This window comes from Prionailurus bengalensis, chromosome D3, assembly GCF_016509475.1.
Source record: "Prionailurus bengalensis isolate Pbe53 chromosome D3, Fcat_Pben_1.1_paternal_pri, whole genome shotgun sequence".
In the NCBI taxonomy this organism is placed as follows: Eukaryota; Metazoa; Chordata; class Mammalia; order Carnivora; family Felidae; genus Prionailurus; species Prionailurus bengalensis.
The window spans coordinates 73,314,077-73,458,255 of NC_057356.1; the positions used below are offsets into that span (position 1 = coordinate 73,314,077).

General features: G+C 38.9%; 2 protein-coding genes across 9 annotated transcripts; one reads left to right on the forward strand and one right to left on the reverse strand.

Moving 5' to 3' along the window:
• Window positions 1-3,996: 3,996 nt before the first annotated feature.
• Window positions 3,997-30,056, reverse strand: STARD6 (StAR related lipid transfer domain containing 6). Of its 5 annotated transcripts, none has more exons than XM_043558875.1 (9): window positions 30,008-30,056; window positions 29,133-29,192; window positions 28,433-28,516; window positions 24,925-25,018; window positions 24,679-24,728; window positions 14,774-14,900; window positions 11,673-11,790; window positions 8,641-8,734; window positions 3,997-4,511 (listed from the first exon to the last, which is right to left on the reverse strand). In XM_043558875.1, the coding sequence occupies exons 4-9, from the start codon at window positions 25,012-25,014 to the stop codon at window positions 4,310-4,312; spliced, it is 681 nt and encodes a 226-aa protein (XP_043414810.1). In that variant the 5' UTR covers window positions 25,015-25,018; window positions 28,433-28,516; window positions 29,133-29,192; window positions 30,008-30,056; the 3' UTR covers window positions 3,997-4,309. The 5 variants fall into 5 exon arrangements, with proteins under 5 accessions (XP_043414810.1, XP_043414811.1, XP_043414812.1 ...); XM_043558876.1 differs by having other exon boundaries at window positions 29,971-30,043; XM_043558877.1 differs by lacking the exon at window positions 30,008-30,056 and adding an exon at window positions 29,290-29,826.
• Window positions 30,016-92,896, forward strand: CD3H18orf54 (chromosome D3 C18orf54 homolog). 4 transcript variants are annotated; one of them, XM_043558873.1, is made up of 11 exons: window positions 45,668-45,700; window positions 46,991-47,061; window positions 79,005-79,112; window positions 80,274-80,504; window positions 80,997-81,203; window positions 84,292-84,522; window positions 85,476-85,629; window positions 87,511-87,620; window positions 88,391-88,504; window positions 89,972-90,118; window positions 90,992-92,896. In XM_043558873.1, exons 3-11 carry the CDS (start codon window positions 79,029-79,031, stop codon window positions 91,124-91,126), a joined length of 1,413 nt encoding a protein of 470 aa, XP_043414808.1. In that variant the 5' UTR covers window positions 45,668-45,700; window positions 46,991-47,061; window positions 79,005-79,028; the 3' UTR covers window positions 91,127-92,896. The 4 variants fall into 4 exon arrangements, with proteins under 4 accessions (XP_043414805.1, XP_043414806.1, XP_043414807.1 ...); XM_043558870.1 differs by lacking the exons at window positions 80,997-81,203; window positions 84,292-84,522; window positions 85,476-85,629; ... (2 more) ...; window positions 89,972-90,118; window positions 90,992-92,896 and adding exons at window positions 30,016-30,230; window positions 30,875-30,970; window positions 33,342-33,667; ... (1 more) ...; window positions 35,848-35,998; window positions 39,176-39,278 and having other exon boundaries at window positions 45,569-45,700; window positions 80,274-80,386; XM_043558871.1 differs by lacking the exons at window positions 80,997-81,203; window positions 84,292-84,522; window positions 85,476-85,629; ... (2 more) ...; window positions 89,972-90,118; window positions 90,992-92,896 and adding exons at window positions 30,121-30,970; window positions 33,342-33,667; window positions 34,745-35,533; window positions 35,848-35,998; window positions 39,176-39,278 and having other exon boundaries at window positions 45,569-45,700; window positions 80,274-80,386.
• Window positions 92,897-144,179: the final 51,283 nt, after the last annotated feature.

Consider the following 144,179-nt stretch of genomic DNA (forward strand, 5'->3'; position numbering starts at 1 on the left):
ATTTAGGAGGCTTCTATACCTTGGCTATTATAAAAAATGCTGCAATTGAACATAGGGCTGCTCATGTCTTTTCAAATTAGTGGTTTCATTTTCTTTGGAAAAATATTTAGAAGTGGAATTGCTGGACTGAATGATACTTTCAATTTTTTGAGGAAGATCCATACTATTTTCCATAGTGGCTGCACCAGTTGGCATAAGGGTTCCCTTTTCTTCACATCCTCACCAACACTTGTTAGTGCAGAATTGTTAAGTTGCTTTTATTTTTGGATGATATTATCTTCAAACTTTTATATGGAATTTTTGTTATTATAGATGGTACCTTCCACAATTCCTAGCTATTTAAAGGTAACTGAGATGGTAAAACACCGTAATATATAGGGATAATGACAGGACAAGGAGAAGGAATCAAAGATATAGTACTTATTTCTTTGGTATTATTTACATTTTACCTTAAATAGATACAAGGTCATTAAATATATTATTTTCCTGTTTTTAAAGTGGGGAAAATAGTAAATTTTTTGCTTCCTGGTTTCAAAATCATCTTTCTTGGAATATATGTACTGTATTAAAATGTGTTATTTTGAGATTTGTGTGTTTATGGCATTGGTGTATGGCTAAAAGGCTCACAGTCCTGTGAAAGTACAATCTAAATTGGAAATAGTGAAAGTGGCATTAGGTACTCACGAAATAAGGCACAATCTGAATCATAGTATAATTGCATCTTTAATTATGTGTTTTGAAAATTTTATTAGAGAAGGAAAAATACTCAGAACCCAGAGTTTTAGGGAGACCAACATCCAAGGATTTGGGGACAGAGGTCAGAGACTCCCTTTAGTTAAGCTGCTCTTCAAAATCTCAGTGAGTTTCTACATACTTCTAGCATCTTTCCCATTATGCCCTCTTGTCCCCCACCCCACCAGGTTTCTGTGCATCCTCTTAACGCACAAAGGAAGCTAGAAGGTGATTATTAGAGAAGTTAGTTACTTTGCAATGAAAAATCTAATCATTCTTCATGAGAATGGTACTTCTGCATCTGCTTACACTTGAATTTTGACATAATTTTATGTGAAACATCAGAAGCTGTTCAAGCCACAACTCCAAAAAGGTGTGTACCTCTTTATAGGTTTGAGATTTGGTATATGATATGTATAAACAAAAGCAGACTTTTTTGTGGGGCTAAATATCTCCTTAACAATAACTTCCATACAACCAGATTAGAAAATCTTGACTAGAGGAATTGCTTATAAAGAGATTTAACAAGCATTTATAATGTAAATGCCTCAATTATATACTGGTAAATAATAATAGGTTATTAAAAATCATGATTTTAAAAACAAATGCTATTGACTATGAGATAGCTTTATAGTTTATGGGGTGCCTGGGTGGCCCAGTCTGTTGAGTGTCTGACTCTTTATTTTGGCTCAGGTTGTGATCCCAGGGTGGTGGGATCAAGCCCTGCATTGGACTCTGTGCTCAGTGTTTCTCTCTCTCTTTCTCTCCCTATGCCCCTCCCTCTCCCCTGCTTGTGCTCTATCTCTCTCTCATATATATATATAAATATATATTTATATATATATATCAGTTTGTTCATATATATATGATATATATACATACATCATATATATGTTATATATATCTTATATATCATATATATAATTTTATGACTCATTCAATTTTAGGGACTTGGATCGGTTTTTAATTTTTTTTTCTTTTATTTTGAGTTTTGAGATAATTGTGCATTTAGATGTAATTAATAAAAAATAATGCAGAGAGATGCCAAATTTCCTTCACCCAGTTTCCCCCAAAGTTAATACCTTGCATAACTATAGCATAATATCACAATCAGGAAATCTACATTGGTACAATCCACTGATTTTATTCAAATATCATCAGTTTTACATGCACTAATTTATGTGTGTGTGTTTAATTCTGTGCAATTTTGTTATATGTAAATAGATTCATATGACCACAATCACGTCAACACACAGAACAAGTTTATCATAAGGATTCCTCCTGCTACCCTTTCAGAGCTACAGCCACCTCCCTGCTTGCCCCCGCCTTCTTGATCCCAAAATTCTAGTTCTGTTTTCCATATCCATCATTTTGTCAGTTCAAGAATGTTATACAAATGGAATAATATACCATTTAACCTTTTGAGGTTGGCTTTTTTCACTCAGCGGTATTCCCTTGAGACCACCTCAATTGTATCAACAGATCTTTCCTTTGTATGGCTTAGGAGTATTCCATATATGGATTGCTATAGTTTGTTCACCCATTAAAGGATTTGTGAGTTGTTGCCTGTTTGGGGCTATTTATAACCAACTGTTGTGAATATTTGTGTACAGGTTTTTTTTTGGTTTTTTTTTAATGAACATTTGCATTTCTCTGGAATAAAGAGTACGTTTCCTGGGTTGCATAGTAAGCATGTTCCATTTTGTAAGACACTGCCATACTCTTTTCCGGAGTGGCTGTACCATTTTACACCCACAGTGTATGAGTGGTCCAGTGTCTCCACATCCTAACAGTTGATATAATCACTAATTTTTTCTAAAATTTTGGCCATTCTGACACGCATGTACTGATAACTCAGTGTGGTTATTTGCATTTACCTAATGGCCAGTGATGTTGAATAACTTTTTGTGGACTTACTTGCCATCTACATATACTCTTTACTGAAATGTCTTTTGTCCATTTTGTAATTGGATTTTTTAATACTGTTGATTTTGGAAAGCTCTTTACATATTCTAGATACAAGTCCTTGACAGAAATGTGTTGCAAGGCTGTTGCTTGTCTTTTAATTTTCTTCACAAGTTCTTTCCCAGAACATACATTGTTAATTTTGATTGAAGTCATTGGCTACCAAAACAAATTACCACAAATTTGGTGGCTTTACAAAGTTTTTTATTCTCTTATAGTCTGGAGACCAGAAACCCAAAATCAAAGTGTCACCTGGGCCACACTCCCTCTGAAGGCTCTGGGGGAGAATTGTCCTCACTTCTTCCAGCTTCTGGTGGCTCTAGGTATTCATTGGCTTGTGGCTGCAAAACTCTTCTCTGTGCATCTCTTGTAAGGACACTTATGATTAGATGAGGGCTCACCTAAATAATCCAGGAGGATCTCATTTTGAGGTCTTTAATTACATCTGCAAAGATCCTTTTTCCAAATAAGGTCTCATTCAAGGTTCCAGGGATTTGACAAGAACATATCTTTTGGGGGCCACATTACAAAGGGGAAACCATTGAAATACATTGGGTTTGCAGCACCCTGCTGGGTCTTGGTGACACTGGGGGTAAGGGAAGGGCAGTGAAGTGAATAGTAACCCAACCTTCTTTGCATTAGCTGGCTAAGTCTTGTTGCTGCCAAGTTGATGTGGGAGGGAATGCTCACTTTGCCACAGGACCCCACTGACATTACCCCAGGAAGGATATCAAAGGTGGTTCCAGGCTGGAGGCTTCTGCAGTGCCCTGACTGGAATATACGGAAGGCAATAAGGAGACCCCAACAATGACTATGCCATCCCTCAAGTCCTAGGTTTCTAGGTAGTTTGCCTTCTTTTCACCTATGCTTGAATCTCCCTATGCTTATGTGCAGTCTATTAGTTTTAAAGGGAAGGATTTGGGAGGAATGGATTGTTACATCTTGGCCAGAACCAGAAATTGATTCATGCATTCATTCAATTTTACATTTTAGATATCAGTCGTTATACATTCTATTGGAATTCTTTTCAATTTTTATGTACATGTCTCCAATAATTATCAATTTAAGCAGTAAGTGAAGAAAAAACAAAATTTTTAACTGGTTATTTATTTTTGAGAGAGAGCGTGCAAGTGGGGGAGGGGCACAGAGAGAGAGAGACAGAATCCAAAGCAGGCTCCAGGCTCTGAGCTGTCAGCACAGAGCCCAATGCGGGGCTCGAACCCACAGACCACAAGATCATGAGCAGAAGTCGGACGGTTGACTGGCCACCCAGGCGCCCCAAGAAAAAACAATTTAAAATATATTTTAATTTTTAATTAATGCTGACCTCTGACTGTGTATGCTTTCTTACTGATTCTTTTGCAGGGCATTTTCCAGGGGGAACAAAACAAAAGATAAAAGTACATTAAAGGACACTTGTTATTCACATCATTCTTATATGAGATTAAAAACTATATTGAATGCTGTTCTCTTGCACGACTGTGAGTTCTTATTTTCACAAGGTGCCTTCAGTAATTTGTACAAGGATACCGTCTAGCAAAGTTTAACAGTATTTATGCACATTGACTTGGAGGTGAGTGGCAATGACTGCCATGCATGCTCTTCTGTGGCCTCATTTCTTTTTTAGGAAAGATGAGTGGCCGTTAGGATGAGATCCGTGTCCTGATGGAATTCTGTGTGCTTTTATTCCATCTTTTGCATTGAGGATGAAGCTTATTAAGTTGGAAGGCATGGTTGCTTCAATTATTGATGGGGACAATTTTCCTTTCATTTCTGTCTGGACAAACATCACTAGTTTGGAATGTGCTGGGTTCCTATAAACAAAGGAAGCAGTAAAAATATAAAGATTTTTGGATTTATCTACTGAATTTATAATTTCATAGAAAGCAGGATCCTTGTCTTATTCACCATCGATTCCCTTCGTGGTGCTTATGATAGGACAAACAGTTACTGAAGGCGGGGAGGAAGGAAGGGCACAAAAAAGGGCAGAGTGATTTGCACTCATAAACATTTTACATAAAAATATTAAGTAGACTATATGTTACAGTCTTCAGTCAGCTTTTCCTTTTTGTCATTTTGTTAACTTTTTTAAATTACGAAATTAATATGTGCTTACAAAAATTTAAACAAAACAGAATTTTCATAATTATTCTCCTTATTCTGTTTCCCAGAGATATTTACTATACTTTTGATTGGATCTTTTCAGACTATTGCCTATGTATATATAAAGATAGCTTACATATATGCATATACGTTTGCCTACCCCACATATATACACATACACATTTTTGCTTTTACAAAAATGAGATGTGTTTTTCTGCAACTAGTTTTATTTTCCTCTTAGTAGGACATCATGCACTTCTTTCTGTGTTGAGACATACCAATCGGCCTAGATATTTTTCATGACTGCATACAGTATTTCATTCTCTATGTGACCAGACCTTTCTGGACTATCATTTGGGTTGTTTCTCACTTTTTGCTGCTATACAAATAAAGTGGCAATAAAACATCTTTGTAATGGATCCATTTGGATTTCTACAAACACATAGAGTTTCTGGGTCAAAGGTTTTGTGCATTTAACATTTGGAAATATTCTTTCCAAGTGACATTAGGAAGACTGTAGTACTTCGTATTCTAACCCAGTGATCTTCAAACTGGAGTATGTGAAGACTTTCCAAAGGGTGTGAGAGGATAATAACATTTAAGGGAATAAATTTTCAGGTCTCTAACCTTCACATGTACCTTTTCCCTAAACTCATCTGAGACCATCTTTGATGGAGATGTAGGCTTCTCCTTTCCCACCAGCATGTTCATATGATCCTCTGTTGCTTTACAGAACACAAGTATACCTGTCACCCTCCCTGAATAGTACTGAGTGATACTACAGTGGTTTGCTCTGGCATGTAAAAATCTCTGAGAGGGAAGCCTGGGTGGCTCAGTTAGCTAAGCATCTGACTGTTGATCTCAGCTCAGGTCTTGATCTCAGGGTCATGAGTTCATGGCCCATGTTGGGTTCCACACTGGGTTTGGAGTCTACTCAAAAAAAAAAAAACCCAACCAAACAAACAAAAAACACAACTCTGAGATCCCAAAGGAAAAATCTGATTAATTGGAAGTGAGTTGGGTAATAAATCATGTTGTCAATTCTTTGCTTTCAATAAAATTTATGGATCTAAATTATTTGTCATTAAAAATAGTTTTTGATTAAAAAATGTTTTTGATTATAGGTCTCTATGTAATTTATGGTACATAACACAAGAGAATTTCAAAGGCATTTAATGACAGTCCTAGAATTATACTCTTTTCATTTTAACCCACTTATTCAAAAAAAATTTCTCAATACTTACAAAGTTGGAGTAGACAATAGTAAGTGCTATCTCATTTTATTAGTACCACCAATACACAGATAAAAGAGTGTAACAGTTAGAAGCATGGACTCTGGAGCCAGTCTGGATTGGTTTAAAGCTGAGCTTTGCTATTACCTATGTTTAGCCATGAGAGAATTACTTAATCTCTCCCGGCTTCCATTTTCTTTTCCACAAAATGGAGATGGTAATACTACCTACTTCATAAGGTTATTGGGAAGACCAAATGAGCCAATATATGTAGACTGTTTATAGACTGCCTGGCACAGAGCAAATGCTACCTAAGTTTTGCTAATAATCAAGGCATGTTTTCAGTAACAGTTGGCTTTTATATTTAATAGCTATGGAACATTTGGTAATATATTTTTATTTTGCTCTTTTAATAACAATTTAATCTAATACAACATATATTTTGTAACATTCATTTATTTTTATTTTTTAATGTTTATTTTTGGGGGGGGGGGAGGGGCAGAGAGAGACAGAGACACAGAATCCAAAGCAGGCTCCAGGATCTGAGCTGTCAGTATAGAACCCGATGTGGGGCTCGAACTCATGAACCATGAAATCATGACCTGAGCTGAAATTGCATGCTTAACTGACTGAGCCACTCAGGTGCCCCAACATATATTCTATTAGGATCAAATTATATGAGGGAAGAAAATAAGAATGTGGGAATCAAGGAGAAAAAGAATGAGGTAAATTTCTGAGTGTTGAAGTTTGTATGTATTTTGAAATTGAGTTATGGTAGGTTTCAACTTATGGTATTTAGAGTCTATTGGATATGCTTACAAGAGTGATACAACACTTTTTTAAAAAAGTATCAATACTTAAAGTGCCATAAATTGCATCCTCTATATTTAATCCTATGCAGAATTTCAATATCAACTTACAAATATGCAAGGTGGAGTACAGTTTTACAAAATTCTTTTGGGGGGTATAAAGACCACTGCTCCCACAAACTGTGTGAGTGTCCCTTTCCCATACTCGTCTCTATGCAGTTTAGACTATTTTCACAAAAGTGTCTCTGGTGGCAGGATTGAGAATATTCACGAGCCGTGGGTAAGGTCTTAAATCTCTTTGAGTTTCCAGTATTTACTAGAAAAGTGCCTTTACTACTGATAATCTTTTTTAAGTTTATTTATTTTGGGAGAGAGAGAGAGAACGAGATAACGAGAGAGGGAGAGGGAGAATCCCAAGCAGGCTCCACGCTGTCAGCACAGAGCCCAATGTGGGGCTTTATCTCACCAACCATGAGATCATGACCTGAGCCGAAATCAAAGAGTCAGGCATTTAACCAACTGAGCCACCCAGGTGCTCCCTGATAATAAGTTTTGTAAGTTTACTACATGACTAGTTTACAAATGTTGGTTGTCCAAAATGTTGTGCTGCGTGGCACAGAAGAATCATTTTCTATTCATACCTTTCTCTGAGACTATGAATGAAACCATCTTTTCTCTAACAGGATGCTAGGCAGGGCTCTTGCCCGAAATGGGACGTCTAGATCACCCTTTGTTCCATGTTTTTGGCAGTGGAAAGTTAACAAGATGCAAGACGGGGCCTCAGGCTGTGATGCACACCTTAGAGCGTGTAGCTTCCTGACTAGAGTCCCCGCCAGTGGCTGATTTACCCAGTTGATTCGGAGCACTACCCCTTCCCTTGTGTTGCTTTCTCCTGCTGTGGAGAATGCAGTCTTGACCATAGATTCAAAAGTGACAGGTGGGTAGAAAGACCATGTATCACCATCATATCATCTGCACCAATGATCCTGTCCATTAATGTACATAATTGTGAAATTCTTTTGGTTCTCTAATTCAGTAGAGAACACGTTAAGGAATACAGCCTAAAATGTAATTTTATTTTGACTTTCTTCACATAAGTTTTTTTTCCCCTCCTATTGAGAGGTTTATATCTGGCCAGTAAAAAATTTTACAAGTTTTTATGTGCTGATATATTTTACTTATATAAAATCATTTAGCAAAAATCAAAACTTAAGGAATTTGTGAAATGAACTACCTTGAATTAATGTACATACATTTACAAAATATGTGTATTTTATGTCACCATTTACCCCTAGGCTGGTCACCTGTGGGCAGTGACTCATCTCTGATTTCTCCAGCTCTTTCCAAATTTACCTACTGTACATCTCATTCTGCAGGTATCTCTAGGTGGTCCACTGGAAAGAATTCATTTAGGACGAAGCATTCATTGCTGATAATAGTGAATATATTATAATTCTTGGGAAGTGTAATTTACAAAAATTGCTTAATAATTCACAGAAGTGACTCTAATGGGGAAATCTGAAGCATCAGGTGAAAGTTAACTGGGGGTGAAGGGATGGGGGGCAGGCAATGCATGTGCATGTGTGACTCATCCCAGAGACCTCACATCATACTTTGTAGGGAATTATCCATTCTCATGATGAAAACACTTATAAAAATTGTCATTTTAAATTACACTTAGGGGCAATTTTTCCCCCCTAACAGAATATGCTGGCATATACTTGTACCAATGAGTTAGGAATTTAGTTAAGAATTGAACTAAAAGCCGTTAAAATAAAATAAATGCAAGTAACACTTACTCTTTCAGAGGAGAACATATATAGCCACAAGCATGGTTATAACCACGTATGTAATTTGACGATGGTGGGTATGCTGGAAAATCCACACTGTTAGCTAAGTGATTAAAAAAAAAAAGAAAAAGAAAGAAAATGAACACTATTCCACAAAGATGAAAAATTCTATTTGAAGTAGTGTATTAAAAAAAGTGTGATATAGCATCTAATTTAATTTAGTTATTGTCAGCATTGATATTAGTTTTATACCTGTGTATGTATGTTTGTACATATGTATGTGCACACAGGTCAAAACTGAGAAAATGCCTGCATGAGCACTATTGTCCTCTCAAATGATCTCATTCTAGTATCTCTAAAGATGTTGTTACCTTTTACATACAAGAAAATGTGTTAAAAGTATCATTTAATTAGCTCCTGAGATTTGAAGCAAAAAAAATCACAAAGGAAAAGACTATTCTATGAAGATATCAGGTTTATAAATTTTACTAACCATTTTTTATTATTTATTATTTTTTTAGGGTTAGATCCTTTTTTTACATATTAAAAAAATTTTTTTTATGTTTAAGTTTGAGACTGAGAGAAACAGAGCATGAGTGGAAGAGGGGCAGAGAGAGAGGGAGACACCGAATCGGAAGCAGGCTCCAGGCTCTGAGCTGTCAGCACGGAGCCCAATGTGGGGCTCAAACTCACAGACCGTGAGATCATGACCTGAGCTGAGGTCAGATGCTTAACCGACTGAGCCACCCAAGCGCCCCTGTATATTTTTAAAGTTTTTATTTGAATTCCAGTTAGATAACATACAGTGGAATATTAGTTTCAGGTGTACAATATAGTGATTCAATACTTACATATAAATTGTTAATCATTTTTTAAATAAAATATTTGATGTAGTTATTTGGTGTGTCAGTAAAGATGGTTTAAATGCTCTTTTCTGCCAATTCCCTGTAGCTAATTCAGAGGATAATTAAAAATCAGTAGAATTTGTTTTAAGAACTGTGTGGCATAGCCATACTGTATGTGAAAGTAGAAGGGAGGTGATTTGATTCTAAGCTTATGATAATTATATATACCCTTTCTGAAAATATTTTTACATTGTATTTATTTATTTATGTGTGCGTGTGTGAGAGAGAGAAAGAGAGAGAGAGAGAGAGAGAGAGAGAGAGAGAGAGAGAGAGAGAGAGAGAGCGCACTTGTGTGCTCATGCACGCGGTGGAGGGGCAGAAGGAGAGACTCCCAAGCAGGCTCCTGTGCTGACAGCGTGGGGCTCAACCTCCCAACCATGAGATCCTCCTCTGAGCTGAAATCAAGAGTCAGAGGCTTAACCAACTGAGCTACCCAGGTGCCCTAAAAGTATTTTTAAAAATATATTTGTTTTTTTCTTGGCAACTGAATCCTTCTCTTGTCAGAGATGGTGACTTCTCGTTTAGGATTTTAACACAGGCAATCAATTCTGTGGTAAATGCAATGTAAATCACTTAACGGACAAATGAGGCTGAATGCATTTTCCCTGTTCACAGCGAATTCATCATCTCAACAGATCCTATTGTGCTGGCATAACGGTACTGCTGGAAGTGATATTAACATAGTGTTTCTCTGTTTAAAATACGGAGATTGTCCTGGTCTTTCTTTAAAACTTTTTTGGTTGTATTTCAGAAAGAAGTATGTATCTTTTATGAGGCATATAGTTAACCCAGAGTTTGGAAAGTCAGAAGACTTGAGTTTTAGTTCTGGTTCAGCTGCTTCTTAGCTAATGTAGCTTAATTTCTGTGAACTTCAGTTTCCTCATTGGTGAAATGATGCACACAAAATATTTAGCTCAAAGCAAGCTGCGTAGTAAGTTAAATAACAACAAAAGGAACATTAAGAAGAAAACTCAGTATTCATCAAAAATTCATTTTAGGAAAATTGCTTAAAGCAAATTTAGTATTGATCACTGAATGACGGATTACTACTACTATTTGTTGATGTTAACTTCTTCCATACTTCTTTTTTACCTTCCCTCTGACCACTAAAAATGAGATTGAAATGGTCTCCTTCAAAGACAGAAAATAACAGATCTATAATTCAGACATATAGTATTTTGTGCTGTAGATGGTGAATAAACTTTTATGCACTCTCATTTTAAAAGGATACAACTCAATGACGACTACATGAAACTACAAGGGACAGCCACATACAAGTGATGAATATCAGGCCTTATTGCTATGCTGCAACAGAGCTGTGTTTGAGCGGGCAGAACTATGTAGTAGTCTAGTATCTGAAATTTAGAGTACTACAGACATAGAATAACTGAAACTTTGTTGGAATATAATAATTACAACACTTAATTGTCCCTACTCCCAAGTAGTTTACAATAGAGAAGATTATTCAGATAGGAATGGTGAGATTAAATTGAATTCTGGAGAAAAACAGGGCTTTAGGCTACTGTCCTACCAAAATCCCTTCACCAGGAGTTACTGTATTTATCTGAGTCCAAGTATGAACTGGTATGTGTTAAGTAAATAAAGCAAGTTAGGAAAAGACTATACACATTTGCATTTTACAGAGTGACACATTTACAGAGTGACACAGAGCTAAGGATATCAAAACTTCCAATTTCTAAAAGAAATATAAGCACATTTATGTAAAGACTCATCTAATGAAAATTTCTTCAGGAATTTTCAGTTACTGGATATGCCCAATCTACATAATTCATATATAACATAGCATATCCAAAGATTAACTTTGTGTCTTAGTAGTTTTAAAATGTATGCTGTGAAGTTTCAGCCTACAAGTTATCTGTCTATACTCAGTGCTGCATGGTATAAATTGCAAAAAGGCCAAGAGATGCCATAATTATTGACTGATATAAATGGCACCTCCAGAGTTGGGTAAAACTCAGGCTTGTCTATATTATACATACATTTATTGGTCTCACCAAATAAAGAGAATAACAAATTAATTGAAAGCAGTTTCTCCCAAACTGTGAGTTAAAGGAAAACAAAATTTATTAATGACTCATAGTAATTCCAAAATATGGGCAAAATGCTTCAACTTACAACTGATAATATCCATATTCCCTTCGCAGTGCTTGAAGTATACTAAGTCGATAAAGTCTCGGGGGGAAATTGAGCCCATGGCAAAACTTTGTGTAATGGTATGACATATGAATGTGTCCTGGAACAAATCAAACCGTAAAGATTGGAACAGTTACTTCATATCTATCTTTTGTATCTCTCCCCAGAGAATTTCACTGCATAACATTAGCTACTCTTTGGAAAAAGAAGGGGGCTTTGAAGTTAGAAGAACATCATCAAATCTACTCGCATTTTCAGTGTTAGAGGAACATTAGATCTATAACCAGACGCACAGGGAACCAAAGCAAAAATAAACAAGTGGGACCACATCAAACAAAAAAGCTCTGCACAGCAATGGAAACCATAAATAAAATGAAAAGGCAATGTACAGAAATGGGAGAAAGTAATCTGGAAATCAAATATCTGGTGAGGAATTAATGTAAGTGCAGAAAATTCAGAAAGGAATTTCGTTATTATCTACTCTTTAAATTTTTAGACGAAGGAACCGAAGCCTAACAGATTAAATCACATGCAAAACTAGAGATAAGTACAGAACTAGAACCCATGTTCCTTATTCCCAGTGTATTTCTACCAGTCCACACTGATTAGGTAATATATTCTGACAAATATATTGGTTTAGCACCCTGTGGTATAAGGCCTTAAAATTAAGGACCAGTATTATGCATCGCCTTGACGTCTGCTGAAGTTGGGAGAGTCTTAAATGGCCTAACTGCAAGGTATTCTCCCCATTCTGTTCCTACAGGTAAGGCCCCTTTGCCAGGCAATGCCCCTTATCACAGGATCAGCCACAGTTCCTATTTGTCCCTGAGTGGTGGGTTTCAGTTCCCTGCTGGACAGCAGAATTGATCCAACCAATCACAGCCTCCTGTAGGAGTCAGGGGTCACCTCAACCTCTTGACACCACAATGCTGGTCTTGCACAACCTCTGGTTATTTACTCTGCTCCTGGGTGCAACTCCCATGTCACTCCGCATGGCGGTGTGTCCTTGGGAGTTTAGCTAAGCTACTCCATGGTATTGCTGCTTCAGTAAACTTTTTGTTTGGCTACTGAGCCTGTGGGGGCCTTAAACTGACACCAACCCCTCCCCCCCCCCCCCCCCAAGCGCATGCCTTGGTCACCACAGTCACAAGGAAACGTCAGTTCCTGATGTAACTTCCCCAACACCCCTTCCGATCAATGGTCTCCCGTGCCTCCCACAACCTTCCCCTCGTGAGCTCCTTGGACACCTCTGGGACTTGTGTTTTACAAAGTGACCTGCTCTTTTTGGTTTGAATTGGCCAATCTGGCCTTAGCCCAGGAATCCCAAAGCACTCTACTCACAGACGCTCAGGTGCCTCAGGGCCTGCCTCTCTCTGCCTGCGGCCTGCCTTGACCTCCCCATGTGGCTCCTGGAGGCGTTCCATGTACCTTTTCCAGGACTTGTGAGTAAGAAACTTCTCTATTTCAATTTCTCTTGTGGTCTTTCGTTGAACTGTGGCTCACCATCTGGCACCCTGTGCTCCACTTAACAAATGCCAATTTGACAAAGTTGTAACAGTCCTCCTCTCCTGGACTGTGACTAATGATTGATAAACTGGTGTTGATCTCATTTGTCTAGTGTCAGATGTCATGTCTTTGATCACCCTCATAAACCCTGGAGTAGGAATCCCTCTCTCACCAATGCAGGTGAATGAGCCAATTAAAACATCCCTGGAGATGCATACTATAAACATTCATAGGAAGGTAAAAGAATTCTTGGTGCAGTGTAATGGTATTCAGAGATTCTGTAATATATTGGAAAGGACATAGAATTGGAATCAGGAGATCAAGTGTTAAGTCATGGTTCTGCCTGGTATGCGACCTTGGGCAAGTCACATAATTTCTCTGGATCAGTTTTTTTTTTTTGATGCCAAATCTAGTTATTACAGTTGATTTGCAGCAACAGCAGGAACATATGAAGTATAAAAGGAACTGTGAGATTAGTGTCACGCAGTCATGAAAGAGACAGTCCAAATGTGTGAATCTTCATTTGTGGTGGACTATGCTTCTCAAACTGTATGTTTAAATCCCAAGAGAGTAATAGATAGGTGTTTTTTGTGGATAGGAACTTGAGGTGCTCTCTATAAAATGAAACATTTACTTTCCTGGGCTTTTCTACAACCTCCCCCAACTCCCAGGCTTTAAAATCAATTTAATAAAAGGAGGTAAAGTTAACCTAAGTTCTGAGAAGATGATAAGGTGATGGCAGATAAGTAGGATATTTGTTTTGACGTGTGGAATATGGCTTGGAGACTCAAAGAACCAAAGACCCAGTGACCTGAAGTTTTACACGTGTAATTGTTTATGAAAATCATGAAAGTTCACTTTATGACTCGATTTTTCAAAACAGCTTATTGGGGTGTAATGTACATACCATAAAGTATAGCTGTCTTAATAAATAAGAGGTCTATAGTGTGCTGCTTTTCTTGTCTCTTACATTAGGTCTTTCCTCCCACCTCTGTGACTTAAACTTTCTACTCTAATTACCTGTACTTTTTTCTCTTTGTTTTTATTCCCCCTGTTCATCTGTTTGAGACAATGTATGTGAAAGTTCCTAAAACCACAACTATATAAGTATATATATAGGTTTATATAACCACAATATATAGATATTATTCCATACTATAACCTTACTCTTAAAAAAACAGTTACAGTATGTGTCTGCACTGTTCCTACTGTCTAATGTATTATGATTAAGATAAATCTACTGACTTCCCATCAAGAAGGCATGCTTCATCTTTTTTTCTACCTAATGGAGGAGGTGAATACATAAAGTTCAATCCCCTCAAGACCAAAGGCACATGTCTGCGCGAAAGCTGGATAGATTCAGAAAGTGCTAAGCCTTTACAAGAGAATAAAGCTAACTAGAATTAAACGTTTGACTAATAAAGAAGGAAGTTTTAAGGCTTTTATAAAGATTTCAATTCAATGGAGTCTATAAAATATGAAGTGTCTATAATCATACAGGTTTAATATATTCAAATCACTAATAAAACTAAAAATATATTGATACAGTAGAAGTCTGATATCAAACAGCAAATTACCGAATCAATCTTGTGTACCATATTGTACACTTTCAATGATTTATCCCATGTAACTCTGTTTTCAGGTTTGTAGAGGAACTCAGATAGCTTAGTTGTTGATTCTGGAATTATTCCTTCAACACGATATCTATAGTTAACAAAATAGAAAAAATTCAAAATTTTACTGGTTTAGGCTTAGCTCAAAATATAATGTACCATAGTAGGCTAATTTAGCAAATAGCAGTAAAGAACACTTGTAGGTAATATCAGCAATTCAAAACACTAGTATTCAATTGGAAGTAGCCAGGTTTATTGAAATAAACATTGCAGTAATTAATATAAATTATTTCAAGATGCATTTTTCTACATATCTTGTTTATAATGTTTTATAGTTGTCTTATTAGAGGGGCTACTTTCTTTTAGGATTTTTCTAAAATATTTCTCATAAATATTTACCTGCCATATTTATCATAAACCAAATGCAATTGATGAGAAGTTTGTGTGTTTATACGTACGGTATCTTTTAGCCCCAATTCTTTTTTTTTCTTTTTAAAATTTCTTAATGTTTATTTATTTTTGAGACGGAGAGACAGAACACAAGCTGGGAGGGGCAGAGAGATAGAGGGGAGACACAGAGTCTGAAGCAGGCTCCAGGCTCTGAGCTGTCAGCACAAAGCCTGATGAGGGGCTTGAACTCATGAACAGCAAGATCATAACCTGAGCCGAAGTCAGCTGCTTAACAGACTGAGCCACCCAGGCCCCCAGGCCCAATTCTTAATTTATGGATTTAATGTGGTCTAAAGCAGTGGTCAGCAAATTCTCTGGGAGAGGGCCAGACGGTAAATAATTCAGGCTTTGCAGGCCACATGATCTATGTTGCAACTATTCAACTTAGCTAGGGTAGCAGTAAAGCAGCCATGGACAATATATAATGAATAGGCATGTCTGTGTTACAACTGAACTTTATTTATAGACACTGACTTTTGAATTACATTTATTTTTTGCATGTCAGTATTTGGGCAAGTAACTAACCTTTGTGTTTATCCATCAGTGAAATTAGATTTGGCTATCCATCAATGAAATTAAGACAATGTGAGAAAAATGGATTAAAAGTCAGTATTTAGGAGAAGGTTGTTGAACTAAAATGAAGTCTGAACAATATTGGCTCTACTCTTCTCCCAGTTAATCATTCTTTCCAACCTGAGGGGATAGGTTTAAGTAAAATCAAAATTTTAAACCTCTAAAAAGTTATAATTTCTGGGGGGAGTGAGATAAAAACCAAACAGTATTGTTACACTAAATAGTCATATTTATGAAGGATTCTTCCTCTGAAACTTTGTTTTTATGATTTGGGAAACAAATAAGGAATTCATTAGACTATTTCTTTGTATGTTAATTTCTCTTTAAAAGCTCAGTTAGTCCTTAATTTTCTCTATAAGATATCCTCAAATTTCCTTACTATGTAATGTTTCCTTCCTTCAGATCTACAAAGTTTTAAAGAGCTTATTATGAAGCTCTGTATAAGACAATGAGAAAACAACCTGAATAATTATCAGGTCCTGTGAAAAAGAAGTCAGATATGATAACAGTTAAAATTTAAGTACAAAATTATTAAGGGATATGTATATACTACCACTGATTGTTTTTTTTACATAATGAGTTATCTCTCTCTCTAGTTATATTGTAAACTTGGAGTATGAAGAGTTTTTAACCTTTTGATATTTCTAACTAACATATACATATCTTCCTTGACTTTTGATGGGGTTACACTAAGATAAATAAGATTTGGTGGGGTTTACAATAAGCTCTCTCCATTGTAAGTTGAGAATATCTTAAGCCGAAAATGCACAATAATACACCTAATCTACATCACAGCTTAGGCCTCGCCTGCTGTAATTGTGCTCAGAACACTACTTACTCTACAGTTGGGCAAGATCACCTAACACAAAGCCTATTTCATTAGAAATAGTTGACTATCTCATGTAATTTAGGGAAGGATATCTAATATACCTATAAGTTTATCAACATTTAAGGATTTGTGACTTTTCATATCTACTGTTTAGAATAGGGAATGGCAAGCTATGGCCTATAGGTCAAGTCTAGTGTACTTCCTGCTTTTGTAATTAGTTTTGTTGAAACACAGCCATACTTACTCACCATGGGTTGTCTATGTCTACTTATGTATAATGCTTTCATGCTATAATGGCGTAAAAATGTATTGTCTATTTATGTGTTGTTCTTCTATGCTATAATGGCAGAGCTAAGTAGGTGCAACAGAGACCATAGTTGCTGCAAAGCATAAAGTATTTACTTATTCTCTGTACCTCCACTGAAAAAGTATGCCAACCCCTGGTTTAGACTATCTACTCAATGGTTAATATGTTTATTTCCCAGTCATTTGTAAAGGTGAGAAAAGTATAAGCTACAGGTATTATATGACTACAAGGCAGAAATTATTTATTTCGCTTTTTGGAAGATTATAAAACACAGTTAAAGCTCTGTATTGGGCAAAGGGTAGGCTACTAGTTAAAAATGACCTTATCTTAATTCACTAATTAGAGTTAGTGGCTTTAAAAAAATATGTAAATATCAAGCCTCTTTGAAAACAAAACATTAATGCGTCTTGGGTATCAGCATCTACTGTGTTCATGGCTCTTTCAGAGATAACGATTTTGTCATATTTGGATCTAAACTATATTTTTATATCTATTGATCATTAAGATGAACAGTTCATTAGATATTTTACTATGATCTACACTAAAGCTTTGTGCTCATTATACAGGAAGTGACCTCAGGTTAAATTAAAAATATTTTAACTGTGGTGCCTGGGTGGCTCATTTGGTTGAGTGTCCCACTCTTGATTTTGGCTTGGATCATGATCCCAGGGTTTTGGTATCTAGTCCCTCCTGCACCGGGCTCCACACTGAGCTTGGAGACTGCTTGGGATTCTCTCTCTGTCCTCCTGCTGGTCTCCCTTGCTCATGCTCTCTCTCTAAAAATTAAAGAAATAGATATTTTAACTATTTTCTCTTGTCTTTTACAGTTTCTAACCAGCTTTAGCTGCTATATGGAATAACTGATCAGTATATGTGAAGTTACACTTTATTTACAGACCATACATTTCATGAAGATTTCAGGCAGCAATGAAAACCTTTTGGTATGTGTGGATTTATATCAACATACCAATTTTAATGTCTCTAAATACTTTATGGCCTTTTATGATTTTTGTAAATGAGCACTGCCAGAAGAGTAACTAGGAGGCTGAGGAGGAGAAAAATAATATAAAGTGTTTATTTTGGCATACTAGAAACTGTAAACTTGGGGAAGCATCTGTAAGATGGTAAGACACTCACGGGCTTTTAGGGATCATATTTTTCACATATCCTATGTGATATTAGAGTTGGGGGTGGGACTTCCAGTGTAGCTGTGTGAGAATTTTAGTAAATCCTCCTCCACAGTGACAACAACTGTTTCACAATAACAAACTGATGAAAATTACCTTAAAAAACAGCTATTGAAATTCTCTAGAAAATGACCAAAGGGCTTTCAGGAAATGGAGAAACATTTATTCAAGAATATCTACTAAATCTAGATAGGAAAAGTAAGAGTCTGTAGCATTTGAGCCACGATCTGCTTCTAGCCAACCCCTTTTCACACCTGGAAGACAAGGAGGGGCTCCCTCTCCCCACTAGCTCCCAGTCTAGGGCTATGGTTTTATCCTAGATGGGTGGGTCACTGACATCACTCAGCTCATGCTGTTAAACTCTATTCCCAGCAGGCACTGCTGAGAAGACTGAGGCTTCCTTACCCCACCCAGAATTTACTGATAGGAAGAGGGCTCTGTCCAGGGCACAACAGGCGTAAATACTGAGGCCTATTTCCCCTTCCTGCTACATTAAGAGGGCAAACTGAAGTCATAGCAGCATCTCTCCCCAATGTCACCCTGATATCCCCCTTCTGCTCATGGATGGAGGCGTCGCTCAGCTCCAAAAGTAGTGCATAGGCTCTGCTCAGGGGCAAAAGCAAGACAAAATGAGCTGGCAGTATCTCAGCTATGCCTGAGAAGATGGATTTCATTTGGAACAAAATGTGGAGAAAATTTTGAAAAAAAAAAATACAGATCTTGTTAGTGAACAATTAGAGGAATTACATGGAACTAGTGCAAAAGCACAAAAGACCAGCCAGAAGTAGGGAGAGATAACAGCTAGATGTACAACATAAGATCACACTTATCCCTGGCAGGGGGGTTGTGGTGTGGAAGGCTGTGTACATGAAGTAGATTGTCCCTGCTAAGATCAAGTGGAGTGGATATATTACGTTGCCCCTACTCAGATATAAGAATGGATGTACAAGGATACCCTTACTCAGAACAGTCAGAGTAGGTACATAGGCTGCCCGTATTCAGAGCAATCAGAGTGTGTGTACTAGGCAGCTCCCACCTAGAAAAGAGGGGATGTACTAGGCTGCCCGAACTCAGAGAAATCAGAATGCATGTACTAGGCTCTCCCACCGGAACTAATCAGATTGGATGTCTTAGGCTGCCCAGACTCAGAGCAATCGAGTTTATGTACAAGGCTGCCCCTTCTCCAGAGCAGTAAGAAGAGACAGGCCTTCCCCTATACAGAGCAATCAGGAGGATATACTGGGCTGTCTCTAGTCAAAGCAATCAGTCAAAGAAGTCAAAGCCTCTAATCAAAACAAAGGGTGTTATACTAGGTTGCCCCTACTCTGAGCAATCAGATTAGATACACTAGGTCGCAGCTATGCAGAACAAGCAGAGTGTATATACTAGGATGGTCCTACTCAAGCATTTTGATTGGGTGTACCAGGCTGCCACTACTATGGGGTAATCAGAGTGGATGTAAAAGACTGCCCACTCAGAAAAATTATACTGGATGTACCAGGCTGCTCCTATTCAGAAACAATCAGAATGGATGTCCTAGGCTGCCCCTCACGGGAGCATTCAATGCAAGGTATGTGTTGGTGACTTACAAGCATTTTCCAAGCTGCATACAGATTAATCAACAAAGAATTGAAGCCTTACTGCCTTTAGAGACTTAAGTGTAACCTCTGACACATAATGTATCCTGACTACTTTAAAATAAAATCATACTCTTTGCTGCTGTTCTGGAAGAATGTCTGTATGCCCACGAGTGCTCCCTCTGAGGAGTGACTGGTTACAGAACTTCCAAGTTACTTGTCCCTGGCTAAGTGCAGGAAAAAATCATAAAACTGCTGAATTGTGAAAACAGCCTGTAAACCACACACAGATCCAGCTGTAAAGGGTAAAAATCTTGCTAGTTTGGAGGTCTTAAGCACAACTTGTGATCAATAAATGGCTTATGTTGATCCCTCCTATAGGCTAAAGGATAAAAACAAGGGAAAAAATCAGAGCAGGGATTATCAGAGGCTGCAGAATAGACTTCCAGAATTGGTCTACACAAACCACCCAACTAATAAACAAATATAACAACAAGCCCTGGGTGGGTGGGTGGAATCTGTATCCAGAGTTGCCACAGTACATGACTTAAATATTCAGTTTTCAATAAAAAACTATGAGGCATTCATGCAAAGAAACATGAGTGTGATGTATGCAAGGAAAAACCGCAGGCTAGAAAATACTTGTAGGATCTAAGAGGAGTAAATTAAACATTGAAGAAAATTATTAGCCTACTGCCTGACATATAGTAAAAGATTAATAAATGTTAGCTGCTGCTAACATTTGGGGGAATGTGTAGTGTTGAATTATGTGCTGGTAATCTGTATTACATCCCTTGAGGGTGAAAAGAAAGAAATTCTCACCAAAGAATTGGCACTCTTCTCTTGCATATACCCAAGTGCTCCAAGCTAACCACAAAAGGAACTTTTTGGGTATGAAATTATGAAATCAAGGTGTAAGTGCTAAGAAGATATCTTTGGTTTATATTTTTGTACTGCAGTTACAAGGGAAATTTAAATACTTTCTATTTGGCAACCAATATAATAGAACTAAAGTCCATAAGTTCAGTCAATACACATTTGCTGAGTGTCTAAGTGATAGACACTCTTCAGGTGCTAGGGATACTGTGACAAACAAAAGTGATTTCTTTATAATCTCGTTCCTATTCAGGTTCCTATTTCCATCAAGTTTACAGTATTTTTTTGTTTGTTTGTTTGTTTTACTGTTTATTTATTTTGAGAGAAAGAGAGTGCGTGAGAGAGCATGTGAGCAGGGGAAGGGCAGAGAAAGAGGGAGAGAGAGAATCCCAAGCAGGCTCCATGTTGACAGTGCAGATCCTGACATGGGGTTCAATCCCACGAACTGTGAGATCATGACCTGGGCCAAAACCAAGAGCCGGACACTTAACCGATTGAGCCACGCAGGTGTCCCAAGTTTATATTCTAATAAGACATATACTAAATGAGAGAACAAAGGAAGAAGATAAATTTCACATAGTGATAGATGCAAATGAAGAAGGTGGCAGAGTGGTGTAGTAAACAGCAAGTGGGTGTGGCCAGGAAGGTCACTCTAAAGAGCAATGAGGCTGAGATCTTGAGGACAAAAATGACATTAGCCTTGGAAAGATTTGGGGGAAGAACATGCCAGGCAAGTGAAGAGCAACTACAAAGGCTCTGAGGTGGGTTTAAGTTCATTGCATTCATGCAACGGTAGTAGGAGAGCGAGGGTGAAATGGTAGGAGAGGTCAGAGAGGTAGGCTAGGGTTAGATAGTGCCTTGCAGAGCTTGATAAAGGGCTTGGATTTTATTTTAGATGCAATGGGAAGGCTTTAGAAGATTTTAGGTAGGGGAGTGACATAATCTGAATTATTTCAAGCATCTACTTTGGCCATTATGTGAAGAACAGGATACAGTTGAGTAAGAATAGATCCATGGAGTCCATTAGGAGTTACTGAGCTAATCCAGATAGAGATGGTAATGGCCTACACTGGGATGACAGCAGGGAAATAATGAAAAATAAATCACTTCTCTGTACATATCTAGTCAATTAGAGCTTCTATTAGAATCCAAATCTGAGATGAGAGATCCATTATCCAGGCCAATATTTTACAAGCATGTCCTTGGTCAGAAACATGTGGAAAAGTTAAATAGGTTTCTTTACACTAGGATTTATCTGATCTTAAGAGTGTATAGGGGCGCCTGGGTGGCGCAGTCGGTTAAGCGTCCGACTTCAGCCAGGTCACGATCTCGCGGTCCGTGAGTTCGAGCCCCGCGTCAGGCTCTGGGCTGATGGCTCAGAGCCTGGAGCCTGTTTCCGATTCTGTGTTTCCCTCTCTCTCTGCCCCTCCCCCGTTCATGCTCTGTCTCTCTCTGTCCCAAAAATAAATAAACGTTGAAAAAAAAAATTAAAAAAAATAAAAAAAAAGAGTGTATTTCCAAGAAAAGAATATAGTCTGGAGTGTTTAGAAAAACTTATTTGATAATGCAACCCCTTTACCCCTATAGGGCATTTTGAAGGATTACATTTCTCCCAGATACTAGTTTGGCCAATAGCATTAGAGCATCCTATCTAGCCGAAAGTGTGCAATGTTCACACTCTGTTGCCCATTCTAAATTCATATTCATGTTTCTCACTTTGGTTATTTCCAACTCTGTAACTAAAATGTGGAGCTCCCTTTGATGTACTGGAAAAGTTGTAAGCTTCCCTAGATTTTCCCCTTGATTTGACTGCAATTCTCACTTTCTTCTCAATCCAGGCCAGGGGAGGTCAATTTTTGACCGAGGCAGACCAACCTGACCAACATGTTCAGACAAGTTTCCATTGTAGTAACCTAAATATCTGCCACAGCTGACACAGAATAATAGAAGTATTTAAAAAAAAAAAAACAAAACTGGTCCAGTCATACTCTCCTTCTGTACATAAACATGGCAAATTTAGAAGAATCTGTGGGATGACCTTGAGAAAACAAGTATGCAAAATGGTTGCATTACCTTTTATCAAACTTAATTTATTTTTATTTCTTTATTTATTTTGAGAGAGAGAGAGAGAGAGAGTGAGGGGGAGAGAGGCAGAGAGAGAGAGTCTTAAGCAGGCTCCGTGCCATCAGCGCAGAGCCCCATGCGGGGCTCGAACTCACAAACTGTGAGATGATGACCTGAGCCGAACTCAAGAGTCAGATGCTTAACTCCAAGATTAGGCTGCAGAAAGGCTTTGGCTCCTGACTTGCTCCTTCTCTTGTTTTCTCCTAGATTCCTCACTGTGAGGAAAGCACACGTCATGTTGTGAATAGCCCTGTGGAGCAGTCCCTATGTCAAGGAACTGAGGAAGGCTTCCAGCCTAGAGCCAGAAAGGAACTGAGGCCCTCAGTCCAACAAGCCCAGGAAGATCCAAATTCTGCCAACAACCATGGAAGTGAGCTTGGAAGTAGAGCTGCCGCCAGATAAGACCGAAGCCCCAGGTGACAGCTTGATTGCAGTTTTCTAAGAATCCTTGAGGCAGAGGCACCAGGCTGAGCTACACCTGGAATCCTGACCATGGGATAATAGTGTTAAGACACTAAGAAATGGGGTATGATATTTTTGTGCATCAATAACTAGTACACAGTGCGTATAAATTTCACTTAAAATGTGAGTGTAAAAAGTCCCAATTTTTGTTTAGTTTTGCATGAAAGAGTAAAATGCCTCTGATCAAAAATCTCCATAAAGCTTTAAAACAGCCCATTTGGAGCTACTCCTTGAATGGCTCTAGGTGTGGTAGAGTACCTTGCACACAAACATCCAAGAAGTATCATTGAATGAATAAGGAACTTCCAAGGTTTCTTTGACGCATAGGTGGCTGTCTACACTTGTCCAGTATGTAAGACGCCAACAAGCGATAATATTTTTCTAAGAGTTTATTCCTCTAGTGTCACTGGCATTGACCTCACCTACTTCCCTCCTCGGTCTGTTTTTGAAAGCGCCTCTATTAGAATCATTACTTATTTTTTTGGTATTAAAAAAACCTTTTTTTAATGTTTACTTATTTTTGACAGACAGAGAGAGAGGCAGAGCATGAGCAGGGGAGGAGTAAAGAGAGAGGGAGACACAGAATCTGAAGCAGGCTCCGAACTGTCAGCACAGAGCCTGACGTGGGACTCGAACTCACAGACCGGGAGATCATGACCTGAGCTGAAGTCGGACGCTCAACCGACTGAGCCACCCAGGCGTCCCTAGAATCATTACTTATTTAGACAATGAAAGCAGGGATTATCTTCCTGATAATTATTAAAATGAGTAGGACAAGGCATACCAGTTTTGTCTTATAGTAAAAAAAATTGGATTGAGGCAAAAGGTAAGCAAATTTCAGTCAGATAAAAAAGAGCAAGAAATACAAAATGAAGAAAAAGTGGACTCCAAAAAAAAAAAAAGGAACAGAATAAAATTTGATTTCGATAACATATGATGTGTTTGCATTAATGTGATATCATGAACAATGAATGAACAACTCTTAAGAATAAGGTTAAAAATGTCAGCCCACTACCCTCAGTGTAGTTATATCTGAAATAACAGGATCCTCAAAAATATCCTTAAAAGCAGCTTTCAGAAAACATTACATGTATCAGCAAGAGAAATGACTTGGGGAAAAAAACTTTATTTTATAGTGGCTTATTTAACGGAAAGGTGAAATGTTTGAAAGGCTGCAAAACACTACTGTTATCAAGGAAACACCAATCTGTTTTTATAGTAATTATTTCTTGATGTAGAAATTTCCTGTCTTAGTGAATTGTTTGCTTGGAAAGACTTTTTTTCCTGGTTGTCTTCAAGTTTGAAAATGATTAGGTGGTACATAATTGCTCTAATTTATTAATACCAAATTTAAACTAGTGACTTAATAATTTCTATTTCCTGATTACTATCAAGCAATGTTATAGCCATTGAAGCAGCACTGAATTCTAGATATATCAATGCCATTGAATTCAAAACGTCTATAAATAGGAAACTGTACTCACAGATTTCCATGGAATCTTTTAGAAGCCTTGCTGGAAACAGTTATCTTTTTCTCAAAGGGGAATAAAAATCCAGAAATAAATTAGCTGTCAGATACAGAAAAAAAAAAGAAAAATAAAAACCAACAAACAAAAAGTAAAAATATATTTTTTTGGTTTGTAAAAGAAAAACATTTTAAAAAATCTATATAATGAATTGCTTCTCATTAAAAAATAAACTCTTGAACCATATTTAACTTGTTTCCTTACTGAAGTCTTAACCACTTTCCAGCCTGATGTATCTTGATTGTATCCTAAAATTTCTTGAACAGTTTCTTGGGCAAGCGTCTTATAGTCCATCTACCTGCAAAGCTGTAAAAACAGATGACTGGTAAGAATATAATCATACAAAACAATTTTAAAATGCTGTATTACATTTTAATACTATTTCTTTTTATTTTATTTTATTTTATTTTATTTTATTTTATTTTATTTTATTTTATTTTATTTTATTTTATTTTATTTTATTTTTTATATGAAATTTATTGACAAATTGGTTTCCATACAACACCCAGTGCTCATCCCAAAAGGTGCCCTCAATACCCATCACTCACCCTCCCCTCCCTCCCACCCCCCATCAACCCTCAGTTCTCAGTTTTTAACAGTCTCTTATGCTTTGGCTGTCTCCCACTCTAACCTCTTTTTTTTTTTTTTCCTTCCCCTCCTCCATGGGTTTCTGTTGAGTTTCTCAGGATCCACATAAGAGTGAAACCATATGGTATCTGTCTTTCTCTGTATGGCTTATTTCACTTAGCATCACACTCTCCAGTTCCATCCACGTTGCTACAAAAGGCCAGATTTCATTTTTTCTCATTGCCACGTAGTACTCCATTGTGTATATAAACCACAATTTCTTTATCCATTCATCAGTTGATGAACATTTAGGCTCTTTCCATAATTTGGCTATTGTTGAGAGTGCTGCTATGAACATTGGGGTACAAGTGGCCCTATGCATCAGTACTCCTGTATCCCTTGGATAAATTCCTAGCAGTGCTATTGCTGGGTCATAGGGTAGGTCTATTTTTAATTTTCTGAGGAACCTCCACACTGCTTTCCAGAGTGGCTGCACCAATTTGCATTCCCACCAACAGTGCAAGAGGGTTCCTGTTTCTCCACATCCTCTGCAGCATCTATAGTCTCCTGATTTGTTCATTTTGGCCACTCTGACTGGCGTGAGGTGATACCTGAGTGTGGTTTTGATTTGTATTTCCCTGATAAGGAGCGACGCTGAACATCTTTTCATGTGCCTGTTGGCCATCCGGATGTCTTCTTTAGAGAAGTGTCTATTCATGTTTTCTGCCCATTTCTTCACTGGGTTATTTGTTTTTCGGGTGTGGAGTTTGGTGAGCTCTTTATAGATTTTGGATACTAGCCCTTTGTCCGATATGTCATTTGCGAATATCTTTTCCCATTCCGTTGGTTGCCTTTTAGTTTTGTTGGTTGTTTCCTTTGCTGTGCAGAAGCTTTTTATCTTCATAAGGTCCCAGTAATTCACTTTTGCTTTTAATTCCCTTGCCTTTGGGGATGTGTCGAGTAAGAGATTGCTACGGCTGAGGTCAGAGAGGTCTTTTCCTGCTTTCTCCTCTAAGGTTTTGATGGTTTCCTGTCTCACATTCAGGTCCTTTATCCATTTTGAGTTTATTTTTGTGAATGGTGTGAGAAAGCGGTCTAGTTTCAACCTTCTGCATGTTGCTGTCCAGTTCTCCCAGCACCATTTGTTAAAGAGACTGTCTTTTTTCCATTGGATGTTCTTTCCTGCTTTGTCAAAGATGAGTTGGCCATACGTTTGTGGGTCTAGTTCTGGGGTTTCTATTCTATTCCATTGGTCTATGTGTCTGTTTTTGTGCCATTAATACTATTTCTACAGTGCCTGTCACATAGTAATGAAGAGTCTTTACTTGTTTTTTAATTAAGTTTTTATTTAATAATTGCTAAATGCATGCACGCATGAATTCCTTCTTCCTTATTCATAGTTTTTCAAATAGAAAGTGTGGTATACTATGAAGAGCAGGCTTTCGACTGAAAGAGAACTTGGTCAAATTCTGTCTCTGCCACTAATTGTGAACCACATTATTTAATATTTCCGTTTTCCCATTTTCTGGGATAATAACTAAATGTTGAATTAATGTGAGGATTGAGATAATGCACTTAACTGTCCTACTCCATGCCTGGTACATAATAAGCATTCAATAAATCATTAGTATTTCCAAAGGCTTAATCATGCTTCCTTACTCCTGTAAAGCTGCATCATCTGATGATCAAGTGTTCTTGGAAATTAGTCTTTTTATTATTTATTCATGTATGTATTTAAAAAATTCTTTTTAATGTTTATTTATTTTTGAGAGAGAGAGAGAGAGAGAGAGAGGGAGCGCACAAGCAGGGAGGGGCAGAGAGACAGGGAAACACAGAATGTGAAGCAGGCTCCAGGCTCTGAGCTGTCAGCACAGAGCCCAACACAGGGCTCAAACCCATGAATCATTAAGATCATGATCTGAGCCAAAGTCAGAAGCTCAAAAGACTGAGCCACCCAGGTGCTCCGGGAATTAGTCTTTTTAAAGTGAGGGCAGTGGCATTAAATGATCTGACCCTTGGTTTCCTCTCCAAAGGCAACTCCTTCCTGCCTTCTCTCCCACTCAGCTTCAATCATATTGACTTGGCTGTTCCTCAAATACAACCAAGCATCTTCCTACCTCAGGGTCTTTGTACTTACTGTTCCCTCTGCTTGTAACATTCTTCCTAAATATGAATGACAGATTCCTCTTCATTGGTGTCTTGTTTAAATTTCACCTCTTCAGACAGGATCAAGTTCAAACCAGTTCAATATAAACATATTTACTAAATCCTTTACTAGGGATTAGGTACTGTGGTAGGTGTGGCAAAAACAGGTAAGATACTGTTTCTGTTATGAATGGGTTCAGGAAACTGGAGTCTCATTGGTCCTTCGGCCCATCATCTAGTTTTCAGTTACGGGAAGCTGGTTGGTATGGTGGGAAGAAACACACAGCTGGATTCAAATCCTAACTTTGCCTCTCACCACAAGCTACATTATTTTGAATAAATTGCTTAACCCTTAATTTCAATGTTTACATCTATAGATTGGGGATAGTAATACTTATCTCATGGAGTCATTATAAGGATTAAGTGAGTTAATATATGCCAACGTGATTGAAACAGTGTGGGGCTCCTTCTTGATGATCAGAAATACTAGTTTCTTTTCTTGAAATGACACATTTAAATCTACCTTTTAAAAAACTCTCCAAAGAGCTGCCTCAATAAGCCTTCTTAAAGTTTAATGATCAGAACCATGTCTTTTTTTTTTTTTTTTTTAATTTTTTTTTTTTCAACGTTTATTTTATTTTTGGGACAGAGAGAGACAGAGCATGAACGGGGGAGGGGCAGAGAGAGAGGGAGACACAGAATCAGAAACAGGCTCTAGGCTCCGAGCCATCAGCCCAGAGCCTGACGCGGGGCTCGAACTCACGGACCGCGAGATCGTGACCTGGCTGAAGTCGGACGCTTAACCGACTGCGCCACCCAGGCGCCCCGATCAGAACCATGTCTTAATTAGCTCTCACCTAAAGGTCTAGGTTGGCTCATAAATCCACCTTCTCTTATTTTGTTCTCCAGCAAGGCATAACACCTAGTTGACATCTATATTTGAACAGCTTTAGTAAACCATTACAACTCCTTTTTCCTAGTAGACTTTCAGTTTCTTTACCTTTCCTAATAGATCTAGTCCAGAATTTTAATAATTATTGGGACTCTTCTCCAAATCCTTGTGGAGATCTCCATATCTCTTAACCTGTGAAGGAACAAAGAAGAATTATTTTGATCCATGAATTAGGTCAATATATTTGATCATTTCCTTAATATTTTCTCAGTGTTCTTTATTTTCACTTTATACCCTCATTAGGACACATTTGCTATATATGCCCATGATGAAAGAAAAAAGGAGTAAGAGAAGCGTTAATAATACTGTTTATGAAAGGAAACTTTAAGAAATTATTTTAAAGAAGGACTGGTTAAAAAGACATTCTGGTGGAATGTAAATAAAGATGTCTAACTTTTTAAGCTCATGCCATTAACAGTCCTTGGCTGGTCTCTGATCTGTGCTTGCGCCAGCATATATAACACAGTTCTTTATTTCCTATCAGCAACATACTTGATACTGACTGATTTAAAGAAGCACAGACTATTGGAACATAGCACTAGGGTGTAAACTCCTGCAGGGACTTTGACTTACTCATTTTCAAATCACTAGCACTTCCTGCCACAATAAACGTGCTTAATTGAACCACTCAATTGCATTTTATAGCTCGTGGACTTTTTCGTTTGCCAGGAAAAACGGAAAGGTTAAGTTTAGTGGGCTACAGAGGGTGCAAAGAAGAAAACAAACAGCAGGACTACAGGGCCATTACCTTGTGATGTAACATCGGATGGACTGGAACATATTCCGGTGGAGTAATAGTCAAGGATATCTTCACCCACAGGGTCAGTGGAAAATAAACATAAACCAATATTGAGATGACATCTTTTTTTGGATACACCACTTGGTTGAAACTGGATTCTTCGCACCTCATATCCTGTCCCAGCCTCGTAGACAGAATCACGTATGTTGTTAGTGGTCTTTACCTCTGTTTGTATATAATCTCCCTTTTTCTGGGCTGCCTGACTGGGTCCCCAATCCGTGCTGGGTCACTGACATTCATTCTTCCCTGGGAATCAAGGTCCCCAAGGAATTTGTTAAATCCCATCCCTGACCAAACTCCCTCCTCCAATCTCGCATCTGCTCTATTGCGAGGGGCTGGCTGCAAGCCCAGAAGGACCGGGCTCGGGATGGGATGCGGAAGGCACTGAGGAGGGAGGGAAGGAAGTGGTCCGGGGAGCTGCCCCTCCACCACCGGCGGATATGGTGTCTTATCCCGGGAGGGGGTGCTCTGAAGGCGGGGAGGCCGAGACCAAACCGGCAGCCGCCAGCGCCCCCGAGTCTCCTTCCCCACCTCGTCCCCTCACACACTCCCGGGGAGCCAGCCGAGGGAAGTTCAGCCTATCATCTGCGCGGAGTAGCCGCAAAGAGTGGGGACCGAGGAGGGGCGGGCGTGCGGGGCAGCCGGACGAAGCCGTCCGGAGTCCCCCAACCACCCCCTCCGCCCCCCACCCCCAGAAAGACGAGGACGAAGAAACCACACTTCCCGGCTGCGAGTGCGACCTTACACCCTGCCGCGCCCCCTTTCCCCTGCGGCCTCCGCCCCTCACCCAGCTGCCCCGGGCGCCGAGCGCCGCGCATGCGCACCGCAAGCCAGCGCCATGTTGGATCAGTTTGAAAGCGAGCGCGGGCGTCGCGTTCCGCTGTGACGGCGGAGCTGGCTTCGAGCGAGCGGAGCCTGGGGCGGGGCGGTGTCCGGGGCGGGGACGCTGTATCGCGTCTCCCGTCCGGTAACAGGCGCAGGCTTTCGGCGGAGAGTTGTGGAAGTGTGCGTTTTTTTTTTTTTTAATCTCTTTGGGAGACTTCGTCGGTGAGTTCGGCCCGAAAAGGGGCTGTAGTTTCGAGGGGCGCCCCATCCTTTGACGGCCCATGGGAGAAACCAGAGAAAGAGTGGCGTGGAGGGAAGAGGAGGACGTCTCCTGAGGGCGGGCGCGAGTGGACATTCCCCGTGGGAAGAGAACGTCTTTAGCGGGAGGCTCCCGAGCGGGGGAGAGTCGCGGAGCGGGACGGAGGGGCCCTGACGTGGGCTTCTGGAGACTCGAGGGCGGGGCGGACGGGGGATTAGGCCTTGGGGGCTGTCACCTCGGGAAAACGCCGTCCGCCCCGGTGGGGCTCACGCCTGCTGCCTAGTAAATGCCTTCTGGGTGGAAGTAGCTAAGTGAAGTGTTTGTCTGTGACCGCCGGGGGTGCTGGAATCCTGCAGGGTGGGTGACTCCTAGGTAAAGGGCGGAAGGATTGAAGCCAGCGCGTCGAGAGGGGAAGAGATGCTCTCCCGCAGGGATGCCCGCGATCTTCGCTTTCCGGGTCCTTTAATTCTTGTCGTTTAGCTGTAGAATAAACAAAATTCGGTGTCCAAACATAAACCACAGAGCTGTTGTTTGTAGGAGTTCTTCATTGCGCGCGAGCTATTCCTATTGGGTATTTAACAGTGAACATTCTGTTCTTGAATCAAAGGTAGTTGAAACTTGTGGCCATTCGTGTAACATTGCATTCTTCGGAATGATGGATTTCCTTTTGGAGATAGGAACGGAAGTGTTTACGGAAGAAATGGTAAGATACATGGGATTTGCTTCCAAATAATCCTGTGGTGGAAGTGCGGAGAAGTGGGTGGATAGAAAGTTGGGGTGTGTGGGTGATTGTTTGAAGCAGGGTAACGGGTGCACGGGGGTTTATTAAAGTGTTAATTCTAGGGGCGCCTGGGTGGCTCAGTCGGTTGAGCGTCCGACTTCGGCTCAGGTCATGATCTCACGGTCCGTGAGTTCGAGCCCCGCGTCGGGCTCTGGGCTGATGGCTCAGAGCCTGGAGCCTGTTTCCGATTCTGTGTCTCCCTCTCTCTCTGCCCCTCCCCCGTTCATACTCTGTCTCTCTCTCTCTCTCAAAAATAAATAAACGTTAAAGTGTTCATTCTACTTTTGTATACTTTGGGGAGCTCTCCCCAAGAAGAATTCAATTCTGGCTTTTCTTTCTGCCCTCCTATGAACTAAAATAAATGTTGTTACCCACTTACTGAGAACTGTAATCCAACAGCTTTGCCTTTTAGGGGTTCGTTTTTGTTTTTGTTTTTTATTTCAAGTTTTTATTTAAATTCTAATTGTTTAACATATGGTAAGTTGGTTTCAGGTGTAGAATTTAGTGTTTCATCACTAACATATACACCCAGTGATCGTCACAGCAAGTACCTTCCTTAATTTTTTTTTTTTTTTTATGTTTATTTTTGAGAGACAGAGAGGGACAGACAGACAGATACAGATCGCGGGCAGGGGAGGGCACAGAGAGGCAGAGACAGAATCCGAAGCAGGCTCCAGGGCCTGAGCTGTCAGCACAGAGCCCGACGCGGGGCTCGAACTCTCGAGCTGTGAGATCACGACCTGAGCTGAAGTCGGAGGCTTAACCGACTGAGCCACCCACACCCCACAAGTACCCTCCTTAAGGGTATCACCCATTTAGCCCATTCCCTGCCCACCTCCCTGCATCAAACCTGTTTGTTCTCTGTACTTAAGAGTCTCTTACGGTTTGGTTTCCTCTCTCCTTTTTTGGTCCCTTCTCCTGTGTTCGAGTGTTTTGTTTCTTAAATTTCACATATGAGTGAAATTGTATGGGGTTTGTCTTTCTCTGACTTATTTCGTTGGAATAAGGGAGAAAATGTTGGGTCAAGCCATATTTACTTGAGAAAATTTAAACATCATTAGTGAAAGCGGTAAAGAAAGAGCACAGCTGACTTAGTCTAGCCATTCTTTGGAGGCATACCAACATGACAGTATTCAGGGAAATCAGAGAGGCTAATTAACCGTTATCTTCTGTTCTGTGGCTGCAAAGGCAGATGCGTGCTCTAAAGCTGAGGCAGGATGCTGTTTTACTCTTCTTTAAATGGAAAACTTTCAATATTTTAAAGTCAAATTTGATAGTTACTAAGATTACATTAAAAGTTGTTCTAACTTAAACATTCCCCAAATTGTAGCCCAAAGTTGAACATATTAACTTTATAACATTATAGCATGTGTTAAGTCCTAGACATTAATCTTTCCTTTTTAGTACAGAAAAAAATCCATTTCCACTGATTTAATTTTTAGGAGTATCATATCTTACTGAAGTAACACCTGTTTGTTACATTTTAGTTTTTCAAATGATCCTATTTGAAATAGATCCTGTTATTACTATTCTAAGATGAGTATGTTGTCAATTTCCAAATTATCTAAGTCTCTTTTAAAAGAGAGGTAGGTTGAATCTGTGTAACATAAGAAGTGAAAATGGTAAGTGTATTGCCAAAAATGAAGGTGAGAAAATGATTAACAATAACGATATTATCTTAGGAAAAGAGCATGTTGCTAGCTCAATAAACTTGTGGTTTATTTCTTTATAATAAATACTGTTAATTACTTTGTTCTTAGTTTTTTTTTCCGAGGAAAGGGCTGGCAAAAGTTACATATTGGCATTTACAACATTAAAAGTGGATATTCTGTTCTTGCTTCTTGTTTCTAATACCTCATTTGATGCCTTTAAAAATTTATTGAGCACCTACTATCTGCAGTGTATAATAGTAGGCTTATGAATTGAAAAATAGTCTGTATAGGGGAGTGTTAGGTATTGTGATGTCATAGAATCTATTCCCATAAGAAAAGACTGCTCATCAGTAGTTTTTAGGACTTTGAAATAGTGAGTACTCTTCTCTTGGTACTGTTCTCAGATAATTATGTGTACACAATTCCAGGCACATAGTGGGTACTCAATAAATGTTTTCTAAATCAATGATGAAGGAATTCACAATAATTATAATATAGAAAATCAATGTGTATTGCCTAAAAATTATAGAAATGGATTTTATTCTTTAAAGAAGATTATAAAAAGTTTACAAATTTAGTAATTTCTCTCTATATGGCTATTCCCTTTAATGGAACCTTAACCTATTGTTTTTGTATTACAGTTTTTAAGAGAAATGAATAGAAATAACCCATTTTGAGGAAGCCATGGCAAAATCAATTACAAAACACAGAGTTTGTTCTCGGGAATCTTCAGTATCTTCTCTGCTAGCAAGCTGCAGCCTGAGTGGTAGCAATTCCTCTAACTCTGATGGCTCTTTTCAGTATAAGGATAAACTGTATAGTTCTGCCTCTCAGGCTCTACAGGCCTATATTGATGATTTTGATTTAAGCCAGATGTATCCTGGTGCAAAAACTGGAAAGATTAACAACAATAGGTGTTCTGCTCATATGCCAGAATTCTCCAACTATATTTGTAAACCAAACAATGGTATGCTTTTATTTTGTGTGTGTGTGTGTGTGTGTGTGTGTGTGTGTGTGTTACCCCCCACTGATTTAAATAAAGCATTTGAAAGATGTGTTGTAGCCTTGAAAAACTAGACACTTTTTTTTTTTTTCCTTTGGGGTAGAAATGACTTCTGTAATATGGAGGTCTGGATATTTTTCTTAAATAATTCTGTAATTCTCTGGTTCTCAAGAATTTTCAGCTAAGATCTTCTTGTGACCTTGGAGGGGAAGCTGATGAATGTGACTAATAATAGCAGGTGGTTGATCCTAAACCCTTAAGCCATTTTATTTTGGCATAATGGAAAGAGCATTGACATGGTGGTTCTAGGTTTCATTAACTAGCTTGATGACTTCAGATAAATCTCAGTCTTTCTGAATTTATACTTGATCAATCCCAGTTGACGTGATAAGACTCTGTCTGTCTTCCTGATCTGTATTCTATAGGACAATAATATAAGATGTTAAGAGTTTTTCCTTGATGCAGTTCCCATGAAGACAACTTTGGAAAATGCATCTATTGATAACCCAGTTAACACTTTACTGAAGACTTATGGAATAGCCCTAGTATGGAAAATTTTTTCATTCAACTCTTAGAAGTATGTGAGCAATATATATTCCAGAAGACTGTTAGGACAGCTATTCTTTTTGTGTTAATGCTGTTGCAGGCTTAATTGGCAGAAAGCAAATTATTTTTCCACATAGTTTAATAGCATATTTTTCTTCTATGTTGCAGCCAGTGTCGAGTGACTAATAATAATATGAGTGTATTAGTGCACTGGGTAGGTCTAGATGAAAAAAGGTTAAACAGTAAATAAAGAACAAGGGAAAACTTACAGGTTGGAGAAAAAAATGTACAACTTAGTTAAAACAAATTGAAGAGATGTGAGAAAACACATTGTATTTCATCAACCTATACTATTTATACTTTTAATCAAACTTTAGTGAAGATAAAGGGAAGCAGCAAAAATGACAAATTCTTAATTCTCATTTACTGTTAATGTAATGAACTATTGTTGTATGTGATTGTGGGAAATAAACAGAACTATGCTTTGTTTTTCAGCTTTTGAAAATGTTGATCACAAAAAAAGCTCCTTGTCCTTATCCTGTAGAAGAGAGACTGTTAATGACATAGACTCCATTAGCCTAACAACTGATGATCTATTAAAACTTCCAGCAGATGGATCATTTTCTTTTGCTTATGTTGGATCAAATCATCGAATTAGCAAGAAAAAGAAGAAATGCATTGGAAGACTGAGTTCATCAGATACTGAGAAGAATACAAATTTTCAAGAACCCTCCACTCCCATGTGCAAGGATAACTTAGTTACTCCCGTTGTATACACAAATATAAATGAAAAGCAATGTGGTAGGCTGAAAAACCCAAAACTTGTGAGTAAGACTAATAAATGCGTTTCTGAACCATCTTTACCTTTTCCCAAGAAATTGTCTTTCGAGGACAGTTCAGAACACAATCTTGAAAAGAATTACCCAAGATGGCTCACTAGCCAGAAATCGGACCTTAATGTTTCAGGGATAACTAGTATACCTGATTTCACCTACCCAGTGTGGCTCCACCATCAAGACTTGCTACCTGATACAAATAGTCAAAGGATATATAAAATATTTAAAGAAGATCGGTGTTCCCCTAGACATAGTTACCAGGCACAAAGAACTTCTCGACTTATGAATAAATTAGATTGTTTTGAATATTCTTTTGAACCCTCAAACATTTCAGATTCCTTGAATGATGATAAAGGATTGATTAATGAATGTAAATGTGATTCTCAACATAGCCAGTGTCAATGTGAGAATCCAGTTCTCCCAGGACAAAGCAAAAAGCCATTCAGTGGTAATTGTTTTGTTTTATTTTTAAGAACCAAAGAAAGTGCTATAAGTTTGACCTAATGTCTAGGAGCTTTTATGTTACATTCTTGATGTAATGAACAGATGATAAATCTTGAACACATGATGGTCTTCATTTATGTATCATTTTGTGCCTAGAAAATGTCTCTTCTCCCCTTTTTTCCTTTGAAATGTCATTAAAAAATTTGTTACAGATGTGTGTATATTCTAAATTATCTGAATTCTTGTTTGTTGCCTTTGAGATTTTGTTGTGCTCTGCATTTACTTTTTTTCTTGAATTAATTTAATCTTTTAAATTAGGTGACAAAATTGAATTGCTTATCCTGAAGGCCAAGAGAAATCTAGAGCATTGTGCTGAAGAGTTACCGAAGTCTAAGAAAAAGGATGATAGTCCTTGTTCATTAGATAAACTTGAAGCAGAAAGATCATGGGAAAATATCCCTGTTACTTTGTACGTAAGTTACAATGGAAAAAGTTTTTAGTTCTCCAAGTGAAAAATGTCATGTGAACAGTTAATTTATTTAATTTATTTAACAAATTTTTTTCAATGTTTATTTTTGAGAGAGACAGCCAGAACAGGGGACGTGCACAGAGAGAGAGGGAGACACAGAATCTGAACCAGGCTCCAGGCTCTGAGTTGTCAGCACGGAGCCGGATGTGGGGCTTGAACTCACGAGCTGTGAAATCATGACCTGAGCTGAAGTCAGATGCTTAACTGACTGAGCCACCCAGGCGCCCCAGTTAGTTTATTTTTTACATAACTCTGTGATAATTGACAATTATAGTGACATGTTAATTCTATAGAATGTTGCCTTTGTGTTGTTTCTTTGAATTGCATTTTTCAGTTGTTACCACAAGATGGTGTAATGTTGCATAACCTTAGGCACATTATACAACTTTTGTCTTCTCTATGTGTTTTTTTTGTTACACCGTAAAATACTGATTTTACTGGTGAAAAATCACAACCAAAAGCAACCTATTTTGCAGATGGAGGAATGCTATGAAATTCTTGTTGTTTTCTTTTTACTTTTAAGTTTTTTCTCCCTCTATATTCTTTCCATATACGGAGTTATGCAGTTATCCATTTTTTTCATTTACATTTTATTTTCTCTTAGTCGTTATTTTTCTTAAACAGTGGTGGTGTTTTGGTATGGTCTATTGTAATACATTTTTGTAGTTTCTAATATTGTTTTTATTTGTGTGCTTAACCTTGTTACAACATGGTTTCTCAGAATAATTTAAACTGTTTACATTGATACCTATGAATGTGGGTGTGGAGTAAGAATTGAGCTTAGGTAGGAAAGCTTTTTTCCTTAGTGATATTATTGTCTGAACTCATAAGAAATGCATTCTTGGTAACCCTGTATCCTGCCTTACGCTCTGATAATTTATTATCTTCTGTTGTCTAAACTTTCATTCTGTCATACTCTGTTATAGACAGAGTCTGTTAATTGCTGGATCCATTTTTTGATCACTTCTCAGTTGAACATCTTATTTTTTTTTTTTAATATGGACACTTACTATAATTCTGGTTTGGAATCGTAGCTCTGTTACTTTTTTTGTCTTTGCTGACACCTTATACAAGTTAAACTGCTTTGTACAAGACCTTATATAAATTCTCTACTTGGGGTTGTTGTGAGGATTCATTTGAGTAGAGAATATAAGGTACTTAGGACAATTTCTGACTTATGATGAGCTGTCTTGTAAATTGTTAATAGTGGTGATAATTATCCAGAATATTTTTTTTCCTCATTTAGCTTCATTTCTCAATTGTTGCTTCAATAGTATCTTTATTTTTTGAAACTTGGGTTAATAATTAGCTCACTTAATTCTTAAACTTTTTTTCTAATTTCTTATTTTCTTGTCAGTTGGTCTTGGTAATTGTAAAGTACCATAGCTATAATACTTTACTTTCAATTGCAACCAACAAGAATGGGTGAGCAAATAGTATCAGAGGTGTTTAAGAATAAAATTTTTGAATGCTTTTAGTGTATTATGTAATTAGATACTATAATTTATGCTTGTATAATTATTATTATAATCGTTGGTTTGGCCCAGTACCTTGCATATAGAAGTTGACTTCTGGAAGATTGAATTCATATTGTGATGGGTATGTTTGTACATAAAATGAATGATGGATTGTCAGAAGGAATAGACCTGACCTTAGTATGGTGTTGACAAATTATTGTCAATCTACCATCAAAACAAAAATTGACTAGGAAGTAGTCAAGGTAGTATACTGAAAGGTAGAACACAACCACAATCAGATAACTGCTTTTTTAAATTTGTTTAACATTTTTATAATGGAAAATTTCCAAGAAATACAAAAGTAGAAGAATAGTATAATGAATTCTTATGTATCCCACACCCATCTTCAGTAATCTGGTAAATGCTTTTTGATGGTGGTAGATGGATGTGCAAACTCCTTTGGTAAAGAATGTGAGAAAAGACTACATGGGAGTAAGAAAAACCTCCTAGTAAGTTACAAATCAAAGGAGTCAATAATGAAGTGCTGCTAATTATTAATAAAAAATTAGAATTGTGACATTTATATGTTAGGGAAAGATTCTTAGATATCTGATTACTTGAGTTAGAAACACATTTTATGTTGATATATAAATAAGAAAGAATGACTTTGTTCTCTGTGACTAATAGAATTTGTTTTGGGAGAATTCTGACTTTTGCTGGGGTTGCCCTACTGTCCCTTGAAACATCAAGAAAGAAACTAATATTTATTGTGCCAGGTACATAGAGTTAATTTATGCAATACTTCTGTGAGATAAGTGGGACTACTAATGTAAAACTGAAGTTTAGGTAGATAAATTATATAAAGTCACATAGTGAGTGGGATTGAGGTTTGAACTCAGGAGTTTTAATTTCACAATTGATCTTTTTCCTACTATAATCTGTCCTCTTTATTAATGCCTGTTCTGGAGGGCAGGACCTGTTGCTTTGACGTGGAAGAGCATGTAACTATCATCCCAGTAGAAACTCATATATTTGTGGGGGTTTTTATTATCATTGGGTAACTAACTGTTTATTTGGAAAAATGTACTGCTTATTTCACACAAATGAGCTTTTGGAGTGTAGCCATAGTTCAAGGCTTATTTGTTTGAGGACTAATGTTTTTACTTGATAGTTTTTTCTTAAAGCTTTAAAGGAGAGGGGCACCTGGGTGGCTCAGTCGGTTAAGCCTCCGACTTCAGCTCAGGTCACAATCTCACAGTTCAGGAGTTGGAGCCCCTTGTTGGGCTCTGTCCTGGCAGCTCATACCCTGGAGCCTGCTTCGGATTCTGTGTCTCCCTCTCTCTCTGCTCCTCCCCTGCTCACACTTGTTGGCACGCACGTGCTCTCTCTCCCTCTTTCTCTCTCTCAAAAATAAATAAGCTTAAAAAATATATATTAAAAAAAAAAAAAGCTCTAAAGGAGAAACAAGGAGATAGGGAGGGTGAGATTCTAATATCAGTTTAGGGAGATAGGGAATCACCAAGCAAAATCAATATGAATTGTATTCGCAATGGTTGTTTCTTGGTGATTATTTGTATTTAAATGATAACCATTCAGTTATAGACTAATTTCTATAAATTGGGAACTTAATTACTTTCTTGTATCCTTAAATCCTATTTAGCAAATCTCCTGTTCCTGTTAACTCTGATGATAATCCTCAACAAACTTCAAGGGCAAAGTGTACTAAAGGGTTCCTCGAAGATATTTTAAATAATGATAATCAGGTGGGTGAAATTAAATCTTTTTAACTTCTTAAAAGAGGATTTTTTTAACTTATTAAAAGGATTTATGACTACAGATTTTAATTTCTGAGTTGTTAAAAAACAAAACAAAAAAAAAGATTCAAATCCCCTCTTCCTCAACATAAATGCATAAAAGCATCACTCCTAGAATTATTCATAATTTTATTTTAGTATTTTAAAGTAGAGGGACCTGGGATTGAATGCTACAGAGAGCTTAAATTATGTTTTTGTTTGTTTGTTTGTTTTTGGGTTTTTTTGGACAATGTATAAAGCATACCATTATAAAGTAAGTTATATTTTCCCATAGGATGGTTGATTATTGAGAGTTGTGTTTCTAACTAAGAAAAAATTATAGACCTCTTTAATTAAAGAAAATTTTTTTAATGTTTATTTTTGAGAAAGAGAGGGAGGAGGGAGGGAGAGAGGAGCAGAGAGAGGGAGACACAATTTGAAGCAGGCTCCAGGCTCTGAGCTGTCAGCACAGAGCCCGACGTGGGGTTCGAGCCCACAAACTATGAAATCATGGCCTGAGCTAAAGTCAGATGCTTAACTGACTAAGCCACCCAGGGGCCACATAAATCTCTATAATTTAAAATAGGAAAATTATTACCCAATTTTGCAAAATCAACATATGTGCATCTTGCATGTAACCCTACAATAAAAAATAATGTGTATGTATGCACGTAAGGAATTATATATAATTTGACATAGAAATACAGCTATGGCTGTTAAATATTGAAACCATACTTTTGGGATCTTAAAATCTGGAAGATTTGGGAGGTTGAACACTCAAAAATTAACTGAAAAATTTAGTAAACTGAGTTCCTTCAATGAAATTTACTAGAGAAAGTAGAGACTTTCATAATATGTTTGATCTTAGAACTTTGTGTAAGATACTATAGCAGATGTTGGGTAAGTGAAGCTTAATTATTAAATATGTATTTGATAAATGTTTGAGGGCCAAGCACTTCTTTAGGAACTGTCTCCCCAGTAGTGAATAAGAGGAAGGAAATCCTTGTGTCTTGGATTTTTTATTCCACTTGGAGAGACAAACTAAACAAATATATAGTATGTGACATATAAGGGAGTACTGTAAGTATTATAAAGAAACATTAGCTGGGATAGGAAAATACAGGTACAATTTTAGATAGGGTAGTCAGGAATGATCTCTCTGTTGAGGTGATACTTGAGCAAAAATCTAAAATGAGTGAATAAGCCAGATATTCCTGAGGAAATAACTTTACATGTAAAAGTAATAGTAATTGCAGAAACCCCAAGGCAGAATTGTATTTGGCATGTTTAAGAAATATCAGACTCTAGGGGCGCCTGGGTGGCGCAGTCGGTTAAGCGTCCGACTTCAGCCAGGTCACGATCTCGCGGTCCGTGAGTTCGAGCCCCGCGTCAGGCTCTGGGCTGATGGCTCAGGGCCTGGAGCCTGTTTCCGATTCTGTGTCTCCCTCTCTCTCTGTCCCTCCCTCCCCCGTTCATGCTCTGTCTCTCTCTGTCCCAAAAATAAATAAACGTTGAAAAAAAAAATTTAAAAAAAAAGAAATATCAGACTCTAGTAGTGTAGCTCAGTCAGAATGAACAAGAGAAGGATGGTAAGATGGAGAGATAACCAGGAACCAGAGCATGTAGCATCTTACAAGTGATGGAATGAAGATTTTTATGTTATATTTAGGTGAGATGAGAAGTCACTGGAGTGTTTTGAGTGGAAGCATGAAATGATGAGATCTACATTCTAAAATATAAAATGGCAGCTATATGGAGCATAGACTTAAAAGGAGCTGGTGAAGGAGCAGGGAACCTAGTTAGGAGACTTTTTCAGTCTTTTGGGATAGGATTGGCTTAGGGTGGGTACATTGGACGTAGTCAGAAATGGGTAGACTTGGCATATATTTTGAAGATAGACCTAGTAGGATGGAGATAGAATTCAAAGAATGAATTTAAGATGTTTGAGCCAAGCAGCTAAAAGATTGGGTGATGCCATTTACTTAGGTAAAAAGCACTAGTAGAAGAACAAATTTGTAGAAGTTCTTTTAAGTTTGAGATGAATGAATGTTAAATACTAATCAGTGGTCCCTTTTCCCCTGCCAGTACACACACAATCTCACTACCAGGGTGTTTTTGTTTTGTTTTTAATAATTTTAGATGCACCCAAAATTCCTGTCACCATTCTTTCAGCTTCCCTAATGCTATCATCTCATATACTGTAGTATAATGATCACAGACAGGGAATTAACTTAGGTATAATTTTGTTATCTAAACTATAGACCTTACTCTAATTTCACTAGTTTCTCTACCAGTGTCCTATTCCAGGATTCAACATTGCATTTAATTGTCATGATTCCTTTTAAAATGGTCTTAAAAAAATTTTTTTTTAAATGTTTATTTTTGAGAGAGAGCACGAGCAGGGGAGGGGCAGAGAGAAAGACACACACAGAATCTGAAGCAGGCTCCAGGCTCTGAGCTGTCAGCACAGAGCCTGATGTGGGGCTTGAACTCACAAACCATGAGATCATGACCTGAACCGAAGTCAGATGTCTAACTGAGCCATCCAGGTGCCCCCAATTGTCAGTTTTCATTAATCTACATCAGTCTGTGGTAGTTCCTCAGTCTTCCCTTGTCTGTCATGATCTTGACACTTTTGAAGAGTACTGGTTGGTTATTTTGTTGATAGTTCCTCAGTTTGGGTTTGTCTGACGTTTTCTCATGATCAGAATGAGGTTATGCATTTTGGCAAGAATGCAATAGGAATCATGCTATGCCCTTCTCAGTGCATCATATCAGAGGGTTCATGTTACATTGATATCATTGATTTGTGTCTGATAATGTGTCTTAGTTGGGCTACTTTAATAAATATGCCATAGACATGGTGGCTTAAACAACACACATTTATTTCTGTTGGCTGAGCAGTCCAAGATCAAGGTGTCTGGTGAGGTCCTGCTTCCCAGGATGCCATCTTCTCCACATAATTTCCCATGGCAGAGAACAGGGAGGAAACAAGCCCTCTTGTGTCTCTTGGATCAGGGCACTGATCGCATTCATGAAGGCTCCACCCTGATGACCTAATTACTTCACTAAAGTCCATTCTCCAAATACCATCACATTGGGATTAGACTTCAACATAAGAATTTTAGGGGAACACAAACATTCAGTCCATAGCAATATGTGAATAATATATTAATATACACAGTTATGTTAATACTTGGTGATGTTAACCTTGAACACTTGGTGTCTACTGGCTGTCTCTTTAGTAAAATTACAGTTTCCTCTTGTAATTAATAAACGTTAGAGATATTTTGAGACTGTGCACACATGCACATCTATATTTCTGTATTTGTATATGTGTCATAGTTTATATGTATGTATAAAATCGTGAGTTTATACTTATACCTTTGACTCCAGTTCAGTCCTGCATGGCTTATTTTAAGCCTTTCTTGTTACTTATTTGTAACTTCTTTCTCCACTGGTAAGAATCCTATTATTATCCATAGTCTCTTAACTATTCGTTCATTCTTAGCATACATATAGTTTGACAATTGCTAATCCATATCCCTGTAAGGAACGAATTTACTAACTAGATCACATTATTTATGTATAGTTCTTTTTATCTTTAGCCTTACAATATCCAGTCAAATTACTGTTTTCCAAAGTTACCTTGGTTAATTATTTTCTTCCCAACCCTTCAGTGTGTTCATGTTGTTCAATTGTAATACTGTTAGGTTGTTAATTTTTATTGTACTTACTGGGTTTAAACCACATTCTATTTGGTTTAAATTGTTTTTTGAATATGTGAAACATTACTATAGTTCTGAGAGAGCTACACAAAAAAGATATACTCCAAGACATTCACTCAAGTTTTAATGACAAGTCTCAGGACAAATTCTATCAGACATACCAACATTTATTAAATATTCATTAGTGAATTGCACAAATAGTTTGTATAATGTGTTTCATAGTTTTCTTTTTGGAACTCTGATCACTAGTTTGCATGAAAAATCCACTCCAGGCTTTTGTAACCCTTATGGTTGGCATCAGGCAACTAGAAAAAAAAATTTTTTTTTAATGTTTATTTTTTTAAGGCAGTGGCTGAATGCACGTAACTTAGAGGTAATGCCTCAGGTCTGTCTATAAGAGTCAGGAGGATAAGGCTAATTGAATCCATAATCCTTGTTTATTTTTCTTTATTTTTATCACTTTTTAAAATATTTGTTTATTTTTGAGAGAGAGTGTATAAGCAGGTGTGAGCATGAGTGAGGGAGGGGCAAAGGAGGGGGAACAGAGGATCTGAAGCAGGCTCCAGGCTCTACACTGATAGCAGAGAGCCTGATGCGGGGCTCTCAAACTTATGAACTGTGAGATCTTGACCTGAGCCAAAGATGGAAGCTTAACCAACCGAGCCACCCAGGCGTCCCTATTTTTCTTTATTTTTTAAATTTTGGTGAAATATGTGTAACATAATATTTACTATTTTAACCATTTTTAAGTGTACAGTTCTATGCAGTAAGTACGTTCACATTGTTGTGCAGCCATCACCACTGTCCATGTGTAGAACTTCTTCATCTTCCCCAACTGAAACTATACTCATTAAATACTAACTCCCCGTTCCTCTTTTGCCCCGCCTCTGGCTAGCACCATTCTGCTTTCTGTCTCTATGAATTTGACTACTCTAGGAACCTTACGTGTTTTATTAGTCGGCTGTGATAACAAAATACTTTAGCCTGGGTGGCTTAAACAGTAGAAATTTATTTCTCACAGTTCTGCAGTTTGGGGAATCTAAGATCAAGGTTCTAGCTGGATCTAAGATTAAAGGGCTAGCTGATTCTGTTCGTGGTGAAGGCTCTCTTCCTTGCTTGTAGGCAGCTGCTTTCTCACAGTGTCCTTCCATGGCCTTTCCTTGAGCTGTCAGGTGTCTTTTATTAGAAGGACACTAATCCTGTGGTATGTGGGCCCTACCCGTATGACCTCATTTAACCTTAATTACTTCCTTATGGCCCTATATCCAAATATAGCTGCATTTGAGGTTAGGGCTTCAACATGAATTTTTGTTGGGAGGGGTACAGTTCAGTCCATGGCATCATGTAAGAACCATACAGTATCTGTCTTTTGGTGACTGGCTTATTTCCCTTAACCTAATGTCTTCAAGGTTCATCCATGTTGTATCATATGTCAAAATTTCCTTCCTTTCTTAGACTGAATAATACTTCATTGTATGCACCATGTTTTGTTTACCCATTCATCTGTGATGGATACTTGGGTTGTTTCCACTTTTTGGCTATTGTGAATAATGCTGCTATAAATATGGGTGTATAAATAATCTGTTTTGAGTCTGTACTTTTATTTCTTCTACCTATATAGGCAGAAGGGGATCATAGGGTAATTCTGTGTTTAATTTTTTGAAGAATTGCCATAATGTTTTCCACAGCAGCTGCACCATTTTACATTTCTATATCCCATTTCTTATACTCTGTTCATGTAGTTGTGGAGAGCGTGCTTAACTTTGAACCTCTTCACTAATGAGATTCTATTTCTAATATTCTTGTGCTTGTCAACATCTTCCTCTAGACTTGAAGTTTAAATAGTATGTCAGTTATATTGTCTATACTGAAATATATTATTATGTGGTAGCTACCAGGACACAGCAGCTCATTTGAAAGATATAAAAATAATAGGTTGGTAAGAAGACTTGAAAAAAAGTTTTAAAAAATATCCCTTATGGATTCTCTTAAAAGAATCCTGATCATGTTATTTAGTGCTGCTGCCTTCTTTGGTTGCAGGTAAGATCGGTTGATAATTGAGGTGTGGGTGTTTTTTTACATAGCAAGGAATGTGTGACCAATGAATAAGTGAAAAACTAGTATTCTCTGTGTGAAAACATTTAAAAGTGTTTAGAGAATGCTGTATTTGAAATTCTGGTTCTTGTTCAGCTAATAACTAGCTTTATTTACATACCCGAGAAAGAGCATGTTGGCCTACCTGAGCTCTGAGGACCTTCCATTTCTAAAAATCTGTGATTTTAAATGTATAAATGAAAGCATTGCAAATGTGAACATGTACTGTTCATTTGAAAAGAGCAGGGACTAACTTCATGGTTGTCTCTAAATAACTTATCTCGCAATTGGGTAAGAGGAGGTGTTGAGTTACAATAATGACTTTTCAAAACACATTATTGATTTGAATTTTTGCATTTTGTATTGTGGGGAAAATACAAAATAAAACTTTTTCCTCCATGAATTTGCTTGGTTAATCATTCATCTGTTTTATGTCAGAGCTGTACCCTTTCTGGAGGGAAACATCATGGACCTGTTGAAGCCCTGAAACAAATGTTATTTAATCTTCAAGCAGTACAAGAAAGTTTTAATCAGAATAAAACTGTAGATCTGAAAGAAGAAATTAAGCAAGTAAGCACAAACTTGATTTATGAATTGAGATCTGTGAATGTGAATTAAGATCTGTGGAGATATACGATACCTTCCCAGATCTTTTTCAGTTTGACCTCTAGTTTTATGTCAATAAACATGCCACATAACTCACGTTCTAGAGTTGTAATACTGTTATTTTTTGTAAAAATTAACTCAAATTTAATACTGTTACATTTCTGTAGCTGTGTACCCCTGAATAGATTATCCTCTTTTGTTCATGGTTATAAATACAGCATCTTGTTTAGATATGACAGTGTTACAATTATAGTTATGGAAGGATTGTAGGAATTGTTTTTTAATGCACTGCAACATTATTGGTATAACCCAACTTTTTGTATTTATATTTGAGGAGGCCTGGAAATCCTTTTTAACTTTGGACTTCTCTACATAACCTATGTCTGCTGAAATTTTATTGTTACCATGTGTTTGACTTTTCTTATAGTTAATGTAAAATTTTATTTCAAAACCATTGTGTTTTTATGTATTTCCTAGGAATTTTGAAATCTCTTGGTGCTTTGGACTGCTATTCTATAGGGGTTGAGTTTTCTTCACAATAGTACAGTATTTACATAAAGTTTATATTCTCACAAGTCTGATTGTAAATTCTAATTCTGCCACTTAACTAGCAAGTGCAGTATTTGTACAAATCTCTTAACCTCTTTAGTTTTAGTTTTAGTTTCTTCTTCTGTGAAATGTGGTTGTTGAAAAGATAAATTGAGACAGACTATGTGAAGTACTTATATAGTGCTTGGCTTCTGATAAAAACTTAATAGCTGGTAAATACTTAATAAATATTTTTATTGTCATTGCTTTGTTATTCTTATTCAGTGGAGCTTTATGAAATTCAGTTTAAATTACAAATGAATGGATCAGCTCTTGGAAACTGTCAAGCCTGAATTGTATTTCAATTTTTCTATACATTTTAATGATTATTACAGTAACGTATAGCGTGTAATCTATCCCTTTTTCCCCCTCCTGTTTTAGACATCATTGAGACATAACCTTGTTCATTATAGTCTTAATTTGAAGCCAAGGTTTTATTTTTATTGGACATATAATTTAGAAGCATAGTTGAAAGATGAATAAGTAGTAGTTTTATTTTTAGAATAAAGAAAATAATGCTTTACTGAAAATTATTTGCTAGAATTATTTCCTTGGAAATGCAGACTGTTTTTTAATGTTCTCATTTTTCACATACTAAGTAGCACTTAAGTTTATAGTTACATAATATTTTCAATATTTTGTTATATTTGGTGTTTTTAATAATAGGTTTCAGAAGACAATTTCTCTCAATTACAGTTGAAGGAAAGTATGGTTCCTATTACTAAATCACTTCAAAAGTAAGTATTCTCTACTAATTTCTTAAGATGTTATGGATACAAATCCATTTTAGTCATCTCTTTGAAATCAGAAGATTCCAGGAGAAATTAAGTAGTTCTAAGAATAGATAGACTTGATATTTTTAAAAATACTAATTTTTAATTTATATTCAAGTTAACATATATTACAATGATGATCTCAGGAGTAGAATCCAGTGATTTATCCCCTATATATAACACACAGTGCTCCTCCTAACAATTGTCTTCCCTAATGCCCATCACCCATTTAGCCCATCCCCCCTTCCACAGCGTCTCCAGCAGCTCTCAGTTCTCTATATTTGTCTCTTATGTTTTGTCCCCCTCCTTGTTTTTATATTGTTTTTGCTTCCCTTCCCTTATGTTCATCTGTTTTGTATCTTAAATTCCACATATGAGTGAAGTCATATGATATTTGTCTTTCTCTGACTAATTTTGCCTAGCATAATATACTCTAGTTCCATCCATGTTGTTGCAGATGGCAAGATTTCATTCTTTTTCATTGGTGGATAATACTTCATTGTATATATATACTACATCTTTATCCATTCATCTGTCGATGGACATTTGGGCTCTTTCCATACTTTGGTTATTGTCGGTAGTGCTACTATAAACATTGGGGTGCATGTGCCCCTTTGAAACAGCACACCTGTATCCTTTGGATAAATAGCCAGTAGTGCAATTGCTGGGTCGTCAGATAGTTCTCTATTTTAAATTTTTTGAGGAACCTCCATACTGTTTTCCAGAGTGGCTGCACCAGTTTGCATTCTCACCAGCAGTGCAAAAGGGTTCCTCTTTCTTTGCATCCTCGCCAACATCTGTCGTTGCCTGAGTTGTCAATTTTTAGCTATTCTGACGGGTGTGATATGGTATCTCATTGTGGTTTTAATTGGTATTTCCCTGATGATGAGTGATGTTGAGCATTTTTCCATGTCTATTCATGTCTTTTGCTCATTTCTTCACTGGATTATTTGTTTTTTGGGTGTTTGATAAGTTCTTTATAGATTTTGGATACTAACCCTTTATCTGATATGTCATTTGCAAATATCTTCTCCCATTCTGTCAGTTGCCTTTTAGTTTCGCTGATTGTTTCCTTTGCCGTGCAGAAGCTCTTTATCTTGATGAGGTCCCAGTAGTACATTTTTGCTTTTGTTTCCCTTGCCTCCTGAGACATGTTGAGTTAGAAGTTACTGCATCCAAGGTCAAAGAGGTTTTTGTCTGAAGTTACTGCATCCAAGGTCCAAGAGGTTTTTGTCTGCATTCTCGAGGATTTTGATGGCTTCCTGTCTTATGTTTGGGTCTTCCATCCATTTTGAGTTTAGTTTTGTATGATGTAAGTAAGTGGTTCAGGTTCAGTCTTTTGCATGTTGCTGTACAGTTTTCCCAACAGCATTTGCTGAAGAGACTGTCTTTATTCCATCGGATATTCTTTCCTGCTTTGTCAAAGATTAGTTGGCCGTACGTTTGTGGGTCCATTTCTGGGTTCTCTATTCTGTTCCATCGATCTAAGTTCTGTTTTTGGTCAGTACCATACTGTCTTGATGATTACAGCTTTGTAGTACATCTTGAAGTCCAGAATTGTGATGCCTCCAGCTTTGGTTTTCTTTTTCAAGATTGCTTTGTCTATTTGGGGTCTTTTCTGGTTCCAGACAAATTTTAGGATTGTTCTAGCTCTGTGAAGAATGCCGGTGTTATTTTGATAGGGATTGCATTGAATATGTAGATTGCTTTGGGTAGTATCAGTATTTTAACAATATTTGTTCTCCCAATCCATGAGTATGGAATATTTTTCCTTTTACTGTGTATCTTCTTCAATTTCTTTCATAAGCTTTCTATAGTTTTCAGTGTATAGATTTTTCATCTCTTTGGTTAGGTTTATTCCTAGGTATTTTATGGTTTTTGGTGCAATTATATATAAATGGGATTGAGTCCTTGATTTTTCTTTCTGCTGCTTCATTATTGGCATATAGAAATGGAACTGATTTCTGTGCATTGATTTTATATCCTCTGATTTTGCTGAGTTCATGCATTGGTTCTAGCAGTGTTTTGGTGGAATCTTTTGGGTTTTCTGTACAGAATATCATGTCGTCTGCAAAGAGTGAAAATTTGACTTCCTCCTTGCCGATTTGGATGCCTTTTATTTCTTTGTGTTGTCTTGATTGCTGAGGCAAGGACTTCCAATACTAGGTTGAATAACAGTGGCGAGAGTGGACATCCCTGTCGTGTTCCTGACCTTAGGGGGAAAGCTCTCAGTTTTTCTCCATTGAGGATGATATTAGCGATGAGTCTTTTGAATATGGCTTTTATGATCTTGAGGTATGATCTTTCTATCCCTACTTTCTTGAGGATTTTTATCAAGAAAGGATGCTGAATTTTGTCAAATGCTCTCTCTGCATCTATTGAGAGGATCGTGTGGTTCTTGTCCTTCCTTTTATTAATGTGATGTATCACATTGATTGATTTGCAGATATTGAACCAGTTCTGCATCCCAGCTATAAATCCCGCTTGGTCATGATGAATAATTCTTTTAATGTATTGTTGGATCCAGTTGGCTCATATCTTGTTGAGAATTTTTGCATCCTGTACTTGGTATTTTTAAGCTTCATGGAACATACTGTTTAATCCTCAACTTTTCTCTTAAACTTGTGCTGTTTCCTTTAATGTGTTTTTAAGACCTAATGAGATAACCTTAGATGCCTAAATATAATGGATATGAGTGGCTTAGAGAGATTCTCTTTTCATTTGTGTAACAGCAACAATTTGACGTAGTATTGTTATGGATATCATGGAAGAACAACTTGTTTATGAAATGTGTTTTTATGTATTCCCTCTAGAATACATATAATAATGATAAATCTGTCATTATTTGACATCTGTCTACAGAAACCAAAAGTGGGCATAATGTCCTGGATATAAAGATAGGTCTAAATGCCTTGAGTGGGTTAATCCGTCTGTTTTCTTAGTTACATTATCTTAAGCAAAAAATGTGGAGATGAATACAAATCTTTCCTATAGTCATGGTATTTGCAGAGGGAATGGTATTTATTTATTTATTTCATAATTGAGTTTTTATTTGTTGTTCCGAGGATCAGTACAGACAATTCAATTTGTACATAATTCTTAACGTACGTACTGAAAACCTAAAAAAACCATGTAGTTGTGGTTCTTTTCTCAAAGTTATTCCAGTGACCTTCCAGCTTAAAATTTGGAGGCAAATTTCCCTTAACAGTATATCAAGTACCGGTATCTTCAAATGTTGATATGCTGTTACATATCACATTAATTCACAATTTAATGTCATATACGCTACATACTCAAATTTTCAATCTTGCACAGCACATTAACAAAGTTACTAGGAAACTGGACTACCACGAGGAATGGTATTTATTTATGGGTTTGGTTGTGTGAATGTTAAGTGCCCTCAGAAGATGGAATACTGAGCTTTAGGAAATGCTAAGATTGAAATTTTTTACTTTAGTAACTCCATTTCACTTGGCTAGAAGTGGGGCTAAACAAATCTTGTCTACCTTTTGTCCTTCAGAATGTGTTTAGAATTCTGTTATCTAAGGAAGTGGTGGAAAAGTGAAACACTAGACATGTAAACTTTTGACTCTAATTGCCGTGATATTTATGTGTATGTACGTGTATGCACACACACTTTTTTTTTTTAACTTCCATAGTTTAAAAATATATGCATGTATGATTTTTTTCCCTGTGACTTTATAATTTATAATTTTCTGGGTAGAAATAATGCCTTACTTTACAGTTTGCCATAGTATTTTGGTATCGTATTCCTATCTGGTAGGAGTCCGTAAATAATGATAATAACATTTTTTGAACACTTAACCAAGTGTCAGTGTTCTTAGTGCTTTTGAGTAATTCGTGTGATCTTTACAACCCTATGAGGTTGTATTATTATTTTCATAATTCAGATCAGGTAATAAAATTCAAGTAATTAACTTGCCCAAGGTTATATAACTAGTAAGAGGTAGCACTGGGTTTCAAATCAGATGGTCTGATTCTACAGCCTATGTTGTTAACACTCCTCTTATTAATGATAGCAGTACATTATCCATTTGGACTGGTGCAGGGCCTCAATTGATTATCTAGTATAAAGACCTCATTCTGCCTTAAAATTTAAAAGAAGATGACTTCAAGCTTTCCATGTTTCTTAAAAGTATTTGTATTGAACTTGTGTCATAGACTTAAATATGTTTTCTAAGTACATAGCCTGGAAGATGTTTTTGTTGGTGAAAATGAACACTGGGCCATAAGTAATTAAATGAACACAAAAATTGATACTGATTGTAGGGGCACTTACCATTAGCTGAAAGTTTTTTTTGGTAGTAGTAACTTTTTTTTCTGGCTTAGACAATCAGTAATCTTGACTAGATATAAAATGCCATTTTCAGAGTAAGATTCATGTTTGCAGATGGCTGTTAGCTGTTGATTCTGTTAGATTAGCTGGGGCAATCTTGATTTGGCTTTTACTTTACATTTCAAAATTATTATCAGTAAAGTACTGATATGAAGTAAGTTTAAACTTTTAAAAGTATGTTAGTACATGTTTTCTTTATTTTTAGTGTGTAGATTATTTTAAGGACGATTTGAAATTCAGATTTTTCTGGTTAGGTTTATGGCCATCTTTTCATATTTTAAAATAAATAGACTCAGCTTTTTCAAAAGTTGCAGATTATACCTTGGATGCTTTAATGACCTTTCCTAGGATGAAAATCCTATTATGTCTCTCTGTATCCCTCAAATAAAAGTTCTTGTTTTTAACAGTTTGACTGCTAACCAGTTTTAAAATGTCTTTCATTAGACTCAGGAAACACTAAGCTCTTAGTATGGGTTCTGTTTACTCTGTTGGACACTCAGTTTTCTTATGTTCTTTCATTAGAAATAATTGCTCTCTAGGAAGATTCATTGGACCAGAAGTATAAAAGACTGAGTAGCCTAAGATGTTATTTTTTTCCAGAGGGATTTTGCTTTGAATAGGAATCTAAATTGTAATTGTTTTGTATCTTTATAATTCTTAGCTTTGTCTTAATGCATTTACATATTAGGAACTTGATAAAAACGTATTAACTGAAACCTCGAAGAGAGAAATTTGCCATCTTTAAGCAAATGAAAAAATTGTAGTTTTTGAACATGGGCCTTTTCTAGAACCTTGTATGTCATGTAAGCCACCAGCTACTCTGTCTAGGCTGGCTGTGAAGAATGAGCGATAATTGTATTGCTCATACACTATAAAGGTGAGCAGTAGGAGACGATTGCAAAATCATCAGTCATCCAAAAATAATTTGTACTGGCTTTAGAGTATATTGCTTTATATATAATTTGGAAATGAATGTGTAAGATTTTATGGTTTTCAGCAAGTTAAAGGCCTTTCTGTGAAGATTTAATGATAGCTAGAAAGTTGTCCTGTTTCTCACTTCTCTTTTCCCCACTGTTTTCTGGTCTTCATTCTATACCAGAGATAGATAGAATTAACCTCTCAGATTTGTAAAACATGATCCTAGAGCAAACATTTTTCTTTATACTAATGTTCTCTGCTAAGATGTAGGGAGTGGTAGGCATTTTGTTTAGTTGTTGCTGGATGCGAGCCTGAATATAGGCCAGTAAACATAATACTTAAGAACAGCCAGTATATTGGGGCGCCTGGGTGGCGCAGTCGGTTAAGCATCCGACTTCAGCCAAGTCACGATCTCGCGGTCCGTGAGTTTGAGCCCCGCGTCAGGCTCTGGGCTGATGGCTCAGAGCCTGGAGCCTGTTTCCGATCTGTGTCTCCCTCTCTCTCTGCCCCTCCCCCATTCATGCTCTGTCTCTCTCTGTCCCAAAAATAAATAAACGTTGAAAAAAAAAAATTAAAAAAAAAAAAAAAAAAAAAAAAAAAAAGAACAGCCAGTATAGCAGTACTAATAGAAAACCAGAGGCAAGGTATCAATGAGTAAATTAAAATACAGTTTGATTGCTTTCATAAAATCAGTCTGTTATTAAGTTTCTATGGGCTCATTGATCGATACATTCTCATAATAAGACATGCATCTTTTAAATTTCAGTTTTTTTTTTTTAAATTTTTTTTTTTTCAACGTTTATTTATTTTTGGGACAGAGAGAGACAGAGCATGAACGGGGGAGGGGCAGAGAGAGAGGGAGACACAGAATCCGAAACAGGCTCCAGGCTCTGAGCCATCAGCCCAGAGCCCGACGCGGGGCTCAAACTCACGGACCGTGAGATCGTGACCTGGCTGAAGTCGGACGCTTAACCGACTGCGCCACCCAGGCGCCCCTTAAATTTCAGTTTTTAAGGTGAATGACTATTCAGTGTTGTAACACAACTGTTAAATTTATATTTTTCCCATTAGCTTGCTTTTTCACTTTTTTAGAGAAGAAACTCGAGTAATTTCCTTATATAATTTTACCCCATGCTTCTCCCTACACATACCTTTGAAATAGCAAATCACTTTGGTGGCCTCTTCTCTAAGTAGATTGATTGATTGATTGTCTTGTTCTAAGCAGGGCAGATAGAGGTTAAATGAAAGGAATGAAAGGAAATGAAAGCTGTTGTGTGTAGCTGAGGTAGGGGGACTAAAGAGTTCACATTACCGCTTAGCTTTTTCATTCATTCCCATCATACCACACCCCTCCCTTCCCTTCCCATCCTTCTTCTTTCTCCCTAATATTGTTTTTTAAAGACATAAAATAGGACCAGGAAGGAAACCAGTTATATTGAGTTATAGTTATGAAAATATTAAAATAATTTCTAATTGCTAATTTCTAAAATTTCTAATTTCTAAATTTCATATGCTTCTTACTGCATTTAAATAAGACATTTAAAATACAGGTAAGTTAAAATTCATTTAGTAAAATGGCCTTTTGTGTAACTTAAAGCATTAAACCATGATGTGGTCTTTTACTTAACGTTCACATGTTGATCAGCAAACGGAGAAAGGGAATATTGGAAAGCACCAGTGGGTCACCACTGAGACTTCACTGTTTGCTGGATGAACAACAAGGCTCAAAGTTGTCCAATAGTTGGCCAGTTATGTCATATGAACTTTTGGATTGTAGACAGAAGGACTGAGGTTACATGTGTAGTACATGTGTTTAGTAATTAATGTAATTTTGTAACTATTATATAACTATTGTAATTTTGAAGTCGTGACTATAAAAGAAATTTTGAGGTACCTGCAATGACTATAATGTAATAGAAAAGATCTCTGATTTCTCTGGCATATGAGGTCACAGATTTGGGTCTGTTGTTTGCATTCATAATGGAAGGAAATGCTAATTTACAGGTAGCATTTAGTGAAAATAAAGATGAGAATATTTTCCCACATTAAATTTTGTAGATTCCATAAATGCAAGGGATCTGTGGCCCTCAGAGTTGTAAATAGATAAGATTCTAGCCACTTGTCCCTCCCTCCCTCCATCCCTTCTTCTCTTTCTATTCTCCTCCCTCCCTTCCTTCTTCCCTTCCTATTTTACTTTTAGCAATCACCACACCCAGTGTGGGGCTTGAACTCACAATCCCGAGATCAGGAGTCATAGGTTCCACTGACAGAGCCAGCCAGGTGCTCCTCTTTCTTTTGAATCATAGGTGTTAAATAATAAGCCTGAAAAAAAGGTAGATCTAAGTCCAAAGTATATTCACAGATTATCTTCTGTCTCATAAATATGTGTCTCTAGGAAGAAAATAATTCTTTAGGTAAAGAGATTTTACTATAGGATGTAGAAATGATAGAGTCTAGTTAATTTTACCTCTGATTGCTTAGTAACTTTGGGTGAGTTATTGTCATTTAGGTGATGAAGATACAAATCTCAAAAATCAACTGAAGTTGGCAAAACGGTGGCAAAATCCAGATTCTTAATATATTTGAGTAAAAGTGTCCAAGAAGTAGAGTACAGGGAAATAGATATAATGTAGTAGTAAGTAACAGTACTGGTTTCTTCCATCCCCTTGTCCTGGGTAAAGTGAAAGATGTATTTTATGTAAATACATACTTACCGAACCCCGAACCTGTGTTAGAGACTGTAGAACAGGCCATTGTAGTCACCACCTTTCAGCTCACCTTCGAAATAGTAATTTCTGTTAGTAAACAGGTTAGTGCACATCATAATTGCTACATTACTTGCTTTTCTTGGTCCCTTATTAATAAGAGGTCTGAAATATTGTTGATTAACTTATGTTTTCTGAGTGGTCCTTGAGGTTCTGAATGAGTAATACGGAGGACAGACTGGAAGAATATTTTTAGAGCAAAGTTAAGGGCTTCTTTTTTCTTAGTTTGTTTGAGGGATGATTACATTTTGTCCACTGAGACCTGACCTAGAATTTTAGCTTTGTTTTAGAGAAAACAGATTGTTGATATAATACCACGTAATTGTCATTTGTTTCCCCCCATGCTCAATAAAAATGAGTTTTCCTCAACTGTGACTGATATTTCAGTGCTATTTTTAAAATTTTAGCTATCTTAAATGTACATCTTAATGAATATACTTCCTTTCTTAAATAATATACACTGTATTCCAAAAGAAAGGGTGTAATTTCACAGTTATTGTGAAAATTACATGAAGAATGTATCTTGTTAAGTGTGATACAAATAAACCTATTATTAAAGTTCTTGGCAAACTTTCAAAAAAAACCCTCCTTGAATGTCATAAAATATATATTTTTAAAAGAAATGTTTATAGAATTTAAATGAATTATTTTAGCCTTCAGTTACTCAGATCTCAAGGTTTTATAAAGAAAAATTCCAAATGTTTGATACTTACTTACAAATCATTTCTCATACTAATTTTGAAGTTAATAAACAATGTAATCACCATTTGTTGCTGTCTGCATTGTCTGCTCAGTCTTTAATATTGGTTTATAATGTGTTTTGTACTTTCCAATGAAGGGCTTTGCACCATTTATCTCGCCTGAGAGACCTGGTTGATGATACCAGTGGGAAACAGTCACCGAAAACATGAAGAGGAAAATAAAACATTCCAACTAATAAATAGTCACCACAGAACAAAAATGTATATTTTTCCTATTCCTTAAACTGACAAAGAAATTATAACTCATACATTATTCTGTGATTGGTTCAAATATTATATGTTTTTTTTAAAAACCAAACTTGAAAGTGTGCATAGATTTTGTGACCTATTCTCATTTTATGCCAAAATGCTAGAATGTGAACTTGAAGGACCCACACTGTGTCCTCCAGTCTGATTTTGGTTTTCAGGCCAGCATATGTCCTATATTCAAAGGTGGATGATTTCCGTTCTTGAAGCTTACATGGATTTAATCTTCTTGAACATCCTCATCATTTTATCATCTGTTTCTGGATTATTAACAAACTCTTCTTGGTTTCTATCCAAAGTCTCTTAAGTAGACTTTTTGATACAATTAACATCTACTTTTAAGTAGCTTAAAGGAATATCAAAGTTGTTATGGTGTATCTTACCCATATAGAGTATGTTAGTTTTAATTTTCCTAAGTATTTAAGATATGTTGTATTTGCAAATAACATTAATTTAATAACGGGGTGACACACTGCTAAAGGAACGTTGTTTTATGTTGTGAAATCCAAGAGAAAACCTCATTTAATTGATATTTTGATTTTGATTCTGTGTAAGATTATCTTGGTCTTGATAGCTTACAAAGCATTTCAGGGGTGTATATTTGAGAATTTAATATTTTGATACTGATTATTTCCCAGACTTTAGTTTTGGGGTTAGCTTAAACTAATAAAAGCTATGAGATCAGTGACCAATTACTTCATGCAATTTGACAAATAAAATGAATATGGAAAATCCAAAAACAACTCTGTATTATGAAGCTATTTTGTAAGAACTGAACTTTCTTTAAAGCAATCTGTAGTCTAAAGTCTGTAGCTGGAACTGAACTGAGCTCTGTAATTTTGCATTTTCTACCAAGTAAACTTCTAATAAGCAAGAAAGCATCTTTACCAACAACACTAGGAATTAAGTCATAAAAGCATATTTTAAAAGCCTGATGAAATGAAAGAATATCTGTGTGTTTATACAAATAGTACATTTTAACATGTCCAAATTGTAGCATCTTTGTTAGGTAGTTTTACTGTCAGATAGGAATTTCTAAGCACATTGTGTTGAAGAATTTTTTCCCCCAAATTTAAATATAGACCTTTGCTATAGAACTTACACATCAAAGACTATAGAGGGAACGTTGTCATTTTTTTTTTTTTTTTTGACCAAGGAGTCACCACCATGCAGTTGTTTTTCCCCAGTTTGAGAGTCACTTGCCATTAAGTTTGTTTTGTTTAGTCTGTGGAGGTATTTCTGACATCAACATTCTATTTTCTGATTATGATCTTCTGCTTTAAAACAAATAGTTTGCATACACTCAAACAAGGCATTACTTTGATGATGAAAGTACAATGGATGTTAAAAATGCGGATTTTAAGTAGGTGAACATGAAGCCAATTTGGGTTGATTATGTTCCAGTTTAGCTAAATCTTCTGTTAGACAAATTCCAATGGAGGCAGAAGAGATGAATATATCATCAGGTAATAAACTTCTAATCGCATATATGTTGATCAGACCTAGTATTTAGTATTTGCCTATAAAGCATTTCCAAAGAGATTCTGCTATAATGACTGAATCGCACTGATTTGATTAGTGCTGCCATTTGCAAGAAAATAGCTTCAATGCTAAGTAAAATAAGCCTTCTAAATTTTTATAACTAATATTTTAAGAAACGGTTGATTCTACTTGATTATACTTACGAAAGGAGTATTTTTCCTTTGTGTTAAATATGGAAGCTTAGTCATTTTAACCTAAAATACAAATTAACTTTACTAAAGTGATTCCAATTAAAAAAAAAATGTATAGGAGAGTCAACTAAGAAAAATCTAAATGATAAATGTTCATGAAATTCGCTACAGAATTGATTAAATTACATGTTAAACGTTTCAGTACTTTTTGAGTTTTCCAGGAGTGAGAGGAAGGCAACAGTATTAAGACTGCTGAATTGGAAATTTAAAGAAGATAATGAGCACAATTATAGGTTTTAAAAGTTGCAGTGTGAATATAAATTTTTATCAACCCCTTTCTTTTAGGTGTATTTAAAAGTGTTAGGTAGAAAAAGAATTTTAATAAGACATTTCAGATTTTTAGTTGAGTATGAAAAAAATTGAACCTAATTCCAAAATTTTTTTGAGATCAAGGGATAAAAGTGCAGTGAGTATATGAATACTCAAAACTCAACTGTATTTTCTTTAATACCAGTAGGAGCTTTACTTTCACTGTTCTCTGTGTTAGCACATTTCTGTGTCCTAGAGATTTCTGACCAAATTGAGGAACACTGTCTTGGGTTTGTTTGGATTATATGTCTTTCTGTGTTATTTCTTGTTGAAATTTATAAATGTGGATTTTTTTTTTTTTGGTATCTAAAGTTTAAGCTAACATCTTGTTGTTAACTTATATATAGTTATACCAAAATGTTTTTTGAAGGTAAATCATGACAAGATTCTCCCTTGCCCCATGTTTTGAATACATGGAATCACTCATAGGTTTGAATTTTTGTTTTATCTTTCCTTTTCCAACGTGTACTGTGTGTCTCAAAACCTATTTGGTGGAAGTGCTATGAAGAAGTAAACTTGCCAAAATGATGCTAGTACTGTGAAAAGAGACAAAAGAAGCAAAACGCCAATAAAATTGATGATTCGTGAACAATTGAAGTTTCTTGAAATGTGAAAGAGTGTGTATCATTCTGTTCCATGTACCAATTGGATGTTTTATACATGGTTATATATTGTGTTAGTTTGTAGTGCCGATCATACAATGATTGGTGCAAACCTGGTTCTGAATATGTGAACGAACACATATTCAGGCTATATTGTTAGATTTTTTTCCCATGACATTTGAAATTACTCCTTTTCTGTTTCCCTATTTTCTTTCTATAAAGAAAGAAAATCTGTGGCTAAGATTGTTTTCCTTTTTTGAACAAAAATACCTTAGCTTTTTGCCCTCCCAGTTTGTTTTAGACCAGACTTCTATAACCACTTTTCTCACAATGTAGCAACTTTTCTAACAATGTAACAAATGTATCTGTCCATTCTTCATTATCTTAACTAAGAGGAGTCTATTTGTCTAATACCTATTTATTTTTTAAATGTTTATTTTTTGAGAGAGGGAGAGCACAAGCGGGGTAAGGGGCAGAAAGGGAGAGGCCAAATCTGAAGCAAACTCCAGGCTCTGAGCTGTCAGCCCAGAGCCTGATGCAGGGCGCGAATGCCTGAACCAGGAAATCATGACCTGAGTCAAAGTTGGATACTTAATCGGATTGAGCCACCCAGGCACCCCTGCCTAATACCTATTTCAACCTTTAACATTCCTTCCCTCACTTTCAGCCCTTACATTGAAGAGTGGCTGACCCGTCTGCAAGACACTGTTGTAACACTAACAGAAATTTGCTGTAAATTGCCTTACTCATTCTCCCAACTTTCTATATATATTCTCACCTTTGTGGATGTTATTTCCCATACTTGAGATACTTAGTTTTCTTTCATTCTGGTTATGTAAAGCTTACTCCAGAATTTCTTTAAAGCTCTAATTGAATGTTGTATTTTCTTTTCCAAATATTCTAACGTTCTTTCAAACTGGGTAGGTTGGCTTTCCTTTTTCCTCTCCCATCATTCATTTAGCTATTATATTTCTTGCCTTTGTTATGAATAATGTCTCTCTACCACATTGTGTCCCTAGAGGAGAGAATGTCTCAAGAGTTAGAGGATTGATTTTTATCTCCTTGATAAGATAGTACCTCTTAACATTACATTGTATAACCAGGAACGTGTAAACTTAAAGTCGTGATTGATAATTTTAAGCGTAGTTCTCCCTATAAGAGTGTAGGCTCAAGAAAGGACAGATCATACTGTTTTATGTGATGTTCTGCAAATCCTTAAAATGAAGTAAATTAAGCCTATTTTTAGATGTTGCTGGTGCTCTTTATCAAATAGGATCAACATTTGTGTACTTTGGATGGTGTCTGTAAGCCTTCTAACCTCTTGAGCTCTCAAAGCTAAGATTTTTTAGTTTTTATGTATTTTGTATTTCATCATATATACAAATTATTTTACAGATCTAGGGCTATGTCTAGGAAAGCTTTCGGCAGCTGGTTTTCATTGTGTTCTTTTGAGCTTGGCTTGATGGGAAACTAGCATTCTGGGTCCAATCTAGAAACAGGAATGACATAGTGATTATAACAAGAGAAATTTAACATGAAAAAGTTTTAAACTGTGACAAAAGAAATATGAAAATTCTATATGGTACCCCAGAACTGAGGGGGAGTACCCAAGGAAAAGGTACCCTTGGGTACCTATTGGAAGTAAGGGGCTTAAGATTTGGATTCAGATCTCACTGAAGAAGGGGTAGCTGTAGCCTACTGGATGGCAGAGAAGTTTACTGGTTTGGCCAGCCCAGAGTTGGTCTTCAGTCACTAGGCAAATAGGAAGTCACCCTCCAAGGTTCAGGAAGGCTGTAGCTAGTTACTGGGTGTGTAGGCACACAGAGGCAGGAAGGGGTCTCAGTGTTGGCAGGACACCTGAAACATGAAGTGTTTGTGTTGGGAGGGTTGCAGGAAGGTGGTTACCAGCCTGGTCTAGATCTGTGAGTGCCAAGAAGACCCATAACATTCTGGGATCGTGACTGGGAAGAGATCAGAGGTCTTCATACCCACCTGGTTTGCTGATGGTGCAGCTGCCAGAAAGCAGTGGGAGAGCCCCTTCAGGGTGAATTTGGAACTGACAGACTGTAAATTGATAGATTTCGAAAGGTTTTGGTGGGAGAGAACACATATGGAAAATACAAAATGCCTCACCTATCTTTGCCCTCTGTTTTGCAACATCTTATATAGCCTATTCAAACCAAGAACTAGGCATAAAGGTAAGGTAGCAAGAATGTCAGGTCATTTAGAAAACAGGTAAAATGAGAGAACATGGGCCAGTGTTTTAAAAATCTAACGATCGGTGCCTGGGTGGCTCAGTTGGTAAAGTGTCCAACTTTGGCTCAGGTCATGATCTCATGGTTCATGAGTTCCAGCCCTGCGTGGGGTTGTGTGCGGACAGCTCAGAGCCTGGAGCCTGCTTCGGATTCTGTGTCTTCCTCTTTCTCTGCCCCTCCCCTGCTCACGCTCTGTCTCTAAAAATGAATAAAATGTAAAATACCTAAATAAATAATGAATTTGGAAACTTAATAAAATAGTTCTGAACTAGAGATCTGGGACTATGTAAGTATTATGGAATTAAATGAATTATCCTCTTAATCAGAATATCAGACAGGAATACAGTATATTGCTTTCATTATTTTTCATCAAGGTAGCCACATAGCTTTAAATGAATGTTTCGGGAAATGAAGTTTCCTGAAATCGGAATGCTTTGTTTTATAGTATATTTTTGCTTTAATTAAACAACTTTTTGCTTTTCTGTGTCTTCCCCGTATTGCTCTTAATTTTTCCCCTCAAGATCATCTTACATGCGTATTCAGTCTTCCAAGTATTGAAATCAACAAGAGTAATGCTCTTTCCATCTGTCAGGCTAAGTATATCTAGTTTCTAAAGTATTTCTTTAGAGAAAGTTTTCATTATTGTCTCACTTTGTGGATGTTCCCTAGCTTTCAATATTTTGTTGTTTAAGAGCCCGGCTTTATTTTACAAATGATCCAGAGCCCTACTTAATAGCAAAACTAGAGTATATCCTTTATTTATTTTTTTTTAAATTGAGTTATAACTAAAAGTTTGATGTGTACAGCATGATGATTCGATATTTATGTATGTTGTGAAATGTTCACAATAAGTCGTTAACATCCTTCCACTTTTTAAAAAAATTTTAATTCTAGTATAGTTAATATGCAGTGTTACATTCGTTTCAGGTGTTCAATATAGTAATTCAATTCCATCATCCAGTGATCATCATCAGTGCACTCCTTAATCCCCATCACCTATTTCATCCATCCCCACCCACCCACCTTCCCTCTGGTAACCATCAGTTCTCTGTAGTTAAGAGTCTGTTTCTTGGTTTGTCTCTTTTTTTCACGTTGTTCTTATTGCCACCTGTAGCTAGTTTTTTTTTCTTTGCTGAGGTATATAACTGATAAAATTGTAAGATATTTAGAATGTGAATTGTGATGATTTGATATACATTATGAAGAGTGCCCCCATCTAGTTACTGCACCCACCATCTCATATATCTCTCTATTTTTTTCTTTTTGGTGAATTATTTTTTTCCAATGTGGCACCAATATGCAACGTGTAAAGAGTAGAATGGAACCCTACATTCGATTCTTTATTACTCCATCCGGCTAGCATGCATTTGGCTCCTGGCTCTGTGCTAGATGTGTTTGGAGGTGGATGGAGGAGAGGGGAGTGCAGGGGTGGGAGAGGCGATGAATAAGAAGGCATGACTGTCATGAGGAACTCATGGTGGAAAGATGTAAACAGACACGATTACACTACAACCGGTAAGGGTTGTTTCAGAGGACTGAACAGCTGCTGTAAAGGCACAGGAGGTGGAACACCTAAGTGGTCTGGGGAGATCAGGAATTCTTTCACTCAGGAGGGAAAGCTGATCTGGAAAAATGAAGTTTGCCATCAGAGAAATTGGGTGGAAGGCATTTCAGACATGGGTGTAATGTGCAAAGACTTGAGTGCTAAAATGGTCTGCTACAGGATTCATCGACTCAGAAGGGAATGTTGTATGTTTTAGTGGGAGACACTTGTGCTTTAGTATCAGGCTTCTGATTCTGCCGTTTATTAGCTCTTTGTTGTGAACAAGGTACTTGACCTTGCCCTTTTCTTTTGTTTTCCTTCCCATTTGTAACAGCTACTTTATAGCTTTGAGCATTAAATGGTGTAAGTTATGCCTGGCATATATGACATGGTGAATACTAGCTACTTATGTGGCAATGCATCCCGTTGAGGGAGGCACTAGGAATAAGACGCAAGGCTGCTTCTGTCCTCATGCCTCCCGTTCTAGTCTCCATACTATTCTAAGACTTGTCCTTTAAAAACATGTCTGAGATGTACCTCTTCCCAGAATTCCCAGTGGCTTCCCATCTCAAAAGTAAATGTGAAGTTTCGACTATAGCCTAAGAAGTCCTGTGTGGTGTGCCAACACCTCTTCCCTCAGCCCCCCAAACCGGAACATTTCCTACCACTGGATTTGCTCTCTGATTCAGTCACAATGGTCTTGTTCTCAGGTAACTACAAATATGCTTCTGTCTCCAGGCTGTTGCACTGTATCCTATATCTGTGCGGTCTTTCCTCAAATACCCCATGATTCTCTCCCTCAGGTGTCTGCTGAAATATTTTATCACAGAGGCCTACCCTAACCCCCGCCACTCCCTCTGCCTTTATTTATTTATTTATTTATTTATTTATTTATTTATTTATTTTGCATCTTTACTCCTTTTTTTTCTTAAAGTTGAGGGCAGAGACTTTGTTTTAATTCACTCTTTTCTTCCCAACAACCAAAATTGTGCCTAAGATTAAAGTGATACATAAATATTGTTCTGTGAATGAATGAGGCTGAGAAAGTGGCCTGGGGTCCCATCTAAGACCCTTGGAATACTCAGCTAAGAATTTTTTCCAGATACTAAAACCAAATATTTTCCTTCTTTCCAGTAGTTAGTCCATATGACCTGATACCATCTTAGCGATTTTTTTAATTTTTTATTTATTTTTAATTTTTTTCCAATATATGAAATTTATTGTCAAATTGGTTTCCATACAACACCCAGTGCTCATCCCAAAAGGTGCCCTCCTCAATACCCATCACCCACCCTCCCCTCCCTCCCGCCCCCCATCAACCCTCAGTTTGTTCTCAGTTTTTAAGAGTCTCTTATGTTTTGGCTCTCTCCCAGTCTAACCTCTTTTTTTTTTTTCCCTTCCCCTCCCCCATGGCTTTCTGTTAAGTTTCTCAGGAGCCACATAAGAGTGAAAACATATGGTATCTGTCTTTCTCTGTATGGCTTATTTCACTTAGCATAACACTCCAGTTTTTAGTTGTTTTCTTTAAACATTTTTTAAAAAGTTTATCTTAGAGCTCAAGCTCTAAGGGGAGGGGCAGAGAGAGGGAGAGAGAGAGAGCTCAAACTAACCGTGAAATCATGGCCTAAGGCAAAACCAAGAGTCCAACCCTTAATGGACTGAGCCACCCAGGAGCCCCTAACTTGTTCAGAGGTACACAACTACTTTTACTGAGGCTCCTATGATATTTTAGTGTAAAATAAGTTCTCAGAATATAGGTTTTATTTTTTTTATAATAATGCTTAGAGGGCTATTGATTTATTTGTATTAGGTTGCAATAGTAGATGCTGTTTGATTTACTGAATAATTGGGTTTTTGGATGAGAGTGTAAGACAACAACAGAAATGAGCACAAAGAAGTCTCTTGGAAGGGGATTCAGAAGCTCTGATGACCATTATTGTGCATAACTTGGCTCATCCATGGTTAAAAGGAACATGATCATGCCCCTGACAAACTAATAATTTAGCACCCCTTCAAATAATTTAAATTTTGAAAAATTTGGGAGGGACTTAGGGGAAATATGAACAATTTTATTCATAGACAGAGTTACTGGGGGTATAGCTCAGTGGTAGAGCATTTGCATAAACAGAGTTACTTATTTCATCGTTGCAAATTAAAGCATAATTGATATGCTATTAAAAAGGAGCGAAGGGTAGCAACTGTTTCCCAAATTTCTGCTGTAGTTCTTGTTTGTGTGTGTGTGAGCATGTAGTTTTGAGTCAGATTTCTTAGGACAGTTTAAAATTTAAAGGCCATAAACCCACCCTCCCCTACTTTGTTAGCTGTGGTGCCTTGGGCAAGTTGCAGCTTTAAATGAGGTAAAACTTGTAAAATGCTTACTTATTAGCACAGTGCCTCACACATAGTAGGTGCCCAGTGTTAGAAGCTATTGGTAAATACAATTTTTTCAGAATTTCAGCTGATCATAATGGTTGTCATGTAGCTGCCTGTGTGTGGATATTTTGTAGAAATAGATATGGGTCCGTGTTAGTAAGGACTGCTTAAAAATTTTCTCCCACTAGAGGGCACTGTCTTCTTTGGCAATAACAAGATTAAGAAACTGGCCTACTGCCCCAATCTGGTTTTGAGCTCCAACCCGTGGCTCAAAGTTCTCCATTTATAACTCTTAAAGATTGTGCTAGAATATGTTAAGAAATGATCTTTCTTATCTTCCCTTTCCTTCCCACTTAAAGATATGTGATTGATTGATTGATTGATTGATTGATTTTTGAGGCAGGAGAAACATCTTTCTCCATTCTGTAGACTGGATATATTCTTTAGACTTAAGACATTATGATTCTGGGGAGCCTGGGTGGCTCAGTCGGTTGGGTGGCCTCTTATCCTTGATTTCAGGTCAGGTCATGATCTCATAGTTTGTGAGTTTGAGACCCACATCAGTGCAAAGCTTGCTTGGAATTCATTCTCTCTCTCTTTCTTCCTCTCTCTCATGCATGCATGTATGTGCTCTCTCAAAATAAATGAACTTAAAAAAAGATATTATGATTCAGACCCTGACTCCTCTCTGCAGCATACTTCAGTCCCAGGATTCTTGTTAGACCGCTAATAGACTTGCATTGTACGAGGTCTCTCCCTTGTCACCCTCCTCCAAATTGCATAATGGAGGAGTATTTGGGCCTTGGCACATGCTTATGTCATTGTAAAGGGTTGGCTCTTGAAAGAAAAAATTGACTTTGGGTCTTGAAGACACAGGCTTGACATCATGAACTGGGAGTAGAGGTTCAAGGGAAGTACCCTGGTTACTTATCATCCTTGAAGCCTCTTCCTTATACATATGGTTAAAGCAAACTTAGCTAGTAGACTAAACCAGTGGCCATAGCTTCCCCAACATCTCTTCATTTCAAGTCAGGGAGAAAAGAGAAGAGGTGAAGTGGTGAAGGAGAACAAAGGTGGAAAAGGGGCAACAAAAGGTGAAGTACAAAGTTTGAAAACCTCACTATTTAGAATTAACACCCTGCTTAGGTTAATCTTTTCATGGATTAGTAGAAGTTTCTGATTCCTACCTTGTAACTATGCCTACAGAGTAACTTTGCGAAGGATGATATAACATCCATATCCTAGTCTGTATGTGACTTATCGTTTTCTCCCTTGGTTCAATCTGTATGCAGTGGTATGTCAATGTGAGGGGCCCAGGGACTATGTCAGGCCTCCACTTAGTGATGGCCACAAAAGGGAGTCCCCAAACATGAAAATGTGATCAAAGTATAGAGATAAGGGACTAGGAGGAGAGTGGACAATCTGCCAGGATGACTGGGTTGCTAAGAATTCTCTAAGGCCCAGTGGGAATAGCCGGGGTGGGGCTGGTGAGGAGGGCTCCCCTTTGAGTTATCTTCGTATAGTCCTGAGTTGTAAAATCCTCTTAGGAGCTGGAGCACCCGTAGCTCAGTTTTAGGTTCTAGAAATATCTAGATCTCATAGCATATTTTTTCATAGCATTCTCTCTGACCCATAGTCTCAGATTCAAATGAAAAACCCCTGCATAGCAGGGGTTTCTCTGACCTCACTTGTCAAGAATCCCCCAAACCAGGGCTTTGGTTCAATAATTTGAACAGTATCTCATCCAAGGACTACACATTCTGACATCAAATGAAAAGGGCAAAGTAGGAATACTTTTAATATTGACAGAGTTGAAATAATGGCTAAAATCAGAGACAACTAAGGAGTTTCCTGAAAGCTGGCCAGTTGTTCAACACTGGTTCTGTAAGAACTAGCTTATACACAATCTAGTAGAAATAATCATCCTTCTAACGAAGCAGGATCTACCCTTCCTGGAGGAGTAACTAATAAATGGTGATTAACTGATTCTTAACACATACCTTTCTAATGATGGGGAGAATTTATATCTGTGTTCTAGACTATGACTCACAGGTCAAATGTAGTGTGCTGCTGGCTTTGGTACAGTCCACAGCTAAGAATTTTTTTTTTTTACATTTTTAAATGATTGAATAGAATTTAAAAGATGAATATTTTATGACACATAGAAATAAAAAAATACAATATACATCAACATTACTAGCCTAAGTACTCATCACAATATTTCCAATTCATAGAAAAGCAACAAATTAGAAAAAAAAATTGTAATAATTACAACAGAATTTCTTCACAAAAATAAAAAAATGAAAATGAGGCTGAAGCCGCAGTGTTTTCAGTGCCTTACTTGTTAGCCAAGTAAGCTAAACTGTTTGTTGATAGTGAGTTAGTTAAATTGTGATTCATTACAGCAACTGAAGGAATGTGTTCTGAGAAAACAAACTTGTTTAAGACTATTAGCTTTTTGGGAAGAATAGCTGATCAAAGTGCTGATGGCATTGGGAGCAGTATCAATAAATTAAAAATCAGGGCAAACTATTTCAATGGCTTTTCTTGGTTCTTGATGAGTCTAAAAGATGTTATGATACCAAGTTGCTTTTATTCCAGAAGTTAATGCTGAGCTTGAAGTGACAAAAGAATTAGCCTCTATGAATGGTCTGTTTTTAATTTTTTTTAATGTTTTATTATTTATTTATTTTTGAGAGAGAAATAGAGCTTGAGCGAGGGAGAAGCAGAGAGAGAGGGAGACACAGAATCCAAAGGCTCCAGGTTCTGAGCTGTCAGCATAGAGCCCAACGCAGGGTTTGAACCCATGAACTGCAAGATCATGACCCAAGCTGAAGTCGGACACTTAACCAACTGAGCCATTCAGGTGATCCTGAAATTTTTCTTAATAAGAACAAGCCTCAAACATAATGGAACACTGAGTGGCTTTGGAAGTTAGGTATTGAGGCAGACCTCATAATGTGTCTTAATGAATTCAGGCTAAAATTGCAAGGTGGAACATCAGGTATATGCCAGTCTTAGACCTTGGTAAAGTTGTTTTGATGACAACTAATATTTGAATCTTAAGTCATGTCAAACGCTTCTCATGCTTTCAAATGTTAAAACAAGAAGCAAGATCTCCACTCCTACACACATTTGCAGGGGATGTATTTTTGAAGCTCAAGCTAGTTTCAGCAACAAGTTTTGGACCTCCCTGTGACTACAAAGGGGATTTCCATATTTAAAAAAAATCCAGTTAGTTGTACAATTGAAGAGATTTCACCTTACTTTCAGTTGAAGGTGATTAATGTGAGGACACACTAAAAAAGGAAAATATCAAGTGAAGAAACTCATAAAATTCTGTAAATGCTTCCCAAATGATAAATATGCTCAACTAAAATAATTTGGTTCTAGAGCAGTATCAGTGTGTGTCACTAACTGTGTGAAAAGATGCTTTAAAAAATGAAGTATGTAAAATCTCATATGGGTCAGCATTAATAGATGAACATTTGCAATTGGTTTTGATGATAAAGAGCATTAACTTTGAATCCCAATGAGGCAAAATGTTATTTCCCTCCAAAGAATTCAATTTTCTTCATTAATAGACTTGGTTATGAAAATTATACATATTATTATATTTTAATTTTATCAAAACATTGAAGTTTATTTTCTTTCTTGGTATGTAAGTACTTATGTAATATCTTTGATTTTACCTCTGCTTCTTGGACCATAAAGACTAAAATATTTACTATCTGGCCCATTATAGGAATTTTTTGTTGACCCCTGCACTAGAGTTATGTTTCTGCAATATTGGATTGAGGAGTAACTCTCTAAGTATATATTGAATCCCTAAAGCCTTAGTGGTACCCTACAACCACAGTGCCTGAGCCACTTTCCTGTTATATTTATTGCTGTGGTGTGTTGGCATTTTAAAAAATGTATGCATTCCTTCAAGGATTTTATCATAGTTGGTAGGACCATCTAGAAGTTTCTGTTTGTTTTTTTCTCCTGTGAGATGAACATTGGTTCTGTAATTATACCTTCTCTTTAGAAATTTATCTAATTTAGCCCTTGGGAATCCACAGGTGAGCCCTTCTTTTACTTGGTAATTGTGTGTAAGCACATGTACTGATTAACTATTGAGCCCCTCTTTCTTCTAGTTCTATATGTGACCATTGATGCTCTCAGTCCTTCTTGGTTTGGGTATAGTATCTGCTTGCTCTAGGATTACTCAGTTCACTCACTGTTCCCTTCCCTGTGTTTACTGTGGTATCTACAGAGAAGTAAGTATATATCTATAATTAATTAATTAATTAATTAATTAAAAAGTTTATTTATTTTGAGAGAGAGAGGCAGAGAGAGAGGGAAAAAGAGAACACCAAGCAGTCTGCACTGACAGTGCGGAGCCCGACGCAGGGCTCCATCTCACGAACTGGTGAGATCATGACCTGAACCAAAATCAAGGGTTGGGCACTTAACCCACTGAGCCACCCAGGCACCCCAGTACATATGTACAATTTATAAACATATTATTAGTAGAATAAACAGATCCCTATATATTACTACTCTTCTACTTACAAAAATATAGAATACATTCTATTTATCCTTTTATATTACTTTTTATCCTTTGAGTATCATTGTAAACTTAGAGGATCATTGAACATTTCACAGGTTCCATATATTTCAATTAACCACAACAGAATTTATTTGAAGCTGAAATTATCACAGTCTGGCTGGTGAAGGCTCTTGAAATCTTCCTTTGTGTTGACATTCTCGAAAACATGATTGCTTTCTGGAAACAGAAGGATGTTCCAGACCCTTCTTATTTTTTCCTGCCATATGATCTAGTCATAACCTCTTTTCAAGGAATCAGGAGTTCTTGTTCCTCATGGCAGAGAAGTGTATTAGGGACCAAAATCTGGACACTCGGGGAGAACACGACAGTGGATGGAGGGCAAAAGTACAGATACTACAGATGTCATTGGACTGTTAGTAGCAACGGAGCTGGAAATGCATACATGAGTTCACACTCATGTTTCTTATTTAGCTCATCACATTGCTGTACCATACCTGTTTTCTCATGCTTTGTTTTTTTTTAATACTGTTCTGTATATGATTTAATTGACTGCTTAGATTTCCCCCGATTTAACATTCTAGAAGGGTAAGATAGGGGGAGACTGATGAAGGCTGGGTGCATTGGTCACTAGTAGGTAATGGTTTCGGGGAAGAGATATGATTGTATGGAATGTAAAGATCATGTAAGAATAAATTCATTCATTTAAGCCTACTAAATGCCCCAAGTATTATGCTAAGCTTTGATGACAGCGTCTCTGCTCTGTGTAGTCTATAATCTGGCAGTGGAGGCATTCAAGGAACAAATAATTCTACCATGAACTGAGATGAGAACTTCATATGAAGCATAGAGGGTGTTCTGAGAATGTATTATAGGAGCACTTACCTAGTTCTGGGGTGTTAGGGTAGATAGAAGGGACAAGGAAGTGGCACTTGGCAGGTGAATGGGGAAGAACAGTGAACCATGTTCAGAAGGAGCTTGCTGTTCAGAGATATTCAGGGCTCACACAGAAGATGAAATTGTAGCTATTGAAGGCTTGTTTTTATTTTTATTTTTATTTTTTTTTTCAATGTTTATTTATTTTTGGGACAGAGAGAGACAGAGCATGAACGGGGGAGGGGCAGAGAGAGAGGGAGACACAGAATCGGAAACAGGCTCCAGGCTCTGAGCCATCAGCCCAGAGCCCGACGCGGGGCTTGAACTCACGGACCGCGAGATGGTGACCTGGCTGAAGTTGGACGCTTAACCGACTGCGCCACCCAGGCGCCCCATAAGGCTTGTTGTTTTTTAAGAAATAAACTTTTTTTTTTCCTTTGTGAATTAAAAAAAAAAAGGGGGGGGCCATAGGATCAAAGTTTATGGACTGCATAAGTTCAGACTGTTAAAAAAGAAAACCACAGGTCCAAAATGGTATCCCTTAGGTTAAGGCCCCAAGTCAGTAAATCAAGACTTAATATCTGACCTGACTGTAGTTTCAACCCCTCAGGAATGTAACCTTTAAGCAATCAGCATGGGATTTCCTGGCCAAGACTAGGAAATATACTTATGGACCCCTTTGGTTCCCCTTAGGAACCTTGTCTAAAGGATGGAGTCCTTGTGAATAAATTTCTTCTTTTTTAAGAGATTTCTTTTAATATTTATTTATTTTTGAAAAAGAGAGAGAGACAGAGGGTGAGCAAGAGATTTCTTTTAATATTTATTTATTTTTGAAAAAGAGAGAGAGACAGAGGGTGAGCAGGGTAGGGGCAGAGAGACAGAGGCACAGAATCCAAAGCAGGCTACGCTCCAGGCTGTGAGCTGTCAGCACAGAGCCCAACGTGGGGCTCGAACTCATGAGCCACGAGATCATGACCTGAGCTGAAGTCGGACCCTTAACCAACTGAGCACCCAAGTGCCCCAATTCCTTCATTTTTTAAATGCCCTTTCTGCCTGTAAAAAACCTTTCTTTTGTTTTTCTCAACGAAGCTCCCCTCTATTTGTCAGATGGGATGCTGCCTATTTAGGAGTCATTTAATAAAGCCAATTAGATCTTCAGATTTACTCTGTTGAATTTTTTTTCCCCCTTACCAACACCCACGTACCCTAAGAGTAAGAAAGAAACAATTTATATTCCTTTTCTATGGGCACATAGCTTGGCACCAATAAAGCTGAGCCTCCCTTTTCTAGGAAATTTTGATCACCTTCTTAAAATTGCTCCCTCCCAAGCCACACACTTCTGCCTTTTCCTGCTTATTTTTTCCCCATAACACTTATCATTTTCTAATGTAGAATGTGAATTACCACTTTTTATTCATCTATTTGTTTGTTCTGATCCTTTTCTAGAATGTAACCCACATGTGGGCCAGGCATTTTGTCATTTTCATATACTGGTATATCCCAGGCAACTAGAATGACACCTGGCACATATGGGGCATTTAGTTAATATTTGTTAATTGAATGGATTTGAGCTGTGTTGGGGGGGGGGGGAAACATTTCCTCTGCCTTTCAAGTTTATTCTGGCTGGTCTAGGAATTAAATTAACATGAAACAGAAATTAACAGAAGAAAAATCAAACAAAAGTTTGTAATAACACGTATACCTCCAGCATATATGGGAGAGACTCAGGAAAAGTAAGTAACTCCCATAATGGCCAAAACCATCATCTTAAATACCATTGTCAGCTAAAAATAAAAGATGCTGGGATAGGGAGTCCTTTATGGGAAGTTACCAGGACACACCCAGTAAATAAGAGTAAGATTGTTATGCAGATTTAAGCCCAAACCTTCTTGATAAGAGTTTCTTGAGATTGAGTCATCTCCCCTCTTTCTGACATAAGGTGGGAGAAACACCCTAACTAATGATATTTCCCTTAGGGGAACTTGTACTTTGTTTTCAGAGTTTCTCTCATTTTTGCTGTTTCTTAAAAATAACCAGCTTGGGGCGCCTGGGTGGCGCAGTCGGTTAAGCGTCCAACTTCAGCCAGGTCACCATCTCGCGGTCCGTGAGTTCGAGCCCTGCGTCAGGCTCTGGGCTGATGGCTCAGAGCCTGGAGACTGTTTCCGATTCTGTGTCTCCCTCTCTCTGCCCCTCCCCCGTTCATGCTCTGTCTCTCTCTGTCCCAAAAATAAATAAAAATGTTGAAAAAAAAATAAAAATAACCAGCTTAAAATAATAAGCCAAAGAGTATATCTTGGGGTGGCAAAATTTGCTCCCCTTCAGCTGTAAGGGTTTCTGGAGTTGGACTCAGCTAGTTTTTTGTTCATATAATCACTCAGTGGCCTTCCTGGAGTTATCTTTCTCTGTTAATATGTTTTTAGGTTGGCACTATACATTATATATGAAGCAACTTAATTTGGGGAAAAATAACTGCAATGTTGAATATCCTGAATCATTATGTCCAAGAAATCTTGAAAAAATGGGAGTGTCGGGAAGCTAGGAGTCTAATGCTTTTTCTCAAAATAATTATATCCTCAATTCAAGTGTGTAGAGCTAGACTGTCTTAAGTCCATTTAGTCTAGCCTTAATTTTATACATATGAGGAAACTGACTTAACAAGGTTAAGGAATTAGTCTAAGATCAGATTGTCATGTAGAATTGAATGAATAGAATATTTTCATTTTCATTTCCTCCCTTCCTCCCTTCCTCCCTCTTTAGAGAGAGTGAGCACAAGTGGTAGCTGGAGTGATAGGAGAGAGAATATTAAGTGGGCTCCAGGCCCAGCGCAGACCTGGAGCTCAGTTGAGTGGAGCTCAATCCCATAATTCTGCGATCATGTCCTGAGCCAAAGTCAAGAGTCAGGCCAGCTTAACTGACTGAGCCACCCATGGGTCCTGAATATTTTCATTTTCTTAATTTCACAAGTTCAGAAATCATTCCCAGTGGTCTCTGACAATTATTTTAGAAGCTCATACCCACATAATTCCTGTAATATTAGAGTTCTTCTTGAGAACCTGTTGGAATGGATAATGATGGAGTATGGGAGCAGGGGGAGTATGTATTGAGCCTTTTTCCATTAAGATCTGGAATTTAAATGGATGGCATTGATTTTGAGGATATAAAATATTTAAAATAATTGCTTAATTTTTCTCTGTGGGGCCAGTAAGGTGATTTCCTCATCTCGTTGACAGGGTACCATAAAACTTTATGTTTTTCCTGTTTGATTTCCCTTGTGCATTTGTTAGCTGGAATGAATCATTATATTGTAGAGTCTTTGAGGCAAGGGCCTATGTCATCTATGACTTTTGTGATCTCTGCAGTGTCAGGTTTATAGTACATCCTCATGTATCTGTGGTAGCCAGTGGTCATCTGAAAGTTGAACACCAGATAAGAAACATTTACATAATGAAGGCATTGATCATTCTTGTTACTGGTAGAGATTTCAAAGGAAGTAATCAGAAAGAATAACTCAACATTGTCTTATCAATGTACGCCACATGAACAATTATAAAAGGCAGATAACCTGGAGATGGAGGAAGTTGGGGAAATGTTCTTATTGGAACCTAGAACTTCCCTGCTAGTCATGTAAGCTCTAGTTGGCCCAGTTTAAGTAAAATAGTATTCTTTTATGATTGGATGTGCTCCAGGAAAATAAATTCAAGTTACTTAATGAAGAGTCATATCTTAGTATATATTCAGTTTATCTTTTTGATAGATATTGCAATCAGCAGCTCTTAACACTTGCCAAATTTATTATTCGTATGCTCCTAGCCCTTGGAATGGAGATAAACATTTAAAAAATAAACCTGGCAGCAAACCTTAGTGAGAATAATGGCTGGAGATGGTATAAATATGTTTGTTTTAGTTTGTGGTAACAAATAGACTGCCCAGATGTATACTGGTGAAATAGAACAGAACTTTATTATTTGTTTATGCAAGAATTTGAAATGAGAGTTCTTGGTTGGTAAGTGGGTTTTGTCTACACAGTGAACTGTGGGCTTAGGCTCCTTCCCTCTCGTGGCTTTGCCATCCCCAGGCTCTCTCTGCATCCAGCTGGTGAAAGGCAGAGGGGGCATGGTGGGGGCTTACTCTCTTTTGGTTTTTTTGTATTAGCTTGGAATAGAATTTCTGCTCATATGTCATTGACTAAAACTCAGTTACATGGCCACATCTAACTGCTAAGGATGTTGGGAAATATAAACTAGTCTGGGCCCAGGAAAAGAGGTAATGGTTATTTCTGAGGATTTTCTTTCTCTCCCTCTCCCTTCCTGCCTTCCCTCCCTCCTCCTCCTTTCTTCTCTTCCACCTGCCCTCCCTCCCTCCTTCCTTCCTTTTTCCTCTTCTTTTTTCCTTTTTATTTTAAGATAGTCATACACTTCAGACCTTGGCATTGCAGATATCCGCTGAATGGTTAACATCTACATAACCTTAGAACAGCTTTCAAAAGCTGGCACAATACTATTAGCTGAACTTATAGACCTTATTCAGATTTCACTAGTTTTCCCCCAAAATGTCATTTTTCTGTTCCAGGATCCAGTCCATTTAGTTGTCATGTTTCCTTAGTCTCTTGCCTTTTATGACCTTGCCACTTTTGAAGAGTCAGTAATTACTGTCAGTAATTATGTAAAATGTCACTCTGGGTTTGTTTTATGTTTTCTCGTGATTAGACTGAGGGTAATGCATTTCCAGGACGGCTACCATAGACCAGAGATAATCTGCCCTTTTGGTGCATCATATCCAAGGGTATATGATGTCAGCATGTATCACAGATGATGCTAACCTTATTCACTTGGCCAGGATGGTGCATCCCAGGATTCTCCACGCTGAACTCACAATCTGCCCTTTTGTGTAATTATCGAGTATTTAGGAGAGATACTTTAGGAATATACAAATATTCTGTTTTTAGCTTAACCTTTCAACCAGTAATTTTAGCACCCATTGAGGGATCTTGCCTGCAGCAATTATTACTTTGATATTTTAATGGTGATTTTCTATTTCCTACATTAAAAAATGGATTTTTGTGGGGCGCCTGCGTGGCTCAGTTGGTTAAGCGTCCGACTGCGGCTCAGGTCATGATCTCGCCTTAGAGTTTGAGCCTCACATCAGGCTCCATGCTGACAGCTCAGAACCTGGAGCCCGTTTCAGATTCTGTGTCTCCCTCTCTCTCTCTGCCCCTCCCCCATCATGCTTTGTCTCTGTCTCTCTCTCTCAAAAAGAAATAAACATTAAAAACATTTTTTTTAAGTAAAAAAAAAACAAACCAGATTTTTGTTAGATATCTGATGGTTGCTGATAGATATTAAAGATTCCTGCCTTCTTCCCAGCACTGCCCAGTTTGGAAATTAAAGTGATCATGGTTTAAATAATATTAAGTAGATTAGAAGAAGATGAAGGGGTTAAAAGAGAATATAAATATAAAAAAGAATATAAAAGATTATATTGCTTCTGCTTTGTAGTACTTAGATATGGTCCAGATAGGAAGCTCCTTGGAATGTTAGTAAGAAAACCGGGGTTTTAGTTAAAATTCTACTAGCTTAATGTAAGCAGGTCTTTTTACTCTAATTTTAAAAATAAGGACAATTTATATATTGTTCAGGGTAACAGGTGAGAATGTAGTAATTTGAATTATTATGAGGGCTCATAGATGGTTTATGAGCTCAAGTGTCCTTATGCTATGGTAAAGTATAGGTATTACAGTGAGTCTACTTGTACTTATTAAAAGGAACCAGACGAACATTAATTGGGTATGTACTGTATGCAGGCACTGTGCTAAGTGCTTTATGTATATTAACTCGTTTAATCCTTTCACGCTTTTACGAAGGCAACATTACTAACCCCAATGTATGATTGAAGAACTTGAGGCACAGCAAGTTTAAATGGCTTGCCCCAGGTCACACAGCTAATAAGTGCAGAGTTAAGATCCAAACCTTGGTGGTCTGGCTCCGGAATGTGCACTCTTCATCATTCCTCTATAAACTCGTGCTCTGGTTGTAACTATGGGCAGGGCTGATGTTCACCTAGCACGCATTCATCTAGTGATCATGGCAACTAACGACTCCTGTTCTGACTGCTCAGTGCCTGTGCCCTCGAGATGGTTAAATCTTTTGGGTACAAACCTGGCCACTGATGAATAAAAATGTTTGCATTTCCTAGTCATGTTTGAATTGGGCAAGTATTATAGTTGACAGCATAAGTGAACCTTAGGAGATATTTGCAGGTGTTTATGTTTGGAGGCACACTAGCTTAATCATTTTGAAGTCAAAACAAAAGTATGGGGCATGTCTTTGTTAATTGTTATTTCCAATTTTGAGATATTGACCCATGTTTGTCTTTGCCCACCACATATAAGTAGTATGGCACTTGTTTAAAAGTGATTATTACATGTGGGATTAGGTGTATTACAAAAAATGGGCTGTTGGAAAAATGGGGTCACTAATGTTCTTCTCTTTGTAGAACTGCTTGGTGATTTGGCTGCTATTTGCAGACTCTGGTTCAGTTTGCAGTTCTGCCTACTTTCTTCCTAGGCTGCCAAGCATTTCTGGTCTGGCAGAAATGACCCCACTTCTGTGGGTGGTGTGAATGGCTAGCATACCCACTACTGAGGGGTCTCTGAGCTGCACCACCCACTTAACATTCACATGTCTTAGCATGATTTTGATACTATTCCTGCTTTCCACTGTTTTGCTTCAATTCACCTTGAACTATGTGTACATATATCAAAGGCATGATGTTCCCTTGCAGCAAATAGAAATAGGAAAATCTGCTGAAAGTGGGAGAGCTGGGCATTTGTTTTGGCTCTGCAAGTGACTTACTGTGTTACTTTGGGAAAAATACTTAGCCTCTCTGGCCCCCCGTTTTCTTATCTGCAAAGATCAAAAGGACCCTATCCGGCCGCAGCATTTCTGGTTTAGTGCTGAAGTGAGTTTTCATATAGCTTGGTGGATGATTTGCTTGTCTTGCCATTTAAATAAATGCTAAGTGTAGCTCCCAGAGGTGAAAGAGGACTGTGTTTTCATACTTCCAAGAAAGAAAAACAGAAAAATACAAAATCATGTAAAACTTGCTTTGAAGATTTCATGTAGTATACCATTTGTCGATAAGACCAAGGAAAGTGGCAAACTTTCACTGAGTCTTAGGGAGCACTCATTGCAAGACACAACCCATTTTCAGAGATGTTGAGGGGTGGAATGGATTCTAGCTAACAAATGCACAGGGAAAATCCAACAGGAAAACATTGTGTTTTATGGTACCCTGAAAACAAGATGGCATCACCTTACTGGCCCCACAGTTAAAACAATTGTTTTAAATAATTTATGGCTTCAAAATCAGTGCCAGTTTCCATTTCTTGGCTGGAAAAGGCTAAATTAGTATGACGCAGGGCTGCATCTTACATTTGATGAGCTGTGATAGGAAGGCCACAGGGTCAACTCTCCATCACTTGAGCGTAATGACAACCCTCATCCTTGTTGGATCCTGAGCTGCCTGGCCCAGAGAGGGTTTACATTTTTACGATATGGAATGTTGCAGAGCTGCTTATAGACAAGCTAGAAATATGGAATAGAATGAAATTAACTGTGCCTTTCTGCTGAAGCTGTGTTGGGACTCCAAGGCTCAGCTCAGAATTATGACTTCAGAGGAGTTCCATATCAGACACAATCACTATCTTCTCTCTCCTTGCAGGAGAGTCTTGTGCATACTTCTAGCATAACACAGCACAGTCTTTGGTAATGGTTTGCTTTCCATTTCTCCTGCTAGATTATGAGCTATTCCAAAGCCTCGTGCCATTATACAGGAGTGGCAGACAGTCTGGAATATAGTAGGCATTCAGTCATGTTTATTGAAAGAATACAGATAGGAAGATAGGAAAGAAGGATGGACTCCTTTGTGGATTATAGGAGTGGTTTTTTGCATTATTCAGGCTACCACTCATCACCAGGAAGTATGATGCAAATGAATTTTAAATGAAGATTTAACTGTAACAAAATTCTTCAAGAAACCACATGGAAAAATCAGTCCCATTATTTAGAGACAGGACTGATTTGGGTGAAATAGATTGCACTAGACTAAGCACCCACCATGAAACTGCCAAAAACCAGTGTCATGAAAAATCTTCAAGGGTGCTTTGCTCTGACATTAAAATTAGCTATATGATTTTGGGCAGTTACTGCACTCACTCTCCATGCCTCAGTTTCCTCATCCACAAAATGGGAAGACTCATGGTACCTGATAGAATTGCTATAAGAACTAAATCACAGAATGTATGTATGAAGCACTTAGGACAGTGCCTGACACGTAGCAAGAGAAGGAAATAAATGTCATTTATCATTATCTGTGTATGCGTCATCAGTGGGCAAAGAGTTGAGGACCAATGGAAGTGTTTTATTGGACTCTAATTTGGCAATTCTCTCTAGGGTTTTTTTTTTTTTTTTAACCAAGATTATAGTTTAAGAGACAGCTTCCTTATTTCGTTTCCTTTCAGCTGTATATAAGGACTCCCTTCCTTAAGAATTACCATTCTTCACCTCTCAGGGATCTCCCCATGTGCTAGAGCTACATTCTTCCCCTTTTTCTTTTTCAGTGAATTGGTTGCTTGTTTCTGTGAATGGACAACTCAGCATTTGAAATGCATGAAGATGCCATGCAGAATACTTTGCCTGCGGGGAAGATGAACACCATCTTCAGAATGGTAAAGTGAAGATTTATATCCTGAGATTAGCTCACCGCCAACCTTTATGCGGACCTTAGGAAAGAATCCCTCTTTAGACCAGCTTTCCTCAAGTAACCCTCTTTGGAAAGGTTACATCTCCTGCTCTGAGCATTTCTTGATTTGCTTTCTCTCATAAACTCTTAGCTCACAGCTGCATTAGTTCTGTAACGGTCCAGGCCTCCATAAAGAGTTGTTTATGGTGCAGTATAATGTCGTGATACAATGTTAAACTGGATATGTTGATACATGGTTATGCTATGTGAAGTGTATCATTTAAGAATGTTGATGTACTCACATCTATGTCAGAGTTGCTAGTAATCAAAGATATGCCTGCTCAGAGAAGAAGGAATTCAGAGAACAGTGGACAGGAGACCATCAGTACCTACGAATGCCATTGTAGTGGTCAGAGGAGTGAGGGCAAATTGATCCAAATGTTAGGGTATGTGTTCTCTTCACAGCTTTCAGTAATGTGGATTTTAACTCACAGAAATGATACTGTTGGCTTTAGCATATATTTGTGATGTGAAACCAGGAAGTAGTAACATGGAAATGCATGGAAATATTGTGCTCAGACTTGGTAGATGGGTTAGTGACTCATACTGGTAATACACTGAAGGAAGGGGTTTAATGAAGCTATTTAAATGAAGGAGGGAGGGACAAAGAGGCTGAGACTTCTCAGACCTGTTTACTAGTATGTTACTTTTCTCATGCTTATTACCTGTACATGTAAATGCATATGTACATTCTGGAACTAAAAATTTCACAGAAAATAGTCTTTATAACATCTTTAATTTTCAGGTGAAGAACCTGGTAAATAGGGACTAATTGGCTGTGCTGGAATACATTTGATATACAAACTTAACTGGCTACTTGCTTTCCTAGGAATTTATTCTGTGCCTCGGGTTTTCATATGTTTAGTTTTTTTCTTGTTTATTTGGTGTCAGCAAGGTATATGGGATGTGTGTGTGTGTGTGTGTGTGTGTGTGTGTTTATTTATAACATGTATTATTTTACTGAGTATATTTATTCCACACATGCATTTTTTTTTAAATAAAAGAAAAAAATAAACCAAATTAAGAAAGGAGGCAATATTTTTAATGCATCAAGAGTAGAGAATAATGGCTTCGTAATTTCTCTTAGGAAAAGAAGAGGCAGTGGTCATTGATGAACATTTTCCTGGTATGTCTCTTGGCCTGTACCATCACCACCGCAGTAGGAGTACTGATACTTTCCTTGGTTTATACTCAGAACTCTCAGCCACATTCAGAAGTTCATTTAGGACTCGAAGCCTGGCCTCTGCAAACAACTCCTATAGTGCAAAAGGCTGTGGATCCAAAATTCCAGTTTCTTAACCATTTACCTAAGTCCAAGGTATGAATCATACATTTAGGAAAAAGAATCCTCTATTGTAAAGGGGATTTCAAAACAGAGTTTCCTAAGCTTTGTGCCCTCCTCATTGGAAGGAACCAGTGGGGGGCCGTCTAACTGAGGGGAGGTGGGCAGCAAGAAGCATAGGAGTTGGGTTGATGGGCTCGAGGCAGAGAATTTTTGTGGTAGATACAGCTCTATGTCGGGTGGGAGGGGAGAACTGCAGATAGACACATGCGAAGCTTCGATTCTCTTGTCAAGACAGGTGTTCTTTTCATGTCTCACAGGGACTAGACTGACAGCCCTGGAAGCCACTGCTGTCATCCCCCAAGTCTTGCAGACCCATTCGTCCTCTTCCCTTCTGGGGCTCCAGTATTTGCCTCACCACCACTGCCTTTTCTGTTTTGCCTCCCTCTTACTCTGTACACCACAGAGGCCTCGTGTTCCTTGGGAGATGGCCTCCGTGTTGATGGCTGTTTGCTCGTGCCTTTTCAGGTGTTTGAATTCCCCGGTGGTGCAATCCAGTGGGCCCGGTATAGGAACGATGTCAAAGACTATCTCAGCATCGAAGAAGAGGCTTTTGGCAGCAGCTTGAACAGTCAGAGATCACACATGACTCTGGGGACCCTGAGGATAAAAAGCAATGGCCTCCGGGCCCCTCACTGGCACTTCAATGCTAACGAACACGGCTATCTTGCACAGGTACAACCAGCTTGCCCGGCATGCTGCACCCGAGTATTTAAGCTCTGTGTCCTCAAGCTATTATTTTCGTGGTTGCAGAGCCTTCTTAACTCCGTGACAGACGGCATCCAGGCTTTGGCTGTGTGTTCAGTTAGATCAGTTAGCAGTGCCTTCAAGCATTAACCTGTTTGTTGTAATTATTCTTGGCATCACTTTGAACTTTTCTTCAGTATCCAATCATTTTTCATCTGCTGTTGTTAAAATGAGATCACTGTTCCATCCTTTGAGCCAAAGCTAAAACTGGTAGCTCTGATCTAATGATCAAAGAGACGGCAGCTTTCTTCTAAAGAAAAAAGCGGATTGCTGATTTTCAGCCTGGAGTCCCTAAGATCAGGCCAATTGGATGTCCTTTTGTGGTTCACACTTTGTAGAATTGTCTGGAAGTCAAGTGAGATAGAGCTGGAGGTAAAATGTGTGTTCTCCCTTGAATTGCAAATAATTCATGAATTCTGAAACGTGTGTATTGTTGCTTTCTGTATTCCAAACACTGGGGAAACTGTAGTGACTAAGTGCTCATGGCACTTTCAGAGTTTGGTCCTGCCCTGCTGATCTTCCTAATAGATCAGACAGTCTTACGGGACACATTTCCGTTGTTCATAAAACTCCTTTTTTATACATGATAATTCATTCAGGTTTAGAATTTATAACACAAAGAGAGATTAGAGTTGCATCTGAGACCAAACACTTCTTTTAAAAAGAAAAAAAATTTTTTTATGTTTGTTTATTTTTGAGAAAGAGAGTGTCAGTGGCAGAGGGGCAGAGAGAGGGAGACACAGAATCTGAAGCAGGCTCCAGGTTCCAAACTCTCAGCACAGAGCCTGATGCGGGGCTCGAACCCACGAACTGCAAGACTATGACCTGAGACGAAGTTGGACGCTTAACCGACTGAGCCACCCAGGTGCCCCTGAGATCAAACACTTCTTACTTCTTATGAGAGAACAGAGGCTCAGATAGATTAAGTTTTCTGAAGATAAACTGTAGTTATTGGCTGGCCTGGGACAAAATCCATGTCTTCTGACTTCTTGTCTTTTTTCCACACATCCCAAATATGTAAAAGAGAACAGTCTCCAAAAGGCTAGTTTCCGTGGCTTTGGCTGAGTAGTGGCAGTGTGGTAGGAAGAAGGAGAGGCAGATAGATGCAAGGGGACCCTGAAAAACAAACCCCAAGCTAGGGAGATTAATGTGGAACATGTTCTGGTGAATAACAGGCCTGGACTCCAGCTCAGTCTGGGGCTGCTGTTCTGGAAGCCCAGAGAAAGTTTATAATCTGAGCTTCTACCTGTGGGCTAGAAGGTGGCCAAAAGGTACAAACTTCCAGTTATAAAATTAGTAAATCACGGGATGTAATATATAGTATGGTGACTGTAGTTAATAACACTGTATTGTAAATTTGGAAGTTGCTTAGAGAGTAGATCTTAAAAGTTCCCATCATAAGATGAAAGTCTAATGAGGGTGATGGATGTTACAACTAGCCTGGTGGTGATCATTTCACAATATCTATAAGTATCAAATCTTTATGTTGTGTACCTGAAACTAATAAAATGTAAGTCAATTATATCTTAATTACAAAAATACAAAAAGAATTCAACTCCATAGGAAATAAGTTTGGGCTAGAATATTGTTTAGGTCCCAGGAAAATGGTAGGACCAATCACTCACATGGTAAGGAACCAGTCAGTAGGATGTGAAGGAAGTCCCTCTACTGTGTAGCCACCCATGGAAGTTGCTTTTGTTTCTGAGTGTTTTCACAAAAACCTTGGGAGGAGTGGCCCTGAGAGGAGCTGTGCAGCGGGGTGGCCAGTGTGCATGGCCCTGCGGTGTGTGTCCCATCGGCCACTGTGCTGTCTCTGTGCCTGGAGTAGTTGGTTCCGTGATGTGACTAGATACACGCTTCTACTATTCTCCACCTGTAGACCTGGAGAGAGCTCTTTAGAGGTTCACCTTTCCCCCACATCTTTAATACCCGTCTGGAACATGTTGTACATGTCTGTGCAGACACAGTAAAGACTGCTTGTGGATGCTTCCCTAATGACCAGGAGTTTCTGGTAAAACTCTGGAAGAAATAATGTTACCTTCTCTACTTACTTGGCAACATAATGCTGGGGAAATGATTAGAGAATGAGAAAAAGGATTTTGTGTAAGTGGAATCGAAGTATGGTGTCATATGGATTAAGAGTGTAGACTTCTGGCCCCACCCCCAGCCTCTGGCAACTATCACTCTAGTCTCTTCTTCTAGATATCTTGGCTAGATAATTAAGTTTTAGGGATCTTCTTTACAACATTGTGCCTGTCAGTAACAGTACTGTATTGAGCACTTAAAAACTTAAGAGGGTAGGTCTCACGTTAAGTGTTCTTACCACAGTTTAAAGAAGTGTAGACTTTGGAGCTGGACTGCTTACGTCTTAATCCCAGCTTTGCCATTGACTGGCTGAGGAACCTTGAGGAAATTGTACATTCTGTCCAGATTCAGTTTCTCATCTATAAAGTGAGAATAATAATGGTATTTGCTTTATAGTGTTGATACAAGGAACAATGGAGGTAAGCCAGATAAAGTGCTGAGACGAATATCCGGACACACAGTAAAAGCACTGTGTTATTGCTATCAGTATTATTGTTAAAATTGTATATAGACCTTTTATCTAGAAAATTCACTTGCATCCATATGCATAATGTACATGCATGTCACTGTGACCACTTGTGAACATCCATGTGCTTGGAAGTCTTTTCAAACTCTGAAGCATGAACTTAGAACTCCCAATTCTCAATGGGGGCGATATTACCCCCAAGGGGGCAAAAGCTGGTCCTTGGAAGGTAAAAAAAACTTACTCTTTTTATGTACAAAGCACAAATATGTGTATACCACATACGCAGTATGTACGTACAGTTTACAGATTTACTGCATCTGTAGTGTTAAAATTTCATGGGGTCATAGGGTGGTAATTGATTAGTAAAAGAAGACTATAATGTGATCTGATAAGAGAGGTAATGAAAAAAGTTTGAGAGACTTTCCTCTAAAGTGATGTTGCATGTACTTTCTGTTTATGTTTCAGGGGACGGCATGGATTGGGGTGGTTGACGATGGTGGTGTAGTTACCACGTACAATGTTACAGCTGGCCAAGTGATCTTCTTCCCTCAGAATACTCTGCACTGGATAAAGAATGTGGGGGATGAAGACTGCTTTTTCTTGCTCTTCTTTTCCACACATGATGAACTTCAGACCCTGGATGTTGATGATGTGTTTTTTTTGATGCCTGAAGACATTGCTTCCAGGTCACTTAAGGTCTGTACCACTGCTGGAAACAAATCCCTGCACGAGGGTATGCCTTATATAGGCACAAAGAAAGCAGGAGTACTTGTGTTTCTAGGGTGGCAGTCAGTAGGGTAGGAGTTGGCTAATAGACTCAAGAGCATAACTTGAGTTCCTGCTAAAGACATAAAACGTGTTGAAGTTGAGTTACCTTTTACTTTCCTTTATGAAGGACTTCTGTAGGAAACTATACTGAATTGGCCAAATAGTTTTGATAGCATTAATAAAAATTACTATAATTTACATCCCTGAAAAGCTATAAGCTCCTCCAGGGAAAAGTTGGCTACGGATGATGTAATTGTGTTTTCCTAACCTAATGCAGAGAAGCCCGTAGTTTTCCTGAAGGGAAGCTACTTTTGGTCTCTCTAAATAGTTACATGATCATGGAGGGACTGTGCATCCTGCTGGGTGTAGAGGGAGAGGGCCAGATGTAGATGCTGACAATACAAATGGGTGATCAGAAGAACTGGTGATGGCCTGTGAGTGGCAACTGGAAGGGGTTCTGTGGTAACTTTAGAAGTCTGTCTAGTGAGGGTTTGAGATTTATCTCACAGTAGATCCTGGATCTGATGTTACAGGGAGAAGTGGAAAAAAATGAGTTATTAGGAGAGTATTGGTAAGTATGAGTACCAGAGTATATTTTTGTAGGCGTTATAAGGATTATAAAACACCAACACACACACAAAACAAAACAAAACAAAACAAAACAAAACAAAACAAAAAAACACCAACACATTTAAAGCCAAAGTGCCTTGAAAACTCAGAAGATTTTCATAAATATCACAAGCCTTAGGTGAATTGAGGTCATGGGCCACTGAAAACCACACTTGTGCTGATGCTACCCTATCCTCGGCTACCCACCCTTCCATTACTAAAATTTGTAGAATGTTTCACCAATATCTTACATGATTTTTTATGTGTTTCAGCCTGAAGGTGGAATTAATTTCATTAGAACATTCCATAAGCAAAAAGAGGATCAGGGGGTCAACCTTCCTCCCAACTTGGCAGAACTGGTTATAAATCCTAGTTATGTCCAGTCTCCAGATAGTCTTGTGTGGAAATATTTTTATGACCTTAAAGGTATAGTATGTTATTTTGTGAAGCCTTTTCAGTTAACGGTTTATATATGTGATTATGTAGGTGTATTGGATATAGCATGCTTTTATTTTACACTTGGTCACAGTCAAGAGGAGTTTGAAAAAACACATTTCTCTACAGAGTAGGAAATGAGAGAAAAGGATTGGAAGCAAAAGAGAATGTCATACAAGACTTCGAAGTGTGAGGGGTGTATGTTGGGGCTGGAGGTGTCTCGGGAGAAGAGGCTGACAAGAGAGGAAGGGGTCTAAGAATGCAGGTTTTAGAAACCACAACAATGAGTCTATACTTTATCTTGGTGGAAAAGAGGAGGAATTAGAGATTTTAAATAGGACTATTTTAAATAGTTTAAAATCTATTTAAATAGATTTTAAATACAATTAGGTTTTGTATTTATTTTTTATTTTTATTTCATTGAGATCAAAACTCGGATGCTCAACTGACTGAGCCACCCCAGGCAACCCTTGTATTTAGTTTTTTTTTTTTTTTTTAAATTTTTTTTTTTCAACGTTTATTTATTTTTGGGACAGAGAGAGACAGAGCATGAACGGGCGAGGGGCAGAGAGAGAGGGAGACACAGAATCGGAAACAGGCTCCAGGCTCTGAGCCATCAGCCCAGAGCCCGACGCGGGGCTCGAACTCACGGACCGTGAGATGGTGACCTGGCTGAAGTCGGACGCTTAACCGACTGCGCCACCCAGGCGCCCCTGTATTTAGTTTTTAAAATTATTTTGTTTATTTCGTTGAAGTTAATTGACATAAAACATGATATTAGTTTCAGGTGTTCCACATAATGACTCGGTATCATTGAGAAATGATCACTACATGAATCTAGTTAACCTCAGTCACCATACATAGTTACAGAATTCTTTTTATTGCAATGAGAACTTTTAAGATCTTAGCAACTTTCAAATATATAACATAGTATTATTAATTATAGTTGCCATACTGTATATAACATCCTCTTGACTTATTTATTTCATGATTAGAAGTTTGTACCTTTTGACTCCTTTCACCCATTTTGCAGGCACCTTAGTTCCTGCCTCTGGCAACCACCAATCTGTTCTCTTTATCTATGAGCTTGTTTTTTGTTTTTAGAGTCCACCTATAAATGAGATCATATGGTATTTGTCTTTCTCTGTCTGACTTATTTTCCTTGACATGATGGCCTCAGGGTTCATCCATGTTGTCCCAAATGGCAAGATCTCATTCTTTTTTATGGCTAAATAATATTCCATTGTATATATGTACCACATCTTCTTTTATCAATTCATCCATTGATGGACTCTTAGGTTGTTTCCATATCTTGGCTATTGTAAATAATACTGTGGTGAATATGGGGATACAGATATATTTTTGAGTTAGTGTTGGCTTTTTGAAGTGATGGTCAGTCTAGCTGAATTGTGGAGAATAGATTGGAAGGGACAAGATAAGAGGCAGGGAGATGAGTCAGGAGGCTCTTGATGTCCCTCAGGTGAGGGAAGATGGTGGCCCACACTGTGACAGTTTTGAGGAGATAATTGTTATGAAGCAAGAGAATTTAAAGAGGTAGGGCTGATGGGACCTAGAGGGCGAGATAGAAATTGATATGTAGGATGACTGTCAAGTTCTTTAGCAAGGTCCCCTGAGTTGAACAGTCTGTTCAAAATTTCAGGAGAGCTTGGAAGGTAGGATAGTATCTGATGTATTAGGTACGTATCAGATCAATATCTTAGGGGCACATGGGGTCTGATGGTAACAATTCCTACCATGTTTTCTGTGACTGTAGAAGAGCTTAAGTACCTTAGTGGGACTACATTTGACTCTCCTTCTGTAGTACCATTTTGAAGTATTTTATCTTTGTTTTTTCAACTTCATCTGACTCAGGCTCAAAAGAATATAGATTTCCAGGAGGAATAATACAACTGGCACAATACTGGAAAAATGCAAGTGAACTAAGCAGCCATGAACAAATTTTTAGTGAATTCCTGAATCAGGTAATTGAGAAAAAAATTTTTTAAATGTTTATTTATTTATTTTTGAGAGAGAGAACACGAGAGAACAAGAATATACAAGCCAGGGGAAGGACAGAGAGAAAGAGAGAGAGAGAGAATACCAAGCAGGCCCTGTGCTCTCAGTGAGCCCCAACACGAGGCTCAATGCCATGAACAGTGAGATCATGACCTGAGCACAAATCAAGAATCAGACACTTAACATACTGAGTGACCCAGGGGCCCTGAGAAAAAAAATTTTGATGATGGATTAAATATGAAATTTAGATTGGATTCAGCCTTCTCTTGGAAAAAAGGAAGAAGAAACATCTAGTCAAACATTGGCTGATTTGATTAATGGAAACTATTAATTGAGGCCTCAATGTGGATTTGGGAGCTTAACTTCTTGGCATGGATGGTTACATTAATCAAAGGACTGGATGCTTGTGAGATTTCTCTTTGATTTGTTTTTAAATGCTCAACCCACTGCCTTGCATAGTGACCCACAAGTTCCCTGATTCTAATCCAGTCCCACCACTGCTGACCCTAAGTAAATCACAGCTAATCTACATTTCACTTTTGTCTCCTGCAAAAAAGGTGGGGGATAATACTGCCAACCTTATGAGATTGTGACATAATAAATGTAAAGGACATAAAAAATCCCGTGTTCAGAGTGAGGGCTGCATTTAGGATTAGTTATGATTATGTGAATGGTTAAGTTGCTGAGTAGGATATTTGCTGAATAACTGGATTTAATTCTTTTTTTCTTTTTCAAGCATCAAAATGCCCTCACTTTGAGTACACTCAGAATTTATAACAATGGATTACGACAGCCACATTTTCATTTTAATGCAAATGAAATGGGATATGTAATAAGTGGATGTGCTAAGGTAATTTCACTGCGAACACTTTTTCGAACTTTCCTTTTGAGTTCAGAAAGAAGGAAACACGAGGTTTTTCTTTGGTTCAGTTGCTGGTAACATTGAAAGACTTGGTGCTAGCAGCTTTCTGGGCACAGTTTCCTCAGAAGATACCATGCAGGTCGTACTAGCTAGCTTCCAACTTTGACATTGGCGTGAGAAGAGGCTAAGAACATTCAGAAATGATACAGAGGTTATTACTTATGGTGAAGGGTCTGGAACATTTTACATTCTCAGAGTTTTGCATTTTTAGGTAATGCAAGGTTTAACGTGCTGCCCTTTGGGGAATACAAAAGAGCTGTTTGCCTCTCAGTGTAATGTGAGTGGTGATGGCTGGGGAGGTGTGTGGAGCGTCACTAGGGTGGCCATGTAACCTTGTTTATGCAAGATCCTTCTGATGTACACTTATCTTGGTGAGACTGCTGACTCTTCAGAGAGTCTTGGTTTGGATGATCAATCACATGGTTACCATAAGGAAAGTCACAGTGAGTAGTGTGTTACAGTAGGGACTTAATGACAGGGCTTCTATGCCAGCTTACGTGAGTCAGGTGGGCTTCTGGCTTGTACCTGTCTCAATCCTGACAGAAAGAACCAAACCAGACTGAAACACACTTATTATTTCATCCATAGCAAAAGTTTTATATTTTTAGAGGTGAAGGCTTTAATAAACTGGAAATGGGCGTTGTAATCTCTCACAAATTGTATTTCAAGGATCAGATTTTATTTTTGGTGTTGTTATATGCTCACAGGTGTGCATTTGTGTGCTCCTTTAAATCAAATCTTTTTTTTTTTTAATCTTTATTTATGAGAGAGAGAGAGAGAGAGAGAGAGAGAGAGAAGGGGAGGGGCAGAGAGAGAGGGAGACTCAGACTCTGAAGCAGGCTCCAGGCTCTGAGCTGTCAGCACAGAGCCCGATGTGGGGCTCAAACTCATGGACCTTGAGATCATGACCTGAGCTGAAGTCAGACACTTAACCAGCTGGGCCACCCAGGCACCCCTGTGTGCTCCCTTAGTGTCTCTTTTAAGGAAGACTGTTAGGCTACTGCTCTCCCAGAAGGATGAGTTTTCCCAACCAGGGAGGAAGAAGGGCATGAGGGGGGCAGTAGAACCCTGAAATGTAAATCCTCTGCCTAATTAGGGAAAGTAATTTATAACCTTTAATTAGAACATAGTGACTGGTGCTCTTTTTGCATGATGTTCCACAGTATTGAACTCACTAATGCATGTTGAGGAACATTTACTACAATAGAGTATCTTTTGACTTCTGTGGGACTGTCTCAGAAACAGATTTTATGTGAGAGATGGCCTCCATTTTCTGCCATTTACCCTCACTAAGTAGTATTTTTATTCATCTGTTCTTTGTTATTAATACTTCTCCTTTATGAATATTTGATTTTATTTGCTTAACTTCAACCCCGTTTTTTCCCTTCTCTTTAGGTTGGTGTTATTAACACTCAGGGTATCACAGAGTTTAATGTTCACATTGGAGATGTGGTATTTTTCCCCATGGGAACTCAGCATTACATTAAGAGCGCATGTGATGAGGATTTGCTTCTTATTCTTGCCTTCAGCACTGGAGACCAGGTGAGTTTAAGGCAGTTTAAGAGAGATTGCTGAGTGCCAATGATGTGCAGAATATCCTGCTTAACACAGTGTCTGGACCACAGGGGAGCCTCAGTAAATGTGAGCTGAATGAATGAATGAATGAATGAACTGGTAGAATCTGTGTGTCAAGAGAAGGAGAATCAAATAATCTCATTTGGTTATAAAGGGATCTAGTATTTCTAATAATTCTACAATTCTAGAATTTTCTCCTAATTCCCATGCTCTGAACCAACTTAGAAAAAAACACACATAGATACAGAGAGAGACAGAAACACACAGTGAGACAAACATAGAGGAACAAATCAAGAGAGGCTGACTGAAAAAGAGAGGTAGTGAAAGAGAGGAAAGAGAGTGAAAGAGGGAACAAGGACAGGTCGTCAGACCCAGCTGACTGGACAGCCAGGCCAGATAGGCAGAGATTATCAATCCAGTGGAGAGAGCCTGTGTCTGGCTGTAGAGCACGAGGACCACTTATTAGGCAGCAAAGTTCTCTGTCATGTGCTGCTGGAGCTCTGAGAAGCCCTTCTGTTACCAGTCCTTGCTCACAGGAAGACAAGGTCTTCCCTCATCAAAGGGAACTACCTTTTAGTAGGACAGACAGCCCTTCCAAAGGCGATGCCTCAGCGCCTCCACCATCAGTCACACTTTCCGTTTTCTCAGAATTGAAAAGGTGAGCTCCCCATGCCAAGGGAAGACAGGCATACAGATGACCATTCACAGGAATTCATAGCTGTGGAGAGTTACAAAGCCAAGTATCCTGCTGTCTTGCAAGTGCCTTGATGGCTGTTAAGATGTTTGTAGGAATCTTAGTACTTTGGCGCTGATGCATCTTGTTTTGGTTTCCACTGCCAGTTGCAAACCCTGGACATGGACGATTATCTCCAGGCCACAGCAGACCACATCCTGGCCCAGCTTTTTTTCAAGAAGCAAAGTGAGTTTAAGAAGATCCCCAAATTTGAGGAGGACCAGGCAATCAACCTGCCTTAGATTTGCTGATGAGTTCATATCTATCCTTCCTTCTTCATTTGTTATTGTTGTTTTTAAAGGACCACTTTGCTAATGAACCTAGAGCTCTGTACAGAGTAGAAATGGGAAAGCAGGTGCAAAACAGCCCTGTGGGCTAATTTAGCTTAATGATTATAGGATGTGTATGCTAAGGGTGCATTTCAGTATACTCTGCATAGATTGGCAGATCTATGGAGAAGATCCTAAATTAATCTATTTTTTTATGGATTTTTGTATGTGTGTATATATTTATTTATTTTCCTTGTGTTACTTAAATTTTATTACTCTAAATGAAAATCCATTTTTTTATGCCTATCAGTAAATCTTACTACACTGCATGTATTTTTGTCATTCATCACTGTGAAAGGAAGTCAGCCTGTGTATGTATATATTGAGGTGCTGGAACCCAGGTACCTCAAACTTTGTCTGGAGAGTTCTGTATAGAGCCCAACGCTGGTGATTCCTAACCCTTCTGTTGGTTTGAAGATACTTTTTATAATGGCAAAATTTTCAAGGGCTCACTCATTTGGTTGTATACTTACTGCATATTAGCCAAGAAAATATTCAGTGATAAAGTAATAATGAGTTCAGTACCTTCTTTGAATATATTGGATTTCATTAATCACATCATCAACTATTTACATCTGAGGAGTAGTCATCCCTATATTTGAGAAGCATGTGGTTTATTTAGTCCATAGGCCATGCTGGCTATGTGTGTGGATTCAAGAACCATTTGTCATCACTTGGAAGCTGGTGGTCTCTAAGTTGGGGGTCATTGTCTTAAGTGGAAAAGAATTTGTTCAGATTTAACCTGTGCTGGTTTTTGTTTACAATTTATTTTAGCAGGTATTTAGTCCCTGCATTGTGCTTGGGTACAGCCATTAGTTCTGGGCTACCCTATATAAAATCCTCAAGTCAATATAGCTGATTTTTAATGCTTTTGACCATCACCCACCTTCAAATATTCCCTTGATACCTAATGGGATTTTTAGATATTTTAAGATATTTGTTCCCAGACTAAAAAGAATATATATGTTCCTTTCTCTCTTTGTCTCTGTTTCTATTTCTCTATCTTTCTGTCTGTCTGGATTGCTAGTTCTGTTGACTACAAGTACAGAATTCAGTGAGAATCAGAAATGGCTCACTTTTAGCATGAGGAAGTAGCCATCTACATAAAGTACCTAATCAGATAACAAAAGCCCTGTTATCGCTTAGAACTACTGTGTATTACCTTATTGCGCTTTACTGGGTGATCCAGCCAAGATCAAAGCGTGGTAACAATGGGAGGTTTGTGATGGCGATGTTGTCTTGAAAAGACTTTATAGAGAATGGGTCTCCAGCCAGGTGGAGGAACATGGTTGAGAAGATTCAGGGAACAGCACCAGGCATTAGGTATATGGAAGAAGGATATCCAGATAGAGAGGAAATAGTCAGAAAGGTAAACAGCAATGTGTGTAGACAGATTTTATCTGCAAATTTTGTTTGACTTTAGGAACTTTTTTTATATACTATAAACCAGCTTATAATCCATTTTCCTATGTCAGGAAGTATTATTTAATAAAGATTTTATGCGTCTTTGTGTATTCTTTTGTCATTGTAATTTTGAATGAAATCTGTTCTTTATGGATTATGTATTTGAAGCATTTTTGGATTCCCTGTATGCATCCTTGAAATATGACTTAGGAATCTAGTCCACTGTGTATTTAAAAAAGAAAAATCTTAAAAATAAAGATAATGTAATGAGACAATTCAGTTGGAATATTGTTGGTATGTTATTTTATGGGGGGATGTGTTCTTCTATTTTGTTGCTCTCATTTCAGTCCTTCATCCCTCCTTGGGATGCTGATTTCTAGTTATACCATTTTATTCTCTAGGGTAACTTAATCCATTTATACTCAAGTGCTTTTAGGCTTTTTGGTATATCAACTTTATTATCAAATCAGTAGATTAAAGAGTGAATTGCTAGATCAGACTGATTATTTGGCATCATTCAGGCAAACCCCAGACCTTTGAATACTTCTTTTAAAACCAAACTCACCTTTAACCATTTTATATATATATAGTCTATTATAGACACAGTAGGTTCATTTGAAATGGCATGAATTGTTCTTTGCTGTTTTAAAAAATCTTTCAAAAGAACTTTCTTTTTAACAGCACTTTGAATAACTGAATAGAATGAATTATTTTGAATAGAGGAACTACAGGTTAGGTAAACAACCCCAAATGTTCCTTATTGCTTCTAAATAGTGAAAGGTAATTATAAAAAGTTTCTTTGTTCATACTCTCACCCCTTCCCTATTGAAAAGCAATCAGGCTGCTTTTTATCACCCAACTGATTAAGGAAAAGGAAAATGGTTAAATGTTACTATACAACTTGATTCCCAATGAGTCTATTTTCTCAATGGTTGAAAATGATTCGGCAGTATAATATCATTGCTTTAAAAAACTATAAAAGGGGCACCTGAGTGGCTCATTTGGTTAAGCGTCTGACTCTTGATTTCGGCACACGTCTTGATCTCACTCCTGGAAGGACTCTACCAGCTCTGCACTGACAGCACAGCACCTGCTTGGGATTCCATTTCTCCTTTCTCTCTACCCCTCCTCTGCTCATATGCACACACGTGCACTCTTGCCCTCAAAACAAATAATTAAATTAAAAAAAAAGTAGAAAACTAAAAGAGATCTTTACATAGTTTGGATACTAACCCTTTATCGAATAGGTCATTTGCAAATATCTTCTCCCATTCAGTAGGTTGCCTTTTAATTCTGTTGATTGTTTCCTTCTCTGTGCAGAAGCTTTTTATTTTGATGTAGTCCCAATAGTTTGTCTTTGCTTTTATTTCCCTTGCCTCCAGAGGGAAAACGTTGCTATGGCTGATGTCAGAAACATTACTGCTTGAGCTCTCTTCTAGGATTTGTATGGTTTCAGGTCTCACATTTAGGTCTTTAGTCTATTTTGAATTTACTTTTGTGTATGATGTAAAAAAGTAAATAGGTGATGGGGATTAAGGAGGGCACTTGTGACGAGCACTGGGTGATGGAATTGTTGAATCACTATACTGTACACGGAACACTAATATAACACTGTAGGTAACTATACTGGAATTTAAAAAAAACTAAAAAAGAAAGCCTCAGAATAAAAGCCACGGTGATTTTGTGCTATAATTAGAAGTTATAAGTGGTATTTCCTACATAGTCTGCACTCATGATAGTTTTATGAAACTGGTATGTTCATTTTGGATCACTCTTCCTTTGAAAAGAAGAGGAAGACACTTGAAAGTTCAGAAAAGAACAGGGATGGCTAAGGAGGTGCGCACCTGTATTCTTCATTGTATTTATGTTGGAACTGTTTGGGGAAAAGAAATCATAAATCTGGTAGAGGCCATGTATCATTTGGTCTCATTACTTTAGTTTGCAGAGATGGAAACTAAGTCCTGAGAAGGGTACTTCACCCACACTGCAACGAAGTCCAGAACTTTTGAGCCCCCCTACCCTTCATCCTGTGTAGTGTTTTTTTATTTTTTATGTTTTGGTTACTATCCTCAAATGTATGAAGGATTCCTCGACATGAAGCAGAACTCTATAGTAGAAAATATTACACCGTCTACAAGCGGGAGAGGCAGCTTCTATTATCCACATATAGGCAGCCCCTGATGCCAGAACTTCTCCTATGTGGGCCTCCCTCCCACCCACCAGATGCCCAGCTTCCAGCTACTTCCATCAAGGAGGTGGTCAGAGCCTCCTGAGATCACAGGTCACTATCCTTATCTAGCCAAATGCTCACTGCTTGTGTTCTATTTTAAATTTTTATTAAAAAATTTTAAAATTGTGATAGAATATACAAAAGGTAAAATTTACCATTTAGCCATTTTTAAGTGTAAAATTCAATGGCATTAAGTACATTCACATTGTTACGCACCCATTATTACCATCTCCAGAACTTCTTCATCATCCCAAACAGCAACTGTCCCCATTAAATACTAACTCGGGGCGCCTGGGTGGCTCAGTCGGTTAGGCGTCTAACTTCAGCTTATGATTTCGTGGTTGGTGAGCCTGAGCCCTGCGTTGGGGCTCTGTGCTGACAGTGTGGAATCTGCTTGAGATTCTCTGATTCCTTGCTCTCTGCCCCTCCCCTGCTCACACTCTGTCTCTCTCTCAAAAAAAAAAAAACATTTTAAAAAATTAAAAAATACTAACTCCTCCTTCCTCTCTCCCTCCAGCTCCAGTAACCTCTATTATCAGTCTATAAGAATTTGTCTATTCTAGGTGCCTCCTGTAGGTGGAATAATAAAATATTACTTAATGCTCATTTTTATGAGATTCTTGCTTATTTTAAAAAAATGTGCCTTTACTATGTGCTTAGCACTGTGGTAAGATATTGAAAATTAGTAATTTATGTGTTTCTTATTCAGTTATGTACTTCTCTTCCCTTCTGAACCCTTCCCTGAAGTCAGCCCTTATCATGAGTATTCAAAGAATGTTTATTCATTCAGATTATATTCAGAAGTCCATAGTAACAGATATGAAAAAAGTTAGAGAAGCAAATCTATCTTCTGTTATTTCCAGAGAAGGCAAAATACAACCCCCTTGGTGATTCCCATTCCAGGATCTTAACCTTAGTCATTTGTTCTCAGATTTTTCAAGACTCTCATAAAATTTCTTTGCCCCTGCTTTTGGGGGGGTGGGGTGTGAGGCTTCATTCTAGTCTTTGAAGTTTAAACATCTAGCTAAGACTGTTTTGATCTGGTTTTTTTTTTTTTTTGATAATATTAACAAGAAACCCCAAATGGCCTCGACAGGTGTCTTTCAGATCTCTTATCTTGGTTCAGTAATGCCCAGCTTCATCCTGCTGCAATAAATCCATGATTATTATTTTAGCCTGATGTATTCAGACTTTTCCTTGGTTCAGAGGGTGGAGTAGCTCCAACTGAAAACAAGTGAACTGTGGTGTGCAGGCGAAATGGTATTGTACCAGACTGGCAGTAGTGAGGGGGCCCTGGACTCACACAATGTCAGACAGGGAATTAGCACACATCCAAAAGCCCACTTTGGATGTCAGGACAATGACAAGATTTAAAAAATCTAAATGATCACCCCCCCAAAAATAGAAAGCGATTAGTAACCACCGCTGTTTTATTTTGTTTTTGTCCCTCTTTTTGGGAAACTGAGCAGCTAAGAGGCAGAGTTTTAAATTTGTTTTTGTTTTGGTATTAAGGATGCAGAGTGTTGTAGGTGTTAGTACCATAAGGAATAAATTAAATGAAAAATAGAATGGTTACTAGTATTGCGGAGTTTTAGCACTGTTCAGATGATATTATCCTTGTAGACTATTTGTTTCTGCACATAAGGAGTTATAGACAGTAAAAGCCGAGACGAAAAAATTACTGTTAGCCAGGATGAGCTGTTCTTCTATCTTATAAAATAAGCAATTGGAGATGGGCTTCCAGGTTTATAGTATAGATCTCCCACCTGGCCTGGGTGAGGGAAAAAATTCTTAACATACAGACAGCCACAGGACAGAGAGAAGCAGGAACACACAAAAGGGAAAAGTATGAGTCTAGTGTTTGTTTTAAAACTTCCTGACTTGGGGCATGTGGGTGGCTCAGTTGGCTAAGCATTGGACTTCAGCTCAGGTCATGATCTCATGGTTCTTGAATTTGAGCCCCATTTTGGGCTCACTGCTGTCAGCATGGAGCCCGTTTCAGATCTTCTGTCTCCCTTTGCCTGCCCCTCTCCTCCTCTCTCTCTGAAATAAGTGAACATTTAAAAAAAATTTAAATTTCCTGACTTGATCAAGGGCTGGAGCAGAGGTCTGTTTTCTGATGAGATACCTTGAATGTGCTCCATAAAGTATTTGCTTTTGGATGGGATACTTTTCTAATCAGCCATGGTCTACTTCAGCCTATATTTTTTGCTACCACCCCTTAGGTTTTTAACTTTTAACTTCCTGAAATGTAGCATACATGGAGAAAACTGTACACATCCTAAGTTTACAGCTTGATGGATTTCTGCAAACTGGACATGCCCATCCAACAGCAGCTCAATCAAGTGCTCTAGTGACGGCAACTTCAGTCGCTGCCCCCAATATGATAGATATTTGTGCCTATTTTTGAACTTCATGTAAATGGAATCATACTATATGTGCCTTTTTGTACCTGACTTCTTTTGCTCAGCTTTATATTTTGTGAAACTCATTCATATTGTGGCTCCTTTCCTTAATTTTTATGCTTCTTAATTTTTTCTTTCATCTGTCTTCAGATTAGCCGTTGGCTTTAATGTACCACCTCCTTGATTCGGTGTGGACAGCCATGACATGTACATAGAGTAACTCTCGTGGTGGCCTTTGATGGCTGAGGTTTTCCCTGCTTTTTCAGCTCTACATAGTTATCTGGATGTAACTGTGTTCCAAGCAGCCTAAGGGCTGAATATCTCTAACTCATTAACCTGTGCCTGTTATAGTTTCTACTACTTGTAGCCTCTTTGAGGTTTCAACCAAACACTGATCCTGGGGAAGCAAGGATCCAGGTGTTCCCAGAAGATCAGATGTGACCGCACTAGAAAATAGCCATCCCTGATATCAGTAAGTGTGCTTGAGATCAAATGCTTACCCTGCACATTGACCTTCACCACTTCCCCGTGCCTCCCCGTTAAACAATTCCTGCTTGGTCTGGGACTCTGGAGATGGTCTTCAGACATTAGTCGGCCATCTTCCCAGGTTGCCAGCTTCCTGAATAAAGCAACATTTCCTTTCTAACCAATACTTGTTTCTGTTGGTTTTCTAGTGAAGAGCAGCTGAGCTTGGGTTTCAATAACAGGAAGAACTGAGAGCTACGAAGAGAGGAGGTCAGGGTCAGTGCACTCTGCCCCTGCAGTATCTTTTCTTTTAACACTCTCTTCCTGTCTCCAAACCATTGCAGCCCAGTCCCCCAGTTAGCAGGAGAGTAGTAGGTTCCCATTACACCAGCTGGGGTAGATTCCACAGCAATGCTTTTCCAAACAGGACTCACTTTCCTCTCCAATTCGGGAGGGAGCAGTGGAGGGACATGGTATGGGAACAGAGGATCAGCTTTGATAAAGGGATGGTTTGGTTGGCTGGTAATTTGTTCACGATTATTTCCCCTCTTCTAGCGAGCTTGTCCATGAGAAATGAAATAATACTTTATAAAATAGGTAAATGACTTTTTTTGAGGGAGATTTAAACTGTATTAGAACATAGCTTAGATGAAACAACACAAAGGTTTTGATCCATTCACGTTTGGGCAATTGATTTTATGAAGAATTTTTCCGGGTCCCTTTGCAGCATAAAATTTATAATAGTAGCTCTGTAATTCTGTAGATTATCTTTTTACTAACTACTAGTCAAATTCATTCATCTTCATGTGCTATACAGAGATAAAGTCAATGGCTGTCTGAATTTGTCAACTTCAAATGCTAATGAAGTATCAAGAAAATCAATAGGATGTATCACCACTCTTGCAACTTATTCTTTTGGCCTCAAAGGCAGGGAATATTCCTTGGAAAGAAGTCAACTCAGATTTTGAAGTTACAGCTCAGGTGGTCCTTTAGACCCTCCCTCCCCAACTCTAGACTCTAATATGCAACTGTCCACTTGACATTTCCACTTGCTTGTCTAATAAACATCGACCAAAAGTGAATTCCTGATGGTCTCTCCTAAATCAACTCCACCTGAGCCCTTTTCATCTTGGTTAATGGCCAACCCTAACCGTCCGATTACTCAGGCCAAGACCCTCAGGGTCACCCTTGCCTCCTCTCTGTCTCACACCCTCCATCCCCTCTGTCAGCAAATCCCGGATCTGACCAGTTCTCACCACCTCCACTGCTACCACCTTGGTCTGAGCCACTATTATTTTTCTCCTGTCTTGCTTCAGGAGCTTCTTAACTTGGCTTTCTTTCTGCCTTTGCACCCCATTTCAGTCTATTCTTAACAAAGTAGTCAGAGGGATCCTTTTTTAAGTAAGATCGTGTCATTCTTTCCTCAGCACTCCGGTGGCTCCCCATTTCACTCACAGGGGGAACGTTCTGTCTCCTCCAGCACACCCCTCAAAGTGGCACACCCCAGACACACCCTTCCAATCCACACCCTGTCAGCCATGCCCTCTTCGCCTCCATGCCCCTCCTCTTCCATGGTCACCCCCTCCACGCATCACCCTCCTCACTCCTGGTCACCCCACTGCAGCCACACCAGCATCTGGGCTGAGCCTCAAACTCTCTTGTCTTTACTTCTGCATTCAGGCATTCGACGGGGGGTTCCCTCTGCATGGATCACTCCAGCCAGATTTCCAACTTCTTTACACCTTGCCCAAAGGTCACTTTCTCAATAATCATCCGAGCTAACATGGGAAAACACTTGCCACCCCACACATATCTCACCCCAGCCGGTCTTGCCTATGGATATGCACAGGAATGTTTCTAGGTGGGAAGAAGCTGGGGGACGCTCTCAGAACTCTCGCGAGAGCCGGCGCACAACACCCTGGCTCCTTTCTCCCCCGCACGCGGGTGTGTAGGCCGCGTGGTGCTTGCAGTTAGTGTCCGGACGGGAACAGGCAGCGGGAGTCCGCAGAGCTCTCTGGCTGCCTTCCTCAAAGAGTCCAGGAAGCCGAAAGCCCCTGAGCGGGTGGACACCGTGGAGCCAGGACGGGCGTAAAGCGCGGCTCCCTGCCGTGAGAACTGCTTCTGCGCATGAGCTGTGTGCCCAGCGCGGCACCTGTTCCTCCGGGGGGCGCTGGCGTCGGCTCGGTGACCGGGGCCTGGGTGGGGGGAGGACGACAGCGACAGGGCGTCATGCCCAGCCACGTCAGCCCAGGGTCAAGCCCTGGAGGGGCTGGACGTGGCGGAAAAGGAACACACCACGATGGGGGCCGCAGACTGACGGCTGAAGGACAGAGAGGGCCCGGACGGGATCGCCAGACAGGTAAGGGGTGCCTTAGAACACGTGATGCCCGGTTAGTAGATTGCCTCGTGGGGAGGCGGGGAGAGAACAGCTGGGATCAAGTAGACACAAATTTTTGCCTGCTGTGGCCACACCTACCATCCAGAAGGATTCTGCCAATTCACATTGTCACCACCAGTGTGCTAATTCTTGACTCCAAACCCTTGAAGACACTTGGCGTTATCATCAAAAAAATTCGGCGCAGTCCCATAGGCAAAGGCTTATATATTATTGTTTGAGTTTGTATGTCTTTAATTACTATTGAGGATGAACGTCTTTTTACATCTTTATTGATCATTTGGGATTTTTACTTCTACGAATTATCCTTTACCTATTTTTTGTTGTCCGATTATAAAAGGTCTTTTTGAATTAACCGTTTCTTAGTCTTAAACATTGCACCCGGTTTACTTTTTATCTTTTTTTTTTTTTTTTTTTTTTTTTTTTTGTGGTGTTTTGCTGGTCAGGAAAGCTTTAAGTGCTTAGATAGTCCACTGTGTCAGCCTTTTCTCTTATGGGATATATATGTTGTTGTCTGGCTCAGCCCTCCTCATATGAATGCTTATCCATAGTTTCTTGTAAGTTTTCTGTGATCTTATCATTACACTGAAATGTTTCCGAAATCGGGAGAGAGTATTCAGGCTTAATATGTGTGGTGGCTTGCAAAACTGGCTACGGTCCCCCACCCTTCCCAGTAGGCTCCCCTCTCTGCCCTGTGGTATTGCAGTTCTGCCCAGGAGGTGGTGGTCTCCACCTAGTCGGTCTGGGCTGGCCTGGTGTCTCTCTTTGACCAACAGAGTGGAGTGGAGGTGACCACGTGTCTGTTCCAAGACTAGACGTCTTAAGGGACCTTTCGTGCTTCTGCTCTTGCTCTGTCAGCTGCCCTGTGAATAAGCTTGCTGGGCGAGGAGACGCATGAGGCCTTTTGCTTTTCCATCACTCAAGCTGACAGCAAGCCAACTTGAGAGGTGCGAACGAGGTTATCTTAGACCAGCTGGTCCCTACCTAAGGTATCGGCTGATCGGTAGCTGACAGCCACAGGCGCATGAACGAGCCCAGCCAAGGCCAGAAGAGCTGCTCCTCTGAGCCACCCACAGAAAAGTGAACGAGTTACATGGTTGTTTTAATTAAATAATCTTTTAATGGTTTTTATTTATTTTTGAGAGAGAGAGAGAGAGAGAGACAGACAGACAGACAGAGAGCGAGCAGGGGAGGGGCAGAGACAGAGAGGGAGACACAGAATCCGAAGCAGACTCCAGGCTCTGAGCTGTCAGCACAGAGCCCGACACAGGGCTCAAACTCACGAACTGTGAGATCATGACCTGAGCCAAAGTTGGACAACTGACTGAGCCTCCCGGGTGCCCCATATATTTTTAATTTTATGTTAAAAAGGCTACTTTGTTCATATTTTATAGTTGATTATTTTTGACATTTAGGAAAATTATTTGCCCTGATGTTTTAATTTTGTAACTACTTTCCTGAACTCCAGTTATACTAAGAAAAATGTTTAAAGTTGCAACATATGAATCATGTTGCAAATAATGATTTTTTTTTCCTCCTCTCCAATATTTTTTCTGTTTTTTTTTTTTAACCTTGTTTGGTTAGCCCTCACGGAATAATGTTAAAGAATAGTGGTGACAGAGTCTCCCTCTCCTGAATCTTGCTCGTGTTGTTTTCTTTAAATAAGACAGTAACTCTTTGAGAGCACAGTCCACGTTTGGTTGTTTTATTCTTTTCTCTTGATCCTTGGCACAGAGCCTTGCTTATATTTGACATTAAACACAGATTAGTAATGCAAGGTCAGACCCTTATTGCTGACCTTTCCTGTTTCAGACATTGTATTGGGAAAGGGGTGTGTGTGTGTGTGTGTGTGTGTGTGTGTGTGAAGATTGTGGTTCTGCTGCTTCAGGCCCCCGTTCATCCATTTATATTGTATGGGCTTTGGTGTCAGTTAGAACCAGGGCCAGACCCTGGCTTTGTGTCTTATCAGTTGTGGGACTTCAGAAAATTTATTTTCCTTTTTTTTTTATTAAAAAAATTTTTACATTTATTTATTTATTTTGAGAGAGAGAGAGGGAGAGGGAGAGCGCAAACCAGGGAGGGGCAGAGAGAGAGAGAGAGAGAGAGAGAGAGAGAGAGAATCCCAAGCAGGCTCTGCACTGTCAACATGAGGCCCCACGTGGGACTCGAACTCACCAACTATGAGATCATGACCTGAGCCGAGATCAAGAGTTGGATGCTTAACTGGCTGAGCCACCCAGGTGCCCCTATGGCACCTTTCTCAATTTCAGTTTTATCCCTCTGAAAATCTGGAAGCTAACCATAATGCTGTCATGAGTTTGTTGGGAAGGGTGAAATAATGTGTAGAAAAGCACATTGAAGGAGTTCTAAGTAAATGAACGGATAGGAAATACAGGAAGAGCAGCCACGGTGGGTGAGGGGAAGTGTGGGCACAGATTTGGACATGCTAAGTTGAAAGTACCTGTGGAACTAATGGAGTTATATGTCGGGCAGCTGAACATACAGATCTGGAACTTGGAGAGATTTAAATTCATGAATGTGCTACTTAGGTCCTTAATGTGTCAAGGCCAAGAAAATCACTCTTGCCATTACAAAAAGGGCAGTTTTGGGGGGTGTGTATGGGAGGCCACGCATATGAAGCTAAACTGAAGATGGAAAGCCGACACAATGGAGGCAGCTCAAAGGTGAGGGAGTTATCAGGGGGAGGTAAGTGCCGTGGAGTGGTCCAGGGAGCTGTGGATGACAAATGCATGGATGTCAGCATTTGGAAGGTCACTGGTGCCCTCTCAGGAGCAGCTCCACGGAGGGGTGGAGTGGAAGCCTGATTGCAGAGCAGGTGGGAGGTGAAACAGGAGAGAAGAGCTCTGCAGGGAGGGTAGAAGGAGGTGCAGGGCTGTCCACGGGCTTGGGGCTGGTTCATATTCATTGTTGGGGCTCAGATGTGTGTCTGGGAAAGTCTCCTGTGGGTGGCTACAGCAGAAGCCGGTTTCTGTTAGGGCTTGAGCACCCCTTCGGCAGGCAGCTAACAGGGTGTAGCTGCCAGTGAGAGAGCGGATCTCCCCACTTCATGATGGAATGCAAGGGCACCGAGGATTCCAGGGAGTGCAGAGCGTCTCTGGCTTTTCAAGCCTCCGGAACGTCAGCACGGTGGGCCAGGCGTTGGTCAGCAGCATATGCTGCAGTGCCTGGCAAACAGGATAGCACCCAGCAGCAGAATCACTGGTTCCGGGCGTACCCGTGACCAGTGACGGCAGCCGTGGTGGGAAGGAATGACAGGTGCTTTCCAGAGGAGGCAGTTCCCAGTGGGTACGGGGGTGCCTTATGACACGAGAGGAGATGGTGGCTTTGTCTCCACATGATAGCTGATTGGGCTCACCTATTAGTACATTTGAGGCAGTCCTAGGGGGGTCTCAGGAGATACATAAGGACGGTTTGAGGGCTTGAGAGTCCTATGTGGCAGGTAAGTGTAGGAGCCTGCAAAATATGGGTCACGGGTAGTCCTGTGTTCCCTTGTGTACCCATGAGCTGGAGTGTTCCCAAGGCAGTGTGGGGTGCCAGGTGAAGGAACTGTTCTTAAATAGGCCATAGGAGCCCTAGCAGAACAAGACAGTTTACTCCTGTTTCAGGGATTATGCGTGCATTCCATTTTAGTGAACACACACACACATTTCTGGGGTGAAATAATCTGGGAAACAGTGGGTTAAGTAATATTGAATGGGTGTTTATTTTATTTTATTATTTTTTTTAAATATGAAATTTACTGTCAAATTGGTTTCCATACAACACCCAGTGCTCATCCCAAAAGGTGCCCTCCTCAATACCCATCACCCACCCTCCCCTCCCTCGCACCCCCCATCAGCCCTCAGTTTGTTCTCAGTTTTTAAGAGTCTCTTATGCTTTGCCTCTCTCCCACTCTAACCTCTTTTTTTTTTTTCCTTCCCCTCCCCCATGGGTTCCTGTTAAGTTTCTCAGGATCCACTTAAGAGTGAACACATATGGTATCTGTCTTTCTCTGTATGGCTTATTTCACTTAGCATCACACTCTCCAGTTCCATCCATCCATGAAAGGGCCAGATTTCATTCTTTCTCATTGCCACATAGTACTCCATTGTGTATATAAACCACAATTTTTTTTTCAATATATGAAATTTACTGTCAAATTGGTTTCCATACAACACCCAGTGCTCATCCCAAAAGGTGCCCTCCTCAATACCCATCACCCACCCTCCCCTCCCTCCCACCTCCCATCAACCCTCAGTTTGTTCTCAGTTTTTAAGAGTCTCTTATGCTTTGGCTCTCTCCCACTCTAACCTCTTTTTTTTTTTTTTTTCCCTTCCCCTCCCCCATGGGTTTCTGTTAAGTTTCTCAAGATCCACGTAAGAGTGAAACCATATGGTATCTGTCTTTTTCTGTATGGCTTATTTCACTTAGCATCACAATCTCCAGTTCCATCCACGTTGCTACAAAAGGCCATATTTCATTCTTTCTCATTGCCACGTAGTATTCCATTGTGTATATAAACCACACTTTCTTTATCCATTCATCAGTTGATGGACATTTAGGCTGTTTCCATAATTTGGCTATTGTTGAAAGTGCTGCTATAAACACTGGGGTACAAGTGCCCCTATGCATAAGCACTCCTGTATCCCTTGGGTAAATTCCTAGCAGTGCTATTGCTGGGTCATAGGGTAGGTCTATTTTTAATTTTTTGAGGAACCTCCACACTGTTTTCCAGAGCAGCTGCACCAGTTTGCATTCCCACCAACAGTGCAAGAGGGTTCCCGTTTCTCCACATCCTCGCCGGCATCTATAGTCTCCTGATTTGTTCATTTTGGCCACTCTGACTGGCGTGAGGTGATATCTGAATGTGGTTTTGATTTGTATTTCCCTGATGAGGAGCGATGTTGAGCATCTTTTCATGTGCCTGTTGGCCATCCGGATGTCTTCTTTAGAGAAGTGTCTATTCATGTTTTCTGCCCATTTCTTCACTGGATTATTTGTTTTTTGGGTGTGGAGTTTGGTGAGCTCTTTATAGATTTTGGATACTAGCCCTTTGTCCGATATGTCATTTGCAAATATCTTTTCCCATTCCGTTGGTTGCCTTTTAGTTTTGTTGATTGTTTCCTTTGCTGTGCAGAAGCTTTTTATCTTCATGAGGCCCCAATAGTTCATTTTTGCTTTTAATTCCCTTGCCTTTGGGGATGTGTCAAGTATGAAATTGCTACGGCTGAGGTCAGAGAAGTCTTTTCCTGTTTTATCCTCTAGGATTTTGATGGTTTCCTATCTCACATTCAGGTCCTTTATCCATTTTGAGTTTATTTTTGAGAATGGTGTGAGAAAGTGGTCTAGTTTCATCCTTCTGCATGTTGCTGTCCAGTTCTCCCAGCACCATTTGTTAAAGAGACTTTTTTCCATTGGATATTCTTTCCTGCTTTGTCAAAGATTAGTTGGCTGTACTTTTGTGGGTCTAGTTCTGGGGTTTGTGTTCTATTCCATTGGTCTATGTGTCTGTTTTTGTGCGAATACCAGCTTTTGATGATTACAGCTTTGTAGTAGAGGCTAAAGTCTGGGATTGTGATGCCTCCTGCTTTGGTCTTCTTCTTCAAAATTCCTTTGGCTATTCGGGGCCTTTTGTGGTTCCATATGAATTTTAGGATGGCTTGTTCTAGCTTTGAGAAGAATGCTGGTGCAATTTTGATTGGGATTGCATTGAATGTGTAGATAGCTTTGGGTAGTATTGGCATTTTGACAATATTTATTCTTCCAACCCATGAGCACGGAATGTTTTTCCATTTCTTTATATCTTCTTCAATTTCCTTCATAAGCGTTCTATAGTTTTCAGCATACAGATCTTTTACATCTTTGGTTAGTTTTATTCCTAGGTATTTTATGCTTCTTGGTGCAATTGTGAATGGGATCAGTTTCTTTATTTGTCTTTCTGTTGCTTCATTGTTAGTGTATAAGAATGCAACTGATTTCTGTACATTGATTTTGTATCCTGCAACTTTGCTGAATTCATGTATCAGTTCTAGCAGACTTTTGGTGGAGTCTATCGGATTTTCCATGTATAATATCATGTCGCCTGCAAAAAGTGTGTTCTCAGTTTTGAAGAGTCTCTTATGCTTTGGCTCTCTCCCTCTCTAACCTCTTTTTTTTTTCCTCCCCTCCCCCATGGGCTTCTGTTAAGTTTCTCAGGATCCACATAAGAGTGAAAACATAGGTATCTTCCTAGCAGTGCTATTTCTGGGTCATAGGGTAGACCTATTTTTAATTTTTTGATGAACCTCCACACTGTTTTCCAGAGTGGCTGCACCAGTTTGCATTCCCACCAACAGTGCAAGAGGGTTCCCGTTTCTCCACATCCTCGCTGGCATCTATAGTCTCCTGATTTGTTCATTTTAGCCACTCTGACTGGCGTGAGGTGGTATCTGAGTTGAACGGGTATTCTTAATAGATTCTTTCATTCTGGGTCTCCAGTGTCCTGATCTATTCAAGTCATATTCGCTGAGGACCTATCAGGTGGACGAGGTACGCTGGTGAATACCACAGACATGGTGTCAGCAGGATAGAAGGGGAGACAATGCTAATATAGATTGTGAATCTCTAGGAGGAAGCGTATTCAGCATTCCCCATATTTACAGCATGAATCTCTTCTAGAGGAACACCGATTACTAGCTTTTGTGTTCTGTGGAATGCAGTTTGGGTGCACTGTGCTATATCAAAGGAAAAGAAATGGGGAGGAAAGCTGGACGGGTATGGTATGGCTATCTGGTCTCTAATAAAGGACATTAAATTAATAAATGAGAGACACAAACAATATATACTGTAGAAAGTGTTTATAAAGGAACAACAGATCTCAAATTGGGGTTAAATGACAGGAAGGAGACTTTGAATTGCCCCCATCCTCCAGAGCCCTGAGAAGGACCTCTGTACAAGAGCTGGGTTATTCCCATGTGGTTAAGGACTGAGGGCCCTGTAATGCACAAAAGTCACACAGTGAAGGGTCTGGGTTCAAGGACTGAAAAATGACAACCAGGACTTGACTTAGGTGACTTTTACTTTGGTTTAATAGCACAGTACTTCTCTCTCTTTGTTTTTTGTTTTGTTTCTGTTTTTGTTTTTGCTTGCATTACCTCTAAGTCATTTGGAAACTTTTATTGCCCCTCTTGCATTTATACTTGATATTTAAAAATTTTTTATTATAATTTTAAATAGTCATAAATGATGCAGTTACCAGATTATTGCATATTATATATGTGCTTCAAATATATATATATATATTTTTTTTTCAACATTTTTATTTATTTTTGGGACAGAGAGAGACAGAGCATGAACGGGGGAGGGGCAGAGAGAGAGGGAGACACAGAATCGGAAACAGGCTCCAGGCTCCGAGCCATCAGCCCAGAGCCTGACGCGGGGCTCGAACTCACGGACTGCGAGATCGTGACCTGGCTGAAGTCGGACGCTCAACCGACTGCGCCACCCAGGCGCCCCTCAAATATATATTTTTTGACACTGCAGATTTAAGTTAGCTATTCATAAAATATGCCCACCATGTAATTAATTGAAAAAAAAATTCCTCGTCAATTCAAATAGCCACATCAGACCTTCTTTCTGACAAAGGCTTTCTTTTTAAACTTTTTCAATCCCATTCAAATACATGCCTGTGACAGCCATCCCACTTCTGAATTCTCATCCTAAAGTAGAGGGAAAAGGGCAAGAAGAGAATACAAAGGCTGGAGACTGCCTTCAGCATGACCCTGGATGAGTAAGGCTTTGCCTCCACTGTTTCCTACCTAACTCGCTTTGCTTTGTCCTCACACGGTTCTGTTTCAGGGGAGATGCTTTCCAAACTGTCTCTGGTTTCAGTGACCTGGAAGTGTTTCCAGTTTGGGACAGAGCTTCAGGATATGATTGGGGAAGGCTGTGTCTTTCCTTTGTGAGGAGGGAAAGGGGGGTTGTGAAAGAGGTAGTGACAGGAGGCCCTGTCCACATCAGAGAGCTGCTTAGCGTTGTCACTTTTAGGAAAAGACATGGAAATTGGGGATCTAGTGTCCATGCCTGTGTGTCCCCCAAAAGCCTTTCTGTGCCCCAGCTGACTCGTACCATTTAAAAGACTTGTACCAGTTAAAAGATCACTACTGGGAGCGCCTGGGTGGCTCAGTTGGTTAAGTGTCTGATTCCTGGTTTTGGCTCAGGTCGTGATCTCACGATTTTTGAGTTCGAGCCCTGTATCCAGCTTTGCTCTGACAATGCAGATTCTTTTTCTCTTCCTCTCTCTGCCCCTCTCCTGCGAATGCTCCCCTCCCCCCGTCTCAAAATAAATAAATAACACTTAAAAAAATAATAAACAGAAGACCAGTACTGTACCAGTGGTCTCTCATCAGAAAGCAATGGAAAGAAGGTGCTCGGATTAAGCTCACAGTCAGTGCAGAGGTTGGGAGCCTCTGTTCCTCCTTAGGGAGGCACCCCTGAATCCAGATGTCTAGTTCACTGTCTTCCAGTCCGCTTGGTGGGGGAGGATAAAGCTGCAGCTGGAACCCATAGGTATTTGAGTCACTTTTGGCTTGGATTAGGAGGGAGGGGCCCCCCATTGGCCCCTGGGGACTATCCTGTCACAAATGGGGGACGTTTTTGTTGTGCCTGAGTTGCATTCTTCTCCTCCCCATTCTCTGTGTTATTGGGTCCCTCCTACTTCCCTCCGCTCCCAGGTTTCAGTGTATCAGACCCGTCTTCACCTACATGGTCCTCTCCTTGCTGAGCCCACCGGTCTCAAGGAGAGAAATGCTGGACCTCTGTCCCCAATCAGGGCAGTGGTTGCCACAAGTGATCTAGTGCCCACGTTCATAAAACCTCCATGATCCTTTCAGCTGTAAAAGAGTGGACCTCTATCTAGATATTTTTCTAGCTTCCGGCAATCCCTCTTGGAATACTTGCAGTGTTGACTTTTTTCCCCCAAGTTGTCGAGATTTTTTTATCTCCACTGCCAGAGTGGAAACTCCTTGAGAGCAGAGGTGTTTTTTTTTTTTCCTCCATATTCATTTTTGTTTCTTCTGCAGTACCAAGAATGGTGTATCACACACAGTAGGTGCTCAACAAATACTAGTTGAGTGAATGAAATTGGAGGTGACATAAGAGAAATAGATGAACTATGCCTCCATAAGACTCAGGCCGCAGCTATAAAATAAAATTAGCGTAGAGAAAAAATATGGACATCAGATTTACAACTGAGGTTTTTAACAGTTATAATGGATATTATTGGCTTATGCATTATTAATAGAGAAATTCATAGAACCTGAGCAGGTGGCTCTGTGTTTTTTAATTAAGTTTTTTGTTTTAATTCCAGTATAGTTAACATACAGTGTTATATTAGTTTCAGGTGTACAATGCAGTGATTCAACAGTTTTGATGGCATTTTGTGGTTAGAATGTCAAGTCTGAAACCATAGGTCTGATGCTGGAGCCAGCCTGCCTCTGGACACCAGATGGCGCCCACACACCACCAGCGAAGGTTTTGCAGCTGGCATCAGTCTGGGGTTCGTGTTTACTGAGGGAGATGGCTGGCTCTACAGGAAATTCTGCAACAAATTGATTTCCTGAAGACTTCCGGGCCATTGCTCTAGTTTCCAAAGGAGGGTTTCATATGCATGCATGCAAACCTGATTGTAAGGCACCCAGCTCAGCCCGTATTGAAGGCCAAATCCTATTTCTGTGAATGCAGTGACCTTGTCTTTTCCCGTGTGGTCTTTGTACCTTTTAAACAGCTTCCTTACAGAGAAAGAAAAGACCAAAGGAAAAAGCGGAGAAAGCCAGAGAGAGAGGGTATTCTCAGGAAACACTGCTGACCTACAGAGAAACCCAGGACAGAAGTACTTTGGCAAATCACTTGCCCTGAGTGAGCAAGCCTGGGTTTCTTCATACATGGAATGAAGACACTACCTCAGAGCTTTCAGATCTCTGGGGAGGCAAGTTTTCACTATGTCTTGTCACCTGTCATCTCCTTACTCTGCAAAACTATTGTGCCGTAATCTCTCTCTCTCAGCTGTTTTCTCTCCTCTATTATTCCAGGGGCTTCCATTATCAGAGTGCAGGGATGAAGTGGTAAAAACAAAAACAAAAACAAACAAACAAACAAACAAAACCAGGCTCTGTCACTTTCCACCTGAGGTAGTGTCCTCTTTGAGCCTCAGTTTACTCATCTGTAAAATGAGGTTAACAACACATACTTGAAAAAAGGTGGGTTTTTTTTTTTGGTAAGAATCGAATAAAATCGTAATGGGGCTCCTGGGTGGTTCAGTCGGCTGAGTGTCCAGCTTTGGCTCAGGTCATGAGCTCATGGCTTATGGGTTTGAGCCCCGTATCGGGCTCTGTGCTGACAACTCAGAGCCTGGAGCCTGCTTCGGATTCTGTCTCCCTCTCTCTGCCCCTCCCCGACTCGCACTCTGTCTCTCTCTCTTTCAAAATAAATAAACACGATAAAAATAAATAAATAAAAACTTTCATCCTTAGGTTTGTGGAGGTTTTCTCCAATAAACAAGAATGCTTAGGTGAGATACAGTTTGTATGTTTGACTAAAACCTGTATAATCTTGTAGGGAATACGTTGTTTCTAGGTAATGCTGGTGTTAATCCCAGTGGAATTATCCACAACACCTATACTCCACCCATAAAATTCTGGACAGGTTTACACCTGCCAATTGCTGATTCTTGGGTGTGTTTCACAAACCAATGATTAGCCCCAAAATTCTAATGCTTCTGTGAGTTCTCATTAAAGAATGATTCCAGGGGCGCCTGGGTGGCTCAGTCGGTTGGGCGTCCGACTTCGGCCCAGGTCATGATCTCATGGTTTGTGGGTTCAATCCTCGCATTGGGCTCTGTGCTGACCACTCAGAGCCTGGAGCCTGCTTTGAATTCTGTGTCTCCCTCTCTCTCTGTCCCTTCCCTACTCATAATCTGCCTCTCTCTGTCTTTCAAAAATAAATAAACATTGAAAAAAAAAAAAGAATGAGTTCAAAACTTCACGAAAGATGAGGTGACAGCATTGGGTACATTGTAGAAAATCAATCAGTGTTTTAAAGCATTTTTTTTTTTTAATTTATTTTTTTGGGACAGAGAGAGACAGAGCATGAACGGGGGAGGGGCAGAGAGAGAGGGAGACACAGAATCGGAAACAGGCTCCAGGCTCTGAGCCATCAGCCCAGAGCCCGACGCGGGGCTCGAACTCACGGGCCGCGAGATCGTGACCTGGCTGAAGTCGGACGCTTAACCGACTGCGCCACCCAGGCGCCCCTCAATCAGTGTTTTAGGAGTGGGAGATGAATTCTTTCATATTCCTTCTATATTCACCCCTCCTTTATAGGAGGTAAAATACATGTGTATCTTATGTGTTGATAGATTATGCAGGTAGTTGAAGAGCTGCCTGAACAGAATGATTTGACGATAAGATCTCTGGTCAGAAATCTCTCATGAAGATCTGGAGTGTCACACTTTGCTTCTTCATTTCAGGTAAAATCTTTGCCTTGTAGCCTTTCTTTAACTACAAATATATTAATCCATCATGCTAGGTTAGGTTCCGGGAGGAGTGCAAAGGACACCACCCCCACTCCCGCCATCATTCATTCATTCATTCATTCATTCATTCATTCATCATTCTACAGCTATTTCCTGAGCACACTTTATATGCCAGATGCTATGCTAGGCTCTGGGAGGAATCAAATAGCTAATGTATTTTGAATGCTCACTATAAACAGACAGTGACCGTCTAACGTGCTTTTTATGTGTTAACTCATAGGCTTCTAGTCCCTGTTGATAAACCAGAAAGTGATGTCCAGAGAAGTTAGGCGAATTAGCTGAGATCGTCCCTCTAGGGAATGGTAGTGACAGGATTCAAACTTGGGCAGTTTGGCTCTAGAACCTGAGCCCTGCCAGGGTCCCTGCCCTTGAGGAGCTCACAGCCTAGTTGTGGGGACAGAAATGTAGAGAGACAAACTACAGTCCAACAGGGCTGGGATCAAGGGGTAACCAAGAAGGACTTCTGTAACTGGCTGCTGGAGAAGCCGGGAAGCCATCACCAGACAGGACACACTGACCCTGGAGCCATAGCTTCGTCACAAACAACATGAACATGATACGGCACCTCCTTCCTTCCTCACTGACTTCTTTGCTTTGCTGTTTAGGTGTATCATGCCTCTGAGCTAACTTCAGTAGTGCAATTTTAAACTATTTCTGAAGTAATATAAATGAGTAAATTACTGATGGAAACAATGAACAACATTTGGGTTTGTAAGATCTGGCAGGTGTGCCATACGTAAAGAATTTCACTGTATGTTCTTGCTTTTCTCTCTCAACTCCTTTTGTTCTCTGGGTTGGGCGTGGGGCCACGGCGAGAGTGGAGATTTCAAGACACTGGTAGCAATTCTATTTTGCTTAAGAGGACCACGTAGATCTCATTACAGCCACTAGAAACAACCTCAAGGGGAAAGTGGATGATAAATTTAGCCACACCATGAGATTTATCCATGAATCCTCTACTTGCTTATTGTTCCTCAAAATCTGTGTCTTTTGTCTCCTTTCTGTGAAGTTCAGTATCATTGCTCTTCCTGACTAAAGGGCACAGCTCATAGCCTGCCTCTTGAAGGAAGCTTTCCCAGAACCTCGCCACTGATTCCCCTCATGTCAGACTCCTGTGGTGCTTAGGGAATACCATCCATCTTACTATTAAGTAGGCATGGCTTTGAATAGGTGATATTTTTGTTATGACTTCATATTTCATCTCTTTCCCTCAGATAGAAGCTTCTAGTTAGCTATATGTCTAGGGTAGGGCTTCCTTTTAAAGCCAAGGAAATCTTGAATGTGCACCTGTTAAGTTTCTCTCCTTTTAAGATCATAAGCAAGTCAATTCTCCCAATTCTATTTTGCTTAAAAATTAGTTCATCTTGTGATTGCCTGCTTAACACTTTTGTATAAGCTTCATTTACATTGAGGTTATAAAAATTTATAAGTATCATCATGGTTGTTGCCCCTTTTGAGAATATTTGCATCGTTTTGTTTCGATTTTTAAATTTTTAGTTTAAAAACTTATTTAAAATCACAAAAATACATGTAACATGCAATTTACCATCTTAACCATTTGTATAACCTTTTAAAATCTCCAAGCTTTTGAGTAAATAATTTGAATGCATTTCTTTATTTTTATAAGTCTAACATTTATAAATGTATAGGGCTCTGTGTGTCATTCATCAAATGTATCCTGTTGGCACATATTTTGCTCAAATGGTAATCAACATTTTTGCTGTTTTACAGTGAAAACACATGATGATACATTAAGGCTATATTTACACAATACTTTCATTACACTTTAGTCTTTGTAATCCTGATTAACTCTGGATCATGAAAGGCTAAGTTCCCAGTTACGTACAACTGCACCACACTCATCTCATTGTGCTTTTTACTTCCACCCTTCCCTAGGTTTCACGTTTATTGATATTCAGAACTAGGAGTGAATTGTTCCTGACATTACATTGAACACTGTGATTTAAAAATCCAATACTAATAATATGAATACTCTTACTGCTAGTAGCTAACATTTGTTAAGTAAGTGCTTAACTATATTACCAGGGGCTATTCTAAGTGACTTACATAGGTTGACTTATACGTGCAAAACATTAATTCTAGTCAATTCTATGGAGAGTAACCATCAGTAACGTCCCATGAGGTTAGACCTACAGATGTTTCTTGTCCTCCCCTGAGTTTGTTCTTGGGATAATCAGGCACAAATATTAAAGCTCATCTAGACATAGGTGAATAGAAAACTACACTAGATTGGAAGTCTCTTGAATTATTTATATCTGATGCCCCAAGTGTTACTTAGCACATAAATGGTTGAGAAATAAATTAATGAATATTATTAGCTATGAGCCCAAAAAATGTAGCACTATGATGGGCTTTGAAATGGCAGGGAAAACAGCTGTGCAGGGAGCTGAGTTTGCAGCTAGAACTTACCTGCTGTTGGGGAAGGAACTATTCCTGTCAAGGAAAAAATTTAAAGTACATAGTGTTGGCTTCGTTCATGATTGCAAATGTCAAAATTCCATTAATTTGATTTTTAAAGTTTAAGGTATTCTGCCATTTGGTTACTCAGTATATGAATAGAATGACATTTATTCTACTTGGCTCTCTGTAAGCTACACATGCACATTTGTTTGAAGGGTATCAGTTATTCCTTTAATGAGAGTTTTGGGAGCACACCATGTTGGGCTAAATAGGATATGTGATCTGAAGGAAAAGAAGATACTCTATAAAGTTTAGAATCTAATGGAAGACGGATCTAATATACGTGAAAGTCTTAAGTGATAATGAAAAACTGTGGGATTAGTGGCAATGAGTGATATAGACAAGACAATACATGTGTAGAGTTTGGAGAAGGGAGAGAATGAGCTGCGAAGGTCTTACGAGGGTGGTAAGATCCTGTTCAGACCTAGACTGCAGAAAGGGGAAGATAGAGGGTCCTTTAGGAGTAGGGGTATATTGTGACCTGGAGCAGGAATAAATAAGGACTGATTTTTGAGGAAAGGTAATGATTTTTTTTCCTGGCTGGAGTGGGGCGTTTTGTTTTTGTTTTTCAATAAGGTTATTTATTGAGCATTTACATGCCAGGCATTGTGCCAAATATTAAGGTACATCATTAACTTAATGCATAATATAGCCCTATGGAGTAGCTATTACTAACTTCATTTCCAGATGAGGAAATCAGGCTAAGGGAGGCCAAGTCACTTGTCTCGGGTCATATAGCTCATCAGCAATGGAGAAGACACTTCATCTCAAGTCTCTCTCACAAAAGTTTGTGCATTAACCTGTCTGCTCCCATCCCAATTTGTCCAAGCCTAGATAGAATGTATGTGCCAATCTCTTTCTCTAAGTCTTACCTCCCTTTAGTATATTTAGGGAGCGGTGGGTTTATGTCATGTTTCCTCTGAGTTATTTCTCTGCAGCACAAGTTCTTGTTCATTTCTCTCAGCTTGGCCCTGGGGTTCTGCCTGTTTCACGGGCAGTCAGTAGCCTGGTCACTACAACTGTAGTCCTTGTGATCTGATGCTGGCTTCAGCAGAATGGTGATACGGAGAAGGACACAGTGTTTTTTGCTGATCTGTTACTTGATTTTGTACCATGTCAGCAACATAAAAAATTACTGAAGGAATAAACTGGAGGTTATCTTAGTTTGGATATAGGTTTAGTTGTGGAAGCAGAGACCCAACGTTAACAACGGTTTAACTGTGATGGGAGTTTGTTTCTCTGCCATATAAAAGTCTGAGCTGCTACATGGCTCTCCTTTATCACAGGGACAGGGGCCCAGACTTCCACCTTATTGCTCTGCCATTACAAGGCAGCTTCATGTAAGGTCCAGGGTGGTACACCAGCATGTCTATGTCTTAGTTGAGTCTTTTAAAAGAAAGCCTTGAAGTTGCACACATCACTTTTATAGTCATCCTATTGGGCAAAACGTAGTCACATGGTCCTAGGTAGCTATAAGGGAGGCTGAGGAATCTTGTCTGTGTTCTGGGTGACCAGGTAGCCGGCTTAAACTCAAAGGTTCTATTACTGTGAGAAGAGAAGAATGAATATTGAGGGATAATTATCAATCTCTGCCTCAGAATTATAAAAAAGGATAAAACTATAAGACTTGGATGGTGAATATGGCTGTACCAAGAGTCTATTAGAAAAGACTTAAACTATGAAATCTCTTTGGGAGGGATTCTTTGCCTAATAGACATTGTCTAGTTACCATCTTTGCTTTCCTATTGAAGGTGTGCTTTCTTTTTTCAGAGAGAGAAAGAGAGAGAGAGAGAGAGAGAGAGAGCATGTGTGAGAGAGGGAGAGAGAGAGATCCTAATGTACCTCTCCATTCTTTTAAAGGCAACTATGAACTCCTTTCCACAGAAATAGTTCCCCCTCTCAGACCCTCTTCAGGCACTATTGGTAGACACAGTAACCTGTAGCCACACCTTTGCCAAATTCTGAGTTGTTCTGTCTAGAGTTACAAGTGCATGAGCAGAAAACCCCAGCATTGGCTTTTGTTGAGGTGAAGTTACGCCTCCTCATTCTCCAGCAGACTACACGGGTAATTAATGGGGTATGTGTGTGTATTCATATACCCAGACATGCACCCATATCCCACTTATAGGGACAAAAATGATTCTCAGATTCGATGCAGTCTAAATCTAAATTAACAAAGAGAAATGCTGTTGAAGGGTCCCCATCTGCATAGACACTGCAGCCCACAGCGTTGAGTGAGCCACATGCTTTATGTGGAGTAATGTTTCTCCTCATTCATGGCAGAATCAGTCCTCTTTTCAAACATCAGGGCCATCTATTCCCTAATGACTACTGTTAAGCTATTTTAAGAAGGTTTGGAATTACACCTTTTCTGCTTTGGGTCAGATAAAAATTTTATTCAACACGTACTCCTGTCTCCCCAAACTAGCCCAAGGTCATAATAAAACAAAACGTAAAAATATGTATTTGCTTATTTTCAGAGTAAACCATAGTGTCTGTGTGGGTGTGGTAGTTAGATTTGTATTTCTAATTACATTTGGTAAAAACGTTCTCTTATAATTTGAGAATTCTCTGAGCTCCTGTATCCTCTGGTGATAGTGGTTTTTCTGGCTTGATGCGGTTTTCTTTGATGAGTCCTTGGATTGCTTCTATCTGCCTTGCCACCTTTTAGCCCCAGCTCTGCTCTGTTGAGGATACATCGCATCCTTCCTGCCAGCTGCTAAATAGTTACTTTTAATCAAAACCCCCACTTGCCTTTCCCCAGCGGCTCTGTTGTTCAAGAGTTCCCCTCCAGAATCAAAGCATGAATATCTAAAACAAATATTATATAGAAATATAGAACTTCTAAGTGGCAACCATGAAGGTTAATAGCTGTGTTTTCTCTTCTCTCCTTGCATCTTCTTTTCTAACCAAAGGAGACATTTAACTACAATGGAGTTTAAAGAACTTATGGATAATTTGGGTCTAAAAGATTATGTTATTAAAATTACAAGTGGTACAGACATAATAGAATAGTGTTACAAATGTGGTCAGAGTGGTTTTTGCTTTGTATCGTCAGCTTTGTCCTTCTCGGAAGTGAAGTAGAAATGAACATTCACCCCGAGTGTCCCTTGGCAGCTGGTTCTCAGGCTCCTCACGGTTTTCAGACTCAGCGGTCCTTTGGAGTCCCCAGGGAAACGTTTAAAATATCAGTGACTGAGTCTCCGTCCCAGCGCTTCTGCAGTACTTGGTCTTGAACGTGGCCCGTGGCCTCGGTCTCAAAGATTGAAGAGGTGATTTTAGAGCACAGCCAGGGCTGGGCTCTGCTTCTCAGCCTTTAGAGGTAAAATTTTGACCGTAAAGATTTAGATTTACTGTGTGCTTTGGATAAGTGCACAGGAAACAAGGAATCCCAAGCCCAGGAGTAGAATTAAACTCGTCTTCTCTCAAGCATCCCTCTCAGAGCTGCTTGGGTGGCCCTGTGTGCAATGAGGGGCTCGGATAAAGCAGGTTGGACCTGCCCTGCCTCTCCCCTATGCCATCTTCTCTTCGAGCTTCCCCACTGGAAGACCACGGATGGTTCCTGATCAAGCCTACACACATTTAGATTTGCCCTGGACCTTTAAATCTTTCTAAACCACTGTTTGCAGCTTGCCCCTTTATTCAATTAATCTCTGTAATCGAGGCGTTTTAAAGGGAGCTTTAACAAATGAGACAGTCAGAAGTGGAGGAAAATGAGAGAAAATTCAAATTTTCACATTTGAAAATTTGGAGACACGGGGCCAGCTGGTGATGCCTTGGTGAACAGTATTAGTATTGCTTCAGTTTACTCCTCAAAGATATTTTTTTTTTGCTCTTTGTAGGCCTTTATTTGGTGTTTTTCTGCATCTGCTTGGTCTTTGATAATTAGTAAGAACTGATGTGGGTCCAGATAGAATAATGTTAAATGATTATGTTTGACTCATGTTACATTTCTGTCTTATAATAGTCCCTTTTAACAGACGATTCATTTTTCATTTAAGTGCAGTAACAACATTGATTTGGTCTTTCCTCATTTTTTTCTGGTAACCAGCGGAGGCAATGGTTTGTAAAATTCATACTTGCTTTGGAACCCTGTAGTTTGAAAAATTACTGAAGATATCTAAGCCTCAGTTTCTCTTTTGTAAAATGGGGATAATAATCTTTATAGGGTTGTCATTTTTTTTTTTTTTAATTTTTTTTTTCAACGTTTATTTATTTTTGGGACAGAGAGAGACAGAGCATGAACGGGGGAGGGGCAGAGAGAGAGGGAGACACAGAATCGGAAACAGGCTCCAGGCTCTGAGCCATCAGCCCAGAGCCCGACGCGGGGCTCGAACTCACGGACCGCGAGATCGTGACCTGGCTGAAGTCGGACGCTTAACCGACTGCGCCACCCAGGCGCCCCTACAGGGTTGTCATTTTTATCGCTGTTTTAAAATTCTTAGTATTATTTGGTTTTTAAAAACCCCATTTTACAACACTACAACAATTTGGTCAACAAAATAAATAAGATACTATTGAATTATAATCCAAACGCCAACACATTTTTCAATCCCAGGTCAAAATAAAGTGTCTAATGGTAAGTAAAACAAATTAATTTCAGAAAAAACCCAGACCATGGGGCGCCTGGGTGGCTCAGTCGGTTGAGCGTCTGACTTCGGCTCAGGTCATGATCTCGCGGTTCGTGAGTTCAAGCCCTGCGTCGGGCTCTGTGCTGACCGCTCAAAGCCTGGAGCCTGTTTCAGATTCTGTGTCTCCCTCTCTCTGTGTCCTTCCCCAGCTCACGCTCTGTCTCTGTGTGTCTCTCAACAATAAATAAGTGTAAAAAAAAAAACAAAACACCCAGGCCATACTGAATTTGTAATACCTAATGATAATGAGCTAAACGTTGGAAAGTTTAGGGATGTCAGAGGGAGATAATTCTTTGAAAAGCTTTAAGATTATGTTAATAACTTTCTGTCTGTGGAAAGGGGAGCCCTTGAAGTTTTTCTACCTTTGTTTTGAATGATTTTTAAGCTTGTAATCCTGTAATACCGTTTTTTGCTGATTCCTTTGGGTCCTTTTGTTTTTCCTCTCACTTAGAAAAATGAGGCTGGAATAGTTAGTTCTATTTTGCTGACGTGGAGGAGAGTAGACTTTGGTAATATCATTCCTTCTCTTTCTCTCCATCCTTATCCGCCGTGCCCCTAACTATTATTTTATGGGTATTCCAAAACTGTTCCTTTAGCTAAAGGTCAGATATCTTTGGAAAAGTGAAAAATACATGTTTCTTCTCCTCCAAAGTCTGTTTCTATGTCCCTTTTGGTGATCCCAGGAAAAGATGGATACATTTGAAGGCATGAAAAGGATCAGGAGAGGCTCAGGGAGAAAGAATGCATGAATATGTCAGGGATTTCTGCTCTTGTTAAGCAAGGCCTCAGCCGTCATCACCTTTCTCCTGCTCTCCTCCCGTAACAGAGATCACGCTTATCTGGCAGCTTTGCACGGTATCCACAGGGCCTGTTGAAAGTGTATATTTGCATAATACTTCTTTTTTTTTTTTTTTTTTTAATTTTTTTTTTCAACGTTTATTTATTTTTGGGACAGAGAGAGACAGAGCATGAACAGGGGAGGGGCAGAGAGAGAGGGAGACACAGAATCGGAAACAGGCTCCAGGCTCCGAGCCATCAGCCCAGAGCCGGACGTGGGGCTCGAACTCACGGACCGCGAGATCGTGACCTGGCTGAAGTCGGACGCTTAACCGACTGCGCCACCCAGGCGCCCCGGTAAACCTTGTTTTATATGAAGTCTCTTAGCATCAGTGCCTTACTTATTTCCAAGACCTAGGAGCAAAAGCAGTATGTCAGGATCAATCAGCTGGCTGTTTTCTTCTGTTATTTCCCCTCCTTCTCTATTTGAGGAGTATTTCCTGGTCTAATTTTTTTCTTGCTCAGAGATTGTTGTAGGATGGAAAGGGGAAGCAGCCCTTCCTTCCTTCCTTCCTTCCTTCCTTCCTTCCTTCCTTCCTTCCTTCCCTCCCTCCCTCCCTCCCTCCCTCCCTTAAGAACTAGTGGGGATGTCCTACCAGGAGAAGGGAAATAGATAAGGCCTTTGAGGTCCTGGAGAAATTAGGGTGGAAGATTCTTCCCAAACTGATGAGAAAGGTTTGAGGTCTCGAGGAAGTAGGAATGAATGCCCTGCTCAGGCAATGGCACCTAAGAGAAGGGAGACATTTGACCTGAGGACTGCCAGTCCAGGAAAAGATCCCTACTGGCCCATTCATGGCAAGGAGACCAGGGACCCTGCCCTAGCAGGATGATACTGGGTTTGGAGAATGAGGAAGTTCACCCAAGTTTTTTCCTGCCTTGTCTGCAGTTCACATGACCCCATTGATGCTGGTGTAACCTAGGAATGGAAGGGGTGCTTGTATGATGGATGAAAATGCAGGCTTGGTGCCATATTAAGTTGATTAAAAAGCAATAAAACAGCAATATTTCCAGAACACCTGAGCTTGTGGGACTGAGATTCATATCGGCTACACTAGAATTAACTCATGGCTAATTGATTTGAGGGGAAAATATTGATCTTTCACACCACAGAAGTCATTGACTTTACTTCCAGCTGTCCTCTTCCTTCCATATCCAACTCACACACTGTCTCATTTGTGGAAAGAGCACAGGGCTGGGAATCAGGACTTGGATTCCAAACCTTGGCCTTGGATAAGCCATTTAACTCCTGCATACGTAAACCCATGACATGCCTGAGAGTCCCCCACTGGTGGAGGTTGAGGATGGGAGCAGATCGTGGGGAATGTGTAGTGTGAAGAATACTGGGCTGGCTCTGAGGACTGGTACTCACAGTTTGAGTTTTAATACTAATTTGTATGACTCTTGGCAAATTATTTAATTTTTCCTTGCCCCTTTCCTAAACTGGAAAATGTTGATAATTTTTTAATAAGGGCAAAAGGCAATGGTTATGTGGGTGTGCTTTGTAAATTATAAAGTACTACCAAATTTAAGGGCTTATCATCAATTAGTAAACAAAGATTTTGAGAACTGAAGTATGGTGCTTGGGTCTGCCGGAAAAATGGAGAGGAGCCCATCATGACTTCACATCTCAGTGAACTTGCAGATGTATTCATACGAGAGCAAGTGTAATATATGTGAAACAATGAGAGGATGCTTAGCCAAAGGGAACTTTTTAAAAAGATTTATTGGGGCAGGATAAAGAGCTAGGGTCAGATTTTTGTATGTTATTAAAGTAAATAAAAAGTATGAAATTAAAGTAAATAAAACAATTATTTACCAAGTCTTTAAACGTCTACCAAAATAAATCCAGATATATCTTCCCATATATATTTTTTTATTTCTGTTTTTTCCCCTGGAACTTTAAATATATTAGCAGCAGACAATTTCCATTGTAGTCAGAGAATTCAGATTCTCTCCCTGGGTGAGAGAAATCTTCATGTCGGTTAAATCCCAGGTCACTAAAGATTCTTCTTCTTAATTTTTAATTTCATGGAAGTGGCTTGTCTACCAGCCGTGTGTTTTAGGAAGAAATGATAGTAAGTGCCAGGCGGTCATCATGCTTTACATAAATTAACCTAATTATTCCTCACAATAGTCTTGTGAGTTAGGTGCCATTATTGTCACCAGTACTGTCACCTGTTTTATAGAGAGGAAACTGAAGTAGAGAGAAATCAAGAACATCTGGGCCTGAAGCTGAAGCTGTGTAGCCTGACCCCAGGGCCTTGCACTTAACCAGTATTCTGTGTTGCTACCAAACACAGAATCATCTTGGGTTCTTAACCTTTGCTAACAATGACATTTTTACCGAGAGTTCTTAGGGACAGTTTTTGGGGAAACATTGTTTTATTTCATTTCAAGTGAGAGTATCTATGACAATCTGTTCATCGTTGGAGTAGTCAGACCATATCCCAGGAATACTAGTACTTGCCTTTGTGCTAAGGATTCTCTAGCATGGTAAGACTGGAATCTTGAGGCCTAAGCTCATATATAAATGACAGTTTGAGATGGAAAAAAAAAAAAGAAAAGGAAAAGGAAACAAAGAAGGAAACAACAGAATGAAGTCTTGAAAAGACAGACTAGAAAAACAACATATGCCAGGTTTATTTTAATACATCTCACTTGAATTCAGTGCATATTGTGAACAGTTTTTTAGTGAGGTATTTGAATTCCCAGAGATTTTTTTCTATTAGCATAACCTTTCATTTTTGAAAATTTTATGTCAGGTATTTGCATGACTAGATACTTACCTTTAAGGCAAAAATAGCTACCTATGTACTTAAAAATAAATCACTTGTATAGCAAACATGTTGAATAAAAAATATTAGGTCTTGGGCAGAGGATTCTATTCATGATTAATTTCTATTTGTTAAACAAACCCATGTGTAACTATATATCATTTTGAAAAAAAAAACATGGAGAGCTGTAGTTAAGGTATTACACAAGCAACAATAATAACATTTTATAGTTGTGATGATTGGGTGTCTTATCTCTCCATTACACCCTATACACCTTCAGACACTTTGAAGAATGAGGAAGAAATTATACCTAATGGTAATTATATTAAATTGCCAACACCTATTTTTGATACTGAAAAAAACATCGTCATATTAGATGGCAAGTTTAGATGAAGAAACAGGACTTTGCTTAAGGAGAATTAGACCTTCAGAAAACTTGAGAAGTCTGGCAGTAAAAATTTCCAGTGTGTAATTACTTCATAAACACACACATGAAAAACCAATTTTACTGCCATAACATTCTGCTTCCTCCCTCCCTCCCTTCCTCCCTTCCTTTCTTCCTTCCTTCTTTCCTTCCATTTCCTTGTGCTTCTCTTCCTTTTCCCCTCTGTTTCTTCCTTTAGCACATAGGTATTGTCTACTATAATTCCAATCATTGTTTCAGGCACCCAGAGTGCAACAAGACAGGTGGGTTTCAGGTTCGGATTTCTAATACATACATAAAAATGACTCAGTCCTCAAAGTGATGATCCTCCATGGGTAACAGCGAGATACTGTTTGTCTAGAGCACCTTTCAGTATTTCAGATTCTGCTCTGCTATGCTCAGGGTGTCCATATTTGGGCTATTGTTACTTCTAAGTTATGCTAATAATTTTTGCACGTCTGAAGTAGAACTCACAGTGTTCCCTTTCTAACTTCTCCCTCTTCGTCATTGTGCTTCCCACAATGGTAAATGACACTGCCAAGCACCCAGTTGCTGAGTCCAGAGACCCTGGAGTCATCCTTGACTTCTTTCTTTCTCCGTGGCCCCAGGGAGTTCCTAAATAAAGCCCAGAGGTTCTAATTTCAAAATGCTTTCCTACCCAACCCTATTTTTCTTTCTCTGGTCCGAAGCATCATCTCCTCTGGCCTGTGTTCCCACAACAGCCTCCTAGCTTGGTGTCTTGATTCTACTCTTGCCTCCTACAGCCTGTTCCCACATGGCAGTCAGAATTAATCTTATGAAACGTTAAATTACATTAAAAACCTGAGTCCCCTGCTTCCCCAGTGACTTCTCATCCCTTAGAAGCGATGCAAATGCCTTACAGAGGCCCTCCATGACCTGGCTCCTGGACATGTCTTTAGTCTAGTTTTCTACCCCTCTCACCTCTTGCTCATAGCCTTCCAGCTGCACTGGCCTTCTTATGGTTCTTCTGACTCACTGTGCGTGCTGCCTCCTAAGGGACTTAAATTCCTTAAGCTTCAGTTCCCTTTGTACAAAGGGAATATTTGTATAGTTGAGAGTTTCTGTCTCACGATGCTTAGAGAGATTACAGTGGATTAGGCTTGTAAAGTGTGAGACACTGTGTTAGCATATGATACTTTCTCAATACATTTTTACCATTGTTCCTCTTTCAGCACTAGCCTCAATTTTTCAGCTGTCCTAGATGTCCCTCTGGCAAATCAAATTCAGTATTCCAATCTGAACTCATGAGCACTCCCCACAAACCAGTTCTTTTTCTTGGCATTCCTGTATAGGTTAAGGCCATCACCGTTTTTCTAGATCCCTGTTCTCAAACCTCTGTCCTCACTGACTCCCCCTCTCACCCTTGCCCAGTTTCCACCTGTAACCAGTCGCCAAGTTCTGTCTAAAAATTTCCATCCACCCCCCTCTTTTCTTTCTTAGTGCTACCAGCCTAAACACTCATAGTAACTTCCTAACTGACCATTCTGCCTCTGGTCTCTCCTTTCTACTCTCCTGTTAGTTGTGGAGTTTGTTCTGTCAGTCTTCAGGTTGATTTCTGGGATATTGAGAATGATCTGATAGTTACCTAGTTGTGTTCTGGGACGAGAGGAGCCTGGGGTCCTCCTACTCCTCTGGCATATTCTCTCTGGTCTCTTCTCTCTAACTGATCCTGTACTCCATTCTGACATTCCTAGGGCTTGGCTTAGCCCTGGCCATGCCATCCCTGGGCTCAGAAATCTTCAGAGTCTTCCTTCCCCTACAGAAGGAAAGTTCTGTGATGTAGCCTGTTATTTAAGCCCTCTGTATTTGCGAGGGTTCTCCCGAGAAACCAAACCAGTAGGGTGTGTGTGTGTGTGTGTGTGTGTGTGTGTGTGTGTGTGTGTATTATATGGAATTGGCCCACATCATAATGGAGGCTGCTATGTCTGAAATCTGAGGCTGCTGATGCTGCAGCTGTAGTTGGAAGGCTGGCAGGGTGGAGACCCAGGAGAGCTGATGTTCCAGTTTAAGTGCAAAGGGATTCTGCCGTAGAACTAGGAAAAGTCAATGTTGCCAATGCAGTCTGAACGCAGTGTACCAGTGGATTCTCTATTGCTCAGGAGAGGCTGTTTTTGTTGTTGTTGCCGTCGTTGTTGTTGTTCAATTCGGGCCTTCAATTGGTTGGATGAGACCCACCCACATTATGGAGGACAGTCTGTTTTACTCAAAGTCCACCAGTTTAAATGTCAGTCTCATTCTGTGGGGCTCCTGGGTGGCTCAGTTTGTTAAGCATCTGACTCTTGATTTTGGCTTAGGTCATGGCCTCACAGTGAGTGAGTTCGAGCTTTGCATCAGGCTCTGTGCTGAGTGCCAAGCCTGCTTGAGATTCTCTCCCCTGCCTCTCTCTGCCCCTACCCTGCTCATGCTCTCTCTCTCAAAATAGATAAATAAACTTCAAAAAAATTAAATGTTAATCTCATTACAAAATACCCTGACTGAAGCACCCACAATAATGTTTGGCTAAATATCTGGGTACCCCATAGATCAGCCAAGTTGACACATAAAATTAAAAGTCCATCTCTTACCAAGCCCCCTTTGTATAGGCCAGCACCTGCTCTTTACTTATGACTCCTATTTATTTATTTATTTATTTATTTATTTATTTATTTAAAATATATGAAATTTATTGTCAAATTGGTTTCCATACAACACCCAGTGCTCATCCCAAAAGATGCCCTCTTCAATGCCCATCACCCACCCTTCCCTCCCTCCCACCCCCCATCAGCCCTCAGTTCTCATTTTTTAAGAGTCTCTTATGCTTTGGCTCTCTCCCACTCTAACCTCTCTCTCTCTCTCTTTTTTTTTTTTTTTACCTTCCCCTCCCCCATGGGTTCCTGTTAAGTTTCTCAGGATACACATAAGAGTGAACACATGGTATCTGCCTTTCTCTGTATGGCTTATTTCACTTAGCATCACACTCTCCAGTTCCATCCATGTTGCTACAAAGGGCCAGATTTCATTCTTTCTCGTTGCCACATAGTATTCCATTGTATATATAAACCACAGTTTTTTTTTTATCCATTCATCAGTTGATGGACATTTAGGCTCTTTCCATAATTTGGCTATTGTTGAGAGTGCTGCTATAAACATTGGGGTACAAGTGCCCCTATGCATAAGCACTCCTGTATCCCTTGGGTAAATTCCTAGCAGTGCTACTGCTGGGTCATAGGGTAGGTCTATTTTTAATTTTTTGAGGAACCTCCACACTGTTTTCCAGAGGGCTGCACCAGTTTGCATTCCCACCAACAGTGCAAGAGGGTTCCTGTTTCTCCACATCCTCGCCGGCATCTATAGTCTCCTGATTTGTTCATTTTGGCCACTCTCACTGGCGTGAGGTGATGTCTGAGTGTGGTTTTGATTTGTATTTCCCTGATGAGGAGCAATGTTGAGCATCTTTTCATGTGCCTCTTGGCCATCTGGATGTCTTCTTTAGAGAAGTGTTATGACTCCTTTTTAGCTCATTTGGAAGTTTAAATCAGCAATCACCTGTTTTTTTTTAATAGCAAAATATTATTAAAATTATGACTTTTGGCCTCTGTCCTTTTCATTTCCGTTCCCATGCAGCAGAGGCTGCTGGGTATGAACTCCTCCCCATAGTTACCAGAAAACTCCCTGAAACCCCCAAACCAATAGGAATCCAGCAAATGAAAAAAGAATCTATCATATGTCAGGCTGAACATGAACTATGTACTACACCAAATAGCCCTGAATGATGGTTCTTGTTCTTCCCATTTTTCAGCTGACAACACCAAGGCTCAGGGAAACTGAGAGGGTTTAACTAATTCTCCTGAAGATACATTTTAAATGGCTAAACTGGGATTCATCCTGGGAAATTTAAAAATAAAAACACACAAACAAAAAAATGAAAACCAAAAACCCAAAACCCAAACTGCTAACACCTAGATCTATCCCCATCCCTGGGAGATTCTGATTTAAGAAGTAGGGCCCGGAGAATCTCCCTAGAGATTCTGATGTGTAGACCATTCTTTGAGAAACACCTACCAACAGGAGTGAGCTTGTGAACATGAATGAGTTCACAGACACAGCTCTGCTGTGGGTTGGTGTTCAGTTCTCTCAACCTGGCCGTTTACTATTTCAGATAAATTGAAAAGAGGACAATAAAATTTAGTCAGTGGGGCTCACAAAAGAGTAGTCTAGTGCAACACAAGGAGCACACTTCTCACGTGGGGAGATATGAGACAGCTCACATTAGGAGGGTTTGAAATCATGATAAAGAAATGCTCTGAGCCGAAGGCCAGTTGAGGAATGGACTTAATAGGGTGACCTAGACATGTTAGGATTCCACGTTTTTGCAAATAGATAATCCAGTGTCAGCCCAGACCCCCTGGAAGAGACCTGGGAGAAACTCCTGCCTCTGTTCACAGATGAAAATGCAGCACATAGAACCAGGACTCGTTGTCTTCAGTTTAAGGAGAAAATAGCCCCCGTTGGTCCTGAATAAGTGGTAGGAGATATTTGAGTGTGATTTCTGGGGGATGTAAGATGTCAGAAAAATAAATTACAAACAGTGACCCAAAATGAGTTTTGAGGAAATTCAGAAAGAAGAGCTAAGGGTTTTCTGCCTGTTGTAACAGGGTCAGAACACTGAAGTGCAGAACTGAGCCACACAGAGCCCAGAAAAGGAGTCCAGAGGAGTCTGGAATGCCCAGGAGCAAAGATGCTGTTTTGGTTATTCCTCACCAGTAACGAAACACTGAATCATATTCGTTGTGTGTTTGTGTGTGTACAAAACATACATATATATGTATTATAACTGCATTATAAAAGTGTACATATATATATAAATATTATTTTAGGGTAGTGTATTTTTCGATTACAGTAAAACCTTGGTTTGTGAGCATAATTCATTCTGGAAACATGCTTGTAATCCAAAGCACTTACATATCAAAGTGAATTGCCCCATAAAAAATAATGGAAACCCAGATGATTCATTGCACAACCCAAAAAACATTCCTATGAAAATGATTACAATACAGTAATATAATACAAAATAAAAAGTACAAAATATAAAGAAAAATACACAAATTAACCTGTACTTAACCTTTGAAAACCTTCATGGCTAGTGTGAAAGAGACAAGAGAGAGAGGAGGGTTATTGTGTAGGACGACTTTGACTATCACTAACGAATCACTACTAGCCATTGGCTCAGTGGAATATTCTTTTGCATGGAGGCCATGGTATATACTCGCACGGATGTTGGCTACAGTACGGTATTGATAAACTCTTTTGTCATATACTGCATTTAATGTAACTGGCAATAAGGCGGCAGAGGAAAGGATCTGTATCTGCAGGCAGCCTGACCTAGAGGAAGGCAAAGCATTCCTAAGCTTCCTCTTGTATGGAAAAGCAAAGGACTGTCATAGGTGCTTTGAAGGGACAGAAAATCCACCAGTGTCAGTGTGGGCACCTTCCAACTTTCTGAAAAAGCGCTGATTTCCGCCAACCACCGTGGCCTGAGATGGAGCATCTGAGCATGGGAGGCGACCACCCACAATCCTGTAGCAAGAGAGAGAGAAGAACCATTGACTCAGTTGTGATCATGTGACGTTTGGTGTCCCGTTAGCTACTTGTATTGCAAGACATCGCTCGCTTATCAAGTTAAACTGTATTAGAAATGTTTGCCTGTCTTGTGGGACATTCGCAGAACAAGTTACCCACAATCCAAGGTCTTACTGTATTTCCATGTAATCCATTTGTGGTCTTCATGAAACCCTGAGTTCAAGTCCCTGCCAAGTGTTGTGACTGGATTGAATGGGTCTGAACATTAAAAATGTCACAGTACAAAAAATATAAAAATTGAAAATGCCTTATTAGTAATTCTTTCATTTCATTTAAAAAAGTACAAAGAGAAACAGAATTGCAGAGAGGAGGCATCGCTTATCTCCAACAATGTAAACAGAAAACCTGGAAGGGGAATGTAAAACACAAAAGGAAATTTCAAAGTTTACCTACAGCAGTGATATAGATCGTACCCTAAACAATCATATTTCCCATTTTAAAAACAGTATATATTTGCAAGTTCTAAAGTGAATGTTACCTATTCCAAGTTACAAAATTTGTGTTCAGCTTATTTAAAACAAAGGCAGGATGACAGATTCTACACATGAGAATTTTTAGCAATACCATAGAATTCTAACACTGCTTTTTGCATATCAGGGATTTTTTTTTTTTTTTTGGCAACAGAGAGCCCCGTGAAACAGGAACATATTAAGGAATTCATCTATGAACTGAATGCAGTTTTGCAAATGCCAAATGCTTACTTAAGGTATTTGATATTTCACAGAGCTGGTGAGAGGACTTGCTTTCTTTCTTTCTGTAGTTTCTTGCATTCTATTCCTGCACTCAGCCAGCTTCTCAGAATTCAAAAGTTGCCAGACCACAGCACCTTTTATTTGTCTTAATTTTCAGAAATGGTCTTCCTGCACTAATGGCTAATGCTATGAAGTGTTTTTTAAATAGAAGGCAGATAAAAAAAATTCATCTGACAAATCAGAGTAATTACAAAACTGTAGTCAGAGATATTTTATTCCACGAGCCTATCAAAAGAATCAAAATGATGTTTCTTCTTCAATATATGTATAATACATGTATCCTTTCAAGCCCAGGACCTAGCATAAAGTGGACACTCACTAAATGGTGGTAATTTTTAAAAATCCCTTTTATGATTTATTGGCAGAAAAAAAATTTGACTCTTCTAAGAAAACATGCATTTTAAATAACATGAACAGTGAGAATTATATACTCTCCTTTGTTTACCTATGTTATAGAACTGATAGAGATGCAAAGCTAAATTTAGTGCTTACCTTCGGTGATTCTCTTACTCTAATACCTAACACATTTATTTACAGTTATCTGACAATTTGTAAAAAAAATTACCTGTCTCCTGTCATGTGTGTTTTAACATTCTGACCAGCTTCAGTTGTGTTTTTGGAAGGAGATGAGAAGAATGAAAAGAAAACCGTCACAAGTTAGAATACTGCAAGACCTCCAACTACTGAGAACTTTCATGGACATTAGGGTACATCTGAACAAATACACAATATTTATGCCTTAAAAATAAAATCAGCTTAGATGCCAACAACATTTATATATATATATATATATTTTAATTTTCGTGTCGAATATTTAAAATATTTCTGTTGACCTCCTTCCCTTGGCGGTGGCGGGGCCGGGGGCAGGTTTGCGCAGGCGGATGGTGGAGAAAGGGCCAAGCTAACTTAGCTCCATGCCTTGGCCCCAGGGAGGAGGAGCTCCTGAAACACCTGCAACCTTGAAGGTGCTGTCCCAGCTGTCGTGGCCAAATGACAGGCGGCAGGGCTCCCGGGCTCTCCAGAATCCAACTTGTTCGCAGATCCATCGCCCCTGTTCTCACTGCCCTCCACCAGACTCAGAAATAGAAACTCAGGAAATTCTGCAAGGGTTCGAAGGGCGAGCCCCTGGATGTGTGGCCCAAGGAGGCAGGCGCCCTGTGCGCCTGCTGGCCTAGCCGGCCGAGCGCGAGGAAAACTTGAAGGCAGAGAAGCAGACACGGAAGGAGCGGCCACATCCGCCCTGGGTCAAGGTACGGTTCAGGCACGGTCAAGGCCTGAGCATCAGCATCGATAAAACAAACAAACCGTAGAGAAAAATAAAATATTTCAAAGATCACAGGAAAATAGTCTGGATGACACATTTGTGCCCCACGTAAATAAAGCAACAAAAAACCCCCAAGGTTTTACAAAATTAAGAGCTTTTTAAGGAGATCTCTGAAAGAAGCAAAAATATTAATTGATGCCATATTTTAACACTTCAAAGGGTCATGCTGTATACGTGGCTATATGGACTGAGTCTGACACACCTGCGTTCTCTGATCCTGTTGCTGCCACTTTGCTGAGTGATCGTTGGAGTCAACCCCTCTGTGCTTCCTTCCTTATCCCACACCTGTTGTGTAACCCACAACTATCATTCATAGTTGTAAGGATTTACGATAGTTTATGCAGCTAGCCTAAGACAAAGCCTGATATACATTAAATATTCCATAATTGGTGGCTGTTGCATTAATAATGAAACCAACAATAGATACAGCCTTGGTTAGCCTGAGAAGCGTGCAGAAAGAACATGAGCCCCCAAAGGACCTCCGATAAACTGAGCTGAGCAAGCAAAGTAATATTGGTGGCAAAGCAAGCAGGTTCTTCTAAGGTGACTCTGGCTGGACTGGTATTCTCCCTGCTTGAGGAAGCTGGGTGTGGAAATGGAGACTTGACGTTATTTTTTACAGCAAGTTATTACATATTGGTTTTTGCTTATATCAAATATCGAAAGTAACTTAACACTTAGAAAATAACATCGTGTTATTTACATAGCTACACTTCACTTTTTTTTGGAAGGGAGAAAAATAATTACTTATAATAATCAGGATAGACATGTTTTTCAGGCTGTAGGGTTGTTTCCTGTAACACCCTGGGATAATTATTTACTTTTGTCCAAAATCCGTCCTTGGTTCATTGTGGTTCATTGCATAAAATTTCTGTTGATTGCCTTAGAGGCGTGCTAAGATTCCAAAAGGCTGAATTTTGCTCCTGACATAGTATGCAATTTGAATCTGGAAATTGTACCTGTTGGAGAATAGACACTGACTCAGAAGGTGGACTCTAGTCTGACTGTACATGGAAAGATGCTTTCTCATCTGTTAACATTCCTGGTGTCATCATTGTCATTTTTTTTTTTTTTTTGCTTTGGAGGAAGATGATAATATGAGTCTCAAAACGTCAAGGCTGTATATAGATCTACTAAAGTAATAATTTTACTTTGGTCTGCAACATTTTTGCGACTTCTTGCATTGGTAAAAATGAATTAAGCAGAGAGCATCCTGAGTTCAATGTGTATCAATTTTGACCTCTTACTTTTACCTTTGGTGGAAAAATACAAAAACAAACAACTTTACCTATGAGTTGGTCTTCAATTATTAAAACAAAAATAAAGGAACAAAACCTATCATATGTCCTACATAGATTCATACTACCCAGAAGAGCATGCCTTTTATAACAGTGTAGCTATAAAGTCTAGGAACACATCACATTTAACTCTGTCAGTACACCAAATAATGACTGCACTTTGCTGGGGGAGGGGTGCCCTGGAGTGGTTAAGGGACTGGTGGGGTGAGGTCTGCTCAAACTGCTTTGGACTGTGTGGCTGCACGGAGTGGGATGCATGCTTCCCAGATATGAAGGCCATGGTTATTTCTTCCAGTGTGTAGGCTGAAAGCATAGGTTTATTTAACAAGTACCAAAGGTACAAATCACCTGAGACAGTGCCCTGCAGATGTGTATGTGTATATGTATGCAAGGATTGATGGCAACGCTGGGTTAATGCACTTCATTCATTACTATTTTGTACATTGCAGTGAAATAGGCATTGCTAATGAGGGGATATTCTTTGAATTTCGGTGTATTTCATTGAGCACCAAATATCCAGTATCACCAAATCTGTATATTTGCCTATGTTTGCAAAATGTATAGTTACTCTGTAGCTCCCCAATCCCTGAGTAGCACAGTGACTCAGATGCCCAACTGTCCTCATCCGCCTGGGCCTGAGGAGTTTCTTAGGACATACAGTTTTAAAATTAGGAAAGTTCCTGAAAATAGCCGTACAGTGGATCGCCATAACAGTGACATACAAAAATGTGAAAAAGTTGGTCAATGTGTGGCTTCTTTAATACCAGTATACGAAGTGTGAAATCAACCAGATGTTAATTTCTAATGATAATTTACACAACAGAGTAGTAGCCATGTTCTCCACCTGCAGTTGCTCTGGGTCTCAGGAGCATTTTCATCATTATCTCCTGCATGGTGTTTGTAACATATGGCGGTGAACAATAACTACCGACCAGGAATTCACAGACCAGCTCAGCTACCCACACCAAGTCTCAGCATGGAGCCAGCCAGAGATTTTGTTCAGAGATGAACAAAATCAGAAGTAATCAATTCTGCAAGGATTTGTAAACCGTTTCCTCAGCCTTAGAGGGACCTTTGTAGGAAATATTAAACTGGATGAGCTGGAAGAAAGGGAGGTATAATCCACTGCAAAGAATCTTCCTGGTTTTGTGACTACCTCCTGTCCCTTTCATGCAGTTGTGTTAATGAGCTCTGGAGAAACAAGGAAAAGAATGTAGAACTCTGGTGTCAGGCAGGAAAGGAATCCTGTCTTTACAACTTCTTGGCTCTGTAGCCTTGATCAATTTACTTAACCTTTCTGAACTTCTGTGACCTCATCTCTGAAATGAGATGAAGTGATCCTTAGTCTGGATCAGCTTCCTTTGTTCTATACTCTCAGAGCATTATATTCCTTTTCACTAGAGCACAGAGCTTAGTATTGAATGTTTGCTCAGTGTCAATCTCCCTGTGAACTCTGTGAGAGGAGGGACCATCACCCTTTTCACAGTAACTGTATTGCCACAGTGGGCACTCAAATGTAGGGTTTGTTGTTGTTGTTGTTGTTGTTGTTGTTGTTGTTTTTGAATGGAGGAATGGCAGTTTTTTGTGAGGATTGTAAGAGATAACTTACATATAAGCTTCCTGGGACCTCCTTTTCTTCCTATCTCCCCAGAAAATCCCACCCAAATACCTAATGTTCCAGTGTTGCTTCCATATCTGTAGAAAAAGTTCTAATGAATAGATACTTTGTAAATATGTGGTGAAACTGAAACCCCAAGATCAGAAGGCATATCTGCATGTTCGTCAAATCTGCATATTTGGGCAAAATGCCAATTTCTCTGCACGTATTTTGGGGTAATATACATTCAAACTTAGGTTCCAGCCAAGGAATTGTGACACGGAGAACTGGCGGTTTATTTCCCTGTGACTAGCGGTCTCTCTCTGTGATGAGGATGGACTGACTACCAGCGATTTAGCTGAATCGCAGACATTTTCAGATTATTTGTTTGTGCCAATTTTGAGCCCAGTTATTACATCCTAGACAAGAATTGTGTCTGAGCAGGCAGTGAAAAGTGAGGACTGGTGGGAAGTTTGTTTCATTTTACCCAATCAACTCAGTATTTCAGCTGTATGTGATTTTCCGTCCAAATGCTGTAGTTGATTGCTTCAATTTTTTACTTCCTTCTGCACGTCTAGACACATCATTAGAACTGACAAAGAAGGTAGAGAATTTCAGTGGTGTGCCCATCTCCAGAGCGCTGGGCCTAATGAGAAGGATAATCCCAGGGATTTATTCCTTTCTAAAACAATTCGTATAAAACAGGCTATACTGTTTATTTGTACAAGGAACTGTTCAGTTCACCAAAAAGTTGATTTGGGGCAGATATGCCAAATACAGGTCTATCCTGAATGGATAAATGGCCATTGCCATTTTCTTGCCTCCCCATGGGCTCTGCTTTTCCTGAATATAGTGCTCTCAGCTATGCTTTCTTAAAGGTGGGAAGTAATGGTGAAATTAAAAACATACAAATCAACCAGAAAAACCTTGCGAATATTTTGTGCATAAACCTAGTAAGAATGCAAAATACAGGTTGTCGCTGACATTAAAACGCCATTTTAGTTTTTACGTGGTTGATTCTAAGGGAAGGGAGATCTTTTGCTCTACCCATTTCGGGTTCTCTAGCTGGGCCCCGTAGATCAGACTGGCGAAATAATTAACAAGAGAAAAACAAACAGATGTCTGTTAACATGTGCATCATGCATGTATCACATGGGAGTACTAGATAGAGATGAATAACTCAAAGGTTTGGTTAGCATTTGAGAGGAGTAACCAATTTTTAGAGAAGTGGCGGGACACGAGGACAAGAACCTTGAGTCTCTAGGGGCAGCAAATTGAGGAAAGGCCAAAATATGGAAACTAATGGAAGATAGGGGCTTGTTGGTAAAGTTTGTTATGTAGGTTTCTCTGGTGCCCTCTCGTGCTGATAGGGCTCTAAAGTCGTCTCAGGTGATGAACTTTTGTCCTTCCTGGTAGAGAAGAAGGAGGGACACCTTTATCCGTTTATGCCTGTTGTAGGCAAATAGGGGGAAAGTAGGGAACTTTTCTCCTATCTGCTTTTCCTCAGGTGCCTTCAGCTCAGAATAATTTGCATGTCAAAGTGCTACATTTAGGAATAGTGTATTTTTCTGCCCCACAATGTCATTGACCTATTCTTTTGCAGCTTTTTTGCATGTGTGTTTGTTTTCTTTTTAAACTGTAAGATGAAATTGACAGAATTAAGGGCATATATGATAATCTGTATATAGCACTTGTTGGCATATTCATGGTTCAAATGAAATACGTTTACTTTGTAGAGAACAATTATATGATATGATGTGAAAAGTAACTTCAAATGACTTTTTAAAATAGAAAATCATACCAAGATCACCTTTTTTATTCACTGTATCAATTCATTCTTAGAGTCTAGGACTAAATTTAGAAATAGTTTGGCAAATAAAATTTCTAGAATAAAAAGCCTGGGAACATTCAACTCTCCCAAGTCCAACATTTTATGAACTACATGGAAACACATATCATGGCATATTTGCCAAGTGTTTTCCAAGAGAGTTCATTCTTTCATCCCAAAATGGTTACTGAGTACCTCCTATTTCTCAGGTCCTAGTGCTGAGCTGCTGGATTTAGGAAGTGAGCAAGACCTCGCCCTAGCCCCTGGGGAACTTACCATGAGTCACTCTTATGTGATGTGATGACTGCTTTGATAAAGACAAGTCCAGAGTTGCCCACTAGTCCCCTTAGAGGTAGATTCTTTGTCAAAGTAACTAGTGAGACAAGTTAAGCTATGACCTTTGAGATTAATCGTGGCAGTGGGCTAAGTGGGATCATGAAGAGTGTGATAGTCAGGATGTAGTTGGGAAGCCACAACCTTCCTCACCTGAAATATTCTAAGAGGACACTTTCCTAAGTTCTGGGAGGTACTTAGAGCCATGATGGAGATGAGTTATCATGAAGTGGACTTTCTGAAAAATCAAAACACATTTCTAGGTCCCCTGCCAAGTCTCTTGGTGCTCCTTTATTGCTCTGCCCTAAACTTACCCATGACGTTCTCCTGTGCACCAGAATTCCCTTGTATTGCAGCACTTAGAAGATTTATGTGAAAACAAAGCAATGAAAGCTACTTGCATCAGGAGTTGCAACCCCACATGTGCTGTTAAGTGTTTCTGGGGGACAGCTCATCTTCCTTTCGTTCTTCGTCTGTCTTTTTAAGCATGTGGATAGCTTTATCACATGAGAGTTTTTGATGAACTCTGAAGTCCTTATAGCCCTCTTGTCAGATATATTGGTTCAAAAATTTTGAGTTTGTCAAATTTGGGTCATCTAATGAAATCAGGTGATTTTCTTCCTCTAATCTCCTTATTAATTTTTTTGGTAATGTCTCCAAATACGTATATTTAAACTAATTTTGGGGGAGAGAGAAAAACATTAGAAAACTGAAATGTCAGTGAGACTGGAAAGGTTGAAATCTGATGAAGAAAATATCTCTCTTCACAAAAGCTATAGCACTGTTTGAAGAATAATGATTTTTTTACTCTCTATCTCCTTCATGAGAAGAAATGTATAAATTTTATAGGAGGAAGAAGATAGGTAAAAGTTCTTGGAGAATAACTTCCTCTAGGATGTTTCAAGACAGAGGAATTGGTCAATGCAGAAATTTCTATAATTTCCTTTTTGACTTTTCAAATTAATGTTGATACTCATCTGACTGGGTTGATGTATCAGTGTTCTTGTCCAAAAGTTAGGATGGCTTCTTTTTTTTTTTATTGTGTTTTGAAGTTTATTCATCTTGGAGAGAGAGAGAGAGAGAGAGAGAGAGAGAGAGAGAGAGAGAGAGAACGAACAGGGGAGAGGCAGAGAGAGAGGGAGACAGAATCCGAAGCAGGCTCCAGGCTCTGAGCTGTCAGCACAGAGCCCGACGCGGGGCTCGAACTTGTGAACCACGAGATCATGACCTGAGCTGAAGTCGGACACTTAACTGACTGGGGGACCCAGGTGCCCCCAGACAGGATGGCTTCTTAGTGGAAATTTATTTTGTGTGTTTTGTGACGTGAAATATGGATCAGCTCCTCTAAGCTTCTGTTTCTTCTTAAGCAAAATGAAGATAATAATAGCTCCTACCTTACAAGTCATGGTGAGGACTAAATAGGACAATGCTTATAAGGCTCTAACTTAACAAACACTCTGGCAGATGGTAAGCAATCCACAAATATGAATTATTGTTATAATTGCTATTAATAAAGGAGACACTCCTTTCATCGCCAGCAGCAGGACATGCATCTTTAATTTTTTTTCACATTAGGCATGACTTGTGTTTGTTGTCCTCCTTTGGAATATTGACAGATATTTATTCGTGTGTCTGCTGATTAGGGTAAATGGGCATGTTCTGGTGGGAAAAGATACCAACAGGCACTTCTTAAAGACATATGCTGTTGCCCTGGCAAAACTCAGACAATAGCATTGTTGTTTTGGGGAGAGGGTATCTTTATGTGGGGCCCAGGGAACTAGCAGCAGGTGCCCCTCTCCACAGAAACAACGTTCATATTTTTATGTGCAGACCTATTTGGTATAAAGATGACTGTATGAGAGGTTTTGTTTTCTCTTTTTCTATTCCTACCCTACCAAATGTTAAGGCAATATTTTATGGTAGTTCAAACATTTTTTTTCCTTCAGATTTTAAAGTTTGAATGTGTACAGTCTCTTATCAAGAGAAGCCAGGCAAGTCAAGCTGCTACTCCTGGCAGTGTCACGTAGATGGGTGTAGGTCAGAGAACAGGGACTTGGGAGCATTTTGAATGCTAGTCATCCACAAGAGGATGGAACCAAAAGGCAAGGACAAAACCATACCTGAAGAAGTCATCAGGATCAAAACTAGTTATGGTAAATTGGTCATCAGTAAGGGGAGGGACGGTGGTAGGGGCAAGTATGGGGGATTTCCCAGAATTCTGTAGCTACAAGAAAAATCATAAAACAGAAATGAAATGAGAGCAGTCAAGACATTGGTCATAAATAGGGATGGGTTGCCGGGAACTTTCTTTCATTAGATGTTGATTGCATGATGTATATGTGCGTCACTTGGGTCAGAGGCACAGGGTTTAAGGACCTCAACAGTAGATTTAAAGCATGTATTCAATTTTATACCCTTTGAGTAATTAAAGTTATTCAACCTAATCTAGAGATGAAGTCACTGCCTTCTCTCTTTCCTGCTTTTGAAAGTTTGCCAGACAGGATGTGATTTCTTCTTTTCTTTAAAAAGGAAATCCTCTCTTAAATATTCAATTCCATTTATCAGAATAGAAGGAACAGACTGGAAATAGGAAAGAACAAGAAGAAAAGGAGGCATATAAATTAATATTATTTTAAATATGTGCATTATGAAATATGTCATAGAAATGTAAAATCTGTATTGCAAGAATATCACCCAGATAGCTAAGTCATTAGAATATCTTACATTTATCTGGGGCTAACAGGATAAGACTTATACACCTACTTCTTTAGTCAGGAGAAAGAGCTTAAAAGAATTCAGGACCTTTCAGCATCTGTAGAATTTTGAAATTTAAAAGTGATAGAGATTAAAAAGAGTTTCTTCCCCAATTAGTTTTGACTTTAGTTCAGTAGTCATGAATGGAACACTTATAGTTTCACATGCTGTAGCATCCTGGGCTTTGTTTTCTGCTCTGGTGCAAAAGAACAAAGATGATGTCATACAAAAATCTCAGCTCTTGTACCATATGCAGTCAAACTGTTGCTAAAGAAACTTGTCGACATGAAGCATGTCTATGTTATGGCTAAGGGTTATTCTTGAGCAGTGTGTTAATACATATTAATTACTGGGTCAAAGATTATGCACATTTAAAAAAGACTTCCAGAAAATTTGTACCAGTTTATATTCACACCAGTACCTTCTATGTGTCAGTCCTTACACTCAAGGAAACCCCATTTTAACTCTTTATGCCTTAGGATATAAATCCTTTGTCTGCCTTATGCCTTTGGAACTATTTTTCTAGTGTTTTAACTTCTGTAGCTCTATGACTGGACTGGGTAAATCCTTGCTGTTTACTTAAATTTTATAGTGTACCTCATGGTTTTAAAAGAGATTAAAATTGTCCTCTCACTTTGATCAAAAATAAGAAGGGGGCTATGCTGTTGTTAGTACTTACAAATAGGGCTACTTATTTCTAGATACTCAAGTTCCATCTGGTTGGTTGGGTGGACATTCATTCATTTTATCCAGCATTTATTGAGTATCCTAGAGGCTTTCTACTTGTTAGATATGTACCCTTAGGTCAAACATGATTCTAATTCAGGAAGCTGATAGTCTAGTAGAGAAGATAGACAAATGTATAATTATAGTTGAATATACAGTGTGGTAAGTGTTATGATATCAGAATGCACAGAATAGTTTGATAACATAGGGTAGGTAGTCTCTACTGAGATACAATACTCAAGGAAAGCACTTGAGTGATTTTGAAACTTGAGTAGGAATTTGGTGGAATGGGCATGGAAGGGCATTCTCTGTAGAAGGAACAGTATGAGTGAAGGTACAGAGACATTGAAATATTTGGGAACTATGCAGTGTTTTTGTTTGTCTGGATCAAAGTTGGAGAGTGGTAGAAGGGAAGCTAGAGATGAAGTTGGGGCCAGGATAAAGTGGGCCTTTTGTGGACTAAATTAAGAATGTTGAATTTTGCCTTGTAAATTTTGGAGGGAAAGAGGGAGAGGAATAGAATTTTAGATTTATTTAGATTTATCTAAAATAGATAAAATTAGATTTATCTAATTTTAGATTTAGAGTAGAATTGCAAAAAGGAGAGTTCTCACATGCCTTTTAACTAGCTTTTCTTGTATTAACACCTAACCATAGAACATTTATCTAAACTAAGAAATTAAGCTTGGTACAATCCTGTTGGTTAAAGAACAGAACCTTGTATGATTTCACCAGTGTTTCTACTAATGTTCCTTGTCTGTTCCAGAATCCAATCTGGGATTTTCCACTGTCTTCAGTTATTATGTTGCCTTAGTCTGTGATAGTTCCTTAGCCTTTCCTTGTCTCTCATGACCTTGATATTGTGGAGGAATACTGGCCAATTATTTTGTAGAATGTTCCTCAGTTTGAATTTGTCTGTTGTTTTCTCATGATCAGATTGAGTTTACGCATTATGAGGAAGGTCAACTCAGAAAAGATGTTTTCAGTGTATCATATCCGGTTGTACATTTTTTAACTGGTATCTGGTGATGTTAACCTTGATCAGCTGGCTAAAGCAGTGCCTGCCAGGATTCTCTACCATAAACTTAATATTTTTGCCTTTGTAATTACTATGTATTTTGGCAGCATCAACTAAAAATCTGGAAGAAAAGCTTCTTGGAGATGTGGACACATCTCAGAAATGATATTATGATTATTATTATTATTATTAATATTATTATTATGAGACTGTGCTTTCTGGGCTGGTAGTCTCTATCTCATTAAAGCTCTAAGCTTTCTTGACAAACAGATCAGTAGCAATTCAGACATTATTGCTCGTTGAAGACTTACCCAGTCTCATCTTGTGACAGATATTATGACATAGCCCATGCACTTACTGTACCCACAGTTGCCTAGATCTTTAATCCCCAGCCCAGTGTCCCCCTCTTTTTTCTCTCTTTCTTCCATGTCTCTTCCCTTCTCTTTGACCCTCACTCAAAACATTTTCTCAAATCTTTTCCACATTAAATAGAGTTATAAACAAAAACCTCTCAAAAACCTCCTTTGACCCTCTGTCTTCCTGGCAACCGCCTTTTTACACCTACTTCCTTCACAGTAAAGCTTTCAAAATCTGTAATATATATTCTATGTCCACTTTCTGTAATTAGCCCAGCCAATGCAATTCTGGCTTTGCTCCACCAAATAATTAACATTCCTTTTTTTAGAGTCATCACAACCTTTCATTTGATACTTTTCAGTAATCGTCTTACTTTACTTCCTGTGACATTTGACATCGTTGACTATGTCTTCATTCCTGAAATGCTTTTGTCTTTCTTGGCTACATGGACAATACTCTTCTTTGGGTTTTCTCGTGGACATCTGTCTGTGGACAACTGTCTTTGGACAATTACTGTTTAGAATGTAGCTACTATTGCAATTATCTTGGAATTCAGAGTTTTTTGTGAGGGTAATAGCATCTTGGTATTTGATTTGATTTGATTTTGAAGAATTCAAAGGTTTTTGTTTTTCACAGATTTATTTTTTTATTCATATACCTTAGAATATTCATATTTTATTTGATAATGTACATTAGAATTTCATAAAATATGCAGTTAAAATTCTTTAAGCTACTTAAGTAATGGTATTGAAAAGTAAATTTGACTTTGTATTATTGAGGTCAGCAGATACGCTTTTCTACCTTTACTTCAGATTAATTGAATCAGCCTAGACTTTATGTTACACCATTTAGGTATGAGAATTACAAGGATATTAGCAACAAAAAGATAACAAAAGCATACATATCATTAATAATTAAGAAATTTTTTGAAGTAATTTTTCAGGTACCTTGTTTAACTTGTTATAAAGGTAAATTAAGTTGGATGCAATGAGTTATGGGGGCTTCATACCTCAGAACACTTCATATTATTATTTTACCAAATATTCTAGTTAATTATCTGAGTTTATCTTAGGTAAAGAAAATCCATGTAAATTGAAGTGCATTAAGTAAAAGAGCCACAGAAAAACACAGCACTCAAGTGAGTGTAAAATTAACAAGTGAATCAATACAATTTTCCAAGATTTAAAAATGACTTTAGTGAAATATTAATTAGTGCCCAAGTGGAGAGGGGCAAACACTTCCATGTTTTGAACTACCTGAAATTCAGAAGGAATGAAAATTATTTCAGGTTTAATACAGTTAAATCTTGGCACAGTTCTTTGCCTGGATAAAATGAGAACTATTAATAAACATACAATCAGAGAACAATTATTTCAACCACCCTTGAGTGAGCCGTAGTTATTTTATTTAATAGGAAACTTTTTGTCTCCTTCTTTTTATCTCTTGCTGGAGGAGTGCCAGAAACCATTCAGGAGTGGTCAGTGAAGTAAAATGAAAAATAAACAAAAAGGCATAAAGAAACAGAGAAATAAGGAAACATGTCTGCTCTTCAAAGCACAAATCTATTGGGAAAAACCGTATTTTTCCTTTTGCCAAGCATTTTTTCAGGTTCAAATAAGTAGCAGAATAAAAGTCATGCCTTGGGAAGAAGTGGCACTTGCCTTGGGAAAATTAAAAAATGTTGAGGTCCCATTATGCACTTTCACCCACATGGCATGGTTTTAATTTAAAAACTTTAAAATTTTATAAAATAAAAGTTATACATATTTAAGTATACAGTCTAATTTTTTCATATACATACACTGATTACTGTAGTCAAACTAATTAACATATCCATCTCCTCAACTTAGTTACCATTTTTTTTCTGTTTGATGAGAGTGCCTAAGATACATTCTCTTAGCAAATTTCCAGTGTACAATATATTATTATTAATTATAGTCACCATGCTGTACGTTAGATCTCTAGAACTTATTCATCCTACATAACTGCACCTTTGTACCCTTTGACAAACATCTCTCCATTTCCCCTATCTCCCTCCTCCTGGTAACCACCATTCTACTCTCTGCTTCGGTGAATTGGACTTTTTTAGTTTCTACATATAAGTGAGATTGTACAGTTTTTTTTTTCTGTGTCTGGCTTATTTCACTTAGCATAATATCCTCAAAGTTCATCCATGTTGTCACGAATGTCATGATTTTCTTTTTTATTATGGCTGAATAGTATTCCATTACATTTTCTTTATTCATTCATCCATTGATGGACACCTAGGTTGTTTCTATATCTTGGCTGTGGTGAATTACGCTGCAATGAACATGAGAGTACAGATATCTCTTTGAGGTGTTGACTTCCTTTCTAGTGTTTACTACAACTGTTATTAAACATTTGTGTGTGTGTTTTTTTGCTAAGCTCTATGCTCCTTGAGAAAAAAGACCAAATCTCTCTGGTCCTTTACCTAGTGTCTAAGGCTCAGCATTGTGGCTGACACCTACTAGGGAACAGCAGATAGTCATTGCATGAATGAATGATGCAAATGCAATGAAAAACTGAACCCACAGGGAAAATTAGAAGAGGGTGTTTAATTATTTTAGTCATTAAGGAAAGACTAACCAAAGATTTTGTGGAGATAAATGAAGACCACCCACATGAAAACTAAGAGGGGCTCTTCCTTCAGAACTCACTATGGCAAGGATGTCAGCCACCATTACTAGCTTGGCAGAGACTCAGAGGATGCAGATTAGTGGGAAAGCTTCAGAGTAGAAAACAGGAAATGCTTCAGAGGCTGTTGTCGTGGGGCAGCTGGAGGCGGGCCAGCAAGACACAGGTCTTCTTATGTAGTTGGTTTGGGGAGCATATCTGGCTTTCTTTCATTGTTCCTAAGTTGGAAGAGGGGCCAAAAAATTAGGAAAGCTTTAGTCACTGACCAACACCTGACCGTTCTAGGCCAATTGTGGTTTGGCTCCCCTGGCTGGTTGCTGTCAGAGTTTGTGGGTCAGAGTTCTGTTGTCACGTATGGTCTGGCCATGGTCCGTTTGCGTATTCAGTCTTTCAATGTAGTGTACCTCAGGTATGTAACAGTTTGAGAGCCTCATTTTATTCTTTCCCTAAATTTTATCTCCAGTACCAGATATATGGTGGATGCTTAAATATTTGTGGCCTGGTGAGGAATAGGAGTAGAGGACTGAAGTCCTACCTTTGCTGCACCCCAAGACTGCTATCCAGTGCAATAGCCACCAGCCACACAGAGCTGTTGAGCACCTGAAATGTAGCGAGACTGACGCATGGTAAAATATATACCAAACATCCAGGACTTCCTATGAATGAAAGAATATAAACTATCTCATCAACAATTTTAAAAATACTTACTAAATGTTCAAATGATAATGTTTTGAATACATTAGGTTAAACGAATAAATAAATTTCACGGTGTCTTTTTACCTTTTTTAATGGGGCGCCTGGGTGGCTCAGTTGGTTAAGTGACTTCGGCTCAGGTCATGATCTCGCAGTCCGTGGGTTTGAGCTCCGCGTCGGGCTCTGTGCTGACGGCTCAGAGCCTGGAGCCTGTTTCAGATTCTGTGTCTCCCTCTTTCTCTGACCCTCCCCTGTTCATGCTCTCTCTGTCTCAAAAATAAATAAATGTTTAAAAAAATATGTGGTTACTAGAAAACCTAAGATTACTGTGGCTTGGATTATATTTCTACTGGCCACTGCTGACCTAAAGTAACCT

Excerpts from the sequence above, each read along its gene's own strand:
- STARD6 (XM_043558875.1), bottom strand. The coding sequence starts at position 25,014 with ATGGACTATAAGACGCTTGCCCAAGAAACTGTTCAAGAAATTTTAGGA. Across the intron at positions 24,729-24,924 it reads GGAAAGTGGTTAAGACTTCA|AAAAAGATAACTGTTTCCAG; the intron begins GTAAGGAAACAA and ends TTCCCCTTTGAG. Across the intron at positions 8,735-11,672 it reads GAATATGGATATTATCAGTT|CTAACAGTGTGGATTTTCCA; the intron begins GTAAGTTGAAGC and ends TTAATCACTTAG.
- CD3H18orf54 (XM_043558870.1), top strand. The coding sequence starts at position 33,385 with ATGGCAAAATCAATTACAAAACACAGAGTTTGTTCTCGGGAATCTTCA. Across the intron at positions 33,668-34,744 it reads TATTTGTAAACCAAACAATG|CTTTTGAAAATGTTGATCAC; the intron begins GTATGCTTTTAT and ends TTTGTTTTTCAG. Across the intron at positions 47,062-79,004 it reads ATTACTAAATCACTTCAAAA|TGAATTGGTTGCTTGTTTCT; the intron begins GTAAGTATTCTC and ends TTTCTTTTTCAG.